The sequence below is a fragment of the Dasypus novemcinctus genome, chromosome 8 (assembly GCF_030445035.2).
Source record: "Dasypus novemcinctus isolate mDasNov1 chromosome 8, mDasNov1.1.hap2, whole genome shotgun sequence".
In the NCBI taxonomy this organism is placed as follows: domain Eukaryota; kingdom Metazoa; phylum Chordata; class Mammalia; order Cingulata; family Dasypodidae; genus Dasypus; species Dasypus novemcinctus.
Window position 1 is genome coordinate 47,037,000 of NC_080680.1, and position 121,896 is coordinate 47,158,895.

A 121,896-nucleotide genomic window follows, 5' to 3' on the forward strand; every position below is an offset into this window, starting at 1 on the left:
ATTACATAAACTTAGTTAATAAAGCAGAGGCGGGGTTTGAGAGAACTAACTCCAGTTTTCAAAGAAGTTCTACTGTAGATAAAATGCTATCAAACAGCATCACATGCTACACTGAAATCTTTCATGAAAGGAAGAGTCATTCAATGTGGCAAACATCATTGTTGTGTTATTTCAAGAAATTGCCACAGTCATCCCAAATTCAGCAACCACCACCCTGATTGTCAACATCATGGCATGACCCTCCACCACCAAAAGATTATGACTTGCTGAAGGTCAGATAATGATTAGCATTTATCAGCAATAAATTACTTTTTATTTAAGGTATATACATTGTTTTCTTAGACATAATGGTACTGCACACATAATAGACTACAATATAGCATGATCATAACTTATATACACTGGGTGTGATAGTTTGAAATTCTTTATGAATCCCAAAAGAAAAGGATTATGTTTTTGAGCTAATCCATTCCTGTGTGTGAGAGACCCTTTTTTTGGACTATGTCATTGAGACATGACTCAGATTGGGTCTCCGCCTTCTTGCTGGGTCTTATATAAGGGGAGATACAGAGAGAGAGAGAGTGAGAGAGAGAGAGAGAAACAGGAAAAGGGAGTTCTGCCATTTTTTATTCTGCCATGTGGGAGAGGACTCAAGGTTCTTCAGCAGCCAAAGCTTAAACGTGAAGCTTCCAAGAGGCTGGGCCCACGGAGTAGCTCAAGGCTGAAGAGACCAGCCATATGCCTGAGAGCGCACAGCTGAACTCAGGAAGAAAGCAGAGCAGTCGGGACTAAGAGAGGAGGCCCATAAAGAGTCAAGCGCCATGCTTGGTCACCCACCTTGAGCCCTGGGAGACAGTAGATTCTGGAGGGGATGGTAGGGACTCTGCAGAGATCAAAGGCCGTCCTGCTTTGCCATGTGGCAGGACCACCAGCAGCTGACTTTGGTAAGAAAGCATCCCTGATGATGCCTTGATTTGGACATTTCATGGCCTCAGAATTATAAGCTTTTACCTAAATAAAATTCCCATTATAAAATCCAACTCATTTCTGGTACTTTGCATCAGCAGTCCTGTGGCATACTTAGACACTGGGAAATCAAAAAAAATTGTGTGACTTGCTTTATTGCAATATTTGCTTTGTTGCAGTGGACTGGAACTGAACCTGCAGTATTTCCGAGGTATGCCTATATTAAGGGCATTAATGTACTGTCTTATGTATGTGTAGCATTGATTTATGGACCATTTGTGAGGTTTTTTTAATGCATACAGAGGTCAGAGAGCCACTCAGAGGGAAAACTGACTTTCTTCTAAAAGTGTATAAATAAATGCATAACACAAGAAAGAGAAAATATGTTAGGAAATAAGTAGATTGGCTGAAATATGATACAAATCTTAACTTCCTTACCTACTTGAATATATGCTTCCAAAGATAAGTGACTTTTCTTTCCTGTTCACCCTGTAGCCTTGGTGCTTAATATAGTGCCTGACACAATAATTGCTGAATGATGGCATCTGAAGAGTATTAAGAAAGATGACAAAATTATGATATAGGTCTAGGCATAGACTTTCGGAAGAGTGGCTGTGAGTCATTCACATCTTAGTATGAATTGGTCAAATCATACTGTTTCTTTTTTCCTACTAGGGGATCAAATTTATTGAGGTAATAGGATTTATAATGTGGAATATGTGAGAGGCAGAAGAGATTTTGATGGATAGGCCCCTGAGGGAGAAGTGGTGAAGTTGGAACAGGGAAGTGGAAGGCTTGAATAGTCAAAAGGCAGGTATTCAGTTGCTAGGGGCAAATAGCATTGAAAGCAGGGAGAAATTCAAGTCAGGATCTGTTTGCTTTGGATTTTTGTATAGGGCAGGACTGGATTTCTACATTTGTTATACTGCAGAAAAAGACATGGAATAGTTGAAAGAATTTTAGTGCAATATTTTCTTTTTGGCTTCTTTTGACTTTACAATTTGTTTTCAGGGCTTGTAACTAAGATTAAAAATTCTCATCTTATAGTAACTTTTCTTCACTTGGATTTATATGACTCTGGACTATAAACAAAAATATTGAACTTCCAAATTCCCTGCTATATTTCCACATTTACAAATCAGTAATTGGCTAGTTATTAGAAGTCTATTTTATTTAGAACTGCCAAGCTCTATACTGTCCGGGTGTTGAATTATAGAGTATATCAGTCTTCTTTTTGTGTTTTTCACAATTAGGTCATTAAAGAAAAATGAAGATATTTAATGTCTTTGCATTCATGGCCTACTGTCATTTGTTAAATGGTAAGACACCAAATCTTGTCATTAGGTTCTATATTTTAACCATGAGTTAAAAAGTAAAATAATCATTTTAAATATTTTTATAGAAAGAACATTCAATTTTTTAATCTCATAAACAAGTCATCCATGTCTTTATACAAAGGTACAGGGAAAATAGACAAACTGAAAGAAACAAAATTAATCCATTATCTATTACCTGGGATAATCACTGAAAATAGCTGGGGAAACCATCTATGTTTATACTTTTTGTTGTTTGTTTGTTTGTTTGTTTACTTGCATACTTAAAGAAAGGTAGGATCATTCTGTTTATACTGCTCTATGGCCTTCTTTTCCTAATAAGTATAAAAATCTATATAAGAATTTTAGTGTTCATGAAAGGTACCAGGGTAATGCCCTCCCCCTAATTACAGGAATTGTTTGCTGGTGCTGTTGTTGTTGTTTTTTAAGGAACATTACTGGCATCATCCTAAGGCCATCCCTAAATCTCTTTACCCACATGTCTCTGGCCAGGGAACTGATCAAGAGACTAGGGCAGTAAAAGGGGAGGGCTATGGGAATCTACCATTCACTTTATGTATGTAGACAGCAAATAGCTACCAGTCTGTGGTTGTCTACGTGAAGCAAAGTCTCCCTGGTTACAAAATCCCATCATCATTTAATACTGTAAAACCCCATCATCATTTAAAAATAATGTATATCTAAGAACTGTGGGACAACTTGTGTAACTAATTATATTATCCTACCTCGTGGATAAGAAATAGCCTTCCAAAACATGATTCAAACTCACTGAATGCAACATATATTTTAGAGAAATAAGTCTTTAAAATGTAATTATCACATAAATGACTAAAGTGGTTATAAACTGTACACTCATTTTGTAAATTTTTTGAGGAGTTTTCTATCTCCTGAATATTGATTTTCTTTCTTTCCAGCATTTAGTATCACAGTGTCCAAGTACCTATATGAGGTAGAATATGGCAGCAATGTGACAATGGAATGCAAATTCCCAGTAGAAAATCCGTTAGACCTGGTTACATTAATTGTCTACTGGGAAAAGGAAGATAAGAAAATTATTCAGTTTGTGCATGGGAAAGAAGACCCAACAGTTCAGCATAGCAGCTATAGCCAGAGGGCCCAGCTGCTGAAGGACAGGCTCTACCTGGGAACGGCGGCTCTTCAGATCACAGATGTCAAAATGCAGGATGCGGGGGTTTACTGCTGCATGATCAGCTATGGTGGTGCTGACTATAAGCGGATTACTTTGAAAGTCAATGGTAAGAATTATTTATAGATAAAGAGACCTGACCTTTATTAAAAATATGTTCCACTTATCGAGAACTTTTCATTCTTGGAAATCTAGCCTCACTTTCTGGCAGAATAGCAGCGGTCTGTTCACTCATTCATTCACACATTCACCAGTGAGTATTTCTTGAATGCTTCCTATTTGATAGTCACTGGTGATCCAAAGCCAAATATGACAGAACTGCACTCCATATACTTTCAGTTTTCCTAAAAATAAGTCCTAGTCTTTACTTTTGTATTATAATAAGAGCAATACATGTACTTGCACATAATTCAGATACCAAGGAAGGAAATAAAATGAAATTTAAAGTTCCCCTCCTCCCATTTATACTCTCTCTCATGCTGCCCAAAGATAGCAACCCACTATTTGTGTTTCCTTCCAGAAAATTTTTAATTCATCTGCTGTGATTTTTTTCCTAAGTCTTCCAGGATTTCTCTTCCTTTGAACCTCTCTATGTCACAATCAAAAACGTGTACTGAAAACAAACCACATTGTGAGGTTCACATTCAGAAAGGCTTGAAAGTCAATCTATGAAGGTAAAAGTAATCCCAATTAAGTACAGAGGAATCCATTCTTTCTCAGAGATGGTACAAGCTATGCTCACTTGGCATGCATTCATCTTGAAAATCTATACCAATGCTTCTTGGAGAGTTGAAGAGGAACTGTGTCAATTCTGAGCCATAAATATATCATCAGAGCACTTGGGTTCAAGGTTTTGGGTTACCACCAGCTAAGTAAAGGAAAACACCTGAGCTTACCACCTCTGTTTTCACTATTAAGATTCATAGAATTGATAGGTGAAAGGGCCCCAAGCATGAGCATCTAATCTAACTTCCCACAAAGAATAGAAATCCCCAAAGGATACACACCCGCCTTGTGCGCACATACCACTCACAATGCCACCCCTGCTGGTGGGATGCCCCTTCCATAATCTGTCCAAATTATGCTCTGATTTTGAACTGAAATATGCCTTCCCTACTCCTAGTTTTGAGATAATCTGTCTGCTTCTTTTGTTTACATTATGACCTCTTTTATTTGACTGCAATTAAATCATGTCCCCTAGACTACTACCGTCAATCTGAAGGTAGTTAATAATATAAGTAGAAGAAGTTTGCGTTTATAATAAAGGGATTCTAACCCCCAAAACAAAATTATGTAGAAATTAGGGGAAAAGAATCTGTTCTATGGTAAATTACTAAGTCTGGTTCTTACTCAATTGATACTGTATGGTACTGTGGTCAAGACTATGTCACTTGTCTTGTAAAGTAGATTTAGTTTTCATTATATTTTATCATGCACTTCTTTAGAACAGAGATATTCACGAAAGGGTGATTTATATTTTTTACTTTTCTTTCAGTACATCAGTAAATAACAGATACCCACTATGTTCCAAGGCACTAAAGAAATCATCAGGCCATGTAACCCCATGAACAGCCAGTCTTGCTGGATCTAGGATGGGGGAAAGAGCATAAGCCTGACTGTCAGGAGAAGAAGCATAAGAGTGTAAGTTTCTCCTTCCAGAGAATAAGGTCCCTCATTAGCCCACAGGGAGTGTGCAGGGAGTGAGACAGCGCTTCCTGCAGTGGGGAAGAGTGTTCTTTGAGGTCATCAGGGCTTCTTAATGTGCCTTGTGTATCTGCAGTTCCTTTTGCTATGGTTCGATGCAACAGGAACTCTTTGGGCACCGATGGTTTTTTCAGGGAGGGGTCTCCAGTGGGGCAGAGCAGATGGCCAACCATGTTTGAGGATCTGATTTGTTTGACCATTCCATTTTGTATATAAATTACTAAATTGATATTCTAGTTCCAATCTGACTTCTTGTCGTTTGCATACAGTAGTTTTGGGAATTGGGGACAAAGAGTCTGAACCTTCTGCCTTGAGAACAGTCCAAGGTCACTGGTGGCAGTGCTTCAGCGCAGTGAAAACTTAGTGGCTAGAAAGTAGAGCCCCTGAGTCACCCTTATATGCAAATGATTTCACAGTAATGCTGTGGGACTTCTCTTCCCATCACTGCAAATGTGTGGTAACACAGCTGCCCCAGAAGGCATTTACTCACCATGAGATTTTAAAAGGTGAAGAATTTCAAAACTAAAATATGAAAGGGTTAGTTCTGGATAAACTCAATTATGATCATCACTTTGGATGTTATTGCACCTTTCTTTTTTGTTAGATTAAATACCATACTCTTGGGTATCTGACATTCAGTTGAGAACATTGTTTTTCCTTAATTACTGTGCCTACTATCAGGGAAAATGAAATGCCCTTTAATACTTTCAGGACCTTAAATAGGATTAGGCATCTGAAAGAATGGAGCATTGCATAGTAAACTTTTTTTTTTTTAAGATTTATTTTATTTATTTCTCCCCACCCCCTTGTTGTTTGTACTTGCTGCTTCTGTTCGTCTTGTTTCTTCAGGAGGCACCAGGAACCAAACCCAGGACTCCTGATATAGGAGGACAAGTGCCCCTGCTCCAGGTCTCTGCCCCAAATTCTCCAGCCCTGTTTAAATGTCTCCATCAACTAATATATCATGTAATGTTTCATAGAACTGTGCCTATGTATTTTGTTTATTGTCTACCTCCTCCTACTAGAATATAAACTCCAGAAGAGCAGACATTTTGGTCCTTTTATTAGTTTCTGTGTCCACAGGGCCTGGCATATACCACTATAGTAATGTTTTAGGGGTACACAAAATATTTGTGAATGAATGGAGTATTTTTTAAAATAGGACTAGCCTGAAAATTCTGAAACACGAACAGATTTGCATATGATGTTATAGCGTCTGTATGAAAACTCGTTTCCAAGACTGTTCATAAGGAACTGTCAGCACCTTCTACAGAATACCCCGAGAGTACTTTTCTGAGGTAGTAGTGAGAGAGGAAGTGGAGGAGCTAGAATAGTTGTAGTCACCATTGTAGTAGTAGTAATTAATACGTAACATTTCTTATATGCTACACCCTGACCTAAGCTAAGCGCTTTGCTTACATTCATTCATTTAATACCCAAAATACCCTATGAGGTAGCTGATTCATCAGGTCTAAGTTCCATATTTTTCGCATTTTACTATCTCTGAAATCTGAAAGCGTCTTCCAATAGATGGCATCTTAGTTTTGATGAAATGCGGTGCTATTCTTCCTATTTTATGGATGAGGAAATTGAGACCCAGAGAAGTTAAGTAATTTGACCAAATTCACCCACCTAGTTAGTGGTAAAACCAGATTTTTTTAAAAGATTTATTTTATTTCTCTCCCCTTCAGCCTGCCGCTCCAGTTGTCTGTTCTCTATTTGCTGCGTTTTCTTTGTCCACTTCTGTTATTGTCAGCGGCAAGGGAATCTGTGTTCTTTTTGTTGTGTCATCTTGTTGTGTCAGTTCTCCGTGTGGGAGGCGCCATTCCTGGGCAGGCTGAACTTTCTTTCGCGCTGGGCGGCTCTCCTTATGGGGTGCACTCCTTGCGCGTGGGGCTCCCCAGCGCGGGGACGCCCCTCCGTGGCTCGGCACTCCTTGCGCGCATCAGCACTGCTCGGGGGCCAGCTCCACACGGGTCAAGGAGGCCCGGGGTTTGAACCACAGACCTTCCATGTGGTAGACGGATGCCCTAACCACTGGGCCAAGCCCGTTTCCCAAAACCAGATTTTAAACCCAGGCAATCTGGCTCTGAAATTTGTACCCTAATAACCAGGTATTACTGCCATTTACACTTCCACAATGTGTAATCGAGTTCTGTATTGACTTCAGGACTCCTGTGAGCTTTTCTTGGTCTTGATTCACTAGCATTAGCACAGTGTTCTGAATCTAGTAAACCAGGTGTCTGCAAGCATTTTCGATTACCCATTCTCTACCAGTAAAACAAATTTATATATGTGTGTATGTATGTATGAATGAATGTATATGTGTATACATAGTTATAAAGAATATACCTTGGGAAGCGGAGTTGGTCAACGGATAGAGCATCCGCCTACCACATGGGAGGTCCATGGTTCAAACCCGGGCCTCCTGACCCATGTGGTGAGCTGGCCCATGCGCAGCACTGATGCGCGAAGGAGTGCCGTGCCACTCAGGGGTGTCCCCCATGTAGGGGAGCCCCACACGCAAGGAGAGCACCCCTCAAGGAGAGCCACCATGTGTGAAAAAAAGTGCAGCCTGCTTAGTAGTGGCACCACACACACGGAGAGCTGACATAGTAAGATGATGCAACAAAGAGACACAGATTCCTGGTGCCACTGACCAGAATAAAAGCGGACACAGAAGAACACATAGCAAATGGACACAAAATAGACAACTGGGGCGGCAGGGGGAGAGAAAAATAAATTTTTAAAAAATCTTAAAAAAAAAAAAGAATATACCTTATACTAATATTTAGGGTTATTGTATGAAATTCCTACTTTTGAAGGCCAAAAGAAGGTAACTATCAGCAATTTCATGTGATTTAACTTAGTATATTTTATATTCTAAAAATATACAAAAACAGACATTTTAAAGGATGAGAACAAATTTAATAAACAATATTTTTTATGTCTTGCAATTTTTGATGCTTCACTACCATTAGCTAATATTTCAGGGCAAAATAAACTTGAGGGTGAATTTCATCATTAACAAACATGGATGGTCTCAATAATTTTGAGTTTATTAAACCACCACCTTGTCAGGCCCAATTAAGCTCTTATTGTTTTTACCTCATAACATATCTGCTGAAAAGTATCTCTTCTGCCATTTCCTTTTGATTTGTGATTGAATTATTAGTTTCTCTTAAGTCTTTGTAGGAAACTCTATTAGTTTTTTGAGGGTTAGTTTCGCTCAGATTAGGTAAGCAAATCTGAAAATCCATGATAAGGCCAAAGCAAGTCAGTGTTGTAAAACTCCCTTCTTCCCATAGGACCCTCATCTAGCACCCAAGTGAGGCCCAGTGTCAATCAGTAAAGCTTTAAATCCTTTCCTAATTAAGATAAAAATGCGGACATATGGAAGTTCTTAGTATTTTTTCCCAAACAGCCCAATGCATGTACCGTACTTAGGATACTAATGTGGTGAATATTTAATTAATTCTTGCAGAATGAATACACTTATTCACTGGCCCCTTAGATAACATGTAACATATTTATACATGTTCCTAGATATGAAACAACTTTCTTCTTAAGTATTCTTCTATTAAAAATCACAATAGAAGGGTAAAAAGGCAAACATATTCCCCTTCATATTAATGATGATTTTAACCTTGAAAATTGTTTTTAAACTTTTTATTGTAGTAACAAATACAACTCAGAATTTCCCCATTTTAACCACTTTTAAGTATATAAGTCAGTGGTGTTAATTTTATTCACAATATTGTGCTACCATCACCAATGCCCATTACCCAAACTTTTTTTTATCACATCAAACAGATGTGATGTGATTTTTCTAAAAGTTTGGATAATGGATATTGGTGATGGTAGCACATCAAATTCTACAACCATTAAGCAATAACTCTTCCTTCCCCTCATCCTTCTGACCCCTGACAACCTATAATCCACTGTCTATCTCAGTGAATTTGCCTATTCTAGGTATTTCATGTAAGAGAGATTATACAGTATTTGTCTTTTTGTCTCTGGCTTATTTCATTCAACATGATGCCATCAAAGTTTCATCCGTCTCATAGCATGAGAATTTATTGAAAATTTAATAGCCCAGAAATTAAGCTATGCAAATTAGACCCCATATGTGTAACCACAGTCCATCTTCCACCACATGGTTCACCATGTTATACAGTCCCATGTCTTATACATTCTATCCAAAGTGTATACTCAGTGGCTCTCACTTTCATCACACAGTTGTGCAGCCATCACCCCAGTACACCTTTGAAAAGATTAGTTCTTTAAAGGGTTCTTAAACTTGACAGATTCAAGAGCGACGACTCCATTACTCACTAAAAAACATTATTTGTGTATTTTGAAATAGTAATTACGTTGATTTCCAAGGCTTCCTTTGGTGATTTCATTGATTTAAAAGTGCTAAATACCACATCATCACTTATTTCAGTTTTGTTTGATCTTGGCTGTTTTGTATTAAATCTCTATGACTATATCATATAAAATTTATCTTATTTTATATCCTTTGTTATGTCTTTGGCAAGGGAATGGAGAGTTAAGGCTCTAGTGAACCATTAGTGGTTACACTAAAGAAATAGAAGTAAAATAAAGATTATACCAACAGAATAAAAACATGACAATGTATTTGTAGCAAATTAACAGGAATAAAGATCTTATGCTGTATCAATGCACTAAACAATCTACAAGAATAACCAATAATCTAAAATATATCAAACTTTTCTTGAGTACCATCAAAATTTATTTTTTATATATTTTTATTTTTTCCTTGTAATTTAAATGATGTATTAAAATAGTCAGTATTAAGAAGTTTAAAAAATAAGTATCATAATGTGGTGTATTGGATGGGATCTTGTGACAGAAAAAGAACATTAGGGAAAAACTAGTGAAATCGCCTAAGTATAGAGTTTAGTTACTGGTAATGTACTAATATTGGCTCCTTAGTATAACAAATATAGCATGTTAATATAAGATTTGAAAAATAGGGGAAACTGAATAAGGGATATAAGAGAGTTCTGCACTACTTTGCAAATTTATATAAATCTAAAACCATTCTAAAATTTAAAACATTTAAATTTTAAAAAGTATCATCCGGGAAACGGACTTTGGCCCAGTGGTTAGGGCGTCCGTCTACCATATGGGAGGTCCGCGGTTCAAATCCCGGGCCTCCTTGACCCGTGTGGAGCTGGCCATGCGCAGTGCTGATGCGCGCAAGGAGTGCCGTGCCACGCAAGGGTGACCCCCGCGTGGGGAGCCCCACGCGCAAGGAGTGCGCCCGTAAGGAGAGCCGCCCAGTGCGAAGGAGGGAGCAGCCTGCCCAGGAATGGCGCCGCCCACACTTCCCCTGCCGCTGACGACAACAGAAGCGGACAAAGAAACAAGACGCAGCAAATAGACACCAAGAACAGACAACCAGGGGAGGGGGGGGGAATTAAATAAATAAATAAATCTTTAAAAAATAAAAAAATAAAAAGTATCATCCAAGCACAAGTGTCAGTTTTAAAAAATGACATAGTATGTACTTTCACAAGTTGAAAAAGTAAATGGTACATCAAAATGAGATTTTTTTCTTTTTGTTTATTAAATAAAATCAAAGAAAACTGTCCTTGCCAGCTGGAGAGGTTCATGTTTACAAAGAAACCTTTACAAGAACAAAAGGAAAGTATCCAAGAATAAATTTTAAAAGAAATGAATTGGCCCTGTTTAAAACAATAAAACTTCATTGAAAAACATACAAAGACGAATAAATGAAGAGACATAGTTTATAGTTGGAGAGAACTACTGGTTTAAAGATGACAGTTATCTTTAAGTTAATCTGTACATTTAGTTTGAGCCCAGTAAAAATACCAACATGATTTTTATAGCTATATAGCTATTCCTTTAAGCCAAAACTCGGCCTAAATTTGAATAAAGGCGTGAGACAGAGCGAGCAGGAGCTCACCACTGTTAAGACATCTAAATATTAAGCTTATTTCTTTGGGATCTGATCTGGATTGATGTTCTTCCTGGTAACAGCAGCTGCCTGTCTGGTGTTAAGTGAAAACCCTGACTTCTCTTTGCTTGTGACCTAGCCCCCTACCGCAAAATCAGCCAAAGAATTTCTGTGGATCCAGTCACCTCGGAACATGAACTAACATGTGAGGCTGAGGGCTACCCTAACGCTGAAGTCATCTGGACAAGCAGTGACCACCAAATCCTGAGTGGCAAGACCATCACCACTGATTCCAAGCGGAATCAGAAGCTCTTCAATGTGACCAGCACACTGAGAATTAACACAACAGCTAACGAGATTTTCCACTGCACTTTTCAGACATCAGAGTTCAAGGAAAACAACACAGCTGAGTTGGTCATCCCAGGTAACATTCTGAAAGCCTCATTTAAAATGTCCCTAGCACTGTACCCCAGCCTCACATGATGCCCGCTCATCATAGGCATTCAACATTTGTTGAATGAATGAAGGAATAACACCGTATTTGCAAAATGCATCCTGTTTGCTCACTTTCCTTCATCCGGATCATATTGCTATTTAATAAACATTCAGCCAGTATTTATTGAATATGGCCTCTGTGCCAGGCACTGTCTTAGGCCTTGGAGTAGGGGGCTCATAGAAGTATAAGACACAGTTCACACTCTCCAGGAAAACATAAGAAAATAAGCCATCCCAGTACTGTGTGGGAAATGCTCTTCTAGCATAAACCTGAGCGCTGGGGGAGCACCTGAGAGAAATACTCAACAAGGTCATGTTTCAGAAATCCTAGCACAAAAGAGCTGCCCCTTTCTTTCCAGGGCTTCTATGGCATGAACCAAATGAAATGTACTTTTCCTTCTTATTCCAAACAAGAGAGAGCCTTTCTTCCTACCTGCCTTCTCCAGGGTAGCTCAAGACCATCTGCTTAATACATAGGGTACAATGTTGTGGGCAAATTATTAGACTTCTGTGTGCTTCACTTCCTTAAAGGGTTATTACTTATTAGGCAAGGGTTTTGTAGGGATAAAATGAGCAATAATGTTTGAAAATGATTTGAGACTTTTAACTGCCCAAATCTAGTTTTTAAAAATTTTTTTATTTCACTACCCTACAGAAGTGGGTGGGATAGGGACAGAGTTGGATGAGAAGCTCATACCTTTAAGAAGGTGAGATGGATGGGTGTGATGTTTAATGTAAACCCAGAGGTGTTCTGGGGGGAAGTGCTTCCTACTACCTCCTCTCCCAATAGATGTTGACAGAAAAGCTCTGGGTAGTACAGAGAAAACAACTAAAACATTGGGTAGAAAAGCCAACCAATAGGAAAAGACCGTCCAGGCTGGTCCTATGAACAGTAGAGTAAAAACGTTAAGGATGCTAAAGAGATACTTTTATTTATTGAGTCCTAAAGTTCCAGATTGGCCTTCAGCAGGAGCTGTATCAGCGAGTTCCTCCTAATCGAAGGCTGTTTTATGATCACTTAACTTGCAGTGTGACTTAAAATAATCTACTTAGCTGCTCTAAGTCTGTTTCCTCATCTGAAATTTGGGATTTCTTTCATACCTGATATACCTAACTCAAAGTTGTTTTGAGACTCAAAATAAATTAGATATAAACAGGCTTTTGTAGGCTTCTAGACAAAGGCTGGCTGCTACTGTGGCTGTAAAGCTTGAGGTAGGTGGGAAGGAGTCATGGATCTCAGTTCACAGTTGAATCAAGGAGGGACTGGGGAGAGGTAGGAGTTGGTGGTCTCTGAGCATCTGTGTGTCACAGGACCCATTTCCTTCCTCCATAGGGCCCCAGACAGAGAGGCTGGTCAGAGGTACCAATAACTATATGTCTAGAGATGTTCCAAATGCAGAGAAAGAAAGAATAATGAACACTGGTCCCCAATCAGTACCACCAAAGTGGGGAGATAGGAAGTTGTTAGCTGAGCCAGTTGGCCACCCTGTTCCACTGTGGACCATCTTTGCCATGTACAGTATAGGCTGCTAGCTTCTGCTTTAAAGAGTGCAAGGGGAAGTGAAGTAATCAAGGTTCAATTTAGTATTGAGTGGCCACTCCCTGTGGTCCTACTCTAAGCACTTCATTAGTTATAATACATTTATTACCATTTCCATTTTTTTTGAAGGAGTTACTGGGCATCGAACCCAGGACCTTGTACATAGGAAGCAGGTGCTCAACCACTGAGCTACATCCACACCCCATATCATTTCCATTTTGTAGGCTTGGAGTGCTTAAGGAATTTTCCCAAGATCTCGAAACTAGTGAGTGGCAGCAGAATTCAAACCCAGGTCCATCCATCCAAAGCCTGTGCTTCTTCCACTTTTCCATGTTGCTCCCATTTTCTTTCCAGAAGTATCAGCATTATAGACACTCACTGGCCAGGAACTTTTGGCATTTTAAAAAATTAACCTAAAGGTAAATTAAATGAAACCTCAAGGATGACTATTCTCCTGACCTCCTCCCATCAACATTTTATCTTTAGACAGTTTTCTTTTTGTTTTGTTTTTCAGAACCACCTAAAGTATTTTTAGAAAAGAGGACTCACTGGGTGATTCTTGGAGCCGTCCTGTTGGTCCTTGGTGTAGTGCTGGCTGGCAGTCTTCTATCTAAAAAGACACGGTATTTCATTTATTGCTGTGGTCTACAGGGATGTGTGGAAATGTATGAGAGTGTATTTGCTCTCACAGTGGCATTCAGTAGCAGGACCAGGGAGGCTAAAGGTTTTGCCATGTGCAGGACAGTCCCATGTAACAGAGAACCATCCTACCCAGAGTGCCAGCAGTGCCCACACTGGAAACTCTGATTTATAATACTCTGCCCTCCTATAAACCTTCCCTTCCAGGGCCAACTTTCAATTATGCAAAGTGGCTGTGCCACCACGTACACCTGTGTGCCACCCCTTTCTCCAGTCCTCACTTTGCTCTTCTGCAGCATCACCCGTATTGGAGGGTGGGCAGTGAATGGCAGTAGTAGCATTTCTGAGGGGTGAGGCTGGGTCATGGTCACAGGATAAGCTGGTTTATCTTTGTGAAATAGCACAAAGATGTTCCACTCTTCAATAGCACTTGTAGTGGAGCTGTGTGGGATTACTGGGGGAAGATCAGGTATGCAGGGATTCAGAGTAGGAGAAAGGATGTGTTTGGAGATTGAAAGAGGCCCAGTGTCATAGAGTTTCTCACCATTGTCCAAATAACTACAGACTTACAAAAAAGAAAGAGCTAACATGTCTATTTCAGTTTAATTTGAGTCTTGCATTGTTTGCACCACTATATTGAGCTGGTTTCTGGGCATCCTAAGCAATAAAAAATAGCTCTTTCTGAAAAGCTGTGACATATTTACCACAAAGTATTTTGTAAGACTCTGGTGGAAGGTGTTGCATAGTTTTGGAAATAGTTGACATGTGTTTATTTCTCTATTAAATCATGGGAACAATTAAAATCTAGGAAGATGAATATGTTCAAATAATTACCTCCCATTTTAAGATGATTCAGAGTAAACATTTCCCTAATACTTTGAGAAGAGTACCAAGGGATCCAGTGATTGTCTGCATATAAGATTTTCGGATGTCAAATAGGGAAGTAGAAAATGGAAGGGAATTCCAATAGTTGTTGAAAAATTCCCCACAACCCTTTGAGTGGATCTGGGAAAGTGGTATGTAATTAAGGGTATAGTAGTCTGCTGTTTCCAAAGAACAGATTCTTAACAGAACTGGGACATTTAGCCAGAATTTAAGGACCAACTTTCAATGACAGTAAGATCCTGAGGTGGAGGTGATTTACAAGGAAATAAGTGTTGTCAACTTGCATTTTGAATATTTCTCTATGAAAAAGAATTGGTTGGCATTAAGAAAAAAAGCCAATGGATAAGAAATTACCTCAGAATATGGTCCATCTATGAAGAAAGAGTAGAAAATAAAAAATAAATACACCTAAAGAAAATCTAGGAACAAAATCATGTGACCAAAACTACTGAATTAATATTTAATTTCAAGTTGGAACCCATGGAATAAGGAAGGTCACCAGACGTCCTAGAGATTAGGAACCTGGAATTTAAATCTGAATCACTGGGTGGGTGATTTATTTCTGTGCAGCAGAAATAAAAATGATTTATTTTTCTCAAGTAAGAGTTGTACTGTATAGAAATAATGTTTTTTTTTTATCCTCAAGTGAAAATGAAGGATGTGGAAAACTGTGACATCCAAGATATGAACGCAAAGAAACAAAATGCTAAGAATAGCAGAAGGGATCAGGAAATTGAAGGACAAGGAAGTAAAAGTTAAAGCAATCACAAGGCAAAGCCATCAATGGTACTCTCCCCTCCTTTAAAGGAGTAGTGTTGTTGAACGTGCTGGCTCCACTTTGTCTTACAACTATAATATAAGAACTCCTTCCGCAGTCTGAGGAGATTAGGGAAGGCCCTTGGAAAGTAAAGAGCCGTGAGCAGTATTGTGTGTAGGGGTATGCGGGCGAGGGGGCAGAAGCTTCCATTTCTCCACATGCCAACATCTCCCTGCAACAAGGGACCAAGTTGACATATGTGGATGGAAAATAAATATATAAATACATTGGCATTAAAAGTGGATAATAAAGTACCTCAGAATATGGTCCACAGTAGCTGTATGCCAGGTGCTGTGATAACCGCTTCATGTGAAGTATCTCATTTGGTCCCCTCCCCGCCAAAAAAAAATAAAAAAGGCAAATATTAGAATTATCCCTATTTTTAGTAGTCTAGGCAGAAGATCAGGAAGATTATGTTTATTTACACACAGCTGGTAAATGAGATAAATCAGGTTTTGGGGCCCACTAGCCTGACTGTGGAACCTTATTCTCAACCCATATGCTTAAGTCTATTTTGCCACAAATGTCTATATTTATAGATGATAGGAAGATTCTCACCCACCCGGTTGACCCAAGAGGAAAGTTATATTAAGATTTAAAACAAATTTTAATATATTTAGAAACCAAACTTTACAATGAGCCCTTGTTTAAAGTAGTTTAATTAACTTGGACAAGCTCAGGTTGGTTTCTTTATGTGTCACACGGCACTCATTTGTCTTGTTAATGTGTAGTAAATATTTGGTTCCTCCTAGGGTGACCAACCACCCTGATTTTCCCAGGACCTCACAGTTTCTCAGGACAAGGGACTTTCGATTTTAAAACCAGAAGAGTCCTGGGAAAATGGACAGTTGGTCACCTTTTATCATGCAATGGTAATTGGGCAGGAATATATTCTCTCTCTTCCCCTTGTCGCAAACTTACTATATCATCTAGCAGGTATGTTTCTCAGTTGTTTTTGTAAGTTTTTTTCCCCAGACACCCCTTCCCATGAAATTAATATAGTTTTATCACTTCTCAGGTACAAAATTTGATATGTAATCCAGCACTGGAACTTCTGATCGTAAAGCAGGGCTTCTCAACCATCCGAGCTGAGTGTGACAAGAGGAAAGAATGGGCCAGCAGCCTGCAGATGACGTAGTACTTAGAAATCCAAAGCATGAAAATGGAACCTTGCTACATTTAAGTAATTGGGAGGCTCATCAGTGCATGGTACAGAGAGAAGGGACATTTCAATTTAATTGTTTTTCACACTGTCCAAGCTGTCTGCAAGGGGCTTCTGTGCCCTAAGGACAAACTCTGGGAGGGTGAACCAGAGACTTCTGATTGATGAGCCTTCATGCAAATTGTTCATCACTCATCCTAGGAAAATGGATTGAGAATCCCTGATTTAGCAGTCAGTTCCGCAGAAGTGCCCTTTCATCTCAACTCAGTGCCTCGATTTGTCTTCTGCATGACTAGAAGTCTCAAAGTTACAACATATTTAAGTCTGAATTATTTATATTTATGTTAAGTCTTGTCATGGGAGTGTACTGGTGAATTTCTTTCGAAGATGTATTTTGGTAAAGGTTAAAATTTTTCACCTAACTACACTTGCTGCTTCATGAATTGCTTGCATCCAGTAAAAAGTATAGTGATTGCCAAGTACTTGGCATCCAATGTAACTGTCCACACAAACAGGAAGCATAGAGAACAAACCAGTAGCTTGTATGGGCTCTCACCTCACTTAACCCATGATCCTTTGCGTGACTTGAATACTCTTATTCTCAGAGCCCATTGTCTGTTACAATATCTGTTCCAGTTAAATGATAACTTTACCAACTCTGCAGAACCCTGCATGCATAATCGCATTTAATCTCTGTTATAGCAACCTTGTTGTGGCAAGCACTATTAGTATACCCATTTTACAGCTGAGGGAGCAGAGAGATAAAGTAGCTTGTCAAAGCCATTACATAGCATACCTCAGGTTTCCACGACTGTCATGCACTGGCCTTTTAGAATAGTTGACGGGTGAATTTTGCTGTAAGCAATTCATTGCCTCATCAACCAGTTAGTAAATGCTCATCTACAGAGATGGGCAAGACTGAAAACCTGCTCTCGAGGGGCTGAAAATCTAATGGAGAGATCATCACTACATTTTAGTGCAGTGTCAGAACATAAGATGTTGGTGGGTAGTAATGGCATGAGGGGAAAAGGCTGGAAATGCTGCCAAGAGGAGGGGCACTTTCAGTGGGTGGTCAGCATGTTCTGACTGCCCACCAAAAGGAGGATATATGCTAAGTATATACTCTATATTTAGACAACCAGCATTTACTATGTGTCTATGACTGTGTTTGGATTTGGTTTCTCTTGCCTTTGCTCAGTGTGAGCCCCACTGAACCAATCTAGTCATTAGATGTACTCTGTACAACAGAATCATGTCTGGAAGGAACTTTTTTCTTGATGCCTTATTTTCTTTGGAGTATAAACTTGACTTCGATGCTACACTTGCAAAATTCCACGTCCCATTTGGAAATCCCAGCAGTGTACCTTGACTGCTGGCTGCCCCAGACCCACTTCTGTGCCCGAATTGGCTGTGTCTGAACCCTGGATCCCGCCAGCTCTCATCACTGCAGAGGCCTCCTAAGACATTTCTCCCCAGAGGCTTCGAGAGTCCCACACTCTCCCAGGAGGTCCCAGAGTCTTCTTCCCCTCTTTGCCATTTACCTGGCAATTTATCTGGATCAATAATAGGAAAATCTTTACTTTGCCCTTCATCAAGACTGAAATAACAGACTCTCCGATGGAGCTCCTTCTGTTGCCTTTTTGCACATGTTTGATTGTACAATATTCCTTGTTTGTATGAAGGCCAAATAAGGATTCTGGCTGGGCCAGACATACAGTTTACTTATTGTGTTCCTAAGTCATAAACACTTTCTTCTTGGGGTGTTGGATTTGTAAGGCACTTCATTCCTTTTGTCTTATGTTTCATTGTAAGCCACATCAGCAGAGATGGCGTATAATTTTGTATTTGTCACCGTTTCACTTGCATTACTTTTATAAAATGTTCTTATTTATTTTGTTCCTCAGTGCATACCAGCATGTCTATTTCCTTTTCTATGTGTTATAAAACCACTCACAGTTTAAGAGCCCAATAGAGCCAGTTATTTGGAATAAATGCAGCCACCTCTCTAGTTCTTTTTTCTTTCTTTTGTAGTTTCTGTTTGTGCTGCATGCTGTTGAATCCTGAGTGATGACAATATCAAAGTAATTCCTTTTTAAAATAAGAATGTATTGAAAATTTTCATCATTCCTTACTCAATTACTTCATTAGGATAGTACCAACATAAAAATCAAAATTCTATCACCCAAATAGAAGATCTGAGGGAGGGAGGGTGGCAAGAGAAGGTGTGGTCCTTAAGAGAACTGTAGGGAAATGAAGGGACTTTCCTCTAAGAGCATACTCTTCTCAGATAAGTAAACAAGGACATGCACGCCAATTCATATGAAGCTAGTGTATATTTCAATCTCACATTCTGAAAAGGAAGTGAAAAACCTAGAGCTAACCTAGAATTTAACTGGGTGGGACCATAATACTATTTGTAGTTTTCAAATGACCATAACAACACATTAATCAAGGGCATAGAGTCCTTTCAAGGGCATAGAGTCCTTTTAATGTGTCACCCAGCTGGATTAACTAGTCATCAGGCTCAGTTTAAAGATACTTTTGGTCGTTTCTCTGAATCAGATACTCTTCAAGGATGAGGATAGCTATTTCTAAAAACATGTCAGATTCTGGATGTTTTTAAAGGAAGTATATCAGTATCTTTAGAGTAATGATGATGATGATGGTGAAGATATATTTATTGAACATTTGTACTATGCTGATACTAGGCAATAAAATCACATAAAACTGGCAGTGGGCATCAGGATAACTCACTTTTCTCATCAGGGAAGGGCATAGAGAACCAGTCTGCCTGGCTAGCTTTGATGGTTGTGGTTCTGGATGGAATTCAGTGACACTGGAGGGTCCAGTTAGCTTGAAAGTAGACAATCAGCTTTCATCAAACTTTGACTCCAATCCCATTCACAAGCATGTGAATATCTGCCACAAAGGGACCAAATATATATTTATCTAAATATTTTAGAAAACGTATAGATTACCACTATTTTAAAGCTTAGAATTAGCTTTAAAATTTTTTAGAATTAAAAATTAACTCTTGCATTGTTGATATCTCTGGCCAAACTTGTGAAGACAGATATATCCCTTTTTTATACTAATTCTCTACCCCAGTCCCCCAGAGTTTCAAGAAAATTAATATAATAAACCAATATCTAATTAAATATATAATATAATTAACATAAATAACCAATTTATAATATATTAAATATAATAAAATTATAATAGTATAATTTAAACATTTCCATAATTACTTATGTTTTAAAGAAATTAATGTTCGACCAAACTGAAGCAATTGCTGGTGGTGGGTTTATCATTAATAATCATTTATTATGACTGTTTATTGAACATGTACTCCATGCTAAACACTGGGATTACATGCATTGCACCATGGACTGGCAATAAGGTGTACTGGACAAGGGTACCATGCTTACCTGGAGAGCTGCCAAATCAGAAAAGTTAAGGAAAATCGGAGCATCAAAAAAGGCAAAAGAAAAAAAAATTCCAAAAAATGAGGCTGCATAATTATAATATTACCAAAAAGCTTTTTGTTTTTAGTTTTTTGGTAGTTCTTACTGATTATTTACTTATATCTTTTCCCCCACCCAAAAAAGTAAAATAGTCATTTAAAAGTAACAAGTAATGGATATAAGACTATGACATCACTTTCAAATGGAGAATAAGTGGCCAAACATTGGCTGAAATATACATTCCTCTTTCCAGTTTCTTAACTGTTGGAAGCTGTCATATATCGGCGCCTCTTTTCAACAATTTGCCATTTGCAGATTCTAAAGCAGAAAAACACAATTCAGACAGACAGGATAATATTCATTTCTTTTCAGGGAGGGATTATCGGTCAGGGGTCTTCTCTAGAAGGCCTCTTCTTACACAAGGTGAGAGCAGCTAGCCCTGTCTTACCTGGGAATGAGTCAGAACGGGAAGATGGGCAACAGTCTGCAGCATAAAATAAAATCTCACCAGGGGAGTGGATGTGGCTTAAGTGGTTGGGCATCTGTTTCCCACTTGGGAGGTTCCAGGTTCAGTTCTCCGTGCCCCCTAAAACCAAAAAAAAAAAAAGCAAAGAACAAGCAAACAAACAAAAAAACCAACTCAGGGAAGCCGACGTGACTCAGTGGTTGAGTCCCAGCTTCCCAAATATTAGGTCTGGCATCCCTGGCCCTGGCATCTCAAAAAAAAAAAAAAAAAAAACTTACCAGGACTCAGTTTCTCAGCAGAGCCTTTCAGACAGAGACAAACCAGGGGTGACCGGCACCCCCACGGAAGGAACACCCTCATGGAGCTGGGCTGGAGAAAATGGGTAGTGGCACCCTGGCTGCAGGTAGGTGTCTTCGTTTCCAAGGGCTTAGCAAATTACCACAAACTGGGCGGCGTAAAACAAGAGAAATTTATTGTCTCCCAGTTCTGGAGGCTAGGGTCTGAAATCGCGGTGTTGGCAGGGCCACGCTCCCTCCAAAGCATCTGGGGGTGTGTCTTTTCTTGTCTCTACCAGCTTCTGGGGGCCCCTTGGCTTGTGGCAACATAACATAGTCTCTGCTGGCACAAGGAGTGCCGTGCCATGCAGGGGTGTCCCCCGCGTAGGGGAGCCCCACGGTCAAAGAGTGCACCCCATAAGGAGAGCCACCCAGCGCGAAAGAAAGTTCAGCCCAGGAATGGCACCACACCCACAGAGAGCTGACACAACAAGATGACGCAACAAAAAGAAACACAGATTCCCGTGCCGCTGACAACAACAGAAGCAGACAAAGAAGATGCAGCAAATAGACACAGAGAACAGACAACTGGGGCGGGGGGAAGGGGAGACAAATAAATAAATAAATCTTTAAAAAAAAAGGTAAAGTATAGAACAGGAGTACAATATATTTCACTTTGTACATATTAATTATATATATATATAATATATACACTGTGAACACAATTTGCACCTAGTTTGTACTTAATCGTATACTATATATACTTAATTATGCTTGTGAACACTATATATTCTTCTAGATACAAAGTTTGCATTTTTGAAAGGGAAAACGTGTAGATGTATATATTTGCTTTAGTATACAAAAAGACATTTGAGGGAAGCAGATTTGGCTCAACTGATAGAGTATTCATCTACCATATGGGAGGTCCAGGGCTCAAATCCAGGGCCTCCTGACCCATGTGGAGCTGGCCCACACACAGTGCTGATGTGTGCAAGGAGTGCCCTGCCATGCAGGGGTATCCCCGCGCAGGGGAGCCCCATGTGGAAAAAGCGCAGTCTGCCCAGGAGTGGTGCTGCAAACACAGAGAGCTGATGCAGCAAGATGATGCAGCAAAAAGAAACACAGATTCCCAGTGCTGCTGACAAGAACGCAAACAGAAACAGAAGAACACAGCAAATGGACACAAACAGCAGACAGGGGCGGGGGGTGGGGGGGTGGATGGAGGGGAGAGAAATAAATTTTAAAAATAAAATCTTAAAAAAAAAAAAGACTTTTGAAAGGATGCATGAGAAACTGGTAAACTGGTTGCCTCTGGGGAAGAAAATTGGATTCATACTGGAAGAATATTACTGTAGAAGCATTTGTACCTTTTGGTTTTTGAACCATGTGAACATTTTACCTATTCCAAATAAATAAATTATAGTTTTTCAAAATCTGAGTACAGTTATTTGACTGCTACACAATTTATGGACTTTTAAGGAAATGATAATTCTATATAAGACTAAATACAAACATCAGAAATGAGGGATGTTTGAAAAACTAAATTCAACCACCACTGAATTTCAATCTGGACTTGAAAAAGAACCAGTCAACTGAATCAAATAATTTTGTTTGACTTAATGTTTCCCTATTTATGACCAGTCTTACTCCCATCACAGGATCTAGCACTTGGGAGCATGATCAGTTCGTTCATGGTCTCTGATAAAACAGCTCTGGATTTGGGATCTGCACAATGCTAAGTGATACTACTATAAGGCAATGAATGACCCAAATCAAACCGTTGTTTATGCTTCCATAGGCATGAAATAGCTAACATGTTGTGGGCCTTAAGAAAACTTACAAGAATTATCCAAACTTACATTTATCCCATCTGAGAACTGAATTTAACACACCACTGCAAGTGAAGTTTGTGCATCACTGCCAAGTGAGGCTTTTGGTCAGCATTTGGAGGTTATGGAAGACTAGCAAAATCCCACAAACTTAGGCTTCCCCTCTCAGCAGCTTGGCTTCTCCATGAGAAACTTTGGCTGCTTGCCTTAAGATCAAGCGTCCAAACTGACAAGACACAACAAATAAATGGTTTTCAAAGGGGAGAAACCAAAACCTGATGTCATCTCTGTGCTCTACAGCAAAGAAAAATGAAAAGAGAAAGATCAATGAGAAGTTATGAAGTTACTCTGTAGGTTACAAAAATTTACATAACTGCACCTGATTAGAAGAATGATTTTTTTGTTTTCTTTGAGTAGTAAATAAAATGGCACATCAAGCCTGAATAATGAAAGAACTTATGCCTGCTATGACAAATGACTGAAAGCAGGCTTCATCTGCCAACCATCACTCTTCCTTTCAGGACATAGAAGACTTGGTAAGTTTGGAGTAAGTTGTGAATACTCAGTGCATATGAAATTAAATAAAATGATCTCTTTGTAGGATATTGAAAATGTTTGGGGGCTTATGAAACTTGGTCAGAATGATTTGGACATTTAGGACAAAAACCTCCCCACCACCAACAAAACCCTATCTGTTTGTACAAATCTGTCCAAGTTCACTGCTCAAAGAGTTGCTTCATTCCAGGGGACCATGAAAGAAAAATGTCCTAGCTGTGGTGAGAAGCGTGTGTATATTTGGGAAGAGTGAGTTTGTTTTAAAGACATGGAGTCATTCAGACCCAAGGTCAGTCTTATTAGTTGTATGACTTTGAGTATGTAATTTACCTTTGCCAAGCCTGTTTCCTTGTGGGTATATGGGGTAAGGACTAAATAAGGCAGCATATCTGATGTGCCTGGTGCTTAGGAAGGCTGAGATCGTTCATATATTGATAGTGTCAATGCCAAGAAATAGCTGATTAAATTATTTTAAGGTCTGATAGCTAAGAATACAGCCAGACTGTAACTGTTATGGATGAGTTAAAAACGGGCTTTGAAAGTGTTTAATTTTTTTTCTATATTAAACTTTCAAATAACTCAGAGTTGTGCTGGTTTGAAAATATGAGTAGAAAGACATGATAATTTTGGAATTTTCCGTGGTGTCAAAATTAACTAGAACTAAGTCAGGCACAAAAAAACAAAGATTGTGCGATCATGCTTATAAGAAATACCTAGAGCACCAGCGAGGCAGACGGGGCGAGCTGAGAGGGAGTTACTGCTTAATGGGTACAGAGTTTCCATTTGAGGTAACGGAAAAGTTGGGATAATGGGTATTGAGGATGTTAGCACATTATCGTGAAGGTAATTTTTTTTTTTAAGATTTATTTTTTATTTATTTCTCTCCCCTTCCCCACCGCTCCCCTCTCCAGTTGTCTGCTCTCTGAGTCCATTCACTGTGTGTTCTTATGTGACCGCTTCTATCCTTATCAGCGGCACCGGGAATCTGTGTTTCCTTTTGTTGCGTCATCTTGTTGTGTCAGCTCTCTGTGTGTGCGGCACCATTCCTGGACAGGCTGCACTTTCTTTCATGCTGGGCGGCTCTCCTTACGGGGTGCACTCCTTGTGCATGGGGCTCCCCTACGCGGGGGACACCCCTGCATGGCACAGCACTCCTTGTGCGCATCAGCACTGCACAGGGGCCAGCTCCACATGGGTCAAGGAGGCCCGGGGTTTGAACCATGGACCTCCCATGTGGTAGGCGGATGCCCTATCCATTGGGCCAAGTCCGCTTCCTCATGAATGTAATTAATAGTACTGAATTGTACACTTGAAAGTAATTAAACTGCGAAATTTTAAGTTGTGTACCCATTATTATAATAAATAGGTTTTTTTAAAAAAAAAGAATATTCAAAAGAATTATGACTGGAAACTTCCCAAATTTAATGAAAGACATAAACATACTCAACCAAAAAAGTGTATACAGCTAAACACACACACATAAATCAGTACAGGTAAAGCTGTACAAGTAAAAATCCCGATTGACAGGTGGATTGTATCAATGTCAACATCCTGATCGTGATATTCTACAATAGTTTTACAAAATGTTACCTGATGAAACAAACAAAATGCAAACCTTAGTAAAGTGCACACAGTATCTCTCTGCATTATTTCTTTCAACTTCATGTGAGTCTATAATTATTTCTATCAAAATTTAATTAAAAATACTAGATGAGTGACTTAGTCACTACCATGATTTTAGAAAGAGACTGGCTGAGGTGAATATGTTGGACTAATGTGTAAAAGGTGGTAGTCATGGAACAGTACCCCACTACCTCTCATGATTAGTGAGGAAACAACGTAGCAATAAGGAAAAGGCCCATTTGGTAGTCTCAACAGGAACGACTTGGTGGAGCAAAACTTCACCTCACACACAGCTTTGGTAGGTTGTACAGAAGTTAGGGAATGAGTTCTCTAGTACCCTTGTAAATATATGCACTGACATAGGTCTCCCCATCTCATTATAGGAAAAAATATATGACCTCCTTCTTTGCATAGGAAAAATATGAAAATAGGAGTCTTCTCTTTAAAAACAAATTGTGATACTAGGTTAGTGACCAGGGAAAAAATTAACTAGAGTTTCTTTTCCTTTTCAACCTGCATATGTAACATTTTGGCATCAATTCCTTCTTTCTTTTTGCTCATCTGATCATTTGTTTTTTGCTCATTTTTTTGCTCGTTGTCTACTCATTGTTTTTGCTTGTTGTCTGCTCATTGTTTATTTTCTTTAGGAGGCACCAGGAACCAAACCTGGGACCTCCCATGTAGGAGGTGGGCACTCAACTGCTTGAGCCACATCTGCTCCCCTCAACTCCTTTTTGATTCACCTGCTTCCTCATGTTAGTAAATGTTGAACTACTATAAAGTAGACATTATTTACATAGGATAAGTTATAACATATTTAGGGGCAATTTGGTAAATATGCATTTTGGATAAGTCAGGTTTTTTGAGAGTGATGCTGTATTCTTTGCTAATTTCAGAACATTTTATTGAAAAATGATCCTTCTTTTCATACCCTGAAGTTAAATATTTCTGTCTATTTTTTAGTCAAATTGAAAACAAAACATAAAAAAGGATCTGGCTTGATTTCTAACTGCATTGAGTTGCCACAAATGGTAACTTACCTTTCCTCTTTATAGAACAAACATTGCTTGAGCACCAACTGTATATACTTGGCATTAAGGTGAATATAGAAATGACTCAGATATCTTTAAAAAATATGAAGAGTGGAACAGCAAGAGTCATACTATAGCTCATCCTACTCCCAAAACACAACAAAGCAAAAGACACAAAGAATATTGTTTGTCAGAAATACAGAGGTGAACAATTAAATGGTCAGAAAGTAATTAAAGCAGCTTGAACTCAACCTTTTTTTTGGTCTTTATTTGTTTTTTTTAATGTTACATTAAAAAATGTGAGGTTCCCATATACCCCGCACCCCCCTCATCCCACTCCTCCCTGCATAACAACAACCTCCTGCATCATCATGAGACATTCATTGCACTTGGTGAATACACCTCTGAGCACTGCTGCACCTCATGGTCAATGGTCCACATCATAGCCCACGCTGTCCCACAGTCCAGCCAGTGGGCCATGGGAGGACTTACAATATCCAGTAACTGGCCCTGCAGCACCACCCAGGGCAACTTCAACCCCCGAAATGCCCCCACATCACATCTCTTCCTCCCACTCCCTATCCCCAACAGCCACCATGGCCACCTTCTCCACACCAATGCCACATTTTCTTCGATTACTACTAATCACAATAGTTCATGAATAGAATATCAGTAAGTCCACTCCAATCCTTTATACTCCCTACTACTTGAATATATTATATTTGATCAAAGCTTTGCAAGTTGGTTCATGTATTTTGGAACCTCTTTGATTCTAATTCAAATATGGTAGGTATTTTTTATAGTAGTTCTAGTGCCATTTCACAGCACAGTAACACATGGAAGATATTCATATCTAGTATTAACTGTTTTTTTTTTAGTATTTACTACATGCTGGCATATGTTCTGAGTGCTTTGAGTATTAATTTAGTTAGTACTCACAAAAATCCTATGACAATAGCACTGTTATTACCACATCCTCCTTACAGATGAAGAAATGGAAGCACAGAAAATTAAGGTAACTTGGCCAAAGTCATGCTACTAATAAGTTGTTGTCCCAGTATACAAACACAGTTTGACTTCAGAGCCATGTTTTCTTCTAAAATCACTATTGTTTTGTCTTTCATATTCACTTATTTATTTTGTTTGTTTGTTTTAAAGATTTATTTTATTTCTCTCCCCTTCTCCCTCACTATAGTCTGCTCTCTGTGTCCATTTGCTGTGTGTTCTTCTGTGTCTGCTTGCATTATCAGGCAGCACTGGGAATCTGCATCTCTTTTTTGTTGTGTCATCTTGCTGCATCACCTCTCTGTGTGTACAGCGCCATTCCTGGGCAGGCTGTGCTTTTTTTCATGCAGGGCAGCTCTTCTTGTGGGGTGCACATCTCTCATGTGGGGCACCCCTACGCGGGGGCACCCCTGTGTGGCATGGCATGCCTTGAGCGCAGCAGCACTGTGCGTGGGCCAGCTTACTACACTGGTCAGGAGGCCCTGGTGATTGAACCCTGGACCCTCCATATGGTAGACGGTCGTTCTATCAGTTGAGCCACGTCCACTTCCCTATCTTCATATTTAGATCTATAATCTACCTGGAATTAATTTTTTCTTTATGGTATAAATAGGAGTCAAAATGTATTTTTTCATGTGAATATCTACAAGCACTATTTGTTGGAATGTCAACTTTATCATAAATCAGGTGACTTTATCATCTATCCATCTATCACTGTATCATCTATCTATCTATCTATCTATCTATCTATCTATCTATCTATCTATCTATCTATGCAGCTATACTCAAGGGAGATGCCTGTTGCGATGTCAGTTCGCCTCAGATAGGCTCAAGTACCAGAAAATGAGTTGGCCAAAACAGAAAAGAAGGCCATGCTCATCCTTTCCCCCTTTCTGTTGTGGTTTATCAAGTATCTAGTCACCAGAGCTAAAGCCTTAGGACCATCTTTCACAACTTCCTCTTCCTAGTGTCCCAGCTTCATTATTGACCTAATCCCCTTGACTTTTTTTTTCACAGACTCACTTGTTCTAGTATCTTCTTTCTGAGGTCATTGTTACCATCCTTTTTCAGGCCTTATATCAGAATGTTCAGATAGAATTAAACAATTTGCCAGACTAAGTCAAATAAATGAGTTTACTTCCCCACCATGTGGATGATATCTTGTCAAGTCATCAGTTCAAGTTCTTTCTACCTCTAACCCCAGACACACATCCTGCTCATACCATCTTATCATTGTTCCCATCTTCCCATAAAAAAAACAGATAGAACTAAAGGAAGAAGCCCAGAAGTAGTGATACACCCAAGATTGTACTGCTAGACCTACATGTACCAAACACTGGTGGAGAAACGTCTTAATGATACAAAATATTTTATGCCAAGTGCCAAAGTATGGTTCTGGGAATTACAAATATGTCAGAAAAGACTGAAGTTTAATTAATTTAGTTATTTTTCACCATATCAACAAAGAGTTTAGCATAACTCTATCAGAGAACTAGAATAAATAGAGTGATTAAGAGCTTGGACTCTAGAGTTAGTCTGTCAATGTTTATATTCTGGCTCTGCTACTCCTTATTTATTTGACCTTGGATAAGTTACTTTAACTTGTCTGTGCTTCATTTTCCTTGGCTGTAAATTGGGACCAGTGATAGTTTTTGATGCAGAGAGTTGTTAGGATAATTACATGCGTTGATGTTTAAGAGTAAAAAACTTAAAACAGGACCTAGCACATTGTAAGTATGTGTATGAGTTGGTAAAAAAATACATATGTATATGTGTGTGTATATATAGTAAAATAATGTGTATGAGTGAGTGAGTGTGTGTGTGTGATCTCCAATCAAATTCTGTCAATTCTGTCTCTGGCATGGATTAAAATTCATATTTAAAAATTGGCATAGTTACTATTCTCTTGGGCAGGAATTCTGCTCCATGTAGTCATTCAAGGGCTCAGCTGGACGATGGCTCTACCGTCAGTGCATGGTCTTCAAGCTTCTCCTGGGGATCACCATATAGCTAGTTGGACTAGAAGAACACACTGAAGTGCACATGGGAGGCTTTTGTGCGCCAGGTTTGGAAGTGCAGATCACTTCCTCTCACAATCTATTGGTGAGAATTCAGTCATGTGACCATAGCTAACTGCAAGGTAGGCTGGGAAATGTAGTCCAGCAGCCCAGCAAGAGAGGATTATTCGGAATTGGGTGAGAGTGATCAGTTTCAGCCACGACTGGATGACTTATTGGTATTGATATCCTAGCAAGAAAAAAGTACAGTGGAATTCAGTAGCTATAATGTCATCAGCATCGATCAGAGGTTATTTTAATAAAACAGCTTTTTAAAAAGTCATCATTGGCCATAGTCTAAGAAAACTGATGAGGACATCCTACATTTCATTACATAGTGTGCATTTTAAGAAACACTAGGAAAATTTTCCCTTTGTCTTACTGGCAAAAATAATTGGTTCTCCAAGTGAGAAACTGAAAACTACTTTGCCCCACTTGGAAATACTATTAATTATTTAACTGTCCAAATTTTATTCTTTCAGCCATTCAACCAATATTAACTGAGCATCTACTACATGTCAGACACCGAGCTAGTTTCTGAGGATACAAGAGGGAACAAAACAGTCATGGTTCCTTCCCTCATGGAATTCACCTTCTCGTTGGGGGGCAGGGGGTGAGACTATTATATAATAAACAAACAAGTAACTATTTAAGTGTAACAATATCAACAAATGAGGGACAAAGCTAAATGAGAACAGAGTTGGAAAGTGACTTCAGATAAGATGGGTGGGATGGAGGCCTCTCTGAAAAGGTGACATTTAAACTGAGCTAGTCATACAAAGGGTGGGATGAAAACTGTTCCAGCAGGAAATATGACGTGTACAAAAGCTTTGTGGTGGGTTTGAGCTTGGTGTTTTTCAGGGATAGAAAGGAGGCCAAAGTGACTGGAGAATGGTGAGCAAGGGAGAGAGGGCACAGGTAAGATTGGGAAGCTGGTTACACCGGACTCTGAGGACCACGGCCGAGAGTTCAGATTCTGTTATACACGCTATGAGACGTCGTTGAAGGCTTTAAGTGAGGGAATGATTGGTCCAGCTTGTATTATGAGGTTGCTTTTGCCACAGGGTGGAGGAAGATTGAAGGGACTTGGAAGGAGGGTAACCAGTTAAGTGATGGATGTTGGAAACCTGGGAAAAAATGCTGGAAGCTCCACCATGGCAAGCATGTAGGTCCTGGGCGGTGGGCGTGCATTCCAGGCTGTGTGCCCAGGAGGATATTTTTCCTGGAAAATGTGAAAAGAAGACACTGGGAAATTCTGTGGACAGAGTCAGAAAGCCTCAAACCGAGTGGCTGTGAAGGGAGAGCTTTCAACTGAGGAACCAAGGGGTGAATGTGGAGAGGATGAAGTAAAACAAGAGACTATGTCCTCAAAGGTCAGGACAACTATGAGAATGCTCTGGCTTGAACTTTGATAGATTACTGGAAATGAAAAATCACATACACATGTGCACACACACACACACACACACAGAGCTATCAAAGTACCATAATTACCCTTAAGCTCTTGCAGGGGAGAAGGGTGTTGACTGCTCAGTTGGACGTGAACAAGCATCGAATATGCTGCCTGTTCTCCTAATGGGGATGCACCACGTCCCCTCCCAGCCCCCAGGCTCCTTCCTGTCCTCTAGCTCTGGACTGCTAACAGCTTGCTGACTCTGTCCACTCTTTGGTCATCTCCCCAGACACTGCTGTCTCTCAATTCTCAGTTCGTCACACGATGGCTCAGGCCTCCTGACTCGGGCGCCCCCGCTGTCTTCAGTATCACACTTGACCCAAATGGTCTCTTGAGCTGTAAGCACACTTCCATGACCTTGGACACACAGTGTTGGGAGTAAGACTTATTAAAACAGATGACTTAGTAACATTGAAAAGTGAACAATCTGAGAGAGAGAATTGAATTGTATACATATGTAGACAGAGAGCATTCACATACAAGAGAGATTAATTTAATATGGGTATGCCTTCTACAGGGTGCAAAACAGTTGTAATTATGAAGGAAGGAGGGAAGGGAGGGGAGTTCAAGGAGCCTGAGTTGACAGACAACAAAAGCAGACATGTCCTCATCCCTCCTGTGTTCAATGCAACGTGCATCAGCATCAGATAAAGACACTGGCTGGAATTCCCTTGACTCTGACCCCAAACATGCTGTTCTCAATCCCAGTTCCAGGCCAGTGACGTTCTGTCCTCTTTATTTAAAACATAAAAAACCTCTCATCACTCTCAAGAGGTTTTGCTTTTACCAGCAGGCTCGAGAATACCTATTAACATTTTTCACATTCTAGCAGCCTAACGAGACTTACCTTCTTTAGGGTTACCCCTGATAGATAAATACTTTTTTCTGTTTATAGTAGGAATATCAGGTGAAGATAGAATCACAGGTGACCATTATTATCAATGCTACCATAATAATGAAGAGAGGCAATAGTAAATAAAAGAATCTGGAGCCAGATGACAGAGGTTAAATCTCAGTTCTTCCATTTACTCATTGTGTAACCTTGAGCAAACTACCCACCCTCTCCCTGTGCCTCAGTTACCCTATCCATAAAATGGGAGCAGCAAGAACGTCCATCTCCTAGGGCTGCTGTGAGGGTTAAATGTGCTAATATTCATAAAGCGCTTGGAAGCATCCTGGTAATCTCTAGACCCCTATGAATGCGAGCCTGGACCACTGCTTGCCTCTTCACTTAGGAATTACTCAAAGTAGTAGCCGACTACACCTTCCACTGATCCTTCCTAGGCACTCCTCACCTGAACCAGGCCTGTGTGGTGGAATGTTCTACCCTAGAACTGCCTCCAAGGTGGTCAGCAGGAAGTCTGGAATGAGATATCTAGTGTGACTGACATCCGGTTTCAGTTGGGGGCCCAGTGTTTCCTCACTCACCACCCCCCCAACACTGAGATGAGCCCGTCTGAGCTGGTCAGGCCTGGACAGTCCAGCTGTGGCTATATCTTCCCACTTTCTATTCATCTTTTACCAACTTTGGCCAAGAAGGTGGGGATGTGTTGGGAATTGAGGCACAGTGGCCTCTCAAGGAGAGACGCACTGTCTCCATGCTAGTGCTGTCTCCATGGCTATGCTTGCAACCTAAGGAATGCGGTAATTAAGAGTTCCCGGCAAATGGGATGAAGCGGTTAAAGGCTGAAAGGATGAGCACACTCCTTTTGTAGTGAACAGAACACTTAGACTTTGTACCTTGAGATAAGATTTTTTAAAATTCCTTAGACTATGGGTAATGCTAATAGTTGATACGTGTTGCTGCTTGATGACACGTAGGCTACGTGTTCTTGCTTGTTCTCACGTACACTGGGGTAGATAGAGAGCCCCTTGTAAACAATAAAGTTGTCTGAGGAGTTATTATTCGCAGACCCCCTGATCCCAGCTCTCTCGTTCTTTCTTTCACTTTCTTTCATTCCTGATACCCTTCGGTTCCAAATCTCCAACAGGGATGTCTCTTGGCCACCATCCTTGTTTGTTGCCTTACATCCAGTTTCATTTGGAAACAAAAATGCTAAGGATCACTGGCCAAGGAATGGGGACAGTTTAGGGCCTGGAAAATTCTACCCCAAGCCCCGTTAGAGCAAAATAGCCTTGGACATTAAAACCTCAGAAAGTTCCTCAAAAGTTATGTGACTTTTTCAGCCACTTGCACTTCCCTAACCTGATTTTCCAGAAAAGCCAGGGATTCAGAGAAATTGAAGGGCATTGAGAGGTCAGTAAATTCTCCCACGGAGTCCCTTCTTGGGCCTGAAAAATTACCTGCTAGCGTAGGAACACCATGACTGAAACCTATAGGCAGGGATGACCGCCAAATACTTACCTTTCTGCAAACCATCAGTCTAGGTGCCCTTCCATAGTTAGGTGCTGAATTGCTGAAAAAGCCTGTAAAAGGTAAATCCTGTCAAACTGGCTGACTGGCCAAATTGTTTCCCCACAAGAGTTACTCTACTAGGACATGTATCATCAGATAGCTGTGCTCTGACCCAGTGATTTCACTTAACAGGAATTTGTCCTAGGAAATAGACAAGGGTCTGGAGCTGGCTGTGTGAGGTAATTTATGGTGGCATTGTTTTATAATAACAATATTGGAAACAAGCTAAATGGCCATCGGTAGGGGATGGTATAACTAAAATTGTGATAAAACCATACAATGAAATACTTAGCGGACTTCACAGATTATCATGGGATCTGCAATTTTTGACTTGCAAAGAGGCCTACAACATTTTTGCTGAGTGATAAAAGAGTTCACAGAAAAGCATTCTGATATACTGGCAATTATATAAAATTGCAATCATATAAATGTGCCCTGAGAGCTATTTAGAATTATGTTCACTAATATGGTAATGGCAATTTTCTTGTGGGTGAGATTTTGGATAATCTTTATATTTTAAAAAGTATTTTTAAAGTATGTTACAATCATACTGTGGTGGTTTGAGCTGGATGTACCCCCAGAAAAGCCTGTTCTTAAACTTAATCCATTGCTGTGGGTGTGAACCCGTTGTCAGGAGGCCCTTTGGATGAGGTTACTTGAGTCAAGGTGTGGCTCACCTCAATCATGATGGTCTCAGTCCTGTTACTGGAGTCCTTTATAAGCAGAATGAAATTCAGACAGAGAGAAAGTCACAGGGAGCACGAAGCAGGAGGTCACGGGAACCTGGAAGGAGAAGCCAGGAGAGGCTGCCTTGGGCATTGTGACAGTGACAGAGGAGCCCAGGACCAAGGAGCACCAGCAGCCAGTCCCAGCACACCTCTCCTCGGGAAGACAGCGTGGCTTTGATAAAGCTTTAATCTGGACTTCTTTTCTACCCTCAAAACCATGAGTTAATGAATTCCCTTTCTTTAAGCTGAACCATTGCATAGTATTTGCTTAAGCAGCCAAGGAAACTACAGCACATACAATGAGTCATTTCATACTCTGGGAAAACTAAGCTCTTTTATTATTTCTATTTGGAGGGGGAAATGAGCCAGGCTGATGTGTTTTGGGATTGTGATCTTGTGCAGGCGATGCCAACCAGGTATTAGCATGAGATGAACTAATTAACGTTTATTGAGCACTTACTCTGTGCCAGCAGGCACTGTTACAAGCACTTGACATGCATCAACTCCTCACAGCAACCCTATGAGGCAGGCCTTTATGACTCGCATTTTACAGCGAACGAAAGAGGAACCAAGAAAGAAAGTAACTTATTCAACGGCTCAGGGTTGGTAAGCGTTAAAACATTTAGAAAGATGTCTGCATCCAGGTCTCTGATCACGATCTCTGTACTGCTCTGCATACAGTTCATCGGTTCCTCATTTTCGGAGGGGGGCGAGGAGGGGAAGCATAGGCCCTGAGGTCTGACGAGAGGCAGAGGATGGGGGAAGTGAAGATGCTGAGAGGAGAGCCAGAGCTCCTCACTCTCCTGCTGGCCTCTGGTTTAATTAACCCTTTAGGCTTCACATTCCTCTTTTGTAAAACCAGAGTGTTAGACCAGAAGATCTAGAACCACTGACCTTGGGGTCTTAAGATGAAAAAAGAAACTTCCCCACCCCTGCTAGGCATGTAGTTCTCTAGCTGCTCACATGGGTTGTCTCTTACTGACGCATCGCTAGAAAACTCTTGTGTGGGCTCTTTACACCCTCTCTCTACTTCAGTCTTTTCCTTCCTCTCCATGCTCAATAGAAGTTATATTTTTTTTGGTAAAATCACCTTTTTTTTAAAATTCTCTTTTTTTAAAATCTGATTAGTCTCATTCTTATCTGTTGATTGTTCCTTCCTTCTCTGTCCAAATTCCTCCCATGCTGCCCTCCGTTCTGCCCCCTACCTGCTCCTGTCCTAGGCTGTCCCTGACCCAAGTTCTAATAGTCCTAACCTTGATGCAAACATCTGCCAGCGCAGGTTCCTGGGAACCTTCCTGAATTCTATGCTGATCTATCTGGGCATTTGTTTCACTTGTTCCAGTTGATGAGAAAATCTGTCCTGTAATTAATTAATCTAGTCAGTCGAAACAGTCCTTGAGGAACCATGTTCTACAAAGCACTACATTGGAAATGGGGTGTAAGATTGTAAAAGATTTGGAAAAATAAAGTCTCTTTTCTCTGGATTTTTTACATCTGTCAAGGATATATTTCTGGAGAGTTGGAGAAATTGTCTCTTTAAAATGCTCTAAATAAGCTTCAAAGTGACATCATTGGAGAAAGTGCCATACGTCATGTGTTCAATGACCCTGCTATTCTGGCACAGCTCAGCTCAGAGAACGAAACATTCAAGTACCTTCACTGATGAAACGGTACTGGTTCATTCTCAGTTTTGAGTTTTGCTTTCTCTCTTCAGCAATTTAGAACCTCACTGGCATTCCTGTTAATTTCTTTTTTTGTTGGCGTCAGCAGCTAATTCCACTTTACTGATGTTATGCATGTTTGCTTCGTAAGTTCACAACTTTTGCTCTACATTTAATTGTTTATGTATGTTCATATATAAATGATATAAAGATAATAATCGGATTGGTTAGGGGAAAAATACTTTGTTTAGTAGCAATATTTTGACAATGCTCTTTATTAGTTAAAAATGTTTAAAAACAATGCAAGTTATTGGTGGTAGAGTGAGATGTTATATATGTTTGTTTGATGTTATATTTGTTTGTTTTGTAAGTTCACAACTATTATACACTTATTGTTTATGTATGTTTATGTATGAGTGATATATTTCAATAAATTTTAAAAATTATAAAAATTTAATTAATTTTATTATTAATAATAAAAATTATAAAATTTAAATTATAAAATTTAAAAAAAAAGAATAAGGGGCTCCTCTGTGGGGTGTCAGTGCTCCCAGGAGGGGCACCCCAGGCCTCAGGGGACAGCATCTGTGATGTCATGCATCAGTGCCCACCAAACATGGAAAGGAACAAGCAGAACTTCATGATTATACCTGCCCTAGAAGATAAATTCTAAACCAACCACATCCTAAAGTATGATAGCACAAAACTTCAGTCATTTAAAAGAAATAACACTAACATTGGACCGACATACTTTGGTATACTTTGCTACATTGTCTTCTGAGCAGCTACTCAAATGGTGGTGTGACATCAAACACTAAAATCCCCAACCCCTTCCCCATCACGTATGACTTAAGGTCCAAAACCCTGAGTTCTGCCTGTGAAGGTCTCCCGGTCCCTACTTCTCACCTTGCTTAGATCTTTGTTCCAGCCACACCCCCCTAACTGTGGTCACCTGAATTCACCATGCTGTTTCACATCTCTGTGTCCTTGCACATGCTGTTCCCCCTTTGACTAGCTCAGAAAACGCATGTCTTCTTTAGGAGGTCACCCAGATTGAAATTGCTTAGTCCCCTCTCTCTGTCACACATGGATCAAGTAGCTCCTTCTATTGTGGAACTAATGCTGCTCTCCTCCTCCATACACCACTCAGGCTGAGAAACACAAGCCCCAGCATCCTGCAGTGGGCAAGAGGTCCAGAGCAGACCGGCAGGCCCTGAGTCTTCTCCGTCTGTGCTCTACCACCCTCGGTGAGAACTCTATGCGTTTGTTGTTCTCTCCACTGGCAGGAGCCCCCAAGGCAGAGACAAGTCCTCACGCATCTCTGCATCCCCTGGAATGTAACATTGTTCAATAACTAAACATCCCTGGTTGAATGAAACACTGAAAGTTACAACCGCAGAGCTTATGATTCCCCTCTCCCCTCCCCTTCCCCCTCTCTCCTCTTCCTTCCTTTCTTTTTAAATTTATTTCTCTCCCCTCACCCTGCTGTCTGCTCTCTGTGCCCATTCTCTGTGTGTTCTTCTGTGTCCACTTCTTGTTAGTGGCGCCGGGAATCTGTGTCTCTTTTTATTGTGTCATCTTGCTGCATCAGCTCTCCGTGTGTGCGGTGCCACACCTGGGCAGGCTGCGCTTTCTTTGCGCAGGGCAGCTCTCCTTAGGGGGCGCACTCCTTGTGCATGGGGCTCCCCTATGTGGTGGAAACCCCTGCATGGCACAGCACTCCTTGCGCACATTAGTGCATCAGCACTGCGCAGTGGCCCAGCTCACCACATGGTCAGGAGGCCCTGGATTTGAACCCTGGACCTCCCATGTGGTAGGCAGATGCTCCATCCATGGAGCCAAATCTGCTTCCCATATTAATTTCTTTATACTTTTGTTTGTTTGTTTGTTTCTACCTCACCAGACACAGTATTCAGAGTAATTATAATCACTCCATGAAAAAGTTACTAATTTTTCACATGCCATTCAAGAAAAAGGGGCCAGCAGGTCATGTTTTGTATTAATTAGAATGCTGAATTCAAGAGGTTCCAGCAGAATTTTTCAAACTGTCTCTTAGTTCAGGCAATTTACTGCCAAGGCCCAGATGGGTCAAGGCATGCAATTGGGGGGGGGGTGTACCCAGTTTTTCTTCCCTCCAAATCAACTGCCTTTTACCCAGTTACCATGGTTTCTAAAAGCAGATTTTGCCATTAACTCTGTTGTTTGGGGAAATATCAACTTATGCCTGAGTGTTTCCATTTTTTTTTTCATGTGTAAATTAAGGATCATGATATTGGCTCTTAGAGTGAGAAAATCCAAGCCGCGTGGACAGAAGTATACCACATCTTGAAATAGCCAATACGTGATTTTGGCTTTCCACGTTCCTCTTCTCCCCGCTGCTCACTTCTCCTCATAGAGATTGCTGTCACCAACGTCATCAAACCCAGGGATTCCCTAATGCCGATCCACCAATTAGGGCTGGGTACGTCAGAAACCACCTGATGAGTTTCAAAAACTGCAGATTCCTGGACGCTGGGCTGGGGTCCAGGCGTGCCTATGCTCTTCAAGTTCCCCAGGGGATTCTGCTGTGCAGCCAGTACTAGGAACCACTGGTCTGAACCCAAACTATGGGTCAACTGTCTCCACCCCCACCCCTGACTGCATTTGAAGAGATGAGTCATCATTTCACTTTTCTTTAGATAACTGGTTAAACGAAAGCGTCATTTGGAGAGCCTCTGATTTCCTTTACCTAAGTTTGAACTCAGACATCTCCTCCACTTGGTGGTCTAAGTACTTCATCTGCTCCCCCAGCAATTAAGGACAAAGGCAATGATTCCAGTCTTCTGGAGCTGGATTCCCTCCTCTGTCTTGGGAACATGCTATAGTCCTGATTAGGTATAGTTAGAGTCCCTGGGGAACAGGATGGTTCTGGGATGCTTTCAGTCCTGGGCTCTTGGAGACCATCCCAGGTTCATCCAACAGCATGCCGAAGTAGCTGGTCCAACAGCCTTGCATGCCTCTGTCCTCCCGGAGATGAGCCAGGACTAGGAAGAAGAGAAGACTTTGGGCAGGGTCTAGGCTATTTGGTGCTTTAGGTCTACCTTGAGCTTCTACACCCCCACTAGCTTAAAAATAAGGTCAAAGTTGGGTCAGCATGCAATAGGTGAGGATCTCAGGCACTCCTGCCTCTCTGTATTATTAGAGCTGTCTGATGTAACAGGGACCCGCTTGAGCAAAAAGTATAAATAAGCACACATGGGTATCTAGGCAAACCCCAAGGCTGGAGCTACAATCCAGTCTGCAGACGGGACTAGAAGAAGGACGGGGACTCCAAGCAGGGCTGACTCTCTCCTTGACGTCTTTCTTCAGCCTCTCTCTGAAGATCTTCTCTGAGCTACATGACTGATGATGGCCCCACCCCACCTGCACCAGCTCCCAGGTTCAGTTCTACACTTCGTTTTATAAGCGATAACTAACCTGCTGTTTCCTAGACCCTCTTCAGGGCAGGGGCCATGCACAGTCCAGACACGGCTGCCGGGGTCCAGCCTCATGGTCCAGGGTGGTTCCTAAAGCTGAGCTGGCCCAGTGCACCCTGAGAAGGCACAAAGATATTTTTGACCTTTACTGTAATGGATGTGTATAGGACTGAAGTGACCGGTGACTGACCCAGGACCCTGCGCGGTAAGGCAGACGAGCTCCTGGAAGAGGCAGAGCATGTCATAAGTACTGGAATTACAACCCCAGCCCAGGCCTGTTAGCCAGACCCGACCCCTATCAGAGGCTTCTACTCCCTACCTCTTTACCCCGCCTCCATCTCTTTAGTCCAGATTCAGAGCATCTGCCCCACCCTTTTTTAAAGATATATTTATTAATTTCTTCCCCCACCCCCATTGTTTGTGCTCACTGTCTGTTCCCTGTGTCCATTCGTGTAGTGCTCGTTTTCTTTTTTTCTTTTTTATGAGGCATCAGGAACCAAACCCAGGACCTCCATGTAGGACAGAGGTGCCCAATTGCTTGAGCAATGTCCATTTCCTGCTTATTGTGTCTCTCATTGTGTTTTCCTCATTGTGCCATCTTGTCACATCAGCTCGCTGCGTGAGCTTACCACACCAGCCTATAGCGTCAGCTCGCTGTCTTGCTCATCTTCTTTAGGAGGCTCTGGGAATTGAACCTGGCACCTCCCATGTGGTAGGCAGGCACTCAACTGCTTTAGCCACATCCGCTTCCCTGTCTCCTTTCTGAGATAAACTTTCTGGCCTTCCCCTGTTCAAAGAGTAACTTACAGAAAGCCAGATGTCATTCTGTGTGTCTCACCTCCCCACAACAGCTACTTGAGCCAATTTGTAGGTTGGTTCAAGGCAAAAGATATGGCTGACTTGAAAAGGCCAAGTGGTCAGTCAGACTGAGGCAGTTAGCAGTGGGACCTGAAGCCGAAGGGTGAGGATGTTGTAATGAGCCCTGAAGGGCCATGTGCAGTACTGAGGCAGCAGAAACTCTGAGAAATTAGAAACCATGAGAGAGAGAAAAGAGGTTCAGAGTTGAGGGAGAGAATGAGGAAATCAGTAGTATGAGGGGAAGAGATAAGATGTGTAGAGAGAAGGGAAGTAGAGGCAGGAGGGATGAGGGGGAGAAAGACTACACAGACCATGAGAGGTGGGCAAGGAAAGCAGCTGGGGTTGTGCCTTGTTTCTCACAGCACCAGGTCTCGCCCAGCCTTACGTCACCAGTTTGGGGAGACTCAATTCACTGATGTGTTTTAATTTATAATAACTGCCAACAGTGCTCTATCAAACCCTCCTAAACTTTTGGAAGAGGATGTCGCCTTCATCACATCCAGTCCAATCCCATGTTTCGTAACAGTTTTATTGAGATACAATTCACATTCCATACAATTAACCCATTTAAAGTGTACAATTCAATGTTTTTATTGTGTTTACAGAGTTGTGCAACCATCACCACAATCAATGTTGGAACATTTTCTACCCCAAAGAGAAAGTCCTTACATATTTCCTCTGACCTTCCCTATCTCCCCAGCCCTAGGCAGTTGCTAATAAACTTTCTTTTTCTATAGATTTCCCTATTCTGGACATTTCATATAAATGCAATCATGCGAAATGATTGCATTTCTTTTGTTTAGCTTATTGTTTTCCAGGGTCACCCAAGAATCAGTACGACATTCCTTTTTATAAAGGCCAAGTAGTATTCCATTGTATTGGATATACTACATTTTATTTATCCATTCATCAGTTGATGGACATTAGGGTTGTTTCCACTTCTTAGCTCTCATGAACATTTGTGTACAGGTTTTTGTGTGGACATATGTTTTCAGTTCTCTTGGGAGAACCTAGGAATAGAATTGCTGGGTCACATGGTAACTCTGTTTAACCTTTTAAGGAACGGCTAGAGTCTAATCCCATTTAAAATGCCAAGACCATATCCTTTTCAAATCTCTTTCCCTTTCCCAGAACAGGTTAGATTAGTGGCTCCGCCATCTTGCAGCGGGGGAAGGGAACTCTTCTGAGGCCCAGTCAGGTTCAGTCTAAGATAAGTGTCTTCTAAAAAGGGCTTGGGTGCCTCTGCTCTCCGCCTTTTGCATCTGAAGCCACAGGAACCACTGGGGTGTTATGTAGTCCCTGGGCGCTTTTACACCTTCCAGATATGGGCTACTCCTGTGAACGGTCTACCCTCAGAAATTTCAGGCAAGAAACAGGCATTAACCGCAATATAAAGGGGTTGTTTGTCCAGCACCCCTTCCTCTCCCCAAGAATGACCAGGGAAGAAAACATGCAGCATTTCTCGGTTCCCAGAACCTTCTGCCTGCCTCTCTAGTCCCCCACTTTGATTTTTCAAGTTAAAAGCCAGTGAGCCAGTTCAGCCTCTCCCTCCTTGTCTTTCCTCCCATCCCCCTTCATTTCCTGCCTTCCTCCCCTGCACCTGAGAAACTAAGCCCAAGAATCAGGTGTTACTTAAATATGATCCTCATGAGTTCAGTTACTTGTTTACCCACAAGGAGCCATCTCTCCAGTTATTTCATCACTATTCAGCAGCATGGAGGGAGCTGGGGCTGGAGAAGTACTTAATCAGTGGCTCGCATCACTTACTACACTTAAAATAAACCTCCCCTTTCCCTGAGTCCCTTTCAGGGTAATAAGCCAGACCTAGACCACCTTCCTTCAAAAAGCAACCAACCATCCGACTCTTCTTCAATCCACACTTCCATTCCTCAGCTTGAGGCAGGCAGCGAACAGGTGAGATTCCAGGCCACATGTGTGACTTCTAGTGACAATGACCTGCCTCTAGGCTGACCATGGCACGAGGGAGGGCAGTTTTCGGCCCAGACCCCATGTGGGCGTCTCCCTTCCTTCTCTGCTCCTGGCTCCTCTGACCTCCCCACCTCTGAATCCCGCATCCCGTTTTCAAGAGAAGAGGCCAGCCCTCGCTGCCCCCCCCCCCCCCCGCCAATCCAGCTATAACTCCTATCAGAACGTTGGCTCGCGGTTGTGAAAAGGTTGCCAAAACTTGCCCTAGAGTTCTAGAGGATGAACTGCTGGCTCCTCGCAGTTCTCATCCCTTTCTTTAGCTCTTGCTCTATGTTCATTTCCGTGAAGCCCAGTGCATTTCTTTCTCACCCTCAGGCCATGTTCTCCTTTTTTCCCCTCGACTGAGAACAGTGGGAAAAACTGGACTTATTTTTCAGTCCTGAAATAACTAACACTGATTTTGCAACTGCACTGTGGCAGTTCTAGGTGCTTTACATGATCACGTTGCATTTTGGGGAAATGGGAGTTCTTCCCCGCTCTGCCTTGCACTCACAGGGTGATCTTGGTCAAGCCACTTCATCTCCCTTTGCCTTCTATAAAATGGAGAGGGGGGGTGCATAGAGATTGGTTGTGGACACTGGCAAGTGAATTCTTAAGCTTATCCTATTGCATTACTTATGACCTACATTCTAACTTTCCTTTGCCAAGGATTCACGCAAAGTTGGGGCTTTGCATCCTACACACACACACACACACACACACACACACACACACACACACGATTCACCTATGCCCTTCGGGAGTCTTCCATTATAAAGGGAAATTAAATAAATTAGAAACAAATATGAGACTTTTGCTAAGTTCTTAAAATGGTGTTTATTTTCCTCTCAGCAATTTAAATATACTATTACTGCTTTAAAAATTATTTCTGTCGTTACGAAATTAATCTATGTTTGTGGAAGTCTGCTTAGAAAAGAAAACGTAAGTAAAAGGAAGAAACTGAAAGTCACCTGCAAGTCCTCCACCCAGGAAATGCCCATTTGCCCTTTGGTATCTGCTCCAAGATACCACTTTTTTCTAGACGTGGAGATTTACGCGGAGGATAATGTGCTGAGATATTAGGCTGAATTTTACTTGGGCCCTGTTTTGAAAACACCTGGGCCTTCCCATGTTCTCAGAGATGAGCCTTTATTTTCCCAATCTTGGTGCTGGGAGAAACAGAGCGGAGCTGCCCAGAGGAGAGTGGAGAGCAGAGGTGCACTGAGCGGCGGGGAAGCTCAGCCCCGACGGGGAGGTGTGGAGTGGGGGGCGCACCTCCCTCCTCAAAGGGGCTGGGGGCTCCGCTGGGGTGGCGTGTGGACACTGCAGGAGCCGGGCTCGCAGAGCCGTGCGCGGGACGTGCCCCAGGCCCCGGCCCATCACCGTGGCTGGGGAAGGCGGCCGGACGACCACGGTGACTCCCACTTAAACCACCGGCCTGGAGCCGTGGAGGAGAAGCGGGTCCCAGAGAAGGGCGACGTGGCCCGGACGCGGCCCCTGCCCTTGTGGTCTACGCAGTCCCTCCCATTCGTGCTACCACAAGTTTCATTCTTCTTTTATGAGGGATGGAGTAAGCAGAAGTTGCAGAAAAAGAAGGAAAGAAGAGTCCTATTTCCCCATAATCAAAGCGAGGAGGCAGGCGAGGCTTGGAAGCGCGGCACGAAGAACAGCCAATGCTCAGGGCACCGCGGCTAAGCCGGCGTGCCCTGTCTGCGCACTGGCCCCGTCTCTGCTGACGACCCCTCCCACGAGCCCAGGGGGATGGCTGGAGTGGGGGACGGGAGGAAAGGGACCCGCCACCCTGGCCTGCCCCCAGGCTGGCCTTTTCGTGTTTTAGCCTCACCACTGAAAAAGCCTTATCTCAAATTCGGGCACGCAACTTGATCTGCACTCAGTTTTCTCCTGTGTAACTGGGTCTTGCAGCACCTAGACCGCAAGGTGCGAGTGAAATGAGCGGGCTGTGCAAAGTTCCTGGCCCGGGACCCGCTCGCGTCCTTCTTTCCCTCCCTTCCCTCGACTCCTAGTTGTGCACCCGCCTCACCCGGGGTTTCAAGGGGCACCTACGTGCAGAGAAGCGTTGCTGAAAGTAAAACCAAAACTTCCAGTCAGTTCCCCAGAACTAGTTCTGGTTTGAATTACCCATGTTACAGGAAAGCCTGGGCTGGATCGAGATGACCACATCTCTTCTTCTCTCGCTTAATATACCTTAAGTCCAAATTCTGAGGACTTTTTTTTGCCCTTATTCGTACGTCCCGCCGCCGCCTAAGAAGAGCCTCGGTTGGAACGACTGCGTGGCGTTTGTTTTGTTTTATCTGTTTGCCTAGTTGGTGTCTATGAGGGAATCTGACAGAAACAGCAACTCTTCACTGCTTTGTTTTCTTTTTTTGTCTTGACCAGAGGAGCTGTGCCAAGTCCTGAAGTGAGTATCTAGTGGGTTGAGATTTTATTGTGCTTGGTGTGTTGGCGTCGTAGACGGTGCTGAGGCTGACGGTGAGGGGGGCGCCACCTCATTTAAGCTACGAGAAACTCTGTCTGGATTATTTCAAGTGGGCAATATGCTTAAGGGCACAGACAAGCTAATTCCCTCCTAGTCCACCATGGCAGGATTTTTCTGGCTGATCCCTACACTTATTATTCTTGCTGGGCAGGTTTATTAGGTGAGAGATTTTCTGCATGAGAAATGTGTACTGCAGAAAGATGTAACCTCTCTTGAAATTGTTTCTCTGTTAGAGGTTTTGGAGGATTCGTGGTTAAGAGGTTAAAAGTTTATTTTCCTACAACAGACATCTACTTGTGGTGATGTTCCCTTTACCAGGCTAACCTGTGTAGACAAGCTGTGCTCCAAGAATAAGCTCTTGTGGGTGGGGTGGGGACACTTACCTTATTAACTATGGAAACTGGCAACCGTTATTTAACAACAGCATGATTTCAGGCCTACTAAAACACAAATGACCAGAGGAAAAGTAGTAAAATTAAAGCAAACTGTGATTACTGATATTTGTTGCTTTTACTCTGGGTATACAGAGTAAAAGAGAGAAGTCAGTGGAGTCATGTGCAGTGGGGAGAGGCGGAGTTTAAATGAAATGACTGATTAATCAGATGTCTTCTTGCCCGAAATTCTGTGTCTCTGTGGAAGGGAATGTTAGACACAAATTGACAAAAAAAAAAAAAAAAAGAGTAAGACTATTCCATGAGGGCAACAATCACATAATTGCATCAGGGTGCAAATTCTGGTGGACCTAGATATTCTCCAAGCTCCTTTCCAAGCCTAAGATTCTTTGAGTGGATGAACAATCTCTCTCTTGACCTCTACCACTGGGAACTTGGTCTGCTCTCCTTCCTCACCTGAGCTCTCACTTTCAGTAGGATCTTCCTTGTCTACCTGGTTGATTTCTCCCCAGATTTCTCCTCTCTGTGATCCTCTCCATTAAATTGGAGTCCTACATGGGCAAGGACCACACCTTTTAGATACTGTGAATTCCACATGCCTAGCACAGTGCCTGGTAGCACTCATAGGATGCTTGTTGGATTGTTGAATTGTTGCAGGTGAATCACCAGAAATGAAACGTTTGTGTGATATACAGGGGGCAGTTTGCAGTTTGAGATAGTGCAAATGTCCTCAGAATTATGGGTCATGCTTCAGAGAAGACTTGCTTTCTGATACCTTGGACAGTGAACTATAGATTGCCATGTGTTGTTTTTATTCCATATGCCAATGTCCAAATACATCGTGGTCCTTAATGGTTGCATACTTGGGTTACCCTGCAATGAGGTAACTGCAGTCTGACCTCCTTGTGGTGTACCCTCCTCTACTGCAGCTGGACTCCCCACAGGTCATTTTTATTACCAAGCAAGGACTTGCTGCCTGATGCACCCAGAACCCAAAGCTATGGCATTGGGATTTTGAGAAAAGAGAGGGCTTTTATTGTGAAGTCGACCAGCAAAGAGACAGGAACAAGGCTCAAATCTGTCTCCCCACCTGTGTGTTTGGGTCAGATTTTTATGGGGTCAGATGGGAAGGAGTCTCAAAGTGCAAGCGCTAAGCCTAAGCATATGGGGCTGTGCAAAAGCTCTACACAGGAAGCCATACATCACATGACTAGAAATGGTGGTCTAAGCATGTAAAAAAGGGGAGGATTTCCTTGGGTACGTTGCTTTTGGTTACAGTTAGTGCATAAGTGAGGTCTCGAGGAATCCTTGAGAACTGGTTAGAGCTAGTTGAGACTGGGATAGACTGACCAGAAGGGCTTAGGTTTCAGGGGGCCATAAGGAGGCCGAGGAAGTACTCAGTTACAACAATGAGTACAGGTTGATGAGTCCTGTGGCAAGGGCTTCGTTTGTGTTCACCTAATGTCTAAATCAGTCACAGAAATCCAGGATGGATAAAGGAATCGGGAAGGTTATCCAGTCCCAGTCACTTCTGATGCTTTCCAGCCCTTTCTAACATCCCTAGGAGTTGAATCCCAGTTCTTATTCTCCCCAACCAATTATTAGCCAGCCTTATATTTTAGGAATTTCCTACCTTGGTCTCCAATATACTACTATGGAGGTATCCTTCAGACCACCTCTTCTCTGTATTCTTCAGGGGTCCACTACTCCTTTTCTCCACATTTTGGGGCATTCCTCACAATTCTGTCCTTTTCTTTCTAATCTTTCTTTTCATATTCTCCCCTCAGAGAGTCCAGTCATTCCTCAGTATCAACTAGCATTTCCATATTTGAAATAACTTCATCTTTATCTCTAGTCCTAAATTAGCTCCCAAACTCTATTTTCCTTGAAAGCTTTGCATTACCCCATGACTCAAACTCAATTCATTGTCCTCTCCCTAAAATCACCTCCTGATCTTATATTTCCTTTTTTGTTTTCTTTGTTTTTAGTGGCACCAACATTGTCTTGTTAGGCTGGTCTCAAAACCATAGTCAACCTTGTTGCTTCTCTCTCTCTCCTTTTTTTTTTTTTTTTTTTTTTTTTTTTGCTGTATGGCTGATCAATTGTCAATTGTCCTGTCAGTTGTTTTATGATAAGTTCCTCCTTCCTCTCTCTTTCTTCTCTTTTCTGAATCTAGATCAGACTGTGTTAGTCAACATCTGGATGAATACAGTGACCCCTAATTCTGTGGCTGGCCTTCAATCCCCATCCCCTTTATTCAATCCTGAAAAAACAAAAAACAAAAACAGACAATCTTTACCAGCATTCCTTTCATCTTGCCACTCAGGCTTTGAGTGTTTGTCATTACCTCCTCATTGGTAGCACTGCCTGGTATTGGCCCTGGACATTCTTGTCTCAACCTGAATTTCCAACCAAGTTCATCAGTTCCATGTCCCATCAACACACCCTATGTGCTCTGTGTGTTTCTACCTCTGAGGCTTTGCTTCAGGGCCACCTGCAGTGCCCCCGAAAGTAACTTCAACTCTCCAAATCCTACAGTGCTTCAAAGGCCAGTTCAAATCGCACCCCTCTAGGAAGTCCTCTGGTCTGCTTCCAGGGTTTTTGTATTATCAATCCCTTCACACTAGTTCCCTGACTGTGTTATATTATCTTCTGACTGTGTTATATTATCTTTAGGGGCAGGGGTCCTTTCTTAGATGAATCCTCCCATGAATTCCACAGAGTCTAATACAATGACTTGCACAAAGTAGGAGCTCAATACTAGTGACTAAAACATTAAAAAGTTGAGATGCAATTTAAACTGTAATGTCCCATTAAATTAAGTAGTATAGCATCTCAAGGCTACAGGTCCTCTAGCTATGCTGCAGATAAAATAATTATATTGAAGGATTACTCATCCACCTCATGAAGTAGAGCTCTAAGACTCCTTGAAATCTCAGAAGCCTGTAATGACTGATGGGTAATGTAAAGAAATGGACAGGTAATGGGAAGGGTCAGACCTTACCGAATCCTTTCCTTTCGGTTATACTGCCACAACCCTGAGTTTGCTCAAGCTTTCACAGTATCCTCCACTGTGGCAAAAAGGTCTGGTTGGAATCCAGCGAGACCAATGCCAACTCCAGCCAGAAGATTTATAACCTGATCAAAGACGGGCTGATCATCGGCAGGCCTGTGATGGTCCGTTCCCAGGCAGGAATCTGGAAAAACACCTTGGCCCACCAGAAGTGCTAGCATAATGGACATAGGTAAGTGAAAGTGCTCTGCCAATGCTCGAATGCCAGAGAAAGTAACCTGGATGAGGAGGATGAGAATTCTGCTCCAGCTGTTCAGAAGATACACGAATCTAAGAAAATTGATCCCCACATGCATCCCAGCCTGTACGTGAAGGGGAGGGGAAGGTGTTCAAGAATAAGCAGATTCACGTTGAGCATCCACAACCTGAGGGCGGTCAAGGCCTCCTAGCTGGCCAGGCTGGGGCTGGCAGGCAGGTCCAAGACCAAGGCCATGTGGAGGGACTCCAGACCAAGAAGCAGGAGATAATCAAGACTGTCCAAGAAGGAAGAGAACAAGATATAAAGCTCTGCTTCCCTGGTCTGTACATAGTGGCCTTGGTAATTGTATAGATCAATCATTCAATAAAACAACACTTCACCTGCCAATAATAATAATAATAAAAGAGTATGAATCCAGGCCTGGGACAAACTGTATTACTTGCCCAAAAGTATAAAAGACTGTTGCTTTCAATCCCTGTCTTAGGCACTGTGCTTTAAAACAGTGGTTAATTCAGGTATTTCAATTCAATTTTATGAATATACACATAGATCTTTGTAGGTACCAAGGGCTGTGCTAGATACCTAAGAAGATTCTTAACCAGTGAGTGAACACTGGCAATATTCAGCAAAGAATAAAATGCTTTGCAAACATGATCATTTATGATAGTTATTATTACTCAAATGAATTATTTGCTATGATTCTTGTGACATTTCCATAGAGTACTTATACCTTGGCTATTCTTCAGACCAAAGAATTCCTTGAAAGCTCATATTCATCTGTGTACATCAGAGTCTGGCACATAGAAAATACTCAGTAAATGTTTTAAATAAAAGATTCATATTCATCTCTATACATCAAAGTCTGGCACACAGTAAATACTGAGCCAATGTTTTAAATAAAAGGAAAAAAAAAAGCAGTTTAAATTTCTGTGCATTATTGCAGCACCAGAAATTTTATTTCATCTATCAGTTCTCAAATAGATTTTGAAGATTGTAGAAGGGGCACCAAACTAAGTTTATAGCAATCAAGAAGTGAAATGGGACTTCCGGGAAGACAGAAGACTAGAAAGACATGGGACTCGCTTCTTCAAGAAAAATCATAGAGGACAGGCAGAAACTGCCTGGAAGACATGTTCTAGGGTCCAAGACACCAGGGGAAAGCTGGACACCACTTAGAGGAGAAAGGGGCAAATAAAAAGAATCTCAACTGCAAAACTGTGAGTTAAAGCTGCAGCTGCAGCTGCTAGCACCCTCCCCACCCTACAGACAGTTTTGAATTCTCAGACCTTGAGCAGGTGGCTACAGAGAAAGGGGCCTGCAGGGATCCACCTCCCTGGGGAGAGAAAAACAGAGCCTAAGGCTGACTCAGTTTTTGACCCACAAATTTGACTGCTGTGTCCCAGGAGCCCTTCCAGGTTGGTTGGAGCTGCACCAATGCTTGCCTTGGGAGCCTGCAAGGGACTGAAGAGAGCTGACCTTCTCAATCACCCTCCTTACTGACCAGGGTTGGTTGTTGAGGATGCAGAGGGTAGTGGAATTATTTCCTACCCAGGAAAGAGAGGAGCAAAGGTTGGAGAAAAACCTCCGAGAAAGTTTCAATTATGAGGCTCTTAGCCTCCAGGCAGAATCTTCTATCACATTAATCCCATTGGTGTTGCAGCAAACACACCCCAACCAGGCTTTGAACTGAGAGGGCTATTGAAGAGCGCCATCTGCTGGCCAACCAAGGAAGTGTATGTGAGGAAATTACAAGTAAATAAGTGAGAGACTTTTTCATGTATTTACAGGGTCCCTCCCCAAGGCCCTTAGAAGCAGGTCTCCAACCCATTACTAGGTCAGGGCCCAGATTTGAGCAACTAACAGGGACACTCCTAAAGTCCCAGAACAGGTTTAACCAAGAATGAAAGAACAGCAGTAATACACAGCTTCTCACCACTAAAGAGAGAAATTGAGCATCACAGTAAACTCATCATCCTAATCAGATGACTAGACATCAGCAAAAAATTACAAGCCAAACTAAGAAAATGGAGGAAATGGCCTAAGAAAAGGAATACATCATCAATACCCCAGATGAGACCCAGGATCTAAGGCAATTAATCAACATGATTCATACAAATTTTCAAAATCAAATTAATGTGTTGAAAGATAATATGGCCAAAGAGATAAAAGGTATCAGGAAGAAACTGAGCAAACACAAAGAAGAATTTGAAAACCTGAACAGAAAAATAACAGAACTCATGAAATGAAAGGCACAATATGAGAGATCAAGAACAGATTTGATAACAATAAAACTGGAAAAAGACCTTGACCAAAAGGGGGGAAAAGTTAAGACAAATGAGTTTATATGGCTAAGAGACTTCAAAGTGAGTTGGGAGGTCATTTCAGAGGTTGGCTTATGCCATCTCAGCAGGATCTCATTGACAGCCAAACTACATACAACCTGAAATTGCTGGGCTCCTGGAGACATCCAAATGCTACAGCTCAGGAGTTTGGTGGCCTGCCAGTGGACCCCACTTGGGAATTGATGCTCCCCAGTATTGTGGTTTCCCTACACATGGCTCTTCTGCCCCTTCTATGTGAACCAAAATTAGTACTAGAGTTGATATGTATATGTCCAAAAAACTTAAATCTTTGAGTTGTCCATGTGCCAGCTGGGCCCTGAATCTCAACAGAGTTGCAACACCTACTCTCCAGTTCATTGGAGTCACTCAGACAACTAACAAGGAGATGATTATGGACAACAACCATCCCAAGGAACAGAGAGAGTCTACAACTGCAAGCAAGATAGTCCTATCCATCTGCCCCATGGGATCTATGCCCCCTCTCAATTAGAGGTGGAGTGAGTATCACCACCCCAGAATCCTCAAGAACAGGGAATGAACAATGGACTAGAGTAGGCTTACTGGTATTCTACTCTAGACTTATTGTGATTCTAGCAATGAAAGAACTTTTATCATTGATGTGGAGGCAGTGGCCATGGGAGGTTCTAAGGGGAGGGAGAGGGAAAAACAGGTATAATATGGGGCATTTTAGGGACTTGAGAATTGTCCTGAATGACACTGCAATAACAAATATAGGCCATTATATATCTTGTCATACTTAATAAAATTGTGTGGGAGAGAGTGTCAACTACAATGTAAACTGTAGTCTATGCTTAGTGTCAACGGGGCAAAATGTGTTAATCAATTGTGTAACAAATATACCACACAATGAAGGATGTTGTTAATGTGGGAAAATGTGGGAGGGGTAGGGAGAAGGGCATATGGGAATCCCCTATATTTTCAATGTAACATTTATATAATCTAAGTATCTTTTTTTTAAAAAAAGTATATATATGTATATATATATATATGACACACATTTGAGGTATACAACACCAGGCTCGAAATGATAGAAGAAAAAATAAGTGATACAGAATACAGAACAGCTGAAATTGAAGAGAGAGAAAAGAATGGAAAAAATTGAGCAGGGACTCAGGGAGTTGGATTATAACACGAAACACAACAACATACTTGTCGTGGGAGTTCCAGAAGAAGAGACTGGAAAAGGGGCAGAAAAAGTATTTGAGGAAATAATGGCTGAAAATTTCCCAATTCTCATGAAAGAAATGAATTTACATGTTCAAGGAGCACAGCCTACCCCAATCAGAATAAGTCCAAATAGACCTGCTCCAAGACACAGAATGTCAAATGTCAAAGATAAAGAGAAATTTATGAGAACAGCAAGGAAGAAGCAAACCATCCCATACAAGGGATGCCCGATAAGACTTAGTGCAGATTTCTCATCAGAACCATGGAGGTGAGAAGATAGTGTATGATACAATTAAGATACTGAAAGAGAAAAATTGCCAGTAAAGAATTCTTTATTTGGCAAAACTGTCCTTCAAATATAAAGATGAATTTAAAATATTCATGAATAAGCAGAAACTAAGGGTTCATAGAAAAGAATCTGCCTTTGCAGGAAATATTAAAGGGAGCCTTACAGCCCAAAAGGAAAAGACAGGAGAGAGAGGCTTGAAAGAGAGTGTAGAAGACAAGAATAGAAGAAAGGATAACTACACAAGTAAAAAGACAAATGAAAACAAGATATGACAAATGAAAACCAAATAATAAAATAGTGGAAGTAAATAACGCATTTACAGTAATATCATGGAATGTGAATAGATTAAACCCCCCAATCAAAAGATATAGACTGACAGAATGGATTAAAAAAACATGAGCCACCCATATGCTACCTACAAGAGATGCACCTTAGACCCAGGGATACAAACTAGCTGAAAGTGAAAGATTGGAATAAGATACTCCACACAAACAGTAACCAAAAAAGAGCAGGGGTAGCCATATTAATAACAGAAAAAACAGACTTTAAATGCAAAAAGTTATAAGAGATACAGAAGGCCATTGTATATTAATAAAAGGGACATTCCATCAGGAAGAAATATCAGTTATAAATACCTATGTCCCTAACCAGAATGCTTCAGAATACATGGTGCAAAGTCTGGCAAAACTGAAGGAAGAAATAGACATTCCTACGATAATAGTTGGAGAATTCAACAACCACTTAAATCATTAGATAGAACTAGACAGAAAATCAATAAGGAAATAGAGAATAGGAATAATATGTAAATGAGCTAAACCTAAGAGACATATACAGAATGTTGTACCCAAACTCAGTGGGTTATACATTCTTCTCAAATGCCTACGGATATTTCTTCAGGATAGACCACATGTTAGGTCACAAGGCAATTAATATAAAAAGACTGAAATTATACAAGCACTTTCTCACGTTATAATGGAATGAAACTGAAAATCAGTAATAGTCAGAAAAGGGGGAAATTGACACATGTGCAGGCTGAACAACACACTCCTAAACAATCATTGGGTCAAAGAAGAAATTGCAAGTAAAATCAGTAAATATAGAGACAAATGAAAATGAGGACACAAATTATCAAAACTTATGTAACACAGCGAAGACAATGCCGAGAGGGAAATTTATAGCCCTAAACTCCTATATTTAAAAAGAAAGAGCTAAAATCAAAGATCTAACCGAACAACTGGAGAAACTAGAAAAAGAAAAGCAAACCATTTCCAAAGCAAGCAGAAAGAAAGAAATAATAATAAAGATTAGAGCAGAAATAAATGAAATTGAGAACAAAAAACAATAGAGAAAATCAATAAAACCAAAAGCTGGTTTTTGAGAGCAATTAAATTGACAAACAGATTAACAAAAAAAGAGAGAAGATGCAAATAAAATCAGAAATGAAAGGGGGGGGCGTTATGACTAAACTCATAGAAATAAAAAAGGACATAAGAAGATATTACAAGAAACTGTATGCCAACAAACTAGACAACCTAGATGAAATGGACAAATACCAACAAACACAAAAAAACCTTCACTGACTCGACAAGAAATACAAGAAATTAGCAAACCAATCATATTTAAGGAGATTGGAACAAAGAAAAGTCCAGAACCGGATGTTTCACAGGTGAATTCCACCAAGCATTTCAAGAAGAATTAACACCAGGAGAACCAGCAAGATGGCAGCGGAGTAAGGAGCAACTAGAGTCAGCTCCTGCTACGGGGCAGTTAGCAAACACCCAGGGCTCTCTGGAGCTAGCTGAAGCACCTGTTTGGGGGCTGCAGGAGACCAGAAGAGCATTCTGCAACGTCCTTGAAGGAGTGGAAGGAGGAGATATCCACCTGCAGAGAAGACTTGTAAGTAGAGCACTCCACACCGTGGAGGCTGGTGCCCATCCTGCACTGGAGGCACAAGCTGCCTTGGGAGCTGTTCCGCTGCTGGAATTGTTCTGCTTCCCCAAACAGGGGAGGAAGGACGGTTGGGCACCAATTTCAGCTGCCGATGAGTAAATTCAGGGGGCTACAGTATAATCCTGAGAACAGCTAATGGTTGAGCCTGTCCAAGTCAGAAAGAGGCTGGGAGCCGCCATCTTAACTCTGCGCCTGGCAGGAGGGGAAGCGGGCGGACTGAAAATCCCAGTGCTGGTGGGGACCCACTTCTTTCCATCCAGATCAGATTGCAGCTCTAGCCTAGGCCCCAGTGCCACCTCCAGCAGGGAGGAAGCTGCGGGGACCTGAGCCAGCTTCTCCGGGAAATTACCGGCCAAGCTGCAGAGGCCGGTGATTATTCTACTCTGGTGGCAGAAGCCGCCCCAGGAGCTATTCTGTGGCTGGAATTGGAGGCTCCATTTCCCAGAAACAGGGGAGGTGGAGACAGTTGGCTGCCGATTTCAACTACTGATTGGTAGACTTGGCTGGCTAAGATAGAAACCTGGGAACAACTAGGGTGTGAACCAGCCCAGGTCAGAAAGAGGCCAGTAGCCGCCATTCTGACTCCACCCCAGCCTGAGGGGAAGCCGGGCTGACTGAAACACCCAGTGCTGGCAGGAACCAGTTTCTTTCACACAGATCAGCCTGCAGCACTAGCCTAGGCTTCAGCCCCGCCCTGGCAGGGAGGAGCTGGAGGAGCCCTGCACCAGCCTATCCAGGTAACTGCAGGTAACTTTAGCTGGAATAGACTGAAAATCAGAAGTCTACCAGGGCAAGTGCGGTCATCTTAGATCTGCACTGCATAGATTGCTGCCCACACCTGCAGCTCCATCCCCACCTAGAGCAAGGGAGAAAGGGATGTGAAGCTTCATCAGTCTCTCTGGGCAACTACAGTCTAGGCCTGCATGGTGGATTATTCCACATAGCTGTGACTCTGCCCCTACCCCTGGCAAAGGATAAAGTTGGAAGAAGCTTCATTGGTCCCTGGTGCAATGAGGGCAGTTTGAGCCTCCACAGCTTACAGCACAAACTACATGCTTGGCTCCTACTGCACAACCAGCAAGGGAGAAAGGGCAGGAAGCCCTAAACTAAAGAGAAAAACTGCACCCAGAATAAATACTCTAGTAAGCCAGATGCCAAGACACCAACAAAAAATTACAATCCACACCAAGAAACAGGAAGCTATGGCCCAGTTACAGGAACTAGAGAAGCCTCCAGATGACATAAAGGAGTTAAGACAACTAATTATAGATGTTCAAACAAATCTCCTTAATAAATTCAATCAGGTGGCTAAAGAGATTAAGGATATTAAGAAGACATTGGATGAGCACAAAAAAGAATTTGAAGGCATACATAGAAAAATAGCAGGTCTTTTGGGAATGAAAGGTGCAATAAATGAAATTTAAAAAACATTGGAATGATATAATAGTAGATTTGAGGAGGCAGAAGAAAGGATTGGTGAGCTTGAAGAAATGGCCTCTGAAAGTGAACATACAAAAGAACAGATGAAGAAAAGAATGGAAAAAATTGAACAAGGTCTCAGGGCACTAAATGACAGCAAAAGGCATGCAAACATACGTGTCAAGGGTGTCCCAGAAGGAGAAGAGAAGGGAAAAGGGGCAGAAGGAATATTTGAAGAAAAAATGGTAGAAAATTTCCTAACCCTATTGAAGGACGTAGATATTCCTGTCCAAGAAGCACAGTGTACTCCCATCCGAAAAAATCCAAACAGACTGACTCCAAGATACATACTCATCAGAATGTCAAAGGCCAAAGACAAAGAAAATTCTGATAGCAACAAGAGAAAAGCAATGCATAACATATAAGGGATATCCAATAAAATTAAGTGCTGATTTCTCATCTGGAGCCATGAAGGCAAGAAGACAGTGGTCCGATATATTTAAGATAATACAAGAGAAAAACTTCCAGCCAAAAATCTTCTACCCAACAAGACTGTTTTTCAAAAATGAAGGTGACATTAGAATATTCACAGATAAACAGAAACGGAGAGAATTTCTAAGCAAGAGACCAGATTTTCAGGAAATACTAAAGGGTGTGCTAGAGCCTGAAAAGAACAGACAGGAGAGAGGGGCCTGGAAGAGAGTCTAGAAATGAAGATTAGATCAATAAAAGTAACTAAAATTGTCAAAAGAGTGGTGAAAATAAAATATGACAGATAAAACTCAAATAGTTAGGAATAAACTTAACCAATGATGTAAAACATTTGTATTCAGAAAACTGCAACTCAGTGTTAAATCAAAAAAGCCCTAAATACCTGGAAGAACATCCCATGCTCATGGATTGGAAGACTAAATATCATCAAGATGTCAATGCTACTCAAATTGATATACAGATTTAATGCAATACCGATAAAAATTCCACCAGCATTAAAGAAAAAATTGAAAACACGATTGTTAAATTTATTTGGAAGGGTAAGGAGTCCTGAATAGTCAGAAACATCATAAAAAGGAAAAGTGAACCCTCATCTTCGGACTTTAAATCATAATACCTACCTACAGTGGTAAAAACAGCATGGCACTGGCCTAAAGACACAATAGACCAATGGAATCAAATTTATGGTTCAGAAACAGACCCTCACAGGTATGGTCAAGTGGTTTTTGACTTGCCTGTCAAAGTCACACAGCTCAGACAGAACAATCCACTCAACAAAAGGTGCTGAAAGAATTGGACATCTATAGCTGAAAGAAGGAAAGAGGACCCCTATCTCACACCTTATCCAAAAATTAACTCAAAATGGATCAAAAAACTAAAAATAAAAGCAAGAACCATAAAACTTCTAGGAGAAATTTTAGGAAAATATCTTCAAGACCTGGTGTAGGTGGTGAATTCTTAAAGGAGAAAAGAGAAGGACTGAGTGGACTACTGATGTTTAATGTATGTAGAAGTTTTAATTAGCTTTACTGCAAAGGTATGGAAATGTATAGAATGGATGGTAACACACAGTGTGTAACAGCTAGGTTATAAATGGGGACATGACTGAAAATGGTAGTCTAGTTATGTAAATGCCAAATGACAGAATGCTAGAGAATAATCTAGGAAGTGGATAGCACAGTAAACCAAGAGGTGCATGAGAACTGTGGTTGATAGCACAGATGCAAGAGTGTCCTTTGGTACCTAGAACAAATGTATATCACTACTGCAGGGTGTTGGGAATGTGGAGAAGCATGGGGAAAATACAGCTGATGTGATCTATGGACTGTGGTTAGTAGTAGTAATATAATATTCTTGCATCTATGCGAAAGATGTACTGTGTTGATACTGAGGCAGTATGGAAATGTGAGCCAAATGTACACTATGGACATGGTAACAATCAGATGATATTATTTTATCTGTAGCAAATGACACACCACATTGTGGTGTATGGATGGAGGCGTGTTGTTGGGGAATTCTGCACATGTGCATGATTGTTTTATAAGTTTACAACTTCTGTCATAAAAATATATATTTAAAAAATAATAATAGGGTGGGTTGGGGGAAAAATACACCAAATATAAGATAAGGACTATGATTAGTAGTAAGATTTTGACAATATTCTTTCATAATTTGTAACAAACGCCTCATGACAATGCAAGGTGTTGGTGGAGGGTTGATGTATGGGGCCCCTGTATGATGTTATGCATGTTTGCTTTGTAAGTTTACAACTTTTACTATACACTTAATTGTTTATGTATGTTCATATGTAAATGATATAAAGATAATAGGATTGGTTAGAGGGAAAATACTTTGGTTAGTAGTAATATTGTGACAATGCTCTTTAATTATTAGTTAAAAAGGTTTAAAAACAATGCAAGTTATTGGTGGTAGGGTGAGATGTTACATATGTTTGTTTTGTAAGTTCACAACTATTTTATACTTATTGTTCTTGTATGTTTATGTGTGAGTGATATATTTCAATAAATTAAAAAAAAGAATATATTTTTAATGTAATTAAAAATAATAATAATAAATAAATATTTAAAAATATTTTAATGTAATTAAAAATAATAATAAATAAATATTAAAAAAAAAAGAATTAACACCAATCCTGTTTAAACTCTTCAAAGAAATCGGAGAGAAAATTACAAAACACATTTTATGAAGCCAATATCATCCTAATACCAAAGCTAGATAAAGATACTATAAGAGGGCAGCGGACTTGGCCCAGTGGTTAGGGCGTCTGTCTACCACATGGAAGGTCCGTGGTTCAAACCCCAGGCCTCCTTGACCCATGTGGAGCTGGCCCATGCGCAGTGCTGATGTGCGCAAGGAGTGCCCTGCCACGCAGGGGTGTCCCCCCACGTGGGGGAGCCCCATGTGCAAGGAGTGCGCCCCTGTAAGGAGAGACATCCAGCGTGAAAGAAAGTGCAGCCTGCCCAGGAATGGTGCTGCACACACGAAGAGTGACACAAGGTGACGCAACAAAAAGAAACAGATTCCCGTGCCGCTGACAACAAAAGAAAGCGGACAAAGAAGACTCCGCAAAATAGCACAGAGAACAGACAACTGGGGTGGGGCATGGGGAGAGAAATAAATAAATAAATCTTTTAAAAAAAGATACTATAAGAAAAGAAAATTGTAGACTAATCTCTCTAATGAACATAGATGCAAAATTCTCAACAAAATATTTGCAAATAGAATCCAACAGCATATCAAAAGAATTGTGGTGGGAGTGGATGTTCCTCAAGCAGGTGAGCACCTGCCTCCCATATGGGAGGTCCTGGGTTTGGTTTCCAGAGCCTCCTAAAGAAAAGAAACAAACAACATGTATACTTTGAGCAAAATCAATGAGCAGACAATAAGCAAAACAATGAGCAAAAAATAAAATATGTAAATGAGCAGGGAGCAGTTGTGGCTCAAGCAGTTCAGCACCCGCCTCCCTCATGAGAGGTCCTGGATTTGGTTCCCTGTGCCTCCTGAAGAGAAAACAGACAATGAGAAAAAAACAATGAGCAGACGACAAGCAAAAAAACAATGAGCAAATAGATGAGGGAGCCATCTCAGGGGAGGAAAAAGGAATTATAGATATCCATGACCAAGTGGGGTTTATTCTTGGTATGCAAGGATGGTTCAACATAAGAAAAGCAATTAGCATAGTATACATTAACAAATTGAAGGGAAAAAAACTACATGATCATCTTGATCAATGAAGAAAATGCATTTGACAAAATTCAGCATGCTTTCTTTATAAAAACGGTTAAAAAAATAGGAATAGAAGGAAAATTCCTCAATACAATAAAGGGCTTTGTGTTAGTCTGCCAAAGGGGTGCTGATGCTAAGTACCAGAAATCTATTGGCTTTTATAAAGGGTATTTATTTGGGGTAAAAGCTAAGATTTACAAGGTTGCTTTCTCACCTAAGTCAGTTTCTACATGATGAAGAAAGACATTCATTGATCTTGGTAAGGGTTCAGCCTTCCCCTCTGGGTTTTCTCTCTCTCAGCTGCAATCTGGCATAGGGCTAATCTCTCAGGGCTTCCTCTCTACTGACATAAGGTTCTTTTCTTTCTGGACCTTCTATATCATCTCTTCCCAAGTTTAGCTGCAAACTATCAGGTGAATGGCTCATCTCTCCCCAGGTCCCCAGGACCAAAAATGGGAAGCCCTTTCTCTCCTCTGTGTGTCTTCTTGTGTGAGTGTCCATTTATAGTGGCCCACCTGAGTCATGCCTTACTGACATGTTGAATCAATGCCTTAATCTTAACAGGTAATTTAATCAAGTGCCCCTCAACAAATCCAATATAATCAAAGGGTATCACACCCAGAAGAAGAGATCAGTTTACAAATATAATCTTTCTCTTTCAATAAATAATCTCAAGCTGTCACAGGCATATATGAAAAACCCACAGCCAACATTGTACTTAATGGGGTAAGGCTGAATGTTTTCCCACTAAGATTGGGAACAAGACAAGGATGCCCAGTATCACAACTGTTATTAAATATTTTGCTAGAAGTTCTAGCTAGAGCAATTAGCCAAGAAGAAAAAAAAAGGAAAAGGCATCCAAATAGGAAAAGAGAAAGTAAAACTCTTGTTATTCATGGATGACATGATCTTATACTTATAAAATTCTGTAATGTCTACAACAAAGCTATTCGAACTAGTAAAGAAGTTCAGCAAATTGGCAGGATACAAGATCAATACGCAAAAGTCAATAATGTTTCTGTACATTAGTATTTGACAATCTGAGGAGGAAATCAGGGGGAAAATCCATTTACAATAGCAACAAAAAGACTCAAATACCTAGGAATTAATTTAACCAAAAAAAGTACAGGACCTATATTCAGAAAACTAAAAAACAATGCTAAAAGAAATCAAAGAAGTCCTAAACAAATGGAAAGACAGTCCATGATCATGGATTGGTAGACTAAATACTGTGAAGATGTCAAACGTATCCAAACTGACTTATAGATTCAATGCTATACCATTCAAAATTCCTACAGCCTACCTCAAAGAAATAGAAAAGGCAAGTGCCAAATTTATTTGGAAGGGAAAGTGCACACTAATAGTCAAAAGCATTCTAAAAAAAGAAGAGCAATATGGGAGGACTTTCACTGCCTGACCTTGAAACATATTATAAAGCTACAGTGGTCAGAACAGCATGGCATTGGTGTAAAGATAGACACATCAAACAATGAAATAGAACTGAGATTCCAGAAGTGAACCCTCACTTCTATGGCCAACTGGTTTTTGACAAACCTACCAAGTCTATGTTAATGGGACAGAACAGTCTCTTCAACAAATGGTGCTGAGAAACCTGGATAGCCATAACCAAAGAATGGAAGAGGACACCTATCTCATTCCCTACACAAAAATCAACTCAAAATGGATCAAAGACCTAAATATAAAAGCAAGGATCATAGAACTACTAGAAGAAAATGTAGGGAGACATCTTAAAGACCTTGTGGTAGGTGGAGATTTCTTGGTCTTATACTCAAAGCAAGAGCAACAAAAGAAAATAGGTAAATGGGACCTCCTCAAAATTAAACACTTTCATACCTCAAAGGACTTTGTCAAAAGGGTGAAAAGGCAGCTGATTCAATGGGAGAAAATACTTGGAAATCACATATCCAATAAGGGTGTAATGTCCATTATATATAAATAGATGCTACAACTCAACAAGAATTGAATAGACATTTGCCCAAAGAAGAAATACAAATGGAAGAAAGGGAGAAAAAAAAAAAAAAAAAAAAAAAACAGGAAAAAATGTTCAACATCAAATGATTAAGGAAATGCAAATCAAAGCTACAATGACATATCATTTCACACCTATTACAATGGTAACTATTAAAAAAAGAAAACTACAAGTTTTGGAGAGGATGTGGAAAGAATAGGAACACTTATTCACTGTTGGTGGGAATGTAGAATGGTACAGCTACTGTGGAGGACTATTTGGCAGTTCCTAAAGAAGTTGAATATAGATTTGCCATGTGACCTGGCAATGCCACTAGTAGGTATAAACTCAAAAGAACCGAGAGTAGTAACATGAACAGACATCTGCACACCAGTGTTCATAGTGGCATTATTCACAATTGCCAAAAGATGGAAACAACCCAGGTGTCCATTAACCAATGAATGGATAAACAAACTGTGATGTATACACGCAATGGAATATTATGTAGCTGTGAGAAGAAAGTTGTGAAGCACATGACAACATAGATGAACCTGGAGGACATTATATTGAGTGAAGCAAGCCAGACACAAAAGGACAAATGCGGTATGATTGCACTACTATGAACTAAATTTATTGTATAATCTCATGGAATTACTAACTTAAATATGGGTCACCAGAGAATAGAATGAGGTTAGAGAATGAAAAGCTGATAGTTAACTTGTGCAGAATTGGTAAAAAAAACGATGTTTGTTAATCTTTGGAAATGAATAGGAAATGGGAAAACGTAGCATTATTTTTGTAACTAGCAGTGCTATTATATGAGTATAATTTGCTTAAAAGGGAGAGTCTAAGGACATGTATATTACTAAAAGGAAAGCTAGGAAATGTAATATGGGACTGTATGGCATAGTAAAACCTCATGTGAAATGTGAAAATGAGTACTACTGCACATATAAGTCTGTTTTTCTTTGAATTGGAACAAAACATTATGCTAAGTGAAAGAAACCAGACACAGTACTACATATTGTATGGTTCCATTTATAGAAAATGTAAATATAAATCAAGTTACAAAGATAGAATTAGATTAGTGGTTATGTAGGGCTAGGGAAGGATAGAGGGATTACGAGGTTACATAAGGAGTGTGGCATTTTTCCTTTTGGAGGAATGAAATTGTTCTAAATGTTTTGTGGTGATGAATGTACAACATTGTGATTATACTAAAAGCCATTGATTATACACTTTGAATTGATTGTATGGTATGAGAATATATATCAATAAAACTGCTTTTAAAAAATGAAGTAAAATTGTTATCACCTACTGGGATTTTTTATACTCTTGCAAATGTGTCTTGGAACATTTTTCCTCTTTTTTTGCTCACAGATTTCTTCTCAGGATTTATGCAATTTTCTTGGCTTCTCTGGAAAGATATAACTTCACATATAGTTGAATAAATTTGTATTCAGTACTTCTTAAGTAGAAATAAGCAGATTAAAATACAAAGGTCTACTAAGGAGAGAAATTGGGCAAAAACCACTAAATGCAAGATTATCAGGAAGTTCCCTGAGAGGTACAACAGGTTTGCTTGGGAGCTTCAGGAAATGATACATGAAGCAGGTGGCCCAGAGCAAGTCTTAAAAACTGGGTAGCCTTTTTTCCCAGGTGAGATTTTAGTGGGAATAGTGAAAGGAGTGGTCATAGTAGGAGTAATGGGATTTTTAGAACAAAGATCATCAGTTGCCATCATGACTAATAATGGCATTGAACATGGGGAATGCTTTACCATTTATAAACCATTTTTTCAATTACCCTGTCCAAGGACCCACAAGCATTTCTGTTCACTGCCTGTGGTTTAGTCATGAGACCCAGATCTTAGACAACTTGGTGATTTCCAGTTTCCATCCCCTCCCACAATCACCATGTTGGAAGGGTTTATTATATCACAGCCTTCTGTGGCTCTTAGAACACAGGAGCACAAACATTAACAATGACCTTAACAACGAGCTTTTGGGGATGCTGGGGGTATTACAAGGAATAAAATTAGAGAGATGGATCTTAATTTCTTGGGCAGGGATAGCAATAGAGGGGGAAAAAACAAAGAAGGAAAGAATGTTCATATAAATAGGAATCTTTTAGTTGAAGGCATCTGCAAGTCCTTGAGGTTTTGTCCGGGTTGTCTTCTCCCTAGATGAGAACATGACCAGCCTTCCTATTTCTGGTGACTGGCTCTGTCGGTGACTCGGTAGCAAAAGTCATGCCATTTCCTTCATTGTTCTGTGTTATAATAACGTACTTAAATTAGTCAAAGTTTGGCTTTATGTAATTGTACATATGCATATTATATGTATACATTTATGGATTGGAGTTTATTATTTATTATTTCCATGATGTCCTTTTCACTCACTTTCTAAAATGTCTTTTAGAAGGGAATAATAAAAGGTGATTTCACCTGGAATAAGATGAGTCTTACATATCTTACCATTATCTTAAACTCTGGTTATCAACTATTAATAGAGCACTAATAGTTGTGGCAGTTCCAAATAATCATGCTTTTATATCTTACAGTTCAACATTTTCATGGTTGATCAAAATCTGGGTATTTGACACATACAAATGTCACCTCTCAGGTTGGAACAAAATGGTTGAGATTGCTCAGGGCCAATATTTGCATATATAGTTATGGTAGACACCTTGGAAATCATCTAGATCACACTCTTCTTTTGTATGGAGGGGGGAATGAGTTTCTGAGGCATTGGGGATAAAACAAGGACTAGAACTCATGTCTCCAGATGCCTACCTAAGTACTCTTTCCACTCCCCTGCCCTCCCACCAAGACAAGCAGCTTTCCTAGTAGCCTCGGTGAGAGCAAAAGCAGGGCAGCAATCTACACAGGGCTTTCCGGAAATCCAAAAAAGAGTAACGTGGGCTTCTCTCACCGTCAAGCCTGACTAAAAGGGCCCCTCCAGACTCTTCTTCTCCTGTAGCCACCAGAAAATCTCCTCAGGTCTTCACTTCTACTCCATTCTGCTCTGTTTCAGATCATGACTTGACCTCAACAACTATGACATTCTCAGAGACAGGCAGAATTATTCATAATTACCAGAAATTCATTAATAATTATCCGGAAATTAATAGATTCAGCTAAACTTGTCATTTGATTAAAGATGACTTTTCCACTCATGTTGCAAATCATTAATTAGAGGCCAGCTTGCCTCACCTAAAGATAGCCAAAATGAGTGCCCCCTGCTTGATAGAAACTCTTCAACAAAAAAATACGAACACAAATATGTACCTAAGGAACATACAATTAAGATGAAAATGAAAGATTGAACAAGAATAATTCATAACATATTTATATCCCAAACAAAAGTGAATTTTAAAAGGGGAGACCAAAGAGGTGGCATGGTTGTTCGAATATGTTCCTTTCATCACAATGCCCATTTAGCCACGTGTGTGCTTTACACATGGATGCCCTGTAAAAGACATGATGTGGTCATTAAATTTGGCATTATGATCCATGACTTCTCTAAATGAACTCTTTCTGGCCTTGCTTGCTTAGGTATTAAGGCTCCAAGAACCCACTCTTTCAGAAAATGTGGTTCAGCTTGATTATAGTTTTGAAAGAAGTTGGCAAAGGTCTTAAAATACCTCAGGAAACATTTTTCTGACTGAACAACCTTTAAATGAATCTTACTGTTGAAAAGGGATACCCTCCAACACTTGTGGAAACACTTGCTTCAATATGAATCCTTTGTTTTAACAATTCTATGGATGTTGCCCTCCCCACTCCAATAGCAACTCATTCCATTGTGAGTGGCTCTAATTGATGGAAGGTCCTTTCTTTTTTTTTTTTTTAAAGATTTATTTTTATTTATTTAATTCCCCTCCCCTCCCCCGGTTGTCTGTTTTCTGTGTCTTTTTGCTGCATCTTGTTTCTTTGTCCGCTTCTGTTGTCGTCAGCGGCACGGGAAGTGTGGGCGGCGCCATTCCTCGGCAGGCTGCTCCCTCCTTCGCGCTGGGTGGCTCTCCTCATGGGTGCACTCCTTGCGCGTGGGGCTCCCCTACGCGGGGGACAACCCTGTGTGGCACGGAACTCCTTGCGCGCATCAGCACTGCGCATGGGCCAGCTCCACATGGGTCAAGGAGGCCCGGGGCTTGAACCACGGGCCTCCCATATGGTAGAGGGACGCCCTAACCACTGGGCCAAAGTCCGTTTCCCGGAAGGTCCTTTCTTAAGTTGGGCCAAAATTAACAACCAAATTAAGGTTTCTTTTTCTCCAGTAGAGAAAGAAGCCAACTAGGAGTCAGTTGTCTCAGATTCCTGACTATGATGCTAAATTGTCATGCATGCAAGCACTCATTTATTTGTCCATTCAGCAAACATTTTTAAGGACCTAATTAAGTACAAAGGGCTCTGGTTCTACAGGGAAGACAGAGTCTAACCACCTAAATGTGTAAAGTACTACAACAGAGGTAAGTAACAGGAAAAATTAAGGCAGAAGAAACACTTTAGGAGACTTTTGACAAAGTCCTTTGAGGTGCAAAAGTGTTTAATATTGAGGAGGTCCTATTTACCTATTTTTTTCTTTTGCTGCTCTTGTTCTGCACATAAGATCCAAGAAACCACCACCTACCACAAGGTCTTTAAGATGTTTCCCAACGTTTTCTTCTAGTAGCTCTATGGTCTTGGCTTTTTTTTATTTAGTTAGGAGAAACTTATACACTTTGGTTAACTATAGAAGAATATAAGCCTGTTGAAGCAAAGCCAGGAGTTCTAAATGGCAGAGAAACCCAAAATGACACTTAGAGAGGCAGAGGAACAGATTTATTATGCACAGGCTTAGAGGAGAGTCAATCTCCAAATTTTGAGCCCTGTTTTCCAATTTTCGTCAGTTTATATAGGATTTTATGTGGGATCAGAATGACTTTTGTTCATTGGCTAAAACGTTGCTAGGCAAAATTTTGCAAGCAGGGTAACAGAAGCAGAATGCAAATGCAAGGTCACAGGCTGATTTACAGAGTGGGGGGTCAGAGTGGTTTGGTAGATTACAGAAGTGGGGGGCAGGAGTCATTTGTTTGATATTCTTCTGCAAGGGTATGTTTTCACAGGCTGATTTATAGAAGCGGGGGCAGAAGTGGCTTTGTTAGATATTTTTTCTGCAAGGTTATGCTTTTTATTTCACAACAGTTCCCCCCGTTAATGCCCTTATAATTTTTATAGGGCATTACTTGAGCTAAGTGGATGAACAACTTAAGGTAGTAAAGCATTTTACAAAACACCAGTACCTTATTAAGTTTAGTATTCTTTTAACTACATTTCAGTTTCTGGGAGCTGTAGCTGCTAGTTCAGTTCCAAACAGTAATCCCAGCAGTTTGAGGAGGAGTAGGAACTATGGGGAACAGGAATTCATCTAGTCAGGTGATGGCAATTCTCAGTGGCTCCAGGTAATTCGGATTTTCAGGGGACAATCAGGTACAGGGTGTGTTGTCCAGTTGTCTTGTTTTTCATTGGAGTGTGCCCTTTTAACTCTAGTATGATGAATCCAAGGGGCAATACCTGAAACTTTGAGAGCAGTGGAGGTTACAAGGATAATAGTATGTGGACCCATCCAGGTGGGCTGGAGGGGCTCCTTCCAGTCTTTTATCTAAACTAGGTTTCCAGATAAGTGTGGGTGTTCTGGGTGGCTTAATGGGATGGGATTCTGAGACAGGACAGTTTTGTGTATTTGGGCTAGGGTTTTTTCTAACTGCTGGAGGGTAGAATCCTGGCCAGATTTTCCTAGGAGCCTGAGATTTTCCTTGAAGGTTTGAATAATTGGGGGTGGTTGTTTAAACAGAATTTCAAAAGGTGAATAGCCTGAAGGTCTGGGGGTGCATCTGACTTTCAGGAGGGCTAATGGGAGCAGATTTACACATGGGAAGCCAGTTTTTATTTTGTATTTTGGTGGGTTTTTTTTTTTTTTTTTAACAGAACTTGGCTAGGATGGTTTTAAGGGTTTGATTTATTCATTTTACTTTCCCTGAGCTCTGAGGCCTGTATGCTGTGTGGAGTTTTCACTTAATGCCTAACATTTTTGCTAGCTTTTGGATGATGGCTGCTACAAAGGCTGGGCCATTGTTGCTTCTTATGGATAAAGGTATCCCTTGCTGGGGAATTATTTCTTGGAGCAGAGCTTTAGTTACTTCTGTTGCTTTTTAGTATGGGTGAGAAAGGCTTCAACCCAGCCACAGAAGGTGCACATTATTACTAGCAAGTACTTATACTCTCGATTTGGATTTATCTTTGTAAAGTTCGTTGTTTGGCTTTTAAAAGCGGTAGTTTCTCTGTGTTGGAAGCCAGCCAGGGCCTGGTAACCTTGGGAGGGGTTGTTTTTAGTGCAGGTCTGGCATCGGCTGCTAACAGTGGTGCAGAGTGAGGTCATCCGGGCAATGTAGTAATATTTTCTGAGTAGGGCTCCTAAAGCAGTCTTTCCCAGGTGGTGAGCTGGTGGTATTGTTGAACAAGGGTGTAAGCGGCCCCCTTTGGGATGAAGGCTCAGCTATCTGGGAGTAGCCAGTTTTTTCTCTGTGGTCTGATGCCCTGCTTTTCCCTTTGCCCACTCCTGTTCCTCCCAGGTATAGTTTAGTTTTTCAAGGTGTTATTCTAAAAGGGACAGGTGAGGCGCTGTGGTGGGGCTTGCAGTTTGAGGGCTTTTTTTGGCTGCCTGTCAAGCCACTTCATTGACTAGTGTGTATTTCCTTTAGTAACTGCATCTGTTCCCTTCTGATGTCCCCGACAGTGTATGATACGGTGACCCTGCTTGGCTTCCAGACTGCCTTCAGTAGTTGAAGAATTGATTTTTCCTTTTTTATTTCTTTTTTTCCTGCAGTTAGGAGTTTCCTTTTCTTAAAAATTGCTTTATGGATATGCACAGTAGCGAATGCATACTTAGAATTAGTATGTTTACTGTTTGCCTGGCAGCTAGTTGTAGGGCTCGAATCAGCACCCAGAGTTTTGCTTGTTTTGCAGACTACCTTTTAGGTAGGGGAGCTGCTTTCACTATTTGTTTAGCCACGATGACTGTGCATTCAGCAAGCCTTTTTCCATTTCTGATAAAATTGGTGCTGTCTGTGAATAGGGTTTGATCTGGGAAAAGAATTGGCCTGTCCTGGAGGTCAGGGCAGCTGGCATATACTTTTTCTGTTTTGCTAGCCAGCAGGAGGTTATCTACATAAGGAAGGAGAATACAATTTAAGTTTTTCCATGGGTCAGAAGCCAGATTCTCCACCAGGCCTTCTTGGTAAAGGGTGGGGGAGTTTTTGAAGTTCTTGGAAGTTGAGTCCAAGTTAATGAGTTTTTTGTTGAGTCCTGGGATTCTCCCTTTCAAAAGCAAATAGAAACTGGCTCTGGGGAGCTACCTGCAGGCAGAAAAAAACAAGTGTCCTTTAAATCCAGACACAGAAACCAGGCAAACCAGGCGGTCCCAGGTAGTATAGGCAGCGGGGAGTTTCAGGGTTCCTTTTCTTGATTGGTTGGGTCTGGATATCTTAAGTCTGCTGCTAACAGGGAGACCTGTTGTTTCATTTGCGTTTTTGCTTCCCCCTCAGCAGTTTTGTCCTGATTGACGAATACTTTGTTTGTGACTTTGAGGAGATGGGAGATGTTAACTCTGTGAACCATTTAGCTTTTGAAGTTTTTGTATGATGTACAGTGCCACCTGGGCGACGAAAGCTGTGTTGACCATTCTCTGGGTTTTTGGGCCTCTGGGTTGAAGAGGTGTAACTCCTGAAGGCTTTGCAGAGTCACTTATAAAAATTTCCTGGAGGTTTTTCAGGCTTTTGAGTGACAGAGGCCATTTTGGACATGTTTGTGGGCCACCTCACTCTTTCCCATACCCCTCTGAGGAGGGCTTTTCGACACCGGGGAAGGGCAGCCCATCCCTGGTCTGTGTTTAATGTTCCAGGCCAGTTGAGCGTCTGGTGCTGCTTCTCAGGCCCATTCCTCTGGCTCTAAGACACCTGTGGGGGCATTTTTACAACTACTTTCTGGTTTCCATGAGGATCCAGCATCTCTCCTCCGTATTGAACAGGGTTAGGAGGAGTTGGTGGCAGTTATCTCAAGTCCCCGGGGTACTGGGCTTGGAAAATGGACTTCATGAGGTTGATAAGAGCCTGAGGCTTTTCTGAATATGAAGGGGTGTGATGTTTTCAGTTTAAGAGATTTGTAGTTGTGAAAGGCTGATAAAACAGGATTGGCCTCCCGGGTTGGGCTGTTCCCCCTGCATGGATCAGGGCTGCACCCTGTGTTTCACACAGGGGCATCTGACGTGTGGGTTGCGCTAACCAGAGTTGTTGTTTTTTGCCAAAGGGGTTTCAGGATCCCCCTGGAGGGGAGGGGGTTACAGGCCCAGGGAGACTGAAGGTGGAGGAGTTTCTGGGAGATTTGCCTGTGGAGGCTCCGGAGCAGAGAGATGTTCTGGAACGGCTGGAACATATGGCGGGGATAGTGGGTTTTCTTCCAGAGATTTTTGTAGAATAATAGGTTTTTCAAGTTTCGGCCATTTGAGTTACTGACCCTTCTTTCCAACACAGAATTGAACCTAAAGGGACAGGGTTTAGGCAATTTCTAACCAGGAATTGAGGTAGGGAAACTGATCCGGGTGGCCAGGGGTCCCAGTGACTGCCTGCCAAACTGCACGAACCTTGGCCACCTCTAGGGTTCCTTCTGAGGATTAGTTAACACCAAAATTAGGTTTCTCCAATTCTCACAGAGACATACGGACACCATAATCCCCAGAAAAAGTTTTTTTGGAAATTTTTAACCTACAATTTAAGACTGTGGGTTTGGATTGTGATGATCCCATCCCTTAACTGGTATCGCAGGACAAACAAAGGAGGGGAGCCTCTCGCGAGGCCACTAAGATGCCCGCCTGTCTGCCTCTCTCACAAAAACTTAGGCTCGCCTTAGCTAAGGTGTCCATGTAGGGTCTGGATTAGCTGTTCCGCCATATGACATAGCTGCGGAGTGCAAGTTGGGGCCCACTTAGACTCCACAGCATAGGCCATGGAGCCACAGACTGGATCACCAGAGGCAAGCCTCTGCAGTCTGCATTCATTCACTTAATCACTCAGAGGTTACACAGTCCCACCCAAGGGACTACTCTATCCTGGAATCTCAAATCTCGAGGTTTTGGGAGGTGATCAGTCTCCCCTTCCATCCAGAGATGGGCCTGACTGGGACTTAGAACCCTGGGGCTGTACCTTCCCAGCATTGTCTGATGTTGCTCAATCCACCTCTCCACTGAGTTGGGCCAGGTCGGAGGACCTTCCCCGAAGGAGGCCCCCTCAAGGGGACAGGTGGCGCCGCCTTGGTTGTGCGTGGAGATCTCCGCTGACTGCGTGCACCAATCCCAAACCAGAGGCTCAAAGGGCCTGCTCAGCTGGGTTTTCTGGTCAGGGAACCAAATGTTGCAGCAAAGTCAGGAGTTCTGAATAGTAGAGAAGCCCAATTGACACTCGGAGAGGCAGAGGAACAGATTTATTACGAGCAGACTCAGAGGAGAGTCAGTCTCCAAATTCTGAGCCCCGTTTTCCAGTTTTCGTAAGTTGATATAGGATTTTATGTGGAATCAGCATGACTTTTGTTTATTGGCTAATGCATTGCTAGGCAAAATTTTGCAAGTGGGGTTACAGAAGCAGAGTGCAGATGCAAGGTCACAGGCTGATTTACAGAAGTGGGGCGGGCTGGAGTGGTTTATTAGATTATAGAAGCAGGCAGGGGCAGGAGTCATTCATTTGATATTCTTCTGCAAGGCCATGTTCTCACAGGCTGATTTACAGAAGCAGGGACAGGAGTGGTTCATTAGATGTTTTTTCTGCAAGGTTATGCTTTTCATTTCTCAACAAGCCCACTTAAAGAGATATGTATGATATAATGCGGTGTTTTGATATTTTAAAATTCATGAAGAAATTGAGGTAGAGAAAAAATAAGATGAGGTTAGAATGAGATTAGAGCTTTCAGACTGTGGTCATATGCATGGAAAGTATGTCTATTTCTGTGTGACTGAGGCCGGAGAGGCCAAACCAGGGAAGGTCTGTCAGGCTACACTAAGGAGAACTTAATCTTGCAAATATTGGGAGTTCCTGAAGTCTATTAAGCAGGAGTGACAAGGTCGGATTTGATTATTCCACTCATTCTGCCTGCTGGATAAATAGTCAACAACTATGAAGTGAGTGTCTGCTTAATGCCAGATATTGTTCTAGGAGCTGGAGGCATAGTGGTAAGCAAAACAAACAAAATCCCTGCCCTCCTTATGCTTGTATTCTTACGAAAGATGCCAGCCAATAAATGTAATAAACAAGTAAATTATATGGTACATTAGATAGTAATGAGTGGTTTGGGGGTAAAAAGACAGGTAAGGAGAATTGGGAATGTTTGTGGAGGTGTGGTACTGTCATAATTTTACATAAGGCAATCTCATTTGAGATGGCAAAGTAAGTGTTCAGGTGTTAAGATACCCACTCTGGCAATAAGGTTAGAATCACAGAGACCGGTTATAAGGTTATTGCAGAAATTGATGCAAGAGATGACAATGGCTCAGATTAGGTTAGAAGCTAGAATGATCAGATTCTGGATTTGGGTGAAGGAAAACCCTATAGGATGTGTTAGTAAATCAGATGTAGGATGAAAAAAGAAAGGAATCAAAAATGATTCCAAGGTTTATGTCCTCCACCTAGACAAGTGGAGATGGAGCAAGACTACAGGGTAAAAACACCAGGGAGGAAACTCTGCTGGGGTATAGAGAAATGAGAAGTTGAATGAAGGTAATGGCAATGGATGGAAGAAAGGAGGGGTGTGGGAGGGGACAGTTCCAGCACTGCCTGCTGTCTTTTGCTGTCACCCAAAAGAAACACTGTGCTGTGCTCAGGATCAGATGTTTCAACCTGACACCTAGGATGGATGGTGAATCTTCCTTCTCAGGAGAGCCTAGAGATAAAACAGCCCCTAGCAGAGATCAACTTGCTGCCGGGCACATCTCTTCCTCTTTTGCCATGAGCATATGTCATAGTAACATTCACTGAGACAGGCTGGCTAAAGTTTGCATGTTTTATGGCATCTGGCTCCCCTTCTCCCACCACCTATATCTGTTCCCAGCAGAGAGGGAGCTGGGTTCCTCCCTCACATAAAGCAGACACCTGAGAGGGATGCTGTGCAGAGAACACCTCCCTGCATTGGCCTTGCATTGAGCCCACTCATGAAGCTGACTTTGCTTTGTGAGTAAAACATTTTCCATCCACTGCTGATGTGAATCGTACTTTTGCTGGCAACCCAGACACATGCAAACCATGGAATAGGCTCTTCCTGGTGGTAGGCATTAGTTTGCTCCATGCAGTGAGACTCCTCCCTGGAGGAGGTACTATGTCTCTCTTTCTTACTGATAGAGAGGGATCATCCAAAAGGTATCTAGGAGGTAGAATTAACAGGACTTAGTAATGGACTGGATTTGCAGAATGAGATGTGAGTATTTCTCAGATGACCCTCAATTTACAGAACAAAATGTGAGTAGTTCTCGATGACCTTGGGTAGCAAATTCATGAAGGTTCTTTCAAACACTGCAGGCTAGAAAGAAAGAATCATGACCATAGAGCAACCATCTAGTGCTTCTTAAAATTCTGAATTAAGAATACCAAAGAGATGTAGAGGACCCAAATGGAAAGGAATCTGGAAAATCTCTTATTAGAGTGAAATAATAAAAATTCTTAATATAATAGGTACTTCTTATATTATGTACTAGACACTGTGCAAAATATACATTACTTCTTTTGGGCCTACAACTCAATGAGCTGAGTGTTATTATTATTGGCATTATAGGAAAATGAGGTACAAAGCATTTTTATAAACCGTTCAGTCTTAGAGTTGGGCAATAATTTAAAGACCGGGGATTTGAAACCAGTTAGGACTGATTTTAGAGTCTGAGCTCTTAATCGATGCAAGGGACATATTTTCCTGAGAAGAAGGATTAAGAGGAAAGAAAGCTGCTGGTTGGAAAGTACCTTTACAACAATGTCTGTCCCTTGATTTGTTCAAGGAAACAATATACATGGAAAGTCCCTTTGATGAGCATGGAAGAAAAGGATGTTAAGGCCAGTGTACCATGAGTCAGGAGTCATTTCTGTTGCCAGAATTACATATTACATGCCATTCTTTTGTGTTCTGGAATAAGAATGCTGGGCAAGTGCTGGCCTGATGGTTGACACCTTTTCTAGATATATTTGCATTCTGATAAGGAAAAGGACCTTCATCTTCAACTAAGGAATGCCTTGGCATTTCCCTGTGGAAAGCACATGATTCTGTTCCCAGTTATTTCCCAAGGCCTGCTGTAATAGCTCCCTTCCCAAAATAAAAATAAGAATACAGACCACTGTGACCCTTACATTTCCCTCTAGCTCCTGCCTCATTTTTCTTCTCACTTTTCTAGTGCTCTTCTCTAAAGAGTTGCCTGGATTCTGCTGTCTCCACATCTTCTGGTTTTCTCTTGAACTCACTCAGGCTTTCATCTGCACCAAATCCACTGATCCTACACTTGCTAGGGCATTGCTGGCCTCCATGCTGCTTAATCCTTCCATCAGAATTTGGCTCAACTGCCTGAAACACTGGGTCCTTTTTTTTTTTTAATGTAAATGAGGTCAAGTCATTCCTCTGATTAAAGCCTTCATTGATTTTCTATCACACTTGGAGCAGCTTTGCTTTTACCTAGTTTAAATGTATACCTCCAATTGATTTCCCTTGAATAGCTCCATGGTGAATAAAACTTACAGGTCTCTTTGAGGACAGTATAGCTGACAGTGGTGTATCCTGGCCCTTTTGCCTTCAACCATGAGAGTCCCTTGGGTGGGAGAAGGGTTTGGAGCAAAGGAGGGGCAGGATGTGGGACAGGACCAAAACTGGGCTCCCTCTGGAGCCGATTCCCTACTCTCCTTGTCTAAACCTCTTAATAACAGGCACTTCAAGTGACAGGTCCACTCAGTTGCAGCACTCAAGAGAGCATAACTACTTTGCCTGCTTAGTCAACTTTCAAGTATTTATTTGAATCTAGCTCTGTTCTCCTGAGCATTAGCCAGACTGACTCCCAGAGTTCCAGTCCAGCTAGAGAAGATGGTGTGCACTATTCATTTAACTAACAAGCTTAGTTTTCAAGGGCCTGCTACTGAAAACAAAACAAACAAACAACAACAACAAAAAAAAAACCATGGCAGTCTTCATGATAGAGACAAGAAAATAACTGCCAGTGTGAGGGACTCAGAAGACAAGGCTGTTAGAAAAGGAAAAAGAGTTTTTAGCTTTAGATTGATAAAGACTTTCTTGCTTCCTCTTACTCTTTTCTCCAGGCATTCAATTTATAATTACTCTTCCCAGCGTCACTCCACCACTACCCTCCTCTTCCCCTAAAAGATTTGTTTACGAGTCATTTCCTAGTTTTCGTGAGTGAGCACATCGACAAATCATGAGACCCAGCAAAGCTGCAGAAGGCCCTGAGACTTTCAATTGTCTATTTCAGATCCACTACAGAACATGTTTCTCCTCCTACTAATTTTGAGCCTGGGAATATGGCTTCGCCAGACAGCAGGTAAGAAAGGACAAAGAGAGAGACCTGAGAAAAAGGAATTGGTGGTGGCCTAATTGAAGCCAGTGGTGAGAATACGGTCTGTAGGCTGAGGGCCTTTTTTTTTTTTTTTTTTTGAGAGGAAGTGTGATCACCCGGCTGTTACAAGCATAGTAAAAGAGCAGTGACTAGGGTGGCTTGTGCCTCTGGCAATATCCTCCTTTCACAGAATGCGGACTTAGATATTGACCCATCCAGCCCCACGGTGGTAATGACAAGGAGACAGAACCACTTTGGCCATGTACAGCTGAATTGATACAAGAGGGCAGGAGTTGACCTCCTTTAAAGGTGAGATGCCAAGCAGCTGTGCCACTTCCGTGAGGAGTCAGGAAACAATGGTCAGGGGGCTACCTAGAGGACTCCTTTACTCTAAAGAGCCTCTTGCAGGCAGTCTGCCAATCAGTAGTTATTCATTTGAGTTTCTCTTTTAAAAAGCAACAGTAGCAGCCTATTGATCAAAACTTAAGGTGGATTACTTGAATTGAAAAATCCGATTCTTCCTAAAGTCTAAATGAATAATGAATTTTGGGGTTATGCCTTTGGATTTTGAAGAAAGGACTTCTACTGGAGCATGCGAGTGGGCAGGAAGGAGAGCAGCTTCAGAGTCTGTTGCTCTGCTGGGGAAGGTAGTTCAGGCCATCACAGCGGGAGTCAGGGCTGGGCGTGCGCTATTTGGGGGGAACACCAGGAGATAAGAGAGGAAGACTAGTGGGGACAGGGGATTAGGTCCTTGGAGCGAGTAGCCCTACCCCCATGAGAAATCCTTCCATTTTCTGCCTTTGGTTGCAAAATAATGGCTTCTTTTGCATTGATCATCATTTGAAGAGCCTTTCCCTCTCTTCCCAACCATATTTCTTTCCCTCTTTTGGACTTCCCAGCCTGGTCTGGGACCAGAGACATAGAGACCTGGCCCTCCTTAGGGAAGACCCCAATATTCTGCTGACTCTAGCATGCCCCTGCACACCTCGCTAAAGGAATGCTTCAGGTTTCCTTTCCAAGAAATCTGGACTGGTTGTGGGAGGGGGAGGATTTTATCCATTATGTTTATACTAGTTTGTGTTTCTTTTTTATAAGAAGTATGCATTTAGGTATTATTTGTATAATGAAAAGATAAAATTTTTAAATATTGAAATCTTTCAAAAACATATGAGAGTAATAAGTCTCCAACACTGGTGTCTGAGAGAGAGTGGTGGCTGTCGGGGCACCCAGACTGGCCATTCCACTTCCTTCATTTTTCCTCATGCATACCTGGACCTCCACTCTTTATTGAAAGGGGGGGGGGAAAGATACATGGATTAGATCAATATGATTCCTTATTACCTTCTAAGTGTACATTTTTTTTCTTTCCGAAATTTTTTAAATAATGCTTTTGAAAGCATTGTTTGTCATTACAAAAAAAGTAAAATGAAAAAAACACAAATGCCCATGGACAGGAGAATAGAAAGTGTGGTGTATTAGCAGGATGAAATATTATGCAGCATGCAGATAAAGGAATTACAAGAACACCTAACCACATTTATGGATCATAGAAACAAAATGGTGAGTAAAAAATCAAGCCCAGAAGATGTTGTACAGCACAGTGTCATTTTTATAAATAGTATTTTGTTTAGGATTGCATATATATGAGATAAAGCTGACAAAATAGGCAAAAGAGAGAAACATAATATTCAGGATGGCAGTCACCTCTGGTGAGAGGTATGCTACCATATGGATAAACCTTAGAAATACTCTCCTGCATATATTTTACAACATGAATTGTTTGAATGTAGTGACATTTAAAGGACCCATGAAACTTATATATTATGCACTCTAACTTTTTAAATTTTTCTTGTGGTAATATATATACAACACAAAATTTCTCATTTTAACCACTTATGTATGTGCTATTAAATGATATTAATTACATTCACATTACATTCTTCATCCTCCAGAGATGGATGGACACCAGGAGGTACATGGCCATGTGACACTTGAGGTCACTCTGGGCATACCCTAGGTCAGTCACTTGCTACTTTTATCCCCTAAAACAACCTCAGCTGACCCCTGACAAAGCAGAAGAATCAGCTTGGGAAAGGATTTCTAAGAGAAGAGAAGTTTCCATGCATCCCCAAAGAAGGGAACATGAGTCAGGTGCCCAGAGCCAGAATTCTGTCCTAAAACTGGAACTTCAGAGTTTTCTGGAGGATGTAGATCAGCCCCCCACCTCCCCCGACCTTTCAAGTACATTATGTAGGTCTTCTGAAAAACCTTAAGTCTCCGTGGTTAAATGGAAAAAAAGGCATAAAATTAGCTTAAAGAGGAAGCTATCTTAGGAGCCAATGCAAATGATTTGTGTTTTGTTTCCTGGATATGTGACAGCTGTTGATTCCCACTGAAGCCTGGTTGAAAATAAAATGCAAAGTTCCCCAGGAATTTTGAACAAGGCTCTAGCATTGCTCAAGTCAGCTGCTTTTATCTAACTGAAGGACAGGGAAGTATGCATTTTTCATGCCTTTGCCAAGTCCTTTGCCCATTAATTTAGTTAAGGGCCCCAGATGAATGGGAAAAGCTGTATTGTCTGCTTAATTTGGTAGTCATGGAAACTTTTCAACTTTCTCCATTTGTCTGATAACTTCAGGAGTTCAATGCTATGTTGAAACTTACTGTAATGACCATGTAGGTAATGAAATAGAAAAGAAAGCAATGTCTTTCATTTAGCCTAAAACTAAAAAGTTGATTCATCCCATTCACAGATGTAGTCTGCACATGCCAGGGGGTAGTCACATCTGTAGATTTGTTATGAGCAGAGGCTTTGAAGACACAGCTGTGAATCTGAATTCCAACTCCATGAGTCACCTCTCTTGGACAAGTCATGTCACTTCTTTAAGCCTCAGTTTCCTCATCTGGAAATGCGGATAGTAACTCCTACCAGGAGCATCAAATGATATGTGTAAGGGGCAGCTCCGGGTCTGGCTCATTGTAGGTGCTTACTAAATGTTAATTATTACTCTACTTTCCAATAACAGTCTGAACACAGAAAAGTGTTACCACTCTGTTTCTCAAATGTTAAAGGGCATGTGAAACCCGCCCCCTTGTTAAAATGCTGATTCCGATTCACTAGGTCTGAGGGGGCTGCTGAGAGGCTGAGGCAGAATTGCTTACTAGCTCCCAGGTGAAGCTGAGGACTATGCATGGCAAGATGGTAAAAGATACACTATTACAGGTGTTTTATTCATCTGACCAATGGTTCTCAAGTATTAGAAGTTCCCAAGGAACTTAAAAGTAAATTGATGCCAGGTCCCCCCACCAAAAGAGGCCTGAGCATTAGTATTTTTTAGAGCCTCGCAGGCTATCTCAGGCTGAAGCTATCTGCCCCAGTGATTCTAATGTGCAGCCAGGCTTGAGAACAAACTCTTCACAGAAGTTGTTGTTTGCAAGAGGTCTTCTGATTTCCTTGGTAATTCGCAATAAGCAAAAATTGTTTTAGATTTCAAATGTGTGTTGCACTTTGTAAACTCCTGCTTTTATATGGAGGAAATCAAGCTTGAAGGGTACATTTGCATGTCTTAGCAGCTTTAATTGGGTCAAAATTAGACCAAATATAGCAGTTGATCTTCTAGTTATTCTGAGCTACTCAGACACATGGCTCATATGTTTGCTAATTGCTCTTCCCTTGTGGTAGACATGAGCTGGTCGGGGTCACCTCTCTTAGGACCATTGCCTACACCATTATTATTTTATATTCTCCAGAAGGCAGAGGGGCAAAGCAGGCAGAAGAATGAATTTTTGTCAAAGGCCCAGGCAGTAGAAAGGGAAGTTCTGCTGTATGCTATGGGGAGTACCAGAGGAAGTTATAAGCATTCCCATCCTCATGAGAAAAAAGCTTAAGTTTGGTCAGTAAATTTGCTAAATAGAGTCAATAGAGTTTAAACTGGAATTATTATATCTAATTCTTGCTGAGTCTCAGACTCAGCAACTCACTTTCCTTGCAGGCCTCCTTTCTCTTCCCTGTTTCCTGATTCATCATTTGTGATAGAGAAGAGAAGGAAATTCTACAAGACAGTAAAAGTAGTAAATTCCTGAGTCTGGCATATAGAAAATGGTTGGAACATATTTGATGAATGAATAAATAAATATTATCCTTCCAGGGCAAAGTAGCTTTGGTATCAGGTGACTTTGTCCTAAAACCCATATAAGGGGACTTAATAACTTATGTAGTTAGAGATGATTCCTTTCATAGGGGGATCGGCCCATAAGATGAGGAGACCCTGAGATGAGAATTGTTACAGGTGTCCAGTGGAGTCCACAAAATGGAATCATACAGTAAATTCTGGAGCACTACATTCCTTTCCACATTACCTGGGGGTCTTCTCAACCTTGCCAAAGAAGTTTAGTTGTGATGTGCATTGTTTTGCATCTGTCCACAGACTCTGGGCAGCTGTGAATTTTTAGAGGTATCATAAATGTCAGTAGAAAGGCACACTAACGTTCTAATGATGGTTAGAGCAGAAGGTGGTGGCAAGATACAAACTCACATTCAGTTGTTTTTGAGAAATCTCAAGTTTATGCATAGCACTGTCAAGGGCGCGGAGTGGAAATTAAGAACGCCAGTCAGTGCAATCTTGGCCAAATTACAGTTTGAAGACAGGAAAACAGAAGTGTGTATAGTCAGGCTGTCCTTTCTTTCTTCCCCCTGTTCTCTTTGTCATTTATTTGCCAAACCCTTACCTGGAACTTACTATGTGTTAGATATTGGGGGATATAGAAGCAAACTCAGTGTGGTCACTGTCTTCAAGGACTTGCAAGAGAGTAGAGGAAAAAATCTAAACAGAAGAGAATTGCAGTGTGAGTCATTAAGAAAGCAGAAAACAACAAAGTAATCCTGTGAAATCTGTTGCCCAGGATGGTCAGGGAATGAGCTGTCCTGGCTAATAAAATAACTTGTTTAATAAAGAATGGTCTTGCATTCTGTACATGGATTACCGTGTTCCAAAGAATTAATCATGGTACAAAAGAAAGGAACTAACACTTGCTGAGTACCTATTATCTGCCAGATATGGGTCCTTCACAGACACCCCTGATTGAGTTTTCACCACAATGCGGAGAAGGAGATATTAACCTTGATTTATAGCTAAACAGGACTGAAACTTGTAGAGGTTAAATGACCTGTTTAGGTCAAAAGGCTCAGAATCCTGATACGGTTAGGATTTGAACCCATGTCCATCTGTCACTAAATCTTATGCTCTTTCAACACCACATTTTATACTGAAACAACTTCTCAAATAGCTAATGCTTAGAAGAAGCCCTCAGATATTCATTGAATGGATATTTTGACTGAATTGAATGAATAAAGCCAGCTTGACTGAACATAATTTGATCTAATCTTCTGTCATGAATCAGAAATGACTTCAAGATCGTGCTATACTGCACTCAGTGGATATCAACTCATTAATGATGGAAGCAGCGTAATTTCATAAGATTTCACATGCTTTATTCATGCATACCCTACCTTCATTAATTTGCCAATATGGATTATTGCTTATGCTGGTTTTTCTTTATATTATTCTTTAAATAAACTCAGCTTTTATTTTTAAACAAAATTGTTTATCCCTGTGATGGGAAACAAGTATCACTTATACTTGTCAACACAGGATAAGAACAAAAATAAATGCAGTGGAAATAAACTTGTGTTATTAAATTTCCACCAAGCTACTATTATCTGTCTACGGATCAGATCTTGGAGTCTTCCTATTTTATTAAAAAGAGAAAATAGCCAGTGTTAAAAGTGAGCCTCACTGCAGATTTTCTCTTACATGTAATTTAAAGGATTGAAATAGAACTGAAAAGGGGAAAAAATTCTTTTCTGAATAATTCAACTCTCTATTGGCCTTGGTTCTGCCCCATCTAAAATCATCTTGCATGCCTATAGTGGTATATGCCCCACATTTTGGGCGATATTCTTTTAGTGGAAGCCACAGCTATTTAAGTTGACTGACTCGCTCTGCATTTTAACTTTAGTAGCCATGTGACCTCTTTAAGCCAGTTTCCTTAATTATACAATGACAATGATAATTTTTTTTCATAGGCTTGTTTTAGGGATTAAATAATATAGTTCTAAAGTGCCTAACTTGGCTCATGGTAGTAACTCTTAGCCCGTCTTCCTTTTTTCTTACTGATGAAGAAGAGGTGCTCCTTCAGTGGCCTTGTAGGAGGTGGTGGTGGAGAGCACTGGGGACTTAGAAATACCTGGGTCTGATCCTGGTTATGTCATTTGGGGCAAGTTTCTTAACCTTTCTGTGCCTCAGTCTCATTTTCCATAAAAAAGCAGAAAACAGTATTGTGAAAAGGAGAACTTCTGTTTTTATGTGAGGGGTGATTTGGAGTGACTGCAGGGCTCTAGAGACTGAAGGGAGATGCTAGTGAGACAAGCAGTGCTGCCCGTCAGCCTCTCTGGCTGGCATGCCTGCAGGAGGGAGACCAGCAGCACAGATGGGGAGTGTTTAGAGGAGAGAATGTCCGCAGGGCAGTGGGTCAGGAATGCCTTGGAGGGAAGATTCCATTTTTGCACAGCGCCGTTGGGGCAAAGGAGAGAGATGAGTCCAAGGCTGCCCTGATGATGACAGCTATGTCCCAGGAAGTGGGGTGGCTGGATCGCCTCAGCTCCCACTCTGGAGAGAACTGAACTGTGAAGGCAGACAAGGGCAGAATGTCATGTTTTCTTTTCAGGTTTATTCATAGTGACTGTCCCCAAGGAACTATACCTGGTAGACCATGGCAGTAATGTGACCCTGGAGTGTGATTTTGACACTGGAGGTCATGTTGAACTTGGAGCCATAAAAGCCAGTTTGCAAAAGGTGGAAAACGAAACGTCCTTGCACAGTGAAAGAGCCATTTTGCTGGAGGAGCAGCTGCCCCTGGGGAAGGCCTTATTCCACATCCCCCGAGTCCAAGTGACAGACGCGGGGAAGTACCGCTGCCTGATCATCCATGAGGTCGCCTGGGACTACAAGTACCTGACTCTGAAAGTAAAAGGTGAGTGGTTTCAGGGACTGAAATCCATGGAGGCATCTTCCCAACATGGGCCCTGCATTAGCTACAGGTGACAGAAACCCACTGAGGCAAAAACTGGGGGACGCTGTGAGGAGACAGAGCTATCTCATAGAAAACAGCACCTGCTCAAAAATCTTTTTATTTATTTACTTTTTAGCATCTGAGTATAAGATAGCTGAAGTGAGGGTAAATAAGGGCAGGGGCTGCAGGAATCAAATGGACTGGAGGAAGCCAGGAAAACGAGTCCCTGAAAGACGTGAGGTTACCAAAGAGAAACTGTCTAATTCACAGTTTTCCTAAAGAATGGCCCTGATCTGATTATTCATCTATCCTTTCAGAAATAACTTCTATAATCCAGAGCTTTTTTTTCCTAACGTATCAGTAAAGAACTTTTTTTAAAAGATTATTTATTTATTTATTTATGCCTCCTCCCTCCCTCCATTGTCTGCTCTCTGTGTCCATTCACTGTATGTTCTTCTGTGTCTGCTTGTCTTCTCATTAGGCAGCTCACCAGGAACCAATCCTGGGACCTTCTGGAGTGGGAGAGAGGAGATCATTCTCTTGTGTCACCTCAGCTGCCTGGTCTGCTGCATCTCTTATTGTCTCTCCTCTGTGTCTCTTTTTGTTGCATCATCTTACTGTGCCAGCTCTCCGCGTGGACCAGCACTCCTGCATGGGGCAGCACTCCTGAGCGGGGCAGCCCTCCGCATGGGCCAGCCTGCCACACGGGCCAAGTTGCCTTCACCAGGAGGCCCTGGGCATCAAACATCGAGCCCTGGACCTCCTATATGGTAGACAGGAGCCCAACAGCTTGAGCCATATCCGCTTCCCAGTCCAGAGTTTTTTAAAGTATAGTTTGCCATCTATTAATGGTTTAAAAATCCAGTTTAGTGAGTAGCAACCAGCTGGGTATATATTTTTTTCAAATAAAATGAATATAACAGAATAGAATAGACTAGAATAGGATAGAAAATATCAGAAGGCTTTGCATAGTAAGGCTGAGTAGTGAAATTTGTTTTAGAGAGTGTATATGTGTGTGTGTGTGTGTTAGGTGATCATGTCATGTTTTTTCTCACTGTGGGTTACAGGGTAAAAAGTTTGAAAAACGGTGCTCTAGTTCAAGCTCCATCTGTGCAGATGAAGCTGCCAAGGGTCAGAGAAGTGAAGAGGATGCCCCAAGGGTGCCCAGGAAGTCAGCAGGTGTCCTCTCTCCTCCAGGCTCAGGGCTCTCTCCCCCATAACACAAACCCAGTGCACATTTGCAGAGACCCGTCGCGTTCTTGTTTGAAGAAATACAGGGTGGCAACTATAAAAGAAGAGATTTCGTTCTGCTTGTTGGCTTGTGTTTTACAGTGAAACTATGCCAGGATTTTTCTGCACCCTTTCCCCATCTCACCCATGAGGCCTCAGGATCTGTCTGTCTTCTGGAGGGTCTGTGTATTATGAACGACCCAGACAGCAATGCTCTGACTCTATGATCTGGTACAAAGAAGGTCAAAACTAGATTAGACATGAGGGTGCATGTTGTTTTCACAATGTGACCTTTGGTCGGTTATTTCACCTTTCATAACCTCAAGTTTTCCTTATTTGCAAAATGAAGACAATAGTGGTTGCTGTGGAGATTAAAAGAGATAATGAACCTACAGAACTGAGCCTGGTGTTCAGCACAGAGGGAGTGTCCAGAGATTTGGTTAATGGACTCTTGATGATCACTCTCCCCCCATCTCCCCCATCTAACTGTCAGTGAACCACCAGGAAAGCACTTTCTCTCATATTCCCCACACCAGGCATCAACTGAGAGGAACTATGGAACACTGGAATTAGTTTGAGCTCCGTTAAGGTGGGGAAAGAGGGCTGTACATTCTTACGATTCCTAATGTACTCCGAATCTACAGCCCTAAATCACCACCTCCACATTTCTTTATCTCTGTTTGAATGCTGTAGTGCTTTCCAGGGTCTTCGGGCAATTGGAGGCCAGGCGTTCCACTCTTTTCCTTAGGCCTGGGCTGCCCGCTCACTCCTGGCAGGGCGCTCTGCCTACTTCCCAACCTAGACCAGGGATTCCTCAGGCTTGGAGTAAATTTGTTCCTAAAAGTAATGGGCTTCAGTCTGGGGTATATGAGGATCACAAAGACTTCCTCTGGGGTGTGTGGGCACAGGCAGTTCTGGGAAACCAGTTTCCAGCTCCTCCTCTTCCATAAGAACTCTTTCCCAAAATTGATGTGCCAGAGAAGGTTCTTGGGTTTCCCCAAAAGCACTTCCTCTTCTACTATTGCTGTGTCCTACTTCATAAAAAGCCTGCCTCACACCCATCTTGAATATAGTGCATTGCCACACAGTGTAAAACCTCCATCGTGCTAAACAAAACTATGGATATCTTATAGGACTGTAATGACTAGCAAGTCCCTTTGCAGGTCAGATGGTGACTCTGCTTTCAACAAAATTGAAGGAGAATACTAGGTAGAATGACTAGAGTGTCAAGAGGCAGTAATCAAGGGTTGAGGTAGAGAAGATGGCAACCCCACGACTGTGAGCAATTGTTCTGAACAAGAGCAGGGAGCAAGCTGAAGAAAATAGGGCGTGGTGGCCTGGAGAGGCCGGCAGAGACCCGCAGAGGGCCCCAGGGGTAAAGGATACCGGGCAGGTCAGAGCAAGTACTAAGGGAGCAGAGGAATGTGCTGAGGTAGAGACAGGACGGAAGCCAACAAAAAGGCCCAGGTGGAAGAAAAAGAGACTTCAGTAAGTGGAGGCAGAAGACAGCATGAAGCCCGTTTTGTCTTGTAAGAGAAACGACCTTCACCTTCAGAAGAGGAAAGCAAACAGCCTAGAGAAAATACAGCTCAAGAGAAGCAGGGCAGCAAGTAGTAAAAACATGTCTGCATTTCCTAATAGAAATGACTGATGGGACTAAATCTCTAACCTCAGTGTCTTTTTCCCCCCTGGTGAAACAGAAGGGAATCAGGAAATCTGAAGATAAGAAAATAATGCCCTGAATTTCAAAAGGGGAAAAAAAGTTAACTCCCAAGAATTACAAAGTATCAAACCTAAGGTTCCTCTCCAGGCTGTGTAATGGATGAATTGGAAACAATCCTTTAAGATTTACTTTAGTGATTACTGGAAGTCTATTACCGATTCTCTGAGACCGAGACATGTAAAATTATGTGTTTTTTCCGCTTTATTTGCTGTCATTATGATCATAAAGCAAGGTGATACTATATACACAGCTTATTTTTATTCCAGCAATGATAGAGTGGCTAGGAACATATTGATCAGTCAGGGTCCAACTAAGAAAACAGAAGCCTTTGAAACCGGTGGAAATTTAAAGTAGGAACTAGTAATTCTGTTGATGGAAGAGGCTAAGAAGCTCATCAGGGCAGAGGGAGACAAATCATCAATTAGCAATAGCAGGAAGCTGCTCCCATTGGAGGGAAAACCGGGAAGGCAGGATTAAGGGAACCCAGAGGCCAGAGCCACTTAACAGATGCTGGAACCGCTGTGGACCTGTCCAGTGAACGCTGGAGCCAGGGAAGAGATGCAGCTGCTTCTGGAAGACCCTCCACAGCATAGAGGGGGGTTGCGGTGGGGTGGGGAATATACCCTAGCGTCTCCTCCACTGCCAGCTGGTCTTGCCCCAGTGCCTCTGTTAGGTGCTGAGAGTCTGGGGTACAAGCCTGAAGGAGTCTACCTTCCTGCCATACAAAGCAGAGAAGAGAAAATGAGGGCTGGATCTGGGGGCAAACAGGCCTAGGACCCACACAGCACACACTTTATCCATAAGGTGGTAAAATGTGGGAAGAACAATAGTATAGTTCACTAGATCCAAAACAGATTGAAAAACTAGTAGTTGTTGACTCAGGATCAACAAATGGTGATTGGGTCAATTTGAAGACAATCACCGAGTGCTAAGGGCAACCTAATTGAGCAGCAGGTTATAAATTTAACAAAATTTATCTGACCTTAGGCTTCATTAAAATTCTGTGTAGGGTCCAAGAGTGCTCAGCTCACTGGAAATAATTAGTCATACTATACTTTATTCTGTTTAGATACTATCTGGAATATAGGTCTTGTTAGAGTATCACTTTTTAAGAACACTGGCAGAAACAAAGTATATCCAAAGACTGGTGCCTGGAAATGGGTCTAAAAACTATGTCCTGTGAGATATGGTTGAAGAAAGTAGGCATGCGTACTTGGAGTAAAAAAAGACTACATGGAGTCTTACCAGTCATTTTCAAATACCTGAAGTGTTGCCTGTCATATGCAAGAGCTAATAACAATTGTTAACAATAATTCAACATTTACTGTGTTCTAGGTACCTAATTTATTTAATCATCCTAAAACCCCTATGAAGGATAAGGACTGTAATTTTATAAATGAGACAAACTGTGGGATAGAGAGGTCATTTAATCAGCCCTTGGCTCAAACCTAGTCAAAACTTTTTTACTCTGAGACCCATGTTCTTAACCACTAAATGTTGTTTTGTTAAACTAGACAAGTACCAAAGGGTTGACGTTACAAAGAGACAAAATTTGGCTTGGTGTAGGATGAAGTTTTTTCTGGAAGTGGCAGCTCCCATTCATTGAGTTATTTAACCAAAAGTTGGTTATCTAGCAGGTTATTAATATTAGAAAAGAAGTATTACTAAAGATAAAGAGGGATAGCATAGTGATAAAAGGATCACTTCTACAGTTATACATAATAATCCTAAATGTGTACGTATCTAGCAACATAGCTTCAAAATACATAAAACAAAAATTAACAGACCTAAAAGAAGAAATGGAGACAATCATATTTGGAGATTACAACTCACCTCTGTTAGTAACTGAAAAACAAAACAAAAACAAATAAACTTTGAACAAAACAATTAGCCAAACATGATCTAATTGACATACATAGAATTTATACCAACTGTAGAATACACATGATTTACAAGCGTACATGGGATATTCATCAAGACCGTTATCTAGCAGAGATGCTGTAAAAGGTATTTCTCATTGAGGAAGTTGGACAAGTTGAATTTTATGACCACTTCCACTTCTGAAATTCTAAAATGTACTCATCTTTTCCTAAGAATATCATGCTTAGTCCAGCTTCCTCATTGTGTTTTGATAATGCCTTTTCAGCCAGTTCCCAAATGAGAAAGAGGCATTTTTGATATTTTATAAACAAAATGATTCTTTCAATCTTTCATCTGCTTTCTCAACTACTTATCTCAAGTCAGCCTCAGTGTAGCTCCTGATACATGGTCCTCCTACTCAGAAATCACCTTTCATCACTGCCACCGAGGTCAGCTTCCTGCCCTGACCTTCATCTACAACACACTGCTCCTGTGAATCCATCTATTCTATTTCATCCCCCAAATGACCTGAAAGAGCTTACTGGAATAATTTACAACGTAATAGGATTAGAAAAGAATATTAAACCAAGAGAAAAATAAGTGTAGATAAACAAAAATAAAACTAGAGATAAAAAGAGCATTCATTCTATGTGCTTTGTTTGCTAAAGATAGGTCAAAATTTGGCTCCAAGGAGACCAGTTAGTCAAACCAGGTGAGTCCTTCAGTAAATTACCTCAAGACTTGACTCTTCCGTCTTCTGCTAATGCTGGGTGTCCCTAAGTAACCTGGGAAAGCTTTTTCCTTTTCCTGTTTATGTTGCTCTATCCCCAGACCTCTGGAACTACACAAAGACTCCTCTTCTTATGGTGATTCCAAAGCATGAATGCAGATTTCTACACCAGTGAAGCACATGCATCCAAGCATCTCACCCCAATTTCAGTTGTTTCCTTATCTCCAAAAAAAGAATATGAATTGTTCTTACCTCATAAGGTTGTTGGGTAATTTAAATGAAATAATGTTTATGTTAGGGGGCTTGGGTCAGATTTTAAAGCATTTACCCTGCTTCTCTCCAAGTTCTTGGCTAAATTAGCAGTATACAAAGAATCAATCGTAAAATGGGAAATGAACACCAGTTTTTAAAATGAATAGTTAGGCAAGCACATGATACATGATTGTGCTATACTTTGTGCTGTGTCCTTCCAAAATTGGGCTTCTCTAATAACATATACCAAACAGCATGATTTAGAGTAGGAGGCCCCTTGCTTTTTGCTGCCTAATCGTTAGCCTAAAAGTCCAGGCTTGCAGATGAGATCCCACATCCAGTAATCCATCCAACCGCATGGATAAGAAAATCTGCCTTACCCTCCCAGTCACAGGCAGAAGTTGGACTGCTGCAAGCTGGGAAGGTATCAGAGCCTTTGAGGTAGGTCAACAGGTCCAGCCAGGTATGCTTAACATATGGAAAAAAGATCAAGAGCAGGCAGAAGGCTCCCCAGATTATGAACTGTGCATTGAGGAGAAGTTCCCTGCTCTCTAGTGAACCATGATCCAGTGATTGCCTTTGCTATAACTAATCAGATTAGCAACTCATAACACAGAGACACACAACAAGGGATTTGGGCAGAGAGACACACATTTTGGAAAGGGGCATAAACATTCCTTCTTCTTCCATGGTATATAAAAGCATGTGGCACATAGCTTGTCACATAGAAAGCATTTAATAAATCATTCATATTTAAAATTTTCTACCTGGTTTTTATTACATTAATGCAAAATTGCTTTTTACAAAGTTGGTACATATTTATCCCACTTATACTCCTCCAAACAACTTAAGAAAAAAATTAGTTTTCATCATATCTGGGCCATGTAAAGATAAATACACCTTTCCTTAAAGATTTTATTGAAATTCTCTTTCTTACAGAAAGATTTCCTACCTGATGAAAGCCAGTGCTCATTCTCATGTCCCCTCACCAAAAATCAATGGATTACTTTCCACACTCTCTGCCATCTTCTCTACATATGGTGGTAATATTTATTAAGCTGTTTTTAAGCTAATATTTAAGATAATTGGACACCTTGTCCTTGAGTCTCCCTGGCCCTCTCAGTATCCCCTGGGTCTATTTTATAACTGTTTCCTAGGGAGCAGGAAGTCATATCCATATCTGATTAATTCACTCAGAATACACTGCACAGACGTGTGTGTGTGTGTGTGTGTGTGTTGGGATGGGATTTACATAATAAATATACCTAGCTCTTGACTAGTCATAGATGTATTATCTATGTCTTATTTTTTTTCTCTTCCTAATCTCAAAGAGAATGGAAGAAAGGGAGAAGTGGAAAGTCAATTTTCTCCTGAAGAAGATATGGACATTATGTAGTGATTTTATTTAACCATCCTCTCTTTTCTCTCCATCCTACCTGATTTGTGAAACAATTTGTAGCACTTCAGGAAGCCACAGCATCGAGCACTGCTGAGATTTGGAACCAGACTTCTAATAGTCAAATATTGACTCTACCAGTTATTAGCTATATGAACAAAATGCTTTCTATTATGAAAATTAAAGAATTCAATGTATATACAATAGCATGCTATCTCACACACAGAATGTATTTATAAATGAAAACCACTATTACTTAATATCTATAGTGATCATTTTATTCATATCACATGGCATTGAGTACAAAACTCTACAGAAATTAGAAGAGACTTATTTCTTTTTTTTCTTCTACTGTCCAGCTTCCTACAAGAAAATTAACACTCACACCCGTAAGGCTCCAGGAACAAATGAAGTGGAACTCATCTGCCAGTCTGAAGGTTATCCCCTGGCAGAAGTTTCCTGGCCAAATGTCAGTGTTCCAGTCAACACTAGCCACACCAAGACACCCGAGGGCCTCTACCAGGTCACCAGTGTTATACGGCTGAAGCCACACCCCGGCAGAAACTTCAGCTGTGTGTTCTGGAATGCTAAGGCAAAGGAGCTTACTTCAGCCATCATAGACCTTCAAGGTAACAGCTGCCCCTTCCTGCCACTTATTAGCCAGAGTTCAGCCTGGTGGCACATGTAAAATGAGTAATTTCAGGAGCATTTAATAAAGGGACTAATAGTGTGGCCAGGGTTTAGAGAAACCAGCAAAAGAGGGTACAGGGTCATGGGGCTTCAACAATGGGGGAGCAAGTACCACTGTTGGACTGGGTGCTAGAACCTGGAGAGAGCAGCTGTAGGGCAAGGGCTATTTGTCAGGAGCTGTGGCCTCCAGTAGAGGGGTGCTGCCACCTGCAGCAATGGCTCAGAGCAGAAGCTGGGTGAATGAATACCCCAATTTCATTCTCTTTCCATTGTCTGCTAGTGCCCCCCCATTGGCTGGACCCAGCTGGAAGTCAGAGAGCAAAGGAATCCATTGATGTATTGGATAAAGGTCAGGCTCTAAGTCTTCAGAATAGAGTGTGGAAGTGTAGAGAAAGGATCTGGAGAATCAAACAGAAAATATCCAGCACAGTGGCTAGCCATCAAAGGAAGAGGTTAATTGCGAAACTGTTAGCATAGGGGCATGAGTTGGCAGGAAAAATATTACTTTGCTGACCTTGCAGCTAGTCAGCTGGTTATGGGTACTTCCAAGAAAGCTGTTACAGAATGCTTCAGAGCTTCAATTGGCTATGCTGGATGTTTTTGGAAGTGTATCCTATACACCATAAAAATTTCAAGCCATTTTGGAGAACTGACAACTTTATACTGGCCAAGCAAGAACATTTTATAAAAAGCAGTTAACATCCAATATCACAATCATTTCATTAGAGACGGTTCATTTTACCGCCTAGTATATACGTTTCCTATTGATGCTGTGACAAATTATCCAAATTTAGTAGCTTGAAACAACACAAATTCATTATCTTACAGTACTGGAGGTGAGAAGTCTAACCAGGCTCAAAGCAAGGTGTCAGCAGGATTGTGTTCCTTCTGGAGGCTCTAGGAGACAATCCATTTCCTTGCCTATTCCTGCTTCTAGGGGCTGCCCACATTCCTTGCAAGGCTCATGCCAGTCTTCAAAGCAGCAGTCCTCACTCAGACCTCTGCTTCTGTCATCACATCTCTTTCTCTGACTCTCCTGCTTTCCTCTTCCATGTTGGGCCCCACTTGATAATTCAGGATAGTTTCCCTGTCTCAAGATTCTTAATTTAATCACAGTCACAGAATTCCTTTTGCCATGTAAGATAATATATTCACAGGTTCCAGGGCTTAGTACACAGGTGCCTTTGTGGGGTGGTGAAGGGAGACCTACCGCATTAAAAGGGATATAATCTCAGAATAAAGACAGTTCCTACTGATGATGAAACATGACTTCATAGAAAATCCACTGTGTTGTCATGTTTCACATTTGCTACCTGTCTTAGCTTGGGTTCCCTCAAAAGCAGAGAAGTTAAGGATGGAGTAAGAAGGTCCCTGTCACCCTGGCAGCCAACATGACTGATTACATAGTCGAGGAATGGTCTGTGGGTTCTACATCAGAGCTCAGGATCTCCTGGGTTATCACTCAGAAATGTGGCCAGCAGGGAGCTGGAGAAATCTTTGTGTAGTCTCTCTTCAGGGCAGTTCATCTCTACCATGAGGGGGTATCTCCAAGTATAAATCCAATATTTCCCTAATCTCGCCTCTAATATCTATTACCTGTATCATTTCTTTGTTTGGCCTGTGACTGTGTTTGTATTTCCTCTTTTATTGCTCTTTTATTTCCCATGTATTTTAATTGTTCACTTGGATCTTCCTTCTGTACAGACTAAAGAAAGGAGGAGTGCTTTGCCCATGATAAGTGCTTTTAAAAAATTGTCAGATTGATGGGTTGAGACCCCCTATTCCTGCTTAATCCCAGTCCTGTCATCCCAGCCACTACTAGACTAAGTGGACAGCAGAGCAGAGCAGCCACATGATGCCCTGGTGGTTTGTGGCACAAATACTGACAACAAAATAACCAAAGTCATACATCCTCCCACACATTCTTTACTTCAATTTCTGAAAGGCTTTTTAAAGTTGTCTTATGACTGTCTAATTTTACTCATTCCCACGAATTGAGCTTGTTACTGCTTAACTGCTTTGACCCACCATATACTTCTCCAGAAGTGAGTTTACAAAAAAAAAATGAGTATAGGGTAGGAAGTGATCAATTAACTCTGCGATGGATGATTGAGCATCCTAACTTTTTTTTTTTATTTTAGGATTTTAAGCAGGGAATTAAAGTGATCTGATTTTTATTAGAGACATTGTAGGTTTACAGAAAAATCATGCAGAAAGTACAGAGTTCCTATATACTACTCCCTCCATCATTAATACCTTATATTAGTGTGGTACATTTGGTTCAATTGATAAAATATTATAATTATACTATTAACTATAGTTCATGGTTTATATTAGTGATCTCTGTGTTGTACAGTCTTACATATTTTTTTATTTTTATTCTAGTAACATATGTACAACCTAAAATTTCCCCTTTTTAACCACCTTCAAATATATAATTCAGTATTGTTAATTATGTTCACAATATTATTCTACCGGGAAACGGACTTTGGCCCAGTGGTTAGGGCGTCCGTCTACCACATGGGAGGCCGGCGGTTCAAGCCCCGGGCCTCCTTGACCCGTGTGGAGCTGGCCCATGTGCAGTGCTGATGCGCGCAAGGAGTGCCCTTCCACACAGGGGTGTCCCCCGCGTAGGGGAGCCCCACGCGCAAGGAGTGCACCCATAAGGAGAGCCGCCCAGCGCGAAGGAGGGAGCAGCCTGCCGAGGAATGGCGCCGCCCACACTTCCCGTGCCGACAACAGAAGCGGACAAAGAAACAAGATGCAGCAAATAGACACAGAGAACAGACAAACGGGGGAGGGGAGGGGAATTTAAAAAAATATATATATATATTATTCTACCAACACCACCATCTTTTACCAAAACGTTTCCATCGTCCCAAATACAAATTCTGTACAATTTAAGCATTAACTCCCCATTTCCTACCCCCACCCTGGCCCCTGGTAATCTGTTTCTGACTATGAATTTATAACATTGTGTTGAGTGAAGTAAGTCAGACACAAAAAGACAAATGCTGTATGAACTCACTGATATGAAATAATTAGAGCATCCTTACTTTTAACCAGAACTTAGGGAGCATTGAGGTCATTCTCATTTTGAAACAGTTTCTTCTGCTCAGTCAGTTGTTGGGTTTTCATTAGGAAATGTAATGGGACTGAAGTGTAGGAAAGAACTTTAAAAAGACCCCTGTGAGGCTGTCAGAGAGAGAAGCCATGCCAACAGACCTGGAAATGACTCCTTGGTCATATGTTTTGGTGGTCAAGCACACGGGCTCTGATGTTAGATGGACCTGAATTTCAAATCCTCTCTCTGCTACCAACTAGCTTTGAGAGCTTGGATATATAACTTAACGACCCTAGGACTCCTTGACTCAGTCCTGGTCTCATTTATGAGAGTCAGTAATGGTAGCTACCACATCAGGCTATGGTGATGATTGAATGTGATATGCTTGTAAAGTGCTTAGCACTCAGAAAGGATGGAAACAGGAAAAAGTATGGCACCTCCAGAAAGATGCAGGACTTCCTTGCACATGCATGGGACTGTGAACAAGGATGAGGCATATTGGACAAATACTTTTCACATTGTATCCTTGTTAATTTATAATTTTTATAAAATGATTTCAAAGAACATGTATTAGCTTCTATAACAAAAGAGTCCAAAAAATATAGAGACAGAAGTCTATTTCTCTGTCATGTATTATCCAGAGATAGAACATGGTTCAGAGCAGTTAAGTGTATCACATAATGTCATTCAGTGATCCAGGTTCCTTCTATCTTATTGTTCTGCCATTCTCCACAATGTTGTCCTTGTAGAATTGTCAAAGCTGAGTCACTACCATCCATATTTCAGCCCTCAGGAAGGAAAAAAAGAGAGTATGGTGGAAGAGACACCCAACATTTTAAGGCTGAGACCAAAAAGGCCCATCCTATTGGTCTGAACTTAGTTTACATGGTTAACCAAACTTAGCTGCAAGGGAGGCTTGGAAATGTAGTCTTTGAGAGGCAGTATGCCCAACAAATACCCAGTACTAGGAAAGAAACAGAGATTAGAGGTGAGGGACAACCAGCAGTCTGCCACAAGGTAAATGATAATAGGGGAGGTTAGGCTAATAGACTAGAAAAGCAGTTAATTCAGCCCAATAAACCTTTACTGACACTTTTCCTTCAGATTGGCTCTGTAGGGGATTCAAATGTGACTTAACTAAAGCTTTTGCCTCCTAAATACTTAGTCTGAGCAGACCAGAGTCCTGTAGGAAGTGCAATTTTAGCAAGTCTTGAGGATGAGTAGAGCTTCTGTGTGTGAATCTGAACATGGGGAATCTGCACAGGACAATGGTTTGCATAAAGGTCTCCCCTCTTGTGGGACAGTGAGACAGCCAAGACTCCTTGACTCATAACGCTACATACAGCAACTGCTTAATAAGTTGCTCAGTGAACTCTAGAAGTAAAAGAGTAGATTGTAATAAACGTCCGTTTATTTAGACAAGGGTTCTCCAATGTGTGGATGGGCCAGGCTCCCTAATCCTTTTTTCCCTTAATGTTTGCCATACCCTTGGCAATCCTGGCTCTGCCAACTAACTTAGTGAGGTGATGACCTCAGATGGATTATTTAGTATCTCTGAGGGGCACAGGCCCCTCTCGGCTTAGACAATCATGGTTCTCAGATGACACTGTGAAGGAGTGGGGAAAGGAATATTGTCAGGACTGAGCCCTTTTTCCTGAGAAATTTTACCAGATTTTTCTGGGACTAGGCTGTTATGTTCACTGTGTATGATTTACTCCACAAGGCAAAATCCAGGCTTCTGAAAAAGGTACAGCTTACCTCGGGTACCCTCCCATCTCCCTGTGGTGAACTGCTCCTCCCCTCTTCCCTTTGTTGTCTGGTTTCTTAATTCTAACCAGTGGATACCCAGAGCTCTCCTTCCCCAGGCTTTTCACAGGCTCCAAAATTACTCTTCTCATCCACCTCAATGCTAGGACTTTGATTAACTGAGACAAGGAAAAAGGCTAGTTATAGCAATTCTCACCAAAGCATTAGAATATTAACACTATCTGGAATATTCTCATTTTTTTTTCCTAAAAGATCCCATTAATTCTTAAATTGAATAACTAATACTATAGATTCCAAACTCTGAGTGCTTGTTGGGAGGATGGGGGAGGGGAGCCATTTTCCAGATGGGAGACTTTCCCATTGGAGAGAGAAGAGATGATGATGATGAAGATAGATAACAGATATAGATAATATAACATTAAGTTATTATATATCTTAGTAGTGAGAAGTATGGAATCAGGAACCAGACAGTATGTATCATTTCTCAGCTCTGTCACTTACTGTGTAACTTTGGGAAAGTTTCCTAGCCTCTCTGTTCCATATTTTCTTCACTTCTGTCAATGGAGATCATATAGAGCCTGTTCATAGGGTTATGAGGAATAAATGAGGTGATCAGTGCAGAGCACTTAGAACAGTACATGACCTGGAGAAAATGCTCGATACAAGTTTTCCATGTTGGTTATAACCTACTCCTATGGCCAAACCTTTTGGTTCACCTCTGTGTCACCTTGTCATGGGATTCTGGTGCTTTTCCTTCACCTAGGTCAGATGGAACCCAAGGTCCCAATGAAGTCGCTCTTTCACATTCTCATCCCCACCTGCATCATTGCCTTGATGTTCATGGCCACAATGATAGTCCTAAGAAAAAGGCTCTGTCCAAAGCTATCTTCTAAAAAAGGTAAGTGAATTTTATTTACAGTAACCCAACTGACTTGGCACAGCAGGCCCGCAGCCTCCCAATTTCACACTAAATCCACTTAGAAACCACTTTGGACCGGTCCTGTTGATTTTTCCCCAGAAGAAAATGGCTCTAGTCTTCAGTCAGCTAGACTCCTTATGCTGAAATTTTAAAAGGAATGTTTTGTTCTTGTGGCTGCAATAGTTTGCCTTGTTCTTTAAGTTGAGATGTTTCATCAGCCTTATGAGATTTTGGCAGTGCAGACAGCTGTGTGCTCAGCATTGCTCAGAGTTTAGCTGGTGGGAGGAATGCCTGGCTCCAGTTAGGTGATTCTTTGCGTTCTCATCCCTCCTTTGTCTGTTCTCTGTATGAGCTGGATTAAGCCCTTCCCTCTGCCCCAGGAATCCACATCACTAGTTTGGGTGAGGAAAGCAGACAGGCTTCTGAGGCCAGTTGGGGACAGCGGAAGCACCTGGTTGGGGATGCCCTAAAGTCCTTCATCAACTTTCTCAGGAGTTCCTCCTTAGCCTATTGCATTCTCACCAACCTGCTCCTATTCTGCCATGCCTATTGGGACAGAGCACACCTGCAGTGTCTGAGCCCTGGCAAGAGGATTTGGTTGTTTGTGTGTCTGCCTTGGTCTCCTGGGAGGAGTCTGCCCACAAAACCACCAGATATTCTGCAGGCCTATTTGGGGCTTTCCTAAACTGTCCCTTTGTCACCACCCAACAAGCTCCTCCCAAGATCTTCACACGGCCTTGCCTATAGAAAAACAAATGACATCTGGGAATAATTCAGTAGGAATCTGAACCAGTCGCCATTTGAGGATTGGAGGCTTTTAGGTGGTTGTTATTCTACATCCACAGATGCACATCTGCCATGAAATATTGTTAAGCTCTATTTGTCCAAGGCTTTGTGTGTGCATTTGCCTTGGATGCTGACCACAAAACCCCTCTAAGTGTAGGAAGGAAGGAAGGGAGAAAGGAAAGAGGAAAGGAAGGGAAGGAAGGAGGGAGGGAGAAGAAGAGAGAAAAAAATTAACATTTATCTGTGAGATTTGAGGAATGCTCAAAGACTTGCTATTTAGTCTTATCTTATAGCCAGGCCACGTAGTTTTAATATTAGAGGGTTACATTTTTAATTTGCAGAGTATCACAACCGTTTTAAACTAGAAATAGAAACATCTCATATGCTCTTTTAGTGGTATCTGAAATTCAAAATAAAATTAACTGTCTTGATCAAAAGTCAAATTAAAGAAATAGTACTAAATCTCTTTTGTTGCCAGTTATATATAGTCACCCTTTCTAGCTTCAAATCTCCTAAGGTTGAAGGGGCATGGGAGTGGAGTGGATAATGTTCCTTCTCTCTCCCCTTCACTCCGTCTATCACACATACCTGGAGAATATATGCTGTGATGTAAAGAGGTCAGTACTATTTAGATATATACCATAGAAAACTCTGACATGGGTGGCGGACTTGGCCCAGTGGTTAGGGCATCCATCTACCACATGGGAGGTCCGCGGTTCAAACCCTGGGCCTCCTTGACCCGTGTGGAGCTGGCCCATGCGCAGTGCTGATGTGCGCAAGGAGTACCATGCCACGCAGGGGTGTCCCCTGCACAGGGGAGCTCCACGTGCAAGGAGTGCTCCCCGTAAGGAGAGCCACCCAGCACAAAAGAAAGTGCAGCCTGCCCAGGCATGGCGCTGCACACATGGAGAGCTGACACAGCAAGATGACACAACAAAAAGAAACATAGATTCCTGTGCCGCTGACAATAACAGAAGCGGACAAGGAAGAAGACACAGCAAAATGGACACAGAGAACAGACAATGGCGGAGGGGGGAGGGGGACGGGGGGGATAAATAAATAAATAAATCTTTAAAAAAAAAGAAAACTCTGACATAAATATACCAAATACCATTGATTGTGATTTATAAAAGAAAAAAAGAAGAAGAAAACTCTCACACATGTACCCCATAGGAATGTTCCTGGCATCCATTGCTTATAATAACAATGAAATCAAATATGCATTGGTAGAAGAATAGATGAATAGGAATATGACACAGAAATTAAAATGAAAGGGTCAAAACTAGATATATATGTGAGATGGATAAATCTGAAAAATATAATTTTAAGAGGAAATGACAGGGGGCAGATATAGCTTAAACTTAAGTGGTTGAGCTCCCATATGCTTCTCATATTCAAGGCCCTGGGCTCGATCCCTGGTAACTCCTAAAAACAAACGAACAAACAAATGAAAAAACTAACTTTTATTGGGGAACAGATGTAGCTCAGTAGTTGAGCACCTGCTTTCCATGTATGAGGAGGTGCTGGGTTCAATCTCTGGTAACTCCTTAAAAAAAAAATGGAAAGGACAGATTACAGAAAAATATAATACAAATTATAGAAAACCACCCCTTAGTTTATGGAAACACATGAAGTAAAAGTATAAAAACAGTATGGACATGACAAACACTAAATTCAACCTCTGAAACTGGGTGGTGGCATACAGGTGCTCATGCCATTGTTCTTTATCCTTTGTTTTTATGCCCAAAATATTTATTTTTTATTCTTAAAAAAGAGGTCAAGACTAGAATTCAGGAGATTTAGATTCTAACTCTGTGAACTAGCTACATAATCTTACCTATCACCCACCTCCTCTCTAGGCTTCAGTTTTATCACGTGTAGATTGAAAAGTTTGGGCCAAATCCAAGATGGCAAACCAGCGTCGTTTTAGGATCAGGGGATACCTAGAGTGAGATGAGGAAGGCTTGGAGGAGCATTTCCAGGCAGGGAGTGCTGTGACTGATGAATGTGTATGCCTTGGGTATGGCCTGAGGGGAAGTCAAGGACCCTGCATAAATTGGACAAATGTGGAGTAGGTGCTTTAAAAAACAACAACAAATTATGTGTTTATTTATCAACATTTCCATTCATCCTTGTCATGTAGATACATATATTTTCACACTTCTATAATAGTTAAGACATTATTTTGTGTTCTACATGTTTCAGTTGCATTCAAAATTTTCTGATTGATCAAACCTGTATAATTATGTTTAGAGCTATATAAAACATAGAAATTGACTGAATGATCAACAGTGATGGCATATTAAAGGAGAAAATGGTGTATTTGTGTTCAATAGAAGGTTTTGTCAAAACAAATACCAACATACTAGATTTTACTAGACACTCTTTAAGTTCCTCCCTTTAGTTCCTTACCAGTTATTAACACTTTAGCAAAAACTAATTTGAAATTTTGGTTCATATTCCCTAGGAAGAAGAAAAAAGAGGGATATATGAATATAGATTTGGGGAATGGGAATAGGTCTGAGTCCAGGAAAACTTGGTGCCTGGTGGTGGTGGTGAGGGGCACCAAGAGATGAAGAGGGCAGTCTTGGCCATACTTTTGGATGGACTAAGGCAATTTGTCAGATGTGGCTGAGCCTTTGAAAATAGAAGTAAGTGACCATCTGTTATTTGGTAGGATAAACCTGAGAGTCCAGATTTTCTGCAGACTGACTACTTGGGGGCTTTTGTTTAGCTCACAGGATTTTTTTTCTCTGCTCACTGCCTCTCAACCTTTCAGAAACAAAAGGGCATCTATAGTATCAGAGTCTACCATTCTACGTATTTTGAAATAATGAATATCTGAGTAAAGTTAGAGAAAAACCCTTTAACCAAAATGACTTGATACAATTAAACCAAAACTTTTAGAAATGACTTCTTGGTAAAATGAAGAGATTAGATGATCTAGATTTGACTTATGTAATATCGTTTGCTAACAGTCAAGGAGGAATTGAAATATTTATAGATAGGTTTGGAAAGGCCCCTGACTGACAATTTTGCAACATATTGTAGATAAGGCAAAAAAAAAAAAAAAACTGTCTGATTTCAGCAACATTCTATTGACAAGAATAACTTGACTTACATAGTATAAGAGTTCCTATGTTGGGTAAACTGCACTTACATTTAATAGCCTTATGAACCCCCAATTGGCCATCTTGGCATTGGATTTTGACATCAAATTAGTGACCATGGCCCCCTGACCACTCCTCTGCTGTGACCGCCCATGGTTCCTTCCTCTCCATTTCCACATGCTCCACCCTGAATCAGGAACCAGCCTTTTGAGAAGAATGAAGAATCGTATATGAGAGTATAATATCTGGAATCAAACAACTTGAATTTGAATCCCAGGTCTTTCACTGACTTCATTTATGAGCTGTACTCTTTCTGTGCTCGATTTCCCTCACCACGAAATGAAATGGTTAAAGAGAGCATCTACCTGATTGTAATGTAAGCTATGAAAAGGGCACTGCACATAGTTAGTGCTCCTTGATGCTGTCTACTGTTATTCCCATTACTATCATTGCTGTCACAGAGTCCTCACTCAGCCCTTTGCTTCCTCTGTCTCCTGGTCCCAGTGGATCCCAGGCACCGTTTTCATCATCATCATTGGTCTCGAGTCTCTATAGACAAGATCTAAACTCCTTCCTGTGGTTTTTCAGGCCTTCTGACAACTAGTCACATTTTCCTAATCCAACCTTATCTATTACTCCCCAACAAACCCTTACTCAAGTCGAGTTTCCCTACCACCCCAATCCTCACCCCTGTTCCCACACCATGCTCATTGCTACCTCTGTGCCTTTGCCCAGAATTCCCTCTCCCTTCCTTCTTGCTTCCCCAAATTCAAACTTCTTGCAGGGTCTTAACGCTATTAGAATGCCAGGCAACTGTTCTTAATACTTTAGAGGTACTAACTCATTTAATACTCATAATAACCCTATGAGGTGTTTCCTTTTTTTTTCATTTTACAAATAAACTAAACATACAGAGGTTAAATAGCCTGCCCAAGGTCACATGGCTAGTAAATATAAGAGCTAGTAAATCAACTCAGGCGTCCAGGTCCAGAGCCCACATTCTACACAGTCCACTCCACCTGCTTGCATAATCTATAAGACTCTCTCCTTGACTCACCTCTCTGTATTTCTCTCCACATTGTACACATAGTCTATACATCTCTCTTAAACACAGAATCCCAGCGTTATTTCCAGGCTGCTTCCATGTGTTGGTATTTTATGCGTACTTAGTCAATGCAATAAAGTGAGAAAATACTGTTAATGCAACTATTGGATATTTTGTATTTTTCTGTCCTCTCCATTTGTTGTGCTTCTTTGTGTTTGTTCTGTGATAAAATTTTTTAAAGTTTCACAACTAAAGAAGAATATCATAATAAATCTTGTTTAATTTTGGTTGAGTCTGCCAGCTCAAAAGAGAATAATCTATAACAATTTTCAGAACTTTAAAAATTACATGTTTTTCTTAGTAAATGAAAAATAAAAAAGTATAAAAAATTTATAATCCATTGCCCCGAGATTACTATGATTAACGTTTTAATATGATTTCTACTTTAATCCCAATGTTTTTCTATATATACTTTTTCACAAAATTGACCTGTAGTAGATATAGTTTGATATGATGGTTTGCTTAACTTTATATCACTGGTAGTACTATATACTAAAAACATAATAGGTCTACGATATTTTATTGTATAGATATACTAGAATTTACTTAATTAATTACCTATCATTGGACATTAGTATCTACCTCATAGAGTTGTGTTTTTTGTTTTGTTGTTATTTAAGCATTATCACTATATCCTTGTACATAAAGCTCTATGTGCTACTCTGATTATTACCATAAGATAAAATCCAGGAAGTAGAATTCCTGGGGTAAAAGGTATAGCCATTTTTAAGGCTCACAAAATGTAATACTAAACTGCTCTCTAAAAAATTGTACCAATTTATAGTAGCTATATACAAAAGAGCTAGTTCTATCACACTTGTCCTAACATTGGATATTATCATCATTTTGTTGTATTTATTTATTTATTTTTTAATTTATTTCTTTCCCCTTCCCTGCCCCCGGCCCCCCCCCCCCCCCCCGCCGCCAGTTGTCTGCTCTCTGTGTCCATTCACTGTGTGTTTTTCTGTGTCTGCTTCATGTTCTTGTCAGCAGCACCTGGAATCTGTGTCTCTTTTTGTTGCATCATCGTGTGTCAGCTCTCCGTGTGTGCGGTGCCATTCCTGGGCAGGCTGCACTTTCTTTGTGCTGGTCGGCTCTCCTTACGGGGTGCACTCCTTGTACGTGGGGGACACCCCTGCGTGGCATGGCACTCCTTGTGCGCATCAGCACTGCGTGTGGTCCAGCTCAGCACACAGGTCAGGAGGCCCTGGGTTTGAACCTTGGACCTCCCATGTGGTAGGCAGAAGCCCTAACCGTTGGGCCAAATCCGCTTCCCTATCACTGTTTTTAAATTCTGCTAATTTGAAAAGTGAAAATCGTAAGTCATTATTAGTGAGATAAAACATTTTTCATACATTTATAGGTTTTTTCTTCCTTTGGGAATTGCCTATGTATATATTTTGTCCATCTTTTTACTGATACCTCTACCTATTAATATTTACGCATTGCTTACAACACATTTTATAAATTTTTCCTCTAATTTGTCATTTGTCTTTAATATTTTTCTTAGCCTGACAAAACAGGCATTGGATTTAGTAAATTTGAGTTCACAGGATGAGGTTATAAAAATTAAAGTCCATATGATAAATATATTAAAAGAAATAAAGTGTATTGCATGAAGAACATGCCAGGTAAAAAGCTTACTTTGAGTAGGATCTGCAGTTCCTAGAGTACCAGGTTATAAATTTCTAGAGAGCAGGTACAGTACCTTCCTTTTCCTTTAAAAGCTCATTTCAATTTAGGAAGTCCTTTACTTTCAGTAGGTGCATAATAAGTGAGAATTAACCAAAGTCAACACTTTACTATCATTGATATGTATCCACTAATAGAGCAAGGCAAACTATAGTTGGGCCAAATTCCAGTCTGTTTGTGTAGATAAAGTTTTACTGAGACATAGCCACATCCATTGTGTCTGTATTGTCTGTTTGCTCCCCTCTTTCGCCCTTCAACTACTACCACCATGGAACAGTTGAATACTTGTAACAGAAACCATATGCCCCACAGTCTAAAATGTGTACAGTCTGACCCTTTACAGAAAGTTTGCTGGCCTCTGAACTAGACATTCTCCCTGGCTTTGTGCTTTTTCCTATAGTGAATGTACTTGTTCCTGTACTAAATGAGCCAGTGTCCACCACCACCCACCCCAACTTCATCTGAGGACAAAGGAGAAAATGCAGAGCCACAGGTCAGACTCCCACTGGGAAGTGGTTGGACCCAGCGACCTCAGGTCTCTTACTCTTCCACTCTCATTCTCTGTCACCCACCTCTTTCATACCCGCAGACCACCCATTGCGGGGAGAGTGTCCAGTTCCAGACTTCCCAGGAGCCATCCTGGGTCCTTATGTTCTGATTGTGCATCACTGTGGGAGATGGTGTCTGGACTTGCCCTGGGCTTGTCCGTTGACTTCTGATACTTCTGATAAGACTTGTATTCAGATGAATATTCTACCTTTTCACTGAAGAGGGGAAGGATCTGTGGTTTTACTTCACCAATCATTGACTGAAGTGAGACCCAATTAATATGGGAGCTCCCAGCAGGGCTCAGCAGCTTATGCAACAGCCACTCAGAGCTGTATTCCACTTCATAACCCTCTCCCTGACTCACCCCTCTGTGTTTCTCTCGACTTTGTACACATAGTCTATAGCCCTTACTTTCTAGGCAAGTCTGGGAAAGGTGGTGCTATTTTTCATTCTTGTAGAAATCCAGAGTCCTCATTCTCCCCAGATGTACCTTCAAGGCTTTAAATTTAATAGTGTAAAATAAAGAGTCAGATAAAATGAAATGTGGCCAAAGAGAGCTCGTTCCCATCCTGCTCCATGGCGGATGTGGTAGTTGTTAGTGTTCCGCAAGTTTCTGAACCTCTTGCCTTGATGCACAGGGTAAGAGTGCATCTGCCAGCAGTCTGTAGTTACATGGTGTCATGTGACTTGCTTTGGGCAATCCAGTGTAAGCATGAATGATGTGTGTTACTTCTGAGTGGAAAACATAAGAGCTAGCGTGTGACTTGTCCTATTCTCTTTTCTATCCGGCATGGTAACCAGCAACATTTGAGGTAGTGGTTGTTCGTCAGCCTGGGTTCCTGTGTAACTAATGAACAGAGACCCCTCCTGGCTCTCCATGGACATGGAGCAGGAGTGAGAGTAAACATTTGTTTATTGTGTTGAGATTTTGGAATTGTTTGCTATTGCAGCAAAACCTAATCTACTCTGACTGACGCAAAAGGGAAAAACTGGAACCTCTACTCAATAGACTGTGTTGCCATTTAAAATTCTGTTTCTGAAGAATAATAATGGTGAAAATCTTTGTATATAATAAAAAGTTAAAAAGTAACATAAAAATATATTTACCATGTCATTAATGCTCTATTGAAAAAAATTTTTAATATCCACCTCACTCTCCCCCCAAAAAGTGAACTAAAAACAGTGAAATGCCCAGAACTATTGTCTTGGGGTGTGGGACCTTACATTGTTTTCTACTTTCATACTTGCTTAGTTTTCTTTAGTAAGATGTACTACTTTTTAAATTCCTCAATATATCCTTTTTATATTTACCTAGGATTGTACATTAGGTGAAGAACGATGCTCTCTGAAGCCCTTCTAACAGTACCCCTCTCACTTCTCTATATCTCAGGAATCAAATACATTATTTAGGACTCTTCATCACATCCATATCAACTTTAGGAAGGGTAACACTCTACCCTCTTGCAAGGATACATCCCAGTGTCTTAGCTGCCTTTTGGAGATCCCTAGCACAGTCAAGCTAAAAAGAATGGACATACAAGGGGGTAAGAGACGAGGTGCCTTGCTCAAGGTCAGCTCATAACTTGGTGCTAGAACTAGAGCTAGAACTCAGGCCACCTGAGTTTCTATTTGTGGAGGTGGTTCTTACATCTAACCTTACTTGCTTATGGGGCAATTTTGACTCACGCCTTCTTGCTCTTATGAATACAACTAAGCTGCCCACCAGTATAACTTTAGGAGTGGATTCTGGTACCATAGATATTTATCATGCTTTCTTTAAAAAGGAGGTATTCTAGTCATCAAGCCATGGTTTCTTAGAACTTCCAGAACCATAGTCTAAATTCCTCAATTTAGAGATGGTGGTACTGGGGTTAAGGGATGTTAAGTGACTTATTTGAGTGAAATAGTAGAAAAATAAAAGGTCTTGTGATTCCTAGTATGTGCTATTCATTCATTCATTTACTCACTCTCAAACATGCATTAAGTGTCTGCTATTTGCAAGATTCTGTCAGGTAGGCTGTGTGGAAATTATAAGGAAGTATAAGAATTAAGCATATCAGTCATCCAAGAGTCTTATCACCAAGTATTGAAGATAAGATATTCAAAAAAACTGTTCTCATTGGCATAATTTGGTTAAAATCCAAATAAAAAAGGCCAGACTTCCATATACTCCCTAGCAATAGGTCCAGTCTCTGTGGTTATGTTACACTGAGAACTGACTGCAGCCTCAGCACTCCACCTACAGGGGTGTTTCTTTTCCCCTGTTAGAGTGATTTCCAATTTGTTCCCCCCATTATAACCCTTTTATAAAGGAAATTTTAGACAGAGCGCCTATAAATAAAGCAGATTAAAACTGATAGAATTGAGGTGGAGCATATAAACCTGTAAAGTCTCTAAGGTAACTTTTGCTTCTAGGAACATATTTGAAAAATCATGTAACTTTCAAATTATCCCTTTATTTATAATCTCACTTTCTTTATCTATTCTCAGAACTCCCACAAATGCCCACCCCTCGCCAGACAATTTCAGGCTTCATTTATGCCATTACTATTTTGGCACAGAGCACAGTTGTCTCAGGAAGGAAGGAAGGGACTGAGAAAGGGAGTCATTAATAACCTCACTCACCTGGGCCCATGAATTTTTTAAAATTAATTTTTTATAGTAAAATACTCAAAAAATTTCCATTGTAACTATTTTAAAGTGTACAATATTGTGCAATCATCTCCACTATCTAGTTCCAGAACTTTTCATCACCCCAAACTGATACTCTCTGCCCATTAAGCAATAACTTCCCATTACCACTGGCCCCAACCCCTGTTAATCACAAATCTGTTTTCTTTTTTTTGTATCTATGGATTTGCCTGTTTTGAATATTTCATAGAAATAGAATCATACAATATGTGGCCTTTTGTGTCTGGTTTCTTTTACCCAGCATAATGTTTTCAAGGTTCATCTATGTTGTAGCATGTATTAGTACTTAATTCTCTTTTATTACAGTAACATATATATAGTATAACATTTCCCATTTTAACCACCTTCAAGCAAATAATTCAGTGGCATTAATTACATTTACAATGTTGTGCTGTCACCACCACATCCATTATCAAGATTGCATTCCTTTTTACGGTTGAATATATTCCACTGTATGAATGCCACATTTTATTTATCCATTCATCTACTGATGGGCATTTGGGTTGTTTCTACCTTTTGACTCTTGTGTATAGTGCGGCTACCATGAATTTTTTTAATGGTGTGAAAACTCTTTGAATTCTTGTGGTTCTCTATGGTTCATACAAGAGGAACAATAATATATGAAAGCTCAGAGAAACAACGTTTTAGGCTGGAGATAATCAGGAAGGGGGCAAATGATTCATGAAGGAGGTGACACTTAAGGAAGTCTGCAATCTCCTCCCCATTACACTTATGTTTACCCCTTAGTCTGAACCCAGTGGTGCAGCCCACAGGGTCATCCTACTGGGCCTCAACAGGGCAAAACAGGATGGAGAGTGCATCTGAAGGAACAAACTGGAGATACCTGGTGCAACGGGGGAAGTATGAAGGGTTTTGAATAGGAGAGCACCAAGACCTGGGTTCCAGTATTATTGAGTTGTCCACAGGCCAGAGGATAGAGGGACTGAAGATTGGACTAGAGCAATGGCCAAGGGGATGGAAAGAAAGGTTTTGAACCATACTACCTCCAGATAGAGTAGTTCTCACTCCACTCTACTTTTGACAGGTTTTCTATTTTAGTCAGAAAAGTGATTTTCCTCTTTGTGGTTTTTTCTCCCTAGATCTGAACCTCTAGTTTCTGGAGCTGGGATGACCTGATGGCTTCTGGATTCTGCACAAGGATCCCTTGGCCTGCAGAGCTTGCCATTTGCACTTTTGGATAACATAGCACTTTAATCTGGAGCCTGCAACAAGACTGGGCAGCACCTGGTCAGGTGGCTTGGATGAAGTCAAGCAGCCCACCCTTCACTGATCTGGGCTCTCACCTCTGTGACAGGTGGCTCTGAGCAAGCCACTACTGCACTTTAGAAAAATACCCGCACTGCATCTGGACCCCAGCCTCGGGAGGCTACATCTTGCTGCCAGACTGAAAGCAAAGGGAATTACTTCACCCTAAATTTCCAAAGCGATTTCTAGAAAATGAGTGGAAATTTCCAGCTATAGAAATTGACAGATTGCCAATAGAATTATTTTTATCTATAGTTTCCATTGGATATTGCTAGAACCTCTTGAGACTATGGGCTCGTAGACAGGATTATAAACTTAAGCCTTAATCAACATATTGTATGGCTTACGGGATCCTGAAAGCACCTGAGGTTGTTTTACTTAATAGAAAGCATTTAAGTACACACAGTAGCCAACTAGAAATTGTGGGGCAAAGGCATCAAATATTTTTTGAGGTCTAAATCACAAAAGCATTGGCTTTAACCTGTATTGGTACCATGTTGAATGGTGTTTTGTTTTGTTTCTTAACTGCATCAGTCCCTTGGAAAATTCTGTTCTTTTAATCTTAGAAATCAATGATATACATTAAAAAAATTTAGCATAGTAATGTTATACTTAGAAAGATTTCAGGTGAGTAGCTGCTATGGTTTAAATTCCAAACCATGGCTCCTTTTCGGCCCTCTATATAGTTTTAAACTTAACCTTTCAGTGCCTCAGTTTCAACATCTGTGATGCAGTGACACTCAAGGCCTTTAATGGCTGACACTGTAGAAATCCTGTAGAATCCCGTTACACATGCATATATGTGTGTGTGGGGAGAGGGAGGGTAACTGGGGCTGCAGCAACAGATTAATTTTGTTAAATTTGGTCTTTATGCTGGGGTCATGAGGCTCAGGGCATTAGTTGACCCATGAACTATCCAAATGTGTACATTAGCAAGTATAACAGAATTTTAGATTAGTGGGTCTAACGAAAGCTCTTTACCTGATGCTCAGACTAAGAAGAATTTGGGGTTACTGGGAATGGAGGGGTAAGAAAGTAGCCAACAGCTTATATAATGTCTTGGTGTCTCAATTCTCTGTCTGTATAAATCAGAGAATGACTTTGAAGAATAAAACTCACTTGTTTAATCTTCAATGTGTCCCATGTTCTACTCTTGGCTGAGTAGTTTCCTCAGATCCCTTCCTGAAGTCAGTAAGTTCCATAGGCTTGGAAGTTTTTCAGGCAAACTTGAATGCCCTCTTAAAAAGGGTGGGGCCTGGGTAGATGCTGCTTGCCAGGTCTCATGTTTTGGTCTGGTGTCCCTGCTAGAGGAGCAGCATCCCCTAATGCTGCAGAGAGCAGGGCAGGTGGCCTAGATCGTCCCACGGTAAGCAAGCCCACCTGTGTGGGGCCCCACTGCCCCAGAGACAGGCGATTGGCATGCGGAATTCTTGGGTGACGGTGTTTAATGGTATTAGAAACACAATGGCATACTGGCTTGTGTCAAAATGCTACCATCTTTGGTCCTAGACTGGAGCTATTTCTGGAATACCAATAAGAAGTGAGCTATTTAGTTTGCATATCCTGAAATCCTGGCTTCGTCAGGGAAGACCATAAGCAGTGTATTCTAGCTTGAGAAATGTTCTGTACTACAGCATACCATCATAACATCTAACAATTTTGAAGACTTACTACATGCCCAACATTGCTGAGCATTTTATGTATATTGGAATGAATCCTCTCAAAGCCCTCTTAAAAAGGCACTATTAATATCTCCATTTTACAAATAAGGAAACTGAGGCTCAGAATGGTTAATGACTTACTTAAGGATGCCTGTTTCAATTTGGAAGGAGCAGAACTAGGGCAGTGAATCCATGTTTGTTACACCCCATAATGTGCCCTGATTCCCTACCAGATGGGACTTTAAGGTGGGACTTTACTGGTAATATGCCCCTGTGTTCTCTTTACTGGTTAAGGATTAGTTCAGCTCTTACTCTTCCACAAGAGACACTATAGCTGGTAGATGGAATGCAGGCTCTGGTGTCAGAGTGCATGAATTCAAAATCCCAGGTCAATACTTAGCACCTTCCTTTATCAGGCACTCAGCGTGTCTGACACACAGTAAGTGACCAATAATATTAGGTATCATTGGTAATTCCCCTATGTACCAGCCACTATTCCTTGCCAAGTCTCTGTAGAAGAATCCTCCAAAACCCTATGAATCCACTTAAGTAACTCCTAAGAGAGCAGTGAGCTATGTTCTCCAAGGAATTTCCAACCTAAGCATTGTCAGCTGGGCATCAGCAAGGGTTTTGTGTCCTAGTGCTGCCCTGTATATGCCACATCCTCCAGCAAACTCCAACTGCCCACAGGTTCTCTAATTTGTCTGATACCACTCTCTTTGCCTAGAATGCCTTGCTTCTGGGACCTCAGTTCTCCCTGGCAAAACCTTGTCCATCCTTTGGATGCCAGCTCTGCCAATGAATAATTATCTGATTTTCTCCAACTGAGCTTTCTTTCCTTTGGGTGCAGTAATGCTTGCTTTGTCCCTCTCTAAGAGCAGTTTTCTTAGCTTTGACTCGTGAAGATGTGAGCATGTATTTTATCTTCTCCTTGGACTGTAAGCTCTTGGAGGGCAGAGAGAGTGGAATTTTGTCACTCTTGCAGCACTTTATGTGGATGATTGGCCCTGAGACTCTGTAATATTGAGGGATTAACATTCTTTATGTGACCTTAATAGATTGACTAAAAAGTATATAATGGCAATACTTAAAAGAATTAGATGGGTTCTAAGTCTTATTTTTCTTTAAAGGACCTTTTACAAATAACATTTGGAAGAGTGAAGAATTGAGAAAGACCAAATAAATGAAAATCACCCATGATTTCATCATCTGAGCATAAGTGTTTTCATTTTTGCTGTTCTCTTTTGCTTTTTGTTCATATATGTACACCATTTTTTACTATTGTTGTAACATGCAATATTCTATCCTTTTTTCAAATTTGTCATGGTACCATAAGTTCATGTCCACATTGCTGCTTAGTAGTCCTAATTGTTATTTTGATGGCTGTGTAATATTCCACTGAGCAGCTGTGACAAAACTTAACTAATAACTCTCCTATTGATGGAAGGCTAAGGTTGCTTCTAGATTTTTGCTATTTTAATTAATAGGATTTTGTGTTGGACATCTTCTCTTTGCCCTCCAGATCTGCTCTCTAGCCTTCTCCACTCTGTTCTGTGCTCTAGGAAGTTGACATGTAATATGGACTGTACCAGTGGGTTCCCTTGCTCTCTGGGTTCTGGCTGCATCCAGCCAATGGATGACACTGATAGAAGATCAGAGGACACACCAAGAGTGATGTTGGAGTACTTATTCCCCAGGAACCCCCCTCTCCGTGGTCACTGCCGGCTGGCTGAGTCTCTTCATCAAAGGTTACAGCTCCTGTCGAGGGACCCCTTCCACACAGTACCCCTCACCTGTGGGTTCCAGTAGCTGCTCCCTCATCACACCTCTTCAGGCCTAGGTGGCTAAGTGTCTCCTCTCTTACTAGCCCTGGGATACTTCATTATCCCATGGGGTTCCCTATACCTTGCCCATACCTTTATAAATAGTCTTATTGTTAAATGTACCTCAAATTATCCAGTTCAATACCTTGATTAATATACCATGCTATTTCAGATAACGCATGCCTAATTTCCTAAGGATGGATACCTGAAAGGGGAATTTTGGTGCAAAGAGTATGAATGCTTTTAAGGCTCTTGACACATATTGCTAAATTGTTTTGTTGGGTTTTGTTTTTTTTTCATTTTAAAAACAATTTATTGAAGTATATCATTCAGACATGAACATACATAAATAATAAGTGTATTCAGATTTGCTGCAGGAACTGAAAAGTGTTTAACTGGCTGTGTGGCTGTTATTCTTTCTGCATTTCCCATTCCTGTCCAATTTATTGGTTGTCTTCTACTCTACCTTTCTTTTTTAGCTCCAACTCTGCTGCCTTATAGCTTTATAAAATGGGAGCATGTGGATGGGGTTGAGGTATAAAAATATTAAATGTTTTTTCTTCCTCAAAAAACAAACAAAAATCATTAAGTGTATAGTAAAAGTTGTGAACTAAACGTTTTTGGCAAGGTTCTATTCTCATTACTACCAGTGGATCCTTCCAGTCTAGAATGGTTTTAAAATATAATTGTGCTAATTCAACAGACTGAAACATGATTTTTAAGGTAATTAAATTTTCATGTCTTGAATTTCCCTCAAGTTAGCTCTAAATCATATTTCTTCCATGTCCATTCTTACTTTGGAATCAAACCCAGGTTCAAACCCACTCCCTTCTCATTTTCTAGTTGTGTGATCTTGTACAGACTATTGAGCTTTTTAAAGTCTCAACATCCTCTATAAACGAACATTAAAACAATAATACCTCTTATAAGTCTTTGTGAGAACTAAAGGAAAAGGAAGCACCTAGCACATAATAAGCATGAAAGAACCATTCCTTTCTCCTTAATAAATATGTATTGAGTTCAATTAATATAATAAAATTTTTTGTGTCAATTTTCTTTTGAGTTCATGTTGAAACTTACCTCATGAAATATCATAAAATAGTATTACCGATGATCTGGGCAGGTCAGTATTATTCAGCTTTCTTTTTTATAACATATGACTTTAAGATATTCTTAACATTTTAGACTCAAATCTTCAAAAAGCTGTATTATAAAATGATTCTTATTAGTTGTGAAATGGTTAAATAAAATATACTCTGAGTTACAATTTCTTTGTAAATGAATCCATAAAGGGGGGGGCTTTGCTTGTTGTTTTCCTGAAAATCTTAGCACCTCCAATAATTTTTGCAGTCCTTTCTAAATTAATTCACATTCTAGTGATGTTGCATTTGAGGTTAATGACAGGAACAGAGGTTTCCAGCCAGCAGCTTGTACCAACCTACCAGTGAGTCACCAATTTGTGAATGAATCCTAGTTTAGTTGTTCCAGCTGACTCCACATGGAACAGATGAGCCATCACCCCCAAAGCCATGCCCAAATTGCAGATATACGACTAAAATAAATGAGTATTGTTGGTTTAAGCTACTATTAATACATTTCGTTAAGTATTAGATAATGGGAACAGTGGTCAGGGAGCCAATGTGGGAATTATGCCAGTTGTCAAGTACATCTCTTCTAAAAACACATTTAGAAACTGAGGAAATAATCTCAGAGTGAGCCGTAGACACACTAGACCCATGATGAGATGGAATTGGGCCCAAACTCCATTTCTCACCTCACTACGATAAACTACCGTTTTAACAAGCAGACCAAGGCTCCCTAAGGATGAGCATCAACTCAGAGCAGTGTTTAGGAAGCCCTGAAAAGTCTAGGTATTTCCCTTCTCCCAGTGCACAAGCACCTTAGCAAGTGACATCAAGACCCTTTGGGGATGGCTTGGAGGAAGAGCTATAAGAAATTTCTGTAGCATTTTTGCAGGTCCTTGCTCAAGGGGCTCCATCCCTCCTTCAATCAGGGGCTTAGATCTGTGAACTGTTAAGGGCTGGGAATTGGGGAAGAAGTGATTTTCAGTTGTGGTAACTCAGCCAGATTTCTATAGATTAACTAATGCTTTGGTAGGTTGCCTATCTATTTAATTCTTAGAGCTACCACAAAAGTCTCCTGTGGGTGAAAAATTCTGGTTGCCACTCTGAGATCTTAGCATCTACAATGAAATTAGAAAGCCCATCTCAGTGACAGTATTTCCCACCATCATCTTTAATCTACAGAAAACAGCCACCAGGTTTTCAAGGATGCTGGGCTCCCTTATTAATGCTTTTCTCGATGCTTTAGTTAAGGGAATATCCTTGGGCCCTTTCAAGAATTCAGTGGGTAAGGGAAGATAAACAGGTTACATATAAGTTACTCCATTATCTTTATCTCCCAAAGTTTTCAGGGATCTTTCCTGTATATCATTCCAGAGAATTTACAGCAACTCAACCTCATTGAATGTAGCCCACCATTGAGGACAAGTTTCAGCCGAGCAAATATGAAAACAGCCATTCCCAGATGCTCTAATTAACACATTTGCTTCAGCTAACTTTTGCTGCGCCACGAACTATCTAAACGTTTGTGGCTTAAGACAATCACTTATTTGCTTAAGATATTTTAGGTGAATAATGTGGGCTGGACTCAGCTGGGGCAACTCTTTTCTCCTCTGCCTAGAGTCAGCTGTGCTCACTCATGCATTTTCAGTCAGTTGGCATATGGCCACACTCAAGTGTATTGCAGCTGATGCTCGCTATGGGTTGTGACAGGTTAGCCCAGGCTTCTTTGACGTGGAAGCTGGGTGCCAAAAACAGGAAAAAAGAGAGAAAGCCCAGGGTTCAAGTCCTTTTCAAGTCTCTGCACCACATGTGCTAAATGTCCCATAAAACAAAGCAAAGTCACATGTCCAAGAGGCTATATGAAAGAGGATTACACGAGGGCATGAAGTACAAAGTAGCATGTTTCCTTGGGGTCTTCACTGCAACAATAGAATACAACATCAGATCCAAACATCTCTGGAAATCAAACTACATCAGGATTACCTAAATTTGACCCTAATCCAATGTTATATTCTGTTCTCCTTGGTCTAATACACGGGTTCTTAACCAGGAGCCCACAGACCCCCGAAATTTCAGGGGGTCCATGAGCTTAAATTGAAAAAAAATCAACTCGATTAGATATCCAACATGATATGTATGCTGCCTTGCCAAATACTACACCACAGTTTAATGTAGTTATTTAAGATAAACAGCAGCCTGCACATGGACATGTCTTTAAAAAAATAAAATTTAACCTCAACTTTCCTATATTTTTGATGTATTGGATTATTTAATGTGTTAAAAAAGAAGCATATATGTATATTATATATCTTTTTTTTATTTTAGTAATTGTATTTCAATATATGAATTGATTTACTTTGTAATTTTATTTTATGCATTTAAAGACATTCCTGTGGGGAAGTGTTGGTGCAGGTGTGATATATTTATTAAATAATACACAGTATAGCATGGACTTAGTATGATTTTTATTTTGATGTAGCATGTTCTGAGTACAGTGGACTGCATAAAGTCAAGAAGATTAGTGGTAGCTGGTTGGGGGGGTGGGGAATGGGCATTAATGGTCACTAGACATGACCAAACTTATTAGGGTTATGGAAATTTTCTAAAACAGGATAAACAACTCAGTTAATTTTCTAATAATAATTTAATTGTACACTTGAAGCTTGTGAATTTCATACCTCAATAAAGTTGTTTAACACACACAAATTTTTTTTTTAACCCATTCTAGCTACTACCCCACCCCTCATTCTATCTTGATTCTATGGTTACCAAGGAGCTGGCTTATAATCTAACTTATCATTAAATTTTTCTATAGGAATTGAATGTTCTGAAGCAACTTCTGAACTGCATGGCAATGGTGCTTCTTGTTATAGAACAGTCTCTTATGAGTTTCGTTAGCATGTTCTACTTTAGTCTAATTCTGAGTGTACTAAAAAAAATGTTCTGGACCTTTAAGATAAGACCTTAGTGATGCTTCCAAAAAACTGTTACCCTATAAGGATGCTTCTGGTGGACTATATGTTATATATATTATATATGCTCCCTATAACATAGCTCATCTATAACTCTGTTTTCAACAGCCAGGCTCCTTCTCTTACTTAGAGACTAGCATGTTTTTTGGCTCACTTCTGTTTGTCCTATAAAAATACAATTCCATGTCAAAACAGCTGCAAGAAATACAGAGGAAGCAACTAATACTCAGAATTTTGGTTGTAGAAATTGAAGAGGAATATAATCAGATTTCTAGTCAAATTAAGCAACTTCCCAGAGTCTCAGTTCCCCTTGCTTTAAAATTTAAAAACTGAAGTGTTGAACTTTCTAGGTAATTTAAGCTTCAAATCCAAACAAAACTCAAATAGGCCTTTTCAACTCTTACATTAGCAAAAGCTTTTAAATTATAACACATAATTCTCCAGAATATGTTGTTAAATTGATAGATGTATAAATTGTTAGTGACCATAAAAATCAGTTCAACCCTTTCAGAAGGTGATTTGTCAGAAGCAGATCTGAGGCCATAAAATTTGCCATATCATTTGTTCAAGTAATTCTACTTCCAGGAGTCTAATTTAATCTAAGGGAAGAATCCAAAGATAAAGAAAAAGTTACAGACATGGAGTGGTTCACTCAAATATAAATGTACAATACAATACTTTGTCATACATCAAGTAAAAAAAAATAAGGTACAAAGCACTATATATGCTATGATTGCCCCTAAGTTTAAAATAGTGAGAATGAAACAAAAGACTAGAAGGAAGTATGCTAAGTATTAATAGGGTTTTGTTAAAGTGGTGGGAGTATATGTAATTTCCCCCCTTTTCTCTATTTTACAAGTGTTTTTGTAGTGTAATTATAGTACTTTTGAAAAGTAATATTTTAACTATCTGTCCTCCATGATAAGGAAAGCAGAGTTTCGTAGAGCTCAGGGGTCAATACGGTGGTGTTCATATGATCATTGGTATTCCTGGCAATATAAATGTTATTAGGAATATAAATGTCTGTCATTTCTTTAAATAATTTTTTGAGGATTACCTCCAGAGTCCTTTATAAAATATCTCCTTTCTTCCCCTTCCTTCTACTCCTTTGCTTTCTGAACACTAAAATTAGAATAGTGTTAAGAGTGACTATTTCTCGGTGATGAGAATATGGGCAATTTTGATTTTCCTTACATTTTCTCTATATTTTGAAAGATTTTTAAAGTGTATAAAAATTTAATCAAAATATAATCTTTAAATATTAAATGATTTTAAATAAAATATTTATGCATTTTAGATTGTCATTTTCTGCCTATTGAAAATCCAAATGTCACACAAGCACTAAATATGATGACATCTTTGGCCAAATTTTCATATGTACACCCTGTGCTTTTTACCATCTGTCAGGTGCAGAGTTTCACCTTGTTTTTAAAGGCCTCAAAAGAGAAACTAAAAGGAAAGTTTAGTAAGTGAAAGTTTGAAACAGCACTGGGGTTGCCAGCATCCTGTCTGCTCGATCAAACTTTTTATTAGTCTCTGCAGGCAACACATGACTGGGCTGTGACAGAGCATATGACGCACATGTGATAGGAGAAGCTGTTACATGTCTTTTCCAATGACTGCTCTGGGGACCTGTCCTCAAGAGCTATCTTCCCCAAGACAGATAATTAAAGGGTAGGGAGAGAGAGGGTTCTTTCTAAAACCCAACAAATTTTCTGAGCATTTTAAAAATGAAGAGAAGGAAGGAAAGGCTTCTGTGCACAAGCGTCAGAGGCTGGAGAGTAACATTTGCCTGACAAACTCCTGAGAAGGAAACTTACAGAGTTCAAACCCAGCCTGACCAGAGCTGTACTTTCCTGATTGTTCATAAAATGTTCATGTCTCAGCTCACTAAAACAAATACCATGCAATAGGTTGGCTCAAAGTTTTGAGGTTCAGAGAAGTCCAGAATTGGGGCTTTCTCCCTGAGGGCTGGCTGCCAGCCGATCCTCAGCCCTTGGATTGTCTGTCCCATGGCAATGCACATGGCAGCGTCTTCTCTCTCTTCTGGCTCCTTCCAACTTTTTGCTGCTAAGGCCTCGAGGAATAGGATTAAAACCCATCCTGATTCAGTCAGGCCACACCTTAATGGAGGTAACTTTATCAAAAAGTCCTATTTACAATGGGTCCACACCCACAAGAATGGATTAAGACTAAGAACATGTTTTTCTGGAGCAGCCACCACAGTGATTCAGAGCTGTTTGGGAGAAAGGCAGCTTTCTAGTCCCCACAGTCCAGGCCCTCTCCTCCGGGCTGTGTTGTTTTCAACTTCTTGCTCCCCCGGGGATTTCTCTCTCAGCCTCTCGGGGGCCTCCTTCCGTTCCTCTGTGCTCACCTGGTTCCAGCCTCCGCAATCAAGGACCTCTCTCTCTAGGCTTCTTGGGGTTTCTTTCTGGCTCTCTAACTTTTTTTCCTGTGTCTGTGGCTTTCTTGCCTCCATTTGAAAGGACTCCAGTAAGAGGATTAAGATCCACCCTGAGCTACATCTAAACAAAGGCCCTTAACTGATCTCATCTAATCAAATGTTCACAATAGTTTCAATTTAGGAGTATAATTTTCTGGGGTCCACATAAAAGACTCAAGCAAACACAATTACAAAGCGTGTATTATATATGCTCCACTTGAGGAATTTGTAGCAAGCTGGAGAAGTACATCACATGCTGAAAAAGGTGTATAAAATACAAAGGCACACACAATTACGAGGGGGAACAGACTATAAGACACAAAGGAGTTCAGTGGGGTGGCAGTTTCCTAGGGGAGGGAGTAGCCCAGGAAAGCTGGGAGGAGCTGAGAAATACACTGGGACTGGAAGACCTTTAATGATGGGGAGAATGTGGATAAGGGCAGGCATGATATTTTTTAAAATTACCAACGTGCCCTGCAGTGGGACTGGCCAATCAAAACAGACTTTGGTCCAAATGCTGGGAAGCATCCTCGATGCTCCTTGCTTAGCCAAGAATGAGTTACTCCTGTAGTTGTTAGATTGCAGTCATGTCTGGGGGTCCTGGCAGAGGGGCAAGTGCCAACGGATTGCCAGGGTGGTAGTGGGACACGCAAGGCAGTGGCTATTTCTGCACACAACAGTGATGTGGTCATACCAGTGAGTACTTGAGTAAAACAGCCCTAAATGAAGGTAACTGGTGTAACAAGAACATTTATAATTTGCTTTCACTTATGGCATTTTGTTTGCTCTACCTGTCTGTTCGTGTATGCATCTGTCTGTCTGTATATATCTGTCTGTCCTTCTGTCTGTCTTTCCACAAGAGAGAAAAAAGAAATTCCACGGAAGTTGGAATGAAGAAGAACTTCTTTCATCTTTCAGTCAGACAGTCCACTAACAAACTCAGCACCACAGGGTGCTAGACCTTGAGATGGGGACCCTCAAGGCTGGGAGTCAAGGAGCCTGTTCAGAGCTGCAGTTGTCACATGGGAATTGGGCCTCATGCAACAAGCCCTGGAGAAGTATAAGCAGCGGTTTGGCTGGGCCAGAAACTGAAAATGGCAACAGAAAGAAGCAAGTCGATCATAATTTTGGTGTGAGGCAGAGGAAGGACATGAGACAAGGGCAGATCAGAAATCCAGTCACAGTGCTGAGTCAGGAACTGATGGGCTATTGGGCATTGCAAACAGGGGCGAGAGATCACTCACAGTCTAATGAATCATCTAACAAAGCAGGCTTGTGGTGGGAGAAAGGCATAACGTTTCCAAGCAGACACTCCCCTCAGCTCCAGGACTCTCAGGTTCACACATTTCACCTCCAGTTAGGACACTGCCACAAAGAAAAAAAAGTGGTGAGAGGCAGTTTCAGCTAGGACAGGGCAAACCTGGCTAAACCTCAGATGGATAGAAGTAGAGAGGGGCAATATCTTTCAGTCCTGGGGAATCCAATCAATGACGTGAAGATTAATATAGATCTGTGCTTTCAAATACAAGATGTACTATACACATGGGCCCAACAGTTTAAGCTTAAAAAATAAGCTTAAACTGCAGAATTGGTTAAAAAGTTGTTTGTAAATCTTTGGAAATGAATAGAAATAGTTAAAGCATATGACGGTGTTTGGAACTGGCTGTGCTATTGTATGGATAGGGCAGAAGTTGAAAGGGAAAGTGTAAGGTCATGTATACTACTAGAAGGCAAACTAAAAACTGTAACATGGGCCTGTATAAGGTAGTAAAACCTCATGTAAAACATGAATATTGACATTACATATATAAGACTTTTTAAAAAATGTAAATACAAATATCCTTGAGAGAAGGAAAAAGAATAGCAGCTATGTATATGAGGCATAGAGATTGAGAGGTGATGAGTATTGTTTGTTTGGTTTTTTGTTTATTATTATTGGGAGTGATTAGGATGATAAATGCACAAATATGTGATTACGCCAAATACCATTGATTGTACTCGTTGGATGGATTTATGCCTTATTAATAAAAAATAATAAAATTGATTTGTTAAAAAAACTACCCCAACCCCCATCCAAAATCATGTTTAGATAGAAATGCACGTCTGTGTTCACATCCCCTTTCCTACCTACTTTTGTAATACTTTCCTAATTTCTGCTCATCCTCAAATCCTAGGAAGTGTGTGGAGTTGTACAAAGGGTAACTGAAGAAGCTTGAAATGACAAAATTCTCAATGTAATCTCTACCTACCAATTAATTGCAAATTCTTTCTTTCCCTGTTCCTTTAATGTTGTCTTTCTCTCTTTTTTTCTAAAGTAAACAATCAGCAGGTCTGCTTAAAACAGTCTTTACTGCAGAAGGAAATAAGAGAGATTAGAAGATCCAGATTATATTTTCTTTCCAATGATTGCTATGTGACTCAGTGTAAGACTGTTACTTTTTGTAAGACAGTTATCTCAAAGATTTAATATGCCTGTGGTGGCACTATGGTAGGCACTATGGTAGATATTTGCATGTTTCTTCCCCTCCTTTCCCCTTTCTTGACCCTGCACCCTCACTTTTAGAGGAACCAGGTACCTGTGGGAAAAAGGTGGAAGGAAGAACACGTAAGCAGAGCTACCAACTTGTGGTAAGCATTTAAATTGGATTTTTTGGTAGTCTTATTGTAGAATTTGATTTGAAAACCAAAACAGACATCACCATACTACCTTCTATGCCTTTCCTCACTCTGTTTGGGGTAACGTGATTTTCTATCACAGATTGATGATAACATTACCACCTTCAGAGTTTTCTATGCTGGTTTACCAGAAACAGTTTGGGAGGGATAGCATTATTTCTCTTCTGCTTCCCCCTTCAAGGACTTCCTTGTGTACCTCAAATTTACTCTCTTACCTATTTTTTTAAGGGAAATTAGTCTATGTTTAGCAGAGACAGTCTTCTAGCTCTTATCTCAGGGATTAATCAAATCCAGAGCCAGTCCTTCAGTCAAGTCCAAAAATGATGTTCCACCAGCGCTGTAGCCCTACTTGAACTTGGATTCATTTTTTTCCCCTAAGAATTTCCTTGGAGAAAAAGAATCGGTGAAGCCCATATCCAGAGGGTAGAGAAAAGAATGGGAATGTCAGAGCCTACCAGCTTCAACATTCTACTATTCTAATGAGCCAGCTAGGGTATGGGAGGCAGAAGATATTGAGTTAGGGGCTTTTGAGGCTTTGAGGAAGGGCCAGGATCTCTCAAAGGATCTGAAAGTTTGCATTTAGTAGGAAAATGCCTATATCTGTACCTGCCAATTAGTAGGTACTCATTATATCTTAAACAATTGAAGGATTGGATGAATGAATGGGCAAAAGGGAGTAAGCAGAAGAGAGGAGGGTGAAGTAGGGCTGGGTGGAGAGGACAGTCATTCACCTTCCTCTCTTCCTAGGCTCTTTTTTAGGGTTGTTTCTATTTCTTCCAGCTGCCCCATGGTGATGCTCAGATGCCACCTCCAGGCTGAAAGTGTTTTGATCATTCCATCCTTCCAACTTCTGTGATTACTACTCTAGCTCTACACCTCCCAGGGGGAGATTCAGGATAAGCAAGCTTGAATGGTAACAAGAAAGACTCCAGAGAGAAAAGGAAAGGGAAAGCAGAGGAGTAAGCATTCTCTTCTTTCTGTTTAATTTGCTGATGGTTATGGGCAAGTTAAATTCTTCAGGCCTCTGTCTTCCATAACCGTGAATTGTAGTGAATATCACTGGGGCGCCCTGAAAGTAAATCCACTGATGGTAGATTTGTGAAAACATAAAGGGAAACAGAATGTTGAGCAATATCTAGAGAATACACCTTCAAAGCAGGTCCTTATTTCTCATTGGCTCTCGCCTAAACCAGTGCTACTAAGACGTGAACCACAGGGCATCTGATTAAGATGAAGGTTCTGATTCAGTAGGCGTTGGGTGGGGCCCAAGATTCTGCACTTCTAACGAGTTCCCAGGTGATGCCAAAGCTGTCCTGTGGAGTTACACACTTAGAATGGCAAAGTCCTAGAGCCTAGGGCCTAGACCACTTGCCAAGATGAGCCCTGGTACAGAGCTGCCTCCACCAGGAGGAAGGGATGACATTTTAGAATTCATTCAAATGCACCACTGGGCTAGTCACTTGTCTTTGCTGCCAGATATGAGGTCCTCGAGGAAGGAATCAAGTCTTATTCATCTTCGTGTTTCTATCTCCAAGCAGAGTGCCTCTCACAAATAAATGCTCAACGAAATGTTTGTTGACTGAATGGATAATGAGAGAAGAAAAGGGAGAGCTCCTGAGAGGAATGCACAGATATTAATGTCATTCAGCCCTAACACTAAGCCAAATGAACTGTAAGCAAGAGATCTGGGATATACTCATGTGCTGCTGAAAAGGTAAGGTCCCCAAAGCACCATTAATATAATCAAACGATTATAATGGGTGTCAGTGAAATGAATGGAAAGGCTACAGTGAGCACTTTAGAAGACTCATCAGAGCCAGTAAAGAAAGAGGCTGCCCAGGATCAACACCAAATTGTTGTGTCTTTTCAGATCTAGGGTAAGATAAGGGAGGCTGTGAGGATATTATTTTGGTTGTAAGTTATAGAAGCTACTGAGAACAGCAGTTTCTATAGCAAATGCATCCTGAGAACAAGAAGAGGCAGTGATGACAAAACCATGAGTTTACCTTGAGGGGCTGAATTCTGAACCAAAACAGAGAACCTGTTGAATTATCCTCTCTCAGCTTTGTTAAGAGAAGATAGCCCAGGGAGAGAAGTGCCATGATACAATCTTTAAATAGGGTTTATTTCATCTGCTTTCATGAGCCTCCAGTGGTTTCCTTGTGAGGGTCTCTATGAAATAACGTAAAGTCCCAAAAGTTGGAACCAAGACTTAAAGCATGTTTTATTAATATTAGTATCTTTCTGGACTCTGTGATACTCTGTGAAATACAGTAAGTTCTGGATTTGCAGGGAGTTTACAGCTATAGGTGATGTTGATAAAATAAGGAAGTGCTAATTACTACTAATCCTCAGCCAAAATATCCAGAATTTCATTTTGGGAATGTGAAAGAGATACCTCAGAGAAAGATACCAATATATTGCAAAAACCCAATCTGGAGTTTGCCTTCTTACATCACTATCTCTCTCTTAATAGGACTAGTTTCTGAAGATACAACTATGGCTGTGCAATAAAGGAACTGAGAATCTTGACTACTGTACATTTTCATGTGACTTCAGGATAAAATGCTATTCAAAACCAAACCTAAATTAAACACATATGCCCACAAATACATCCACATACGCAGAAAAGAAAGTAGGGTAAGATCTCCAAATTTCCATTTTTCTCTTACCAGAATTTACTCTCTGATCTCCATAGCCTTAGAGCCACCGTGGCAGTCAGGCAGCTGTCTGAGAGCACTTTGGACCTGGTATTACCTCTCATATGATCATCAGATGATGTAGTCACTTTCCAAAAGCACATAGATAAGGTTTTTCTGAACACATCACCAACATGAAACTCCACACTGATAACCACCGAAGAACCCACTGAGTTATATTGAAGTCAAAAATTGGGTAATTCTTGTAACTTTTTGTAAGGCTGAGTTCGTTTACTTACTCCCTGGGTCATTTCTAGAAAGCAAGCAGGCTAGTTAATTTCTTTCTTTCTTTTTTTTTTAAGAAAATTAACCAAATGGGAAATACTCTTTTAAAAATATTTCAATTATGGAAAAATGCACATTCATTTAATAAAAATTTAGAGAGCATAAAAAGAAGAAAGAATGCCTCAAATGCCACCAACTAGACACTACACCCACGAATATCTTACTGTAGCATTTCAAACCCCAGAGGAAATCAACACAG

At 40.9% G+C, this 121,896-nt stretch overlaps 2 protein-coding genes across 10 annotated transcripts in view; both read left to right on the forward strand.

Annotated features, from left to right (window-relative positions):
• CD274 (CD274 molecule) overlaps positions 1 to 18,647 on the forward strand; it is a 25,586-nt gene extending 6,939 nt beyond the window's left edge. Inside the window, exons 2-6 of one of the 4 annotated variants that reach the window (XM_023588445.3) lie at positions 2,220 to 2,285; positions 3,215 to 3,556; positions 11,238 to 11,522; positions 13,648 to 13,756; positions 16,493 to 18,647. In XM_023588445.3, coding sequence (XP_023444213.1) covers positions 2,234 to 2,285; positions 3,215 to 3,556; positions 11,238 to 11,522; positions 13,648 to 13,756; positions 16,493 to 16,505 — 801 coding nt within the window. In that variant the 5' untranslated portion in view covers positions 2,220 to 2,233 and the 3' untranslated portion in view covers positions 16,506 to 18,647. Of the gene's footprint in view, positions 1 to 2,219; positions 2,286 to 3,214; positions 3,557 to 11,237; positions 11,523 to 13,647; positions 13,757 to 15,303; positions 15,431 to 16,492 lie in introns of those variants that run through there. The other 3 variants (XM_058301826.2, XM_071216719.1, XM_071216718.1) reach the window with 3 other exon arrangements.
• A 24,967-nt stretch (positions 18,648 to 43,614) lies between these two features.
• PDCD1LG2 (programmed cell death 1 ligand 2) lies at positions 43,615 to 110,804 on the forward strand. 6 transcript variants are annotated; one of them, XM_058301821.2, is made up of 7 exons: positions 43,809 to 43,896; positions 74,069 to 74,137; positions 80,879 to 81,184; positions 88,774 to 89,043; positions 94,699 to 94,833; positions 101,948 to 102,040; positions 105,888 to 105,979. In XM_058301821.2, the coding sequence occupies exons 2-6, from the start codon at positions 74,083 to 74,085 to the stop codon at positions 102,010 to 102,012; spliced, it is 831 nt and encodes a 276-aa protein (XP_058157804.1). In that variant the 5' UTR covers positions 43,809 to 43,896; positions 74,069 to 74,082; the 3' UTR covers positions 102,013 to 102,040; positions 105,888 to 105,979. The 6 variants fall into 6 exon arrangements, with proteins under 6 accessions (XP_058157808.1, XP_058157804.1, XP_058157805.1 ...); XM_058301822.2 differs by lacking the exon at positions 43,809 to 43,896 and adding an exon at positions 70,020 to 70,110; XM_058301825.2 differs by lacking the exon at positions 101,948 to 102,040 and having other exon boundaries at positions 43,615 to 43,896; positions 105,888 to 110,804.
• The last annotated feature ends 11,092 nt before the right edge of the window (positions 110,805 to 121,896 follow it).

Bases quoted from the DNA above. Each gene is read 5' to 3' on its own strand.
- PDCD1LG2 (XM_058301821.2), top strand. From the start codon at position 74,083: ATGTTTCTCCTCCTACTAATTTTGAGCCTGGGAATATGGCTTCGCCAG. The intron at 74,138-80,878 runs GTAAGAAAGGAC...TTTTCTTTTCAG, and splicing joins ATGGCTTCGCCAGACAGCAG to GTTTATTCATAGTGACTGTC. The intron at 81,185-88,773 runs GTGAGTGGTTTC...TCTACTGTCCAG, and splicing joins CCTGACTCTGAAAGTAAAAG to CTTCCTACAAGAAAATTAAC.